This window comes from Helianthus annuus, chromosome 15, assembly GCF_002127325.2.
Source record: "Helianthus annuus cultivar XRQ/B chromosome 15, HanXRQr2.0-SUNRISE, whole genome shotgun sequence".
NCBI classification, from domain to species: domain Eukaryota; kingdom Viridiplantae; phylum Streptophyta; class Magnoliopsida; order Asterales; family Asteraceae; genus Helianthus; species Helianthus annuus.
In genome coordinates, this window is record NC_035447.2 from 57,349,228 (window position 1) to 57,493,406 (window position 144,179).

The following is a 144,179-nucleotide window of genomic DNA, read 5'->3' on the forward strand; positions in this document are numbered from 1 at the left end:
CGGTATGCTAAGGTATGTGCTCACAATTAATCAGTCAAGGCCTAGAGTACGCACGTACACATAATCAGTTTGCATTCACAAAGTACGACTGGCAGTCAAGATCATCACGTACATGCAAGTAACCACTAACACATAGCATGTAACAGTTATACAAGTTCATGCACGTCATGCTTATCAATTTCCAGTCACTTGTACCATCCTTTTCAGTTAGCATAGTCTTCACTAACCTAGTTAATTACTAACAGAGTTAACTGAGTTCACTGTGCAGTTTACCCTCTTGACGAAACACATTTGTTTCGTCATGATTCCCATTCGACGAAACTCCCCTGTTTCGTCGTTGTTACCCTTGGCGAAACACACCTGTTTCGCCGTGATTACCCTTGGCGAAACACACCCGTTTCGCCGTGATTCCGTTTCGTCCAAAAGATCAGTTACGTCACATAACAGTTTCGTAAAACATATAAACCCTAACTGCCATCATCAATCATACAGTAATCATTCAACACAGTAATCATTGATACCCACAAAGTTATAACGTATATTCGTTTAATATTCAATCCAGTGATGATCGTAGTATGCAAATATCAACCAAAACATAAACCGTGGCATAACAATTTCATTCAAGAGCATCGAGTTTAGTCTAAATGGTTCGAGACATAATATCAACCCTATCTACTAGCCACAAATCATCAAGCAATCCACCCTTGACATACGAATCCGTAATCCGATAATCTAGGTCCTATTATAATCAAAACATCATCTAATCTTGAACATGAACCTTACCTAATAATCAATTAAATCCGATTTCGATTACACAGTTAACAATGATTCAATCAACAATGATTAACGCTAACCGAGATAGGAGAAATAACGGGTTGATCGCTAAGAATAGCTTCGAGAACTTCAAACTGCCGTCACACAGAAGAGAGAGCTCTAGGGTTTTTCAACTCTGCCAAAAGGGTGACGGGTGAAGCAGAATTCCCAATATATGTCAATGTAACGTACTGGGCCCTTAATGGGCTTCGGCGAATCAATGGGCCGGCGAAACGGCTGTTTCGTCGAGGTGTGTGTGACGAAACACACTTGTTTCGTCGGAATGGTTTATGGCGAAACACTCCTTGTTTCATCGTGTGGGTTATGGCGAAACACTTGTGTTTCGTCGGACCTTTTCAAGGTTTAAGTAGTTTAAGTTTTTTAAACTGGATACATGATAAACACCTTAATCACATTAAGTAGACAACATATCAAACAAGCATCACAACATATAATCCAGTGTGTACAATTACAAGACAAACAATCAAACAACTAAACAGTTAACGTGCAATTAATGCGAAAATAGAATCTTGGAAACTCGAGTTGTCACAAACAAGAATTAAGTTTATATGCACTACTGATTTGTTTGGTGGTTGAAGGATGTATGACAATTTATATAAAGAGTTTGGAAATACATTGGGCCTGAAATAGAGTCTGATCAAGAGAGTGATATAGAGGATAAAGATGAAGATTTTTTAGAGAAGATGAAGATGATTTTTTTAATTAGGATTTTTTTTATTTATATCTTATTCTTTAATCTTTTTACACATTTAGTCCCTTGATATAAGTTATTTACTCAATAGTCTCTGAAGAGGTAAAATGACAAGAATACCCTCATGTGCAAGGCACGTGATCATATTTAACAAAAAAAATCTGACTGGGTTAGGGCTAAAGGACATAACATGCAGGATTTTGAAACGTTAGGGACAAAGCTCGTCAACTTTTGGGCCAAAGGACACCGCCTGCAATTTGTTACAAAACAAAATTTGTAATTTACTCTATATTAAAAGATATGAGATACGAATTGTAATAAATCTAGGGTTATTGGATTTTATCACTCCCAACTATTGGGTATTGGCCGCTGCCACTCCCAGCTATCATTTTGACCTTCACCACTCCCAACTTAACACTTTGTGTGTTGTGTCACTCCGCAAGTGAACATTTCTTAGTGTTTGACTTATATTATTGGTTATATTAGGCTAACACTTTGTGAATTACTAATGAGTGAAGATGAATCTGCTCCTAAAAGACAAAAGGGGAGCCAAAAATCACTCAACCCAAGTGACACAACAAACAAAGTGTTAAGTTTGGAGTGATGTGAATCAAAGTAATAGTTGAGAGTGACAGTGACCAATACCCAAGAGTTGAGAGTGATAAAATCCAATCAACCATAAATCTATTTTTTATGGATTCTTTACCTTTAACTTATATAAAACAAGCAAAAGAAAAGTGTTCGACTGCAAACAAACATGGAAGACGGAGAAGGAGGTCTGAGCTTCGACTTCGAAGGCGGTCTCGACGCCGCACCTACGCAACCCACCGCATCCGTTCCCGTCATCCACCACTCCACCGACAACGGTCCACCGTCTTCCGCCGCACACCTCCCCTACTCCGCCGCCGCCCCTCCGTCCTCCGCCACCGATCCTGCTTCCGCCGCCACCGCCAACGCCAACTTTCCCGGCCGGAGGAGCTACCGTCAAACCGTATGCCGCCACTGGCTCCGCAGCCTGTGTATGAAAGGAGAAGCCTGTGGATTCCTCCATCAGTATGATAAATCACGAATGCCTATTTGTAGGTTTTTTAGGTTGTACGGAGAGTGCCGTGAACAGGATTGTGTTTATAAGCATACTAATGAAGATATCAAGGAGTGCAACATGTAATTTTCTTTATGTTTTTCATGTTAATTTGTGTTTCTTGTTACTAATTGGTGATAATCTTTTATTTGATTTGGATGAACGGTTTTTAGGGTTTATGTGCAGCATAACTATTACATAATTAGTATTGAAGATGTAGGAATTGTGAAATGATATGTGAGATAAGGTATGATTGAAATTATGTATATGTAAGTACTTTAATTAGCCTTTTTAAGTTGAGAGATAGAATAGGAATGGGTGAAATAAGACAAGTAGAAAAAGGGATCTAGGGTTTATAGAATTGTGATAAGTGGTGCAACGGTATAGATATTAGTACTGCAAGCATAGTTGGTTATAAATGGTTTTACTTGATTAGGGAGAATTTGCTAGGCTTGTAGCTCTCGAAGGACATGATTGGGGATAGGAGGTTTTGGAGATGTTGTGTTAGGGTTATGGACTTTGTGATATGGGATATTGGCTATGTAGTTAATATCCCGATATATCAACCGATATATCGGTGATATATCGGTTATCGGTCCCCTGCGAAGATAACGGTACAAAATAGTGGTCAGAATATCGGTACCGATAATATCAGCGATATTGTCCGATATTCGACCGATATAGGACCGATATTTGATAGATAAATCACCGATTTTCCCGATATCAGTACCATTCTTCTTATTTCTACCATTCATTTTTCTTCTTATTGCCGCTATTAGTGTTTTAAGTCTTAATTGTTAGTTGCTACTGTTAAATGTTAGTGTTTTAAGTCTTAGTCAGTTCTTACCTGTTACAATTGTTAGTGTTAAATTGCTATATATATAAATTTAGCATAATATTAAAATTACCGATATCCCACTGCGATAACCGATATCTCAAATATCGGTCCTTGACCGATATCCGATATTTTACCGCATTAACTACTTAGGATATTGGTCAAGGACTGATATTTGAGATATAGGTCATCTCTGTGAGATATCGGTAATTTTAATATCATGCAGAATTTATATATATAGCAATTTAACACTAATAATTCAGTGATATATCGGTTATATCGGTCAAATATCGGTGATATGTCGGTCAAATTACGGTGATATATCGGTTATATCGGTCATCGGTACCAATATTCTTGACCGATATTTTACTAGGGGACCGACATATCAGCAATATTAACTGCATAGTTTGTAGCCGCTATAGTTTTTGTATTTTTGTTTATGTTTTTGGTGATATTCGAGTCAATTTCTGTTTCTGTATTCAATCCGTTACTAATTTTCAATGTCCTTTGATTTGATCTGGAGGGTTCATGAGTAGCATAATATGCTAGTTGATTTTGTTCTAAGTTGCACTCATATAACTGATATGTGTGTGTAATCTAGTATTAGTATTATTGCAAGCATAATTGGTTATTATTGGTTTGATTTGATCAGGCAAAAATTGCTAGACTTGATAGGGGATAGGAGTTTTTGGGGACGTCGTATTAGGGTCATGGACTTTGTGGGGAGTGTATAGATAGATATGTCTTGTCACTTGTGGCCTTAGCTTTTCCTATACTTTTGTTTGCCTTAGTGCTGTTTGGGTGTATAGACCTTTTTGTTTGCCTTGTCACTTGTGGCCTTAGCTTTTCCTATACTTTTGTTTGCCTTGGTGCTTGTTTTTTTCTGTCTACTTGCTTCATTATATGTAGCTATTATAGTTTACTTATCAGTTATCACTGTATGTTAGCCGTTAGCGATAGTTTACTACTTCCATCATTGAATCATTAATACTCTTGTTTGGTTGCTTGTGCTGATTCTTATAGTGATTCATGGATCTTGAAGTTGGTATAAACACACCCTTCTTTTTCTAGCAACTGTGTCAGCAATCTGTTTATTAGTACACGAATGTTAGGGAATGTTTTTGATGCTAAATCTTAAAATGCAGGTACAAGTTGGGGTTTTGTCCAAACGGTCCTGACTGTCGATATAGGCATGCAAAGCTCCCGGGACCTCCTCCTTCGGTGGAAGAAGTACTCCAAAAGATTCAGCAATTAACTTCCTACAATTACGGCAATTCTAATAGGTTTTTTCAAAACCGAAACGCCAACAACTCGCAACAATCTGACAAATTTCAATTTCCACAAGGTAACAATGATGCAAATCAAGGTGCTAAACCTAGTACCACAGATTCTGCTTCAATGCAGCCTGCAGCACCTTTGTCGCCACATCAGCAGCAACAGGTTAGCCAGTTAGCTCAGTCCCAAGCGCAGTCAAATGGTCAACAAAATCAAGCAAATAAAACTGCTATACCCTTGCCTCAAGGAACATCAAGGTGCGTTAAGGAGATCTACGACTCATATAGGCTTTGTTAATTACTTCATGTATCTATAATGTGGATGCCATTTGAGGGTTCCACTTCCATCATATTACGTTTGTTATAAATAATTACAGTTTATAATTATCGTTGTTGTAGTCGGATAATGTACCTTTTCATCTACTTTGTCTGTTTCTTTTGTTTTTGTTAATTAAGAACAAGTTACTGCTAAACATGTTGTAAGATTATTGTTCGTTGTTTATGGTAGAAGTCATGATTTTCTGTGTTTATTATTCACAATATATTGCAGTTTTCATTTTGGCTTTTTGTTGCTGATTTTTTTTATATATGGAAAACTAGGTATTTTATTGTAAAAAGTTGCAACCGTGAAAATTTTGAGTTGTCGGTTCAACAAGGAGTGTGGGCCACCCAAAGAAGCAACGAGGCTAAACTAAACGAGGCTTTTGACTCTGTTGAAAATGTTATTTTAATATTTTCTGTGAACAGGACACGCCATTTTCAGGTGGGTTAGAACCATAATTGACATCACAAATACGAGATAATCTTTTTCTAATCACGTTTTATCTTGTTTGGAATTTATCAATCAATATGAGTTTATTAATGTTTCTCAGGGCTGTGCGAAAATGACTTCTAAAACTGGTGGTTCTGTTGGTGGCGGCAACTGGAAATCTGAACACGGTACTGCACATTATGGACGGAATTTCTGTGTTAGATGGCTTAAGGTACATCATTTGCAACCTGTGATTATGATTTTATATAATTCTCCAAAGTCAAATAAATATATAAATGAAAAAAGTGTATTGTACAATATCCCTTAACGTACGATGCGTACGCGATTGTGTATAACATGTGATTTTGTACATTTTGGTTGTCCGACTTTGTGAGTCCGAGTTTATGACCATGCGATTTTGAGATATAACATGCGAACGACCATTTTTTTGTGAGTCCGAGTTTGTGAGCCATGCGAGTTTATAACATATCCGGGTTTGTGAGCCATGCGATTTTGATATATAACATGCGATTATGACATGTCCGAGTTTATAACATGTCCGAGTTTGTGAAGCATGCGATTATGACATGTCCGGGTTTGTGTATAACATGCTGTTTCTAATCGCGTACGCATCGTACGTTAAGGCCAATTGTACAATAACCGGCCTCTATATAAATATATATAAATGTAACTTTTATCTGCTTTGCAGCTATGTGAACTGTCCTTTCATAAAACTCGACACCTGAGGAACCCTTACAATGAGAATTTACCTGTGAAGGTATATCTCTTGCTATGCTTTTTAGTTATTATTTTCTTTTTTTAATTATTATTATAACTAGTTTGCATTATGGTTGTAGATAAGCAGAGATTGTCAGGAACTAGAGCCCTCGATCGGTGAACAATTGGCCTCTCTTTTGTATCTTGAACCCGACAGTGAACTCATGGTACATATGCAATTTTTTATTTATCCTTACGGATTACTAAACAGTTAATCTTCCTTTTAAATTTTAGTATTCCAAAAAGGATGTGTACTTCAAATTTAGGATTCAAAACACTTGATTTATAGGGGTGTTAAATGAGCTGTTTTCGTTGGTTGGGGGGTCAAATTTTATTTTATTTTTAAATCAACAGGTTAAACGGGCTGACCTGGCGGGTTCAACTTGTTTAACTCAACGTGTCCGCGGGATTGATCATTTGACGGTGCAAAAAAAAAAAGATATTAACTTATTTGCGGTGCTATTTTTATAGGCAATATCACTTGCAGCAGAATCAAAACGAGAAGAAGAGAAGGCGAAAGGAGTAAATCTAGAGAATGCAACCGAAAATCCCGATATTGTTCCGTTTGAGGACAACGAAGAGGAGGAGGAAGAAGAGAGTGAGGAAGAGGACGATAGTTACGAACAGGGTTTCGGCATGGCGGCACAAGGCGGCAGAGGGAGAGGCAGAGGGTTATGGCCACCTCATATGCCGCTAGGAAGGGGGCCTCGCCCTATGCCCGGAATGAGAGGTTTCCCCCCTCTCATGAACATGATGGGGCCCGATGGATTTTCTTACGGTGGAGTTGGGCCCGACGGGTTTCCCGTCCCCGATCTTATGAACATGGGCCCGCGTGGATTCGGTCCGTTCGGGCCTAGGTTCCCTGGTGATTTTCAACGCCCGCCGTTTTCTAATATGATGTTTCATGGCCGGCCCGGCCCGCATGGGAATTTTCCAGGGGGTGGATTCGGGATGATGATGGGCCCTGGGCCTGGACGGCCCCCATTCATGGGCCCGGGTGGAAGAGGCGGCCGGCCTGGTTTTCCACAGCAACAGCAGCAGCAGCTACAAACTTCTCAGAATACTAGTCGGACTAAGAGGGATCAAGCGGGAGGTAGCGGTAACGATAGATATAGTGGGGGCGGCGACGGTGTTACTATGGGCGGGATTGATGATGAGACTCAACCTGGTGGTGGAAGTACTTTAAAAAACGGTGAAAGCGAGAGTGAAGATGAGGCACCCAGGAGATCTAGACATGGTGAAACGAAGAAGAGGCGTGGGGGCTCGGAGGGTGATGCCGCTACAGCCTCTGATGACAAGGTTTAATCGACGCCTGTAGCTTTTCGGATCCCGCCTGACCTTTGGAACTTGATATATGACTGTATTGTGGTGTTATTGATGATAGTTGGATATTTTTTTTTTTTTTTTGTAGTAATAAGTAGACATCTGTTGGTTTTATGTTTTTTTAAAAGATAATGTACATTAGCTTCATTTACACAAAAGCAACAAAAACAAGTGCCTATGCATTCAGCTGCTTTCCCTTAAAATTTAGGGCAGTTTTCATTTCGTAAGGTTTTATATGTTTCGCAATATTTTATGCTATGTACTTTATAACTTATAACTCAAGAGCTAGTGTTGTAAAAAACCAAAAAAAATCAGAGAATTGTTCGTTTGTTTAAATTTAACTAACTAAAAAATTTAAGTCAATCTTTGCTGTTTCTTTTTTTATAGCAAAAAAGTTCGTTCATTTTTTCGATCATTAATGATCTATATATTAAACTGGGGAAGGTTCTATGCAGAACACTAAATATTGCGAGAACACGTAGAACAAAATGAATCACTCATTTTTTCAATCCTAGAAACCTAAAAAGTAAATAAAATGCTATAAATATAAGATTTATTGTTTCTCACACTAGAATTTAAAACAAAATATGAAAAATCTTCAGTTTTTAAATAACCTACACAGATGTAGGTTATGTTTAGGCTAAATTACCTACATGTATGTAGACTATGTGTAGGGGGAAATATATGATTTTTTTATGTAGATATAATACACATATGAATGTAAGAAACTTAAATTTTTAAGAAATATGAACCTTAAATCCAAAAATTTAGTGATTTAGATTTGTTCTTTTTGTTCTTGTAATAATTAGTGTTCTGTAATGATCCTTATCCTAATTATATATACATACTATTTATATATTAATAATACATGATCAGATGACGAGAGTATGATTATGTACATTTTTGGATTGGTAAGTGCTTGATACGCATATAGGCGTGCAAATGATATGTGGATGTGAGATAGTTATGAACAAGGGAATATTTTAATAGTGATATGAAATAAAATATATTATTTCTACACTATTTTGATGAGTTCTCAATAAGTAAATATATAAATATAAATACTTAGTCGATTTTGAAACCCTTCTCCTCTTAGCTCATGAATGTTTACGCACAAGAAACTTGTTATTTTAACTAAACAAACATAAAATTTTGTTCGTCCATTAATCAGACAAACTTTCTGAACGTTTCACTTCATTGAACGCTTGTTTCTATTAACATTAACAAAACTCTTCAGTCGAGTCGAATTTTAAGTGACAGATCGAAATAAAATGGACTCGTATGCCATTTTTGTTCTGTCTTTAAAAAGAAACTACAAATAAGCTTGTATGACTTTTACTAAAACTAATCTGGATATTAAATAAATTGATACCACTAATATAGGACTAGTAACAAACGCCAAAATCAACAAGACTTATCATATTTTATAATAACTTATTAATGAAACTTTAGACATTAAGAATCTTAAGTGTGTATAAAACATTTTAACATACAAACATTTGGTAAGAGAATCTTCGAATGCGAACTACCGAAAAACCATTTTCAGGTCACCGGAGTGACCATTTGGTATACCGACGGGATGAAGAAAGAATTACTATCGCTATTCCGACCGTATGCCCCGTCAATAATGTACATCATTAGTCTGAATTACACAAAAAAAAAAAGTCTAGCATTTTCCTTGTCCTACAACCAGAACAATGCTTTCGAGGTTTAAAAAACTCAATTACTCTGGTGGGCTTACTGCAACGTCGGTTTTGCCACCACTGTCGGCCACCGCCTCCAGTTTGTCAGTGGCGGAAGATGGCAGACAAACCTCCACTTTGTTAGGAGGATCAGTAGCAGTATCATCCGACGGACTAACTTCGGGAACCCCGTTGGGGAGGCTATCAGTTGCAGCGTGAGATGTTCCAGCAGACTCGGTGGCTATAACCGATGATGATTCTGGTTCAACCGCTTCTCTCCATTCGATCCATTCAGTTGGCTTGTCACTCTCAGTTGATGTTGACTCGTCAGTTGCCTTCCCGATAGCTGCATCATCTAGGTCTTGTTTTGACTGCGGGACCTCAGATGTTGCGGAATCAACCAAGTCTTTGTCGTTTTCATTGGACATAACCACATCATCACCACCACTGTCAGTAGTAGCGTCGGTGTTGGGCGAGGGTGAAGCTACCGTACTGGTTGATTGCTCAGGAATCACCCTCTCCTCCTCAAAAGCAAACCAGTTCGAGTTTGTGAAAAGCGACCCACTGAAACAGACATTCAAAAGGTTAAAAAAATAGTAATTTTCTGTCATTTAGACCGTCTAGATTCTGGATAAATAGCTTACCTTTCTTGATCATCTCCCAGTCGAAGCGAAGATATCACCACTTCTGCAGATTCATCATCAAAGTAGACATCCTGCAAAAGTGAACACATCTTTTATTTGCTTAAACTTTTTTGTGGGATAATTTCATATATCCCTGTAAAAACTTGGTATAATATCATATATATTTATCCAACAAAAAACCACATCAAATACACCCATTTTAAATTTTCTGTAACATCTGTACCCTCCTCTTATGAGTGCAAGAAGAAAGAGAAGTTTATTATGGTCATATATTAATAGGTAGCAACTTATTTTACTCTATTTCCTCACGCTAAAGACGATGTTATGTAATCAACTGTGCTTCACTTCCATGAATAATAATGGTTAACTAGGATTCCGAACATAATATCATTACACAAATAGAAGTTAGAACTTAATAACACGTACCTCATCATCTCGGTCCAGTGAGCCATGAGCCTGGACACAGCAAAAAAGTAAGATATAAATTAAAAAATATATATATATATATCAGTGACCCACAATCAAATAAATATTGTTTAAAACCTGTATGATAAAAAGATTTTAAGGATATGTATGAGGAATATAAAATAGAATCATGGGTTTTCCTCCAAACACAACTAGTTTCTGGTTTAAAAAAGAAAAAATAAATAATGATAAAAAAATAAGTAAAAACGAATGCAAGAACTTGACTAGTTTGTGGTATACCTCATCGTTATCATCATTTTCATAGATACCATATCGAAACGCCTGGCTTAAATTATTGGCTAAAGCTGCAACGTCATAGTCTCTATCTTGGTAATCATCATCATCACTATCTCTACCACGATCATGAAGTGTAGTAGGTCTCCTGTTGATTTCATTGGAACAATTAAAATATTTCCATAAATTGCAAGTTTGTAACATAAACTTGATAGATAGTCAGATACTGAAACAGTCAGAACCATTATACTGCCCTGACAAAGACTTAAAATAATGCTAATTCAATATTTAACTTGATCAAATAAAAAAACAGTAGACCAAAAACCGATAGTAAAATACCCACCCGCACGCCCACTGGTAGACATTTTCAAGTGTGTTACGTTTAGCAAGTACATCTGTATGCCACTCTACCCATTCACTATCACCCTGTCAAAAAGCAATCATTTTAAGTATAAAACAACCATGCGGTGACGAAATGTTAGAAAATATTCAAAATACAAAATGACAGAATATGAAAAAACATGAGAAAACCTGCAAATATGACTGTATGTAGCTATTATTAGCCCCTTGTTCAATAAGTTTGTTTGCTATACGTGTCATGTGTCCAATATTTCCTATCCTAGGTGGCGTTCTTCCTTCTGCAGGCAGTGTTGGCTGAAACATTCAGGAAACTCAGTTAACTATGGAATAAGATATTTCCTTCAAACATCATGAATATCCGTTACAATTTGGGAAAGTAGCACATTACATTCTTTGGATCGGAGTTCAATGCACAATTCTTCTCAGCATCAAGAATTTTCCTGACAAGATGACAAGCTTCAAGAATATGCTGAATGAGTGAAGTGTTCTTGCTCTCGAGGCAAGAATCTATTATATGTTCAATGTGGTGATGAACGAAGTTATTGTATGGATACCTAATTGCATCAAAATAAATTTTGATTAGTACAGATGGATACTGAATATTTCACGAGATAATACAACTCAACAGAGACTGGTAAAATTACTTACTCAAAAAATAATTCTAGAATACGTTTTAGGGCACCAAGGCGGATCAACTCCTTCTCAGCAGCTTCACTACTGACAGTCATCAGGACTGAGATGAATTCAATAATCTGAAAGTTTACATTGTTAAATACCAGTAAGTTATTACAAATGCTTTACTGCATTTACAACGACTAAAGCTAAAGTACAAAGATAAACCTTTAGGCGATTTTTCCCAAGAGGTGGCTTCAACTGTCCATATGTCGTAAATAATACATTTTCTTCTGCTGAAACATCCAAGAGCTTTAACAAACTTCCTGTACATTTTAATACCAGAATTCTCAATATGTAAGTTCAAGCCTCGTAAGAAACTAGCTTATAACTGACCACATGACAAAACGATGCGCACATAATGAAAAAATTTACAAAAGCTGACTCAGCATGACAATACCTAGGCTCTCCAACATGCCTTCCACGGTCTCAGGTTTTGCTGTTACTACAGATCCATGTGTCGATTGACGATTGTAAATGTAGAACGTCCCTGAGGTTTGCCTCTTAGGATCCAACAAAGATATGCATACAGACAATGAATTAACTAAAACTGATTTTGGCCGTGACTCCTCCAAAGCATGGCGAAATAATCTTGATATGAAACTGTAAAAAATAAATATGAAAATATTAAATGTTCATTCGTTCATTAAATTATATAAAGAGAGTAGCTTTTACACAGTAAACTGTTTTTCGAAAGTTAGATGCTAACCTCGGGCTGGATATTTTAGCAGTTAGTCCTGGTGGAGCATATCTGGTTATAGCACAAAGTGCCTCTGCCGCATTGGCATGCACTTCAGGACAATCCTTCAACAGTTGAGTTGTAAATTTTAGTTATTAGCTCATAAATCCAAACTGCCTAGAGAATACAATAAAGCAGATAACGGAGTTGCTGTTAACACCTATTCATTACATAGAAATTAATATTACCGTGGAACTGAACTTATCAACAATCATCTCCAGCACATCTGTATCTTCTAACCACTGCATTGATTCTAAATAGCTTGTGTAAAGGTGTTCATCAGCACCGATCAGGCGAATAAGAACCTGTACAAGAATAAGAATTAGACGGAATGCAGACATATTGGTTAGAATTTAGAAATAGTAATGTTAAATTATACCTCCATGATGGATGTAATTCCGATCAAGTCAACAAGCTTTTGGATAATATCCTTATGAGCCTGCCCACCAAACCATAAACTTACACACTTGAGCAAGCAAACTGAAAATATTATACAGAAAAAAGAAGTATACAATTATGTAGAGTTTGAAATACAAATTAACTTGTAACTTACCTGAATATAGTTCATTAAAGGAACTGTCTTTCGCACCAGCAGGCATACAACAACCTATAGATTAAAAAACAACATCAGCTATCCGAACAAGCAAAATTAAAATAACGTGTATATAATGTACCATAAGAGAAGTCAAAATTGACAACTGGATGAACTTACTTTACTGAAATAGCCAGCAAGTAGTGTACTGTGAGGGTGCTCTGGGTCAAGGAAGGAGAACAGCAGGTTCATCAACTACAACAAGAGATATGAACGGCTTATTTCACACTTTTAATTTTCAACACGTTAACTTCAAAGAAACGAAAGACGGAAAGACCAATTGTCTATACCTCATCATCCTCCACCAAGGCTTTGAGAATGATATCGACTTCACAAGTAAAGATCTCACAAGCGATAAAAGGAAACCTAGAACATAATAGTACGTTTTATCTGACTGTTAATTCTTATAAGCACAGAAATACAAGAACAAAGGGACATCAGAGTCTACTAAAATTAAAGCATGTAAAGAAACTTATTTTACTTGATGGTCCACAAAAACCTACTTAAATGTTCGCCCCTTTTCAGCATCTTCAGGAGGTTCTTCAACTATGTACCGAACAAGTTGTTCAACTTGAGTCCTTTCCCTCAAACTGCAATTGACAGTTAAAGTACATTTCATGTTTAGAAAATTGAACTGGCAAACTGCATATATCTGTCTCGTATTATCTGTTTATATCCAATAATCCATTAGAGAGTTAAAACAAACCTCCTTTTACTACTACGTGCTTAATTATGACCGGCAGCACATATACAATAATTTGGATTCACATATTACATTACATATGCAATCATTTCATTATCAGCACCAAGAACTAATATGCATATATGAAACTCAATCCATATATGATATAACTAAATGATGACTCAAATATCGCTCACAATTTGCGAAAGCAGCAGGCTGCCAGGCTGTCAACCATGTAATAAATATAGTGAATGATAGCTTAAACAAATCATGATTCATGAAGTAAAATTAACGTTACATCTGAGCGTAAGAACCATTATATAAGTGTCATGACACCACAAGTAAGAACTAGACACTAGAAGTCTATAAGATACCATGGAGTCAAGGAGTTGTGAGACTTACAAATTGATAAGTCGGTTATTAAGAGCTTTGCATTCTTGTATTATTTCATCTTCATCTAGAAGCTCTTCTAGGGTATAATTTTCCTTGTCCAAAATTGTCTCCACCTGAGATGATAAAAGTGTGATCTCATAAGACTATTCAAAGACAAAGTCAAAGTCAACAGCATCGAAACACAAGAAAAATAATATGGAAGTGACATCCTAGTTTACCTATTCCTACAGAATAATTAAGAAAGTAAGAAACCCATCTTCAAAGATCAATATCATCAAGAGAAATAAATTTACGAGAGATATGAACCAGCACCATTTATCACTAATCGCAAAGCCAAAAGCCTAACGTTATATGAAAGATATAATCCCCCCCCCCCAAGTGACTAGGCATGTACTTTCTTAGAAGATTAAGTATGAGAATTATATGAAAGATAGTAAAACAAACAAAAAGAGCTAATCTAGTATTAAAGATTTAAAGGACACATAAAGCTTTCTCGTTGTCTATGACTATGAGATGAGCGGGATCGTGTTTCGCAGAAGATAGAAAAGAAACAAATGAACTAATCTGGTGTAGAATTGACGATGAACTTTGCTACCTAGGAAATGTAAAGAGTAAGATGAACAAATAAGCTTATGACGCTACTGATTTATGACATAACACATGCCTATGTTGTCAAAAGCGCAAAAAGCGCTCGGGCGCAGCGAGGCGCACCTATGCGCCTGGTGGTAGCCTAGGCGCAAAAATGGGTTTTTTTTTTGAAAAAACGGTGCTGGGGCGCAAAAAAGGCGCGCGACTAGGCGCAAAAACGGTGCTGAGGCGCAGTGCATAAGCAGAAAACAAAAGGTAACGCACAAAAAACGAAACCGAGTGCGTGCAAAAACTGCCTCACGCGGGCCCGGGTTTTCGGAGCTGCATTCGTGTCCGCAGGACGAGTTCAACCAAATTCCAGCTCAGAAACTCATTTTTGCACCCCCCCCCCCGCGCGCGCGCGCGTGGGTAGGACTTGTGGTAAAACATGTCATAAAGCTACAATGGAGTAGTAAAGGCTTTACCTTATAAACAACCACTCACTTTGTTCCCACACCAATGTGGGACAAAGTATTTACAACCTTTTGAGACTTTTATTCACACACCCAAAACTTACAACATATAAGTTCTAAACTTTTGCTACTAACTATTAGCTACATAATCTTAAATGGCATATATAATAGTTTTTTTTTTTAATTTTATATGTGGAATCTTATTTATTTTCAAAGCATAAGATATTTTTTATATTTTTTTCTCTATGTGCGCTTTTCTTAAAAAAGCCCACGCTTTTTTTGCGCCTTGCGCCTAGCCTCCGGGCGAGGCCGATGCGCCTCGCCTGCGCCTTGCGTCTTTGACAACATAGGTACATGCATGTTATTGTTGACGAAAAATATCTTCTAATCATGCTGAAAGGGGTGTTCAGTTCTAACTACTATAACTGCAAAGTACTGGCAACACTGCTATTTCTGTAGTGGCATATGCATGTTGATAGGTGGTTTACATAAGGGCAATGTGCAACAACTATTTTCAGCTTTTATGAAATATAAATTTAAAAGGATACATAAACCGTAAAAATCATGTTTTTTTTTATTTTCTTTTAATCCTGGTTATGGCTATACAAAGACAATAATGAAATACGGACAACCATGTCATTTGGGTTACTACACGTATATTTTTACAGTTTCACTTATCCATATATGCAGTAGGAAAACAATCTATCAAGTATAGCCACACAAAATGGAGACATTTTAAAGTGCACACACCCAAAAACTTCTATTTCGTCCACAATAATATAGACATGCTTTGATTTCTACAGCCCGACATAAAAACCACAACAAGTCCAGGATCTGTTCATATGACACAGACACTAGGCCTACATATAGACTGGTGTCCTCTGTGAACAGGATTTAGCTGTTATTAAAATAATATAAAAATCATTTAGTGCTGCCCTTTAACAAGATTTAGCTAACCAGGTTAGTTTAACTAACCAAAAACATCAAAAATTAATAAAAATATTTATTTATTTAATTTCAATTATTAATTTATTTATTTAAAATATTATTAAAATAATATAAAAATCATTTTAACCCAAACTTTGATATTTTTACCGATTTAACGTATAACTTCCCAATTTTTGTACAGTTTAGGGTAATCTCTTGGCAACGATGTATTTAAGAGCTGAGATTAAAATGGAATTTCACTGTTTTTACGTGCTTAACATAGTTTCAACATGTTATCAATTGTTTTGACAATACATAGCATTCAAACACAAATATGGATAAAATCATGCATTTTCATTATGATTTCAAGTCTCGAGTACAATTTGGGAATAAAACCAAATACCACAAAGGTACAACTTACAAAAATAGAAAGTACAAGCAGACTTGCCAAAAAATGGAAAGATTGAAAATACGAAATGTTACAGGTTATGCGTAAACGCTTTCGCTATACTATATGCTATTAAACTTGTGTACTCACATTTACACTATGTGTATTGACTTTATTTTAACGTATGTGACAGGTTGATTAGGATGCTTGCTATGCTGATCTTTTGCGGAATCAAGATATGCAGTCTAGAAACTACATCAATAGAAATCAAGGTTGTCGGACTTGTTTTGTTCGAGAGAAACTCGTAATTTGTAATAATTATTTGTTGAATATTTGTTGATTGGTATGGGACAATTGACCTTTAAAATATTGGTAACAATTTGTTGTTATGGATCTCTTGAGCAATCTGGTTCGCCTAGTGCCACGCCCTGATGTTTCCGTCATCGGTTGGGGTGTGACAGAATCGCTCTGTTGGCCTAAATACAGTGAGTTATATTCGTTAATTCTTTTTTGCTTTCCATTTTTATGGAAAATTTATATTCGTTAATTCCTATTGGCCCTAAATCGGCTCCAGGAATCGCCCTCTGCATTCGTTAATTAGGTTCTGTTGCTTCTGTTCATTGATTAAAATTTTAAGTGTTTTAGGCTAAATTGATAATATGATATATACATAGTTTGATTGAACAAGAATTAAGTTTATATGCACTACTGATTTGTTTGGTGGTTGAAAGATGTATGACAGTTTATATAAAGAGTTTGGAAACACATTGGGCCTGAAATAGAGTATGATCAAGAGAGTGATATAGAGGATGAAGATGAAGATCTTTCAGAGAAGATGAAGATGATTTTTTAATTAGGATTTTTTTTATTTATATCTTGTTCTTTAATCTTTTTACACATTTAGTCCCTTGATATAAGTTATTTACTCAATAGTCCCAGAAGAGGTAAAATGACAAGAATACCCTCATGTGCAAGGCACGTGATCATATTTAACAAAAAAAAAATCTGACTGGATTAGGGCTAAAGGACATAACATGCAGGATTTTGAAACGTTAGGGACAAAGCTCGTCAACTTTTGGGCCAAAGGACACCGCCTGCAATTTGTTACAAAACAAAATTTGTAATTTACTCTATATTAAAAGATATGAGATACGAATTGTAAAATAAATCTATTTTTTATCGATTCTTTACCTTTAACTTATATAAAAGGATAAATTACACTTTTCGTCCTTTATGTTTGTATCGAATTGCAATGGATGCCCTTTAACTTCAATAATTACAGTCACAGTCCTTTATTTGCAAAACTCATTACATTATACATACTTTAACACTAACAAGGTTAAATTTTTAAGTTAAGTATGGCATGTCCACCTCATGTGAGGGCATATGTGTCCTTTTACCCATGATTATGACAAAATAGTCCTTTTACCCTATCTATTTATCTATTTAAATTTTATATAGTAATAATCTATAAATCCCCCCTCTCTTCTAATCTATCTTCACTCTTCCGGCTCTCTGGATACACATCATCACCATCACCATTAACTGTTATCCTCATCACCATCAACATTCATCACCATTAACCATCATAACCCCAACCATCATCACCATGTACCACTGTCATCATCAGATCGAAACACCACCAGCAGACCGCAATCCCGCCGCCGTCGACCATCATCATCATCGATCTCCACAGTCCCGCTACCATCCTAACCCAATCCTTCATAGATCGACATCAATTGAAGGGCGGTGGTGTTGTAGGCGCTCCGATTTGAAACCCTAGGCTATGGTGGTCGTGGTTAGGATTGGGGGTTATAAGTTTGTTGTCGATGGTGTTGATTTTTGCGGAATCTCCAGATGATGATAAATCCCTGTTCAAATCTGATGTTATATCAACAAAAGTTTTAGCATATCCACATTCTGTATCCTAGAACTTACAGGCTGAATATCCGCATTATATCTAGATGAATCCACAGAGAAAGCATCGATAGTTTTTGAATTCGTATTCTTAGTTTCTGCATCGTCTCTAGTTGAAGAATCCCTGCTAAAATTATAGGATGAACCAGCAGTAATGGTGGTGATTCACAAAGTAAGTTTCAGCTTCATCTCTAGACGAATATCCCTTCTCGAATAAGAGATTATGTGGTGGTGATGCTTAATTGTCATGGCTGGTCTTTGGGGAACTATGATTGCATCAGTTTTGTTTTGTGGATTTGGTGGTGGTGGTGGGGGTTGGTTGGAGAGAGAGAAAGCGGGAAGAAAGAGCTGGCTTATATTTATTTAAATATATTTACAATATACCAGTAAAATTACTAACCTACCCTCATGTCCAAGGCACATGCCTAAGTTAACTAAAAATTTTAATCAGGTTAGAGCTAAAAGACCTAAGGTGTAATGAGTTTTACAGATAAAGGACTATGGCTGTAATTATCGAAGTTAAAGTGCATCCATTGCAATACAATACATATAATACAAGGACGAAAAATGTAATTTACCCTGTATAAAACAAGCAAAAAAAAAAAAGTGTTCGACTGCAAACAAACATGGAAGACGGAGAAGGAGGTCTGAGCTTCGACTTCGAAGGCGGTCTCGACGCCGCACCTACGCAACCCACCGCATCCGTTCCCGTTATTCACCAATCCACCGACAACGGTCCACCGTCTTCCGCCGCACACCTCCCCTACTCCGCCGCCGCCCCTCCGTCCTCCGCCACCGATCCTGCTTCCGCCGCCACCGCCAACGCCAACTTTCCCGGCCGGAGGAGCTACCGTCAAACCGTATGCCGCCACTGGCTCCGCAGCCTGTGTATGAAAGGAGAAGCCTGTGGATTCCTCCATCAGTATGATAAATCACGAATGCCTATTTGTAGGTTTTTTAGGTTGTACGGAGAGTGCCGTGAACAGGATTGTGTTTATAAGCATACTAATGAAGATATCAAGGAGTGCAACATGTAATTTTCTTTATGTTTTTCATGTTAATTTGTGTTTCTTGTTACTAATTGGTGATAATCTTTTATTTGATTTGGATGAACGGTTTTTAGGGTTTATGTGCAGCATAACTATTACATAATTAGTATTGAAGATGTAGGAATTGTGAAATGATATGTGAGATAAGGTATGATTGAAATTATGTATATGTAAGTACTTTAATTAGCCTTTTTAAGTTGAGAGATAGAATAGGAATGGGTGAAATAAGACAAGTAGAAAAAGGGATCTAGGGTTTATAGAATTGTGATAAGTGGTGCAACGGTATAGATATTAGTACTGCAAGCATAGTTGGTTATAAATGGTTTTACTTGATTAGGGAGAATTTGCTAGGCTTGTAGCTCTCGAAGGACATGATTGGGGATAGGAGGTTTTGGAGATGTTGTGTTAGGGTTATGGACTTTGTGATATGGGATATTGGCTATGTAGTTAATATCCCGATATATCAACCGATATATCGGTGATATATCGGTTATCGGTCCCCTGCGAAGATAACGGTACAAAATAGTGGTCAGAATATCGGTACCGATAATATCAGCGATATTGTCCGATATTCGACCGATATAGGACCGATATTTGATAGATAAATCACCGATTTTCCCGATATCAGTACCATTCTTCTTATTTCTACCATTCATTTTTCTTCTTATTGCCGCTATTAGTGTTTTAAGTCTTAATTGTTAGTTGCTACTGTTAAATGTTAGTGTTTTAAGTCTTAGTCAGTTCTTACCTGTTACAATTGTTAGTGTTAAATTGCTATATATATAAATTTAGCATAATATTAAAATTACCGATATCCCACTGCGATAACCGATATCTCAAATATCGGTCCTTGACCGATATCCGATATTTTACCGCATTAACTACTTAGGATATTGGTCAAGGACTGATATTTGAGATATAGGTCATCTCTGTGAGATATCGGTAATTTTAATATCATGCAGAATTTATATATATAGCAATTTAACACTAATAATTCAGTGATATATCGGTTATATCGGTCAAATATCGGTGATATGTCGGTCAAATTACGGTGATATATCGGTTATATCGGTCATCGGTACCAATATTCTTGACCGATATTTTACTAGGGGACCGACATATCAGCAATATTAACTGCATAGTTTGTAGCCGCTATAGTTTTTGTATTTTTGTTTATGTTTTTGGTGATATTCGAGTCAATTTCTGTTTCTGTATTCAATCCGTTACTAATTTTCAATGTCCTTTGATTTGATCTGGAGGGTTCATGAGTAGCATAATATGCTAGTTGATTTTGTTCTAAGTTGCACTCATATAACTGATATGTGTGTGTAATCTAGTATTAGTATTATTGCAAGCATAATTGGTTATTATTGGTTTGATTTGATCAGGCAAAAATTGCTAGACTTGATAGGGGATAGGAGTTTTTGGGGACGTCGTATTAGGGTCATGGACTTTGTGGGGAGTGTATAGATAGATATGTCTTGTCACTTGTGGCCTTAGCTTTTCCTATACTTTTGTTTGCCTTAGTGCTGTTTGGGTGTATAGACCTTTTTGTTTGCCTTGTCACTTGTGGCCTTAGCTTTTCCTATACTTTTGTTTGCCTTGGTGCTTGTTTTTTTTCTGTCTACTTGCTTCATTATATGTAGCTATTATAGTTTACTTATCAGTTATCACTGTATGTTAGCCGTTAGCGATAGTTTACTACTTCCATCATTGAATCATTAATACTCTTGTTTGGTTGCTTGTGCTGATTCTTATAGTGATTCATGGATCTTGAAGTTGGTATAAACACACCCTTCTTTTTCTAGCAACTGTGTCAGCAATCTGTTTATTAGTACACGAATGTTAGGGAATGTTTTTGATGCTAAATCTTAAAATGCAGGTACAAGTTGGGGTTTTGTCCAAACGGTCCTGACTGTCGATATAGGCATGCAAAGCTCCCGGGACCTCCTCCTTCGGTGGAAGAAGTACTCCAAAAGATTCAGCAATTAACTTCCTACAATTACGGCAATTCTAATAGGTTTTTTCAAAACCGAAACGCCAACAACTCGCAACAATCTGACAAATTTCAATTTCCACAAGGTAACAATGATGCAAATCAAGGTGCTAAACCTAGTACCACAGATTCTGCTTCAATGCAGCCTGCAGCACCTTTGTCGCCACATCAGCAGCAACAGGTTAGCCAGTTAGCTCAGTCCCAAGCGCAGTCAAATGGTCAACAAAATCAAGCAAATAAAACTGCTATACCCTTGCCTCAAGGAACATCAAGGTGCGTTAAGGAGATCTACGACTCATATAGGCTTTGTTAATTACTTCATGTATCTATAATGTGGATGCCATTTGAGGGTTCCACTTCCATCATATTACGTTTGTTATAAATAATTACAGTTTATAATTATCGTTGTTGTAGTCGGATAATGTACCTTTTCATCTACTTTGTCTGTTTCTTTTGTTTTTGTTAATTAAGAACAAGTTACTGCTAAACATGTTGTAAGATTATTGTTCGTTGTTTATGGTAGAAGTCATGATTTTCTGTGTTTATTATTCACAATATATTGCAGTTTTCATTTTGGCTTTTTGTTGCTGATTTTTTTTATATATGGAAAACTAGGTATTTTATTGTAAAAAGTTGCAACCGTGAAAATTTTGAGTTGTCGGTTCAACAAGGAGTGTGGGCCACCCAAAGAAGCAACGAGGCTAAACTAAACGAGGCTTTTGACTCTGTTGAAAATGTTATTTTAATATTTTCTGTGAACAGGACACGCCATTTTCAGGTGGGTTAGAACCATAATTGACATCACAAATACGAGATAATCTTTTTCTAATCACGTTTTATCTTGTTTGGAATTTATCAATCAATATGAGTTTATTAATGTTTCTCAGGGCTGTGCGAAAATGACTTCTAAAACTGGTGGTTCTGTTGGTGGCGGCAACTGGAAATCTGAACACGGTACTGCACATTATGGACGGAATTTCTGTGTTAGATGGCTTAAGGTACATCATTTGCAACCTGTGATTATGATTTTATATAATTCTCCAAAGTCAAATAAATATATAAATGAAAAAAGTGTATTGTACAATATCCCTTAACGTACGATGCGTACGCGATTGTGTATAACATGTGATTTTGTACATTTTGGTTGTCCGACTTTGTGAGTCCGAGTTTATGACCATGCGATTTTGAGATATAACATGCGAACGACCATTTTTTTGTGAGTCCGAGTTTGTGAGCCATGCGAGTTTATAACATATCCGGGTTTGTGAGCCATGCGATTTTGATATATAACATGCGATTATGACATGTCCGAGTTTATAACATGTCCGAGTTTGTGAAGCATGCGATTATGACATGTCCGGGTTTGTGTATAACATGCTGTTTCTAATCGCGTACGCATCGTACGTTAAGGCCAATTGTACAATAACCGGCCTCTATATAAATATATATAAATGTAACTTTTATCTGCTTTGCAGCTATGTGAACTGTCCTTTCATAAAACTCGACACCTGAGGAACCCTTACAATGAGAATTTACCTGTGAAGGTATATCTCTTGCTATGCTTTTTAGTTATTATTTTCTTTTTTTAATTATTATTATAACTAGTTTGCATTATGGTTGTAGATAAGCAGAGATTGTCAGGAACTAGAGCCCTCGATCGGTGAACAATTGGCCTCTCTTTTGTATCTTGAACCCGACAGTGAACTCATGGTACATATGCAATTTTTTATTTATCCTTACGGATTACTAAACAGTTAATCTTCCTTTTAAATTTTAGTATTCCAAAAAGGATGTGTACTTCAAATTTAGGATTCAAAACACTTGATTTATAGGGGTGTTAAATGAGCTGTTTTCGTTGGTTGGGGGGTCAAATTTTATTTTATTTTTAAATCAACAGGTTAAACGGGCTGACCTGGCGGGTTCAACTTGTTTAACTCAACGTGTCCGCGGGATTGATCATTTGACGGTGCAAAAAAAAAAAGATATTAACTTATTTGCGGTGCTATTTTTATAGGCAATATCACTTGCAGCAGAATCAAAACGAGAAGAAGAGAAGGCGAAAGGAGTAAATCTAGAGAATGCAACCGAAAATCCCGATATTGTTCCGTTTGAGGACAACGAAGAGGAGGAGGAAGAAGAGAGTGAGGAAGAGGACGATAGTTACGAACAGGGTTTCGGCATGGCGGCACAAGGCGGCAGAGGGAGAGGCAGAGGGTTATGGCCACCTCATATGCCGCTAGGAAGGGGGCCTCGCCCTATGCCCGGAATGAGAGGTTTCCCCCCTCTCATGAACATGATGGGGCCCGATGGATTTTCTTACGGTGGAGTTGGGCCCGACGGGTTTCCCGTCCCCGATCTTATGAACATGGGCCCGCGTGGATTCGGTCCGTTCGGGCCTAGGTTCCCTGGTGATTTTCAACGCCCGCCGTTTTCTAATATGATGTTTCATGGCCGGCCCGGCCCGCATGGGAATTTTCCAGGGGGTGGATTCGGGATGATGATGGGCCCTGGGCCTGGACGGCCCCCATTCATGGGCCCGGGTGGAAGAGGCGGCCGGCCTGGTTTTCCACAGCAACAGCAGCAGCAGCTACAAACTTCTCAGAATACTAGTCGGACTAAGAGGGATCAAGCGGGAGGTAGCGGTAACGATAGATATAGTGGGGGCGGCGACGGTGTTACTATGGGCGGGATTGATGATGAGACTCAACCTGGTGGTGGAAGTACTTTAAAAAACGGTGAAAGCGAGAGTGAAGATGAGGCACCCAGGAGATCTAGACATGGTGAAACGAAGAAGAGGCGTGGGGGCTCGGAGGGTGATGCCGCTACAGCCTCTGATGACAAGGTTTAATCGACGCCTGTAGCTTTTCGGATCCCGCCTGACCTTTGGAACTTGATATATGACTGTATTGTGGTGTTATTGATGATAGTTGGATATTTTTTTTTTTTTTTTGTAGTAATAAGTAGACATCTGTTGGTTTTATGTTTTTTTAAAAGATAATGTACATTAGCTTCATTTACACAAAAGCAACAAAAACAAGTGCCTATGCATTCAGCTGCTTTCCCTTAAAATTTAGGGCAGTTTTCATTTCGTAAGGTTTTATATGTTTCGCAATATTTTATGCTATGTACTTTATAACTTATAACTCAAGAGCTAGTGTTGTAAAAAACCAAAAAAAATCAGAGAATTGTTCGTTTGTTTAAATTTAACTAACTAAAAAATTTAAGTCAATCTTTGCTGTTTCTTTTTTTATAGCAAAAAAGTTCGTTCATTTTTTCGATCATTAATGATCTATATATTAAACTGGGGAAGGTTCTATGCAGAACACTAAATATTGCGAGAACACGTAGAACAAAATGAATCACTCATTTTTTCAATCCTAGAAACCTAAAAAGTAAATAAAATGCTATAAATATAAGATTTATTGTTTCTCACACTAGAATTTAAAACAAAATATGAAAAATCTTCAGTTTTTAAATAACCTACACAGATGTAGGTTATGTTTAGGCTAAATTACCTACATGTATGTAGACTATGTGTAGGGGGAAATATATGATTTTTTTATGTAGATATAATACACATATGAATGTAAGAAACTTAAATTTTTAAGAAATATGAACCTTAAATCCAAAAATTTAGTGATTTAGATTTGTTCTTTTTGTTCTTGTAATAATTAGTGTTCTGTAATGATCCTTATCCTAATTATATATACATACTATTTATATATTAATAATACATGATCAGATGACGAGAGTATGATTATGTACATTTTTGGATTGGTAAGTGCTTGATACGCATATAGGCGTGCAAATGATATGTGGATGTGAGATAGTTATGAACAAGGGAATATTTTAATAGTGATATGAAATAAAATATATTATTTCTACACTATTTTGATGAGTTCTCAATAAGTAAATATATAAATATAAATACTTAGTCGATTTTGAAACCCTTCTCCTCTTAGCTCATGAATGTTTACGCACAAGAAACTTGTTATTTTAACTAAACAAACATAAAATTTTGTTCGTCCATTAATCAGACAAACTTTCTGAACGTTTCACTTCATTGAACGCTTGTTTCTATTAACATTAACAAAACTCTTCAGTCGAGTCGAATTTTAAGTGACAGATCGAAATAAAATGGACTCGTATGCCATTTTTGTTCTGTCTTTAAAAAGAAACTACAAATAAGCTTGTATGACTTTTACTAAAACTAATCTGGATATTAAATAAATTGATACCACTAATATAGGACTAGTAACAAACGCCAAAATCAACAAGACTTATCATATTTTATAATAACTTATTAATGAAACTTTAGACATTAAGAATCTTAAGTGTGTATAAAACATTTTAACATACAAACATTTGGTAAGAGAATCTTCGAATGCGAACTACCGAAAAACCATTTTCAGGTCACCGGAGTGACCATTTGGTATACCGACGGGATGAAGAAAGAATTACTATCGCTATTCCGACCGTATGCCCCGTCAATAATGTACATCATTAGTCTGAATTACACAAAAAAAAAAAGTCTAGCATTTTCCTTGTCCTACAACCAGAACAATGCTTTCGAGGTTTAAAAAACTCAATTACTCTGGTGGGCTTACTGCAACGTCGGTTTTGCCACCACTGTCGGCCACCGCCTCCAGTTTGTCAGTGGCGGAAGATGGCAGACAAACCTCCACTTTGTTAGGAGGATCAGTAGCAGTATCATCCGACGGACTAACTTCGGGAACCCCGTTGGGGAGGCTATCAGTTGCAGCGTGAGATGTTCCAGCAGACTCGGTGGCTATAACCGATGATGATTCTGGTTCAACCGCTTCTCTCCATTCGATCCATTCAGTTGGCTTGTCACTCTCAGTTGATGTTGACTCGTCAGTTGCCTTCCCGATAGCTGCATCATCTAGGTCTTGTTTTGACTGCGGGACCTCAGATGTTGCGGAATCAACCAAGTCTTTGTCGTTTTCATTGGACATAACCACATCATCACCACCACTGTCAGTAGTAGCGTCGGTGTTGGGCGAGGGTGAAGCTACCGTACTGGTTGATTGCTCAGGAATCACCCTCTCCTCCTCAAAAGCAAACCAGTTCGAGTTTGTGAAAAGCGACCCACTGAAACAGACATTCAAAAGGTTAAAAAAATAGTAATTTTCTGTCATTTAGACCGTCTAGATTCTGGATAAATAGCTTACCTTTCTTGATCATCTCCCAGTCGAAGCGAAGATATCACCACTTCTGCAGATTCATCATCAAAGTAGACATCCTGCAAAAGTGAACACATCTTTTATTTGCTTAAACTTTTTTGTGGGATAATTTCATATATCCCTGTAAAAACTTGGTATAATATCATATATATTTATCCAACAAAAAACCACATCAAATACACCCATTTTAAATTTTCTGTAACATCTGTACCCTCCTCTTATGAGTGCAAGAAGAAAGAGAAGTTTATTATGGTCATATATTAATAGGTAGCAACTTATTTTACTCTATTTCCTCACGCTAAAGACGATGTTATGTAATCAACTGTGCTTCACTTCCATGAATAATAATGGTTAACTAGGATTCCGAACATAATATCATTACACAAATAGAAGTTAGAACTTAATAACACGTACCTCATCATCTCGGTCCAGTGAGCCATGAGCCTGGACACAGCAAAAAAGTAAGATATAAATTAAAAAATATATATATATATATCAGTGACCCACAATCAAATAAATATTGTTTAAAACCTGTATGATAAAAAGATTTTAAGGATATGTATGAGGAATATAAAATAGAATCATGGGTTTTCCTCCAAACACAACTAGTTTCTGGTTTAAAAAAGAAAAAATAAATAATGATAAAAAAATAAGTAAAAACGAATGCAAGAACTTGACTAGTTTGTGGTATACCTCATCGTTATCATCATTTTCATAGATACCATATCGAAACGCCTGGCTTAAATTATTGGCTAAAGCTGCAACGTCATAGTCTCTATCTTGGTAATCATCATCATCACTATCTCTACCACGATCATGAAGTGTAGTAGGTCTCCTGTTGATTTCATTGGAACAATTAAAATATTTCCATAAATTGCAAGTTTGTAACATAAACTTGATAGATAGTCAGATACTGAAACAGTCAGAACCATTATACTGCCCTGACAAAGACTTAAAATAATGCTAATTCAATATTTAACTTGATCAAATAAAAAAACAGTAGACCAAAAACCGATAGTAAAATACCCACCCGCACGCCCACTGGTAGACATTTTCAAGTGTGTTACGTTTAGCAAGTACATCTGTATGCCACTCTACCCATTCACTATCACCCTGTCAAAAAGCAATCATTTTAAGTATAAAACAACCATGCGGTGACGAAATGTTAGAAAATATTCAAAATACAAAATGACAGAATATGAAAAAACATGAGAAAACCTGCAAATATGACTGTATGTAGCTATTATTAGCCCCTTGTTCAATAAGTTTGTTTGCTATACGTGTCATGTGTCCAATATTTCCTATCCTAGGTGGCGTTCTTCCTTCTGCAGGCAGTGTTGGCTGAAACATTCAGGAAACTCAGTTAACTATGGAATAAGATATTTCCTTCAAACATCATGAATATCCGTTACAATTTGGGAAAGTAGCACATTACATTCTTTGGATCGGAGTTCAATGCACAATTCTTCTCAGCATCAAGAATTTTCCTGACAAGATGACAAGCTTCAAGAATATGCTGAATGAGTGAAGTGTTCTTGCTCTCGAGGCAAGAATCTATTATATGTTCAATGTGGTGATGAACGAAGTTATTGTATGGATACCTAATTGCATCAAAATAAATTTTGATTAGTACAGATGGATACTGAATATTTCACGAGATAATACAACTCAACAGAGACTGGTAAAATTACTTACTCAAAAATAATTCTAGAATACGTTTTAGGGCACCAAGGCGGATCAACTCCTTCTCAGCAGCTTCACTACTGACAGTCATCAGGACTGAGATGAATTCAATAATCTGAAAGTTTACATTGTTAAATACCAGTAAGTTATTACAAATGCTTTACTGCATTTACAACGACTAAAGCTAAAGTACAAAGATAAACCTTTAGGCGATTTTTCCCAAGAGGTGGCTTCAACTGTCCATATGTCGTAAATAATACATTTTCTTCTGCTGAAACATCCAAGAGCTTTAACAAACTTCCTGTACATTTTAATACCAGAATTCTCAATATGTAAGTTCAAGCCTCGTAAGAAACTAGCTTATAACTGACCACATGACAAAACGATGCGCACATAATGAAAAAATTTACAAAAGCTGACTCAGCATGACAATACCTAGGCTCTCCAACATGCCTTCCACGGTCTCAGGTTTTGCTGTTACTACAGATCCATGTGTCGATTGACGATTGTAAATGTAGAACGTCCCTGAGGTTTGCCTCTTAGGATCCAACAAAGATATGCATACAGACAATGAATTAACTAAAACTGATTTTGGCCGTGACTCCTCCAAAGCATGGCGAAATAATCTTGATATGAAACTGTAAAAAATAAATATGAAAATATTAAATGTTCATTCGTTCATTAAATTATATAAAGAGAGTAGCTTTTACACAGTAAACTGTTTTTCGAAAGTTAGATGCTAACCTCGGGCTGGATATTTTAGCAGTTAGTCCTGGTGGAGCATATCTGGTTATAGCACAAAGTGCCTCTGCCGCATTGGCATGCACTTCAGGACAATCCTTCAACAGTTGAGTTGTAAATTTTAGTTATTAGCTCATAAATCCAAACTGCCTAGAGAATACAATAAAGCAGATAACGGAGTTGCTGTTAACACCTATTCATTACATAGAAATTAATATTACCGTGGAACTGAACTTATCAACAATCATCTCCAGCACATCTGTATCTTCTAACCACTGCATTGATTCTAAATAGCTTGTGTAAAGGTGTTCATCAGCACCGATCAGGCGAATAAGAACCTGTACAAGAATAAGAATTAGACGGAATGCAGACATATTGGTTAGAATTTAGAAATAGTAATGTTAAATTATACCTCCATGATGGATGTAATTCCGATCAAGTCAACAAGCTTTTGGATAATATCCTTATGAGCCTGCCCACCAAACCATAAACTTACACACTTGAGCAAGCAAACTGAAAATATTATACAGAAAAAAGAAGTATACAATTATGTAGAGTTTGAAATACAAATTAACTTGTAACTTACCTGAATATAGTTCATTAAAGGAACTGTCTTTCGCACCAGCAGGCATACAACAACCTATAGATTAAAAAACAACATCAGCTATCCGAACAAGCAAAATTAAAATAACGTGTATATAATGTACCATAAGAGAAGTCAAAATTGACAACTGGATGAACTTACTTTACTGAAATAGCCAGCAAGTAGTGTACTGTGAGGGTGCTCTGGGTCAAGGAAGGAGAACAGCAGGTTCATCAACTACAACAAGAGATATGAACGGCTTATTTCACACTTTTAATTTTCAACACGTTAACTTCAAAGAAACGAAAGACGGAAAGACCAATTGTCTATACCTCATCATCCTCCACCAAGGCTTTGAGAATGATATCGACTTCACAAGTAAAGATCTCACAAGCGATAAAAGGAAACCTAGAACATAATAGTACGTTTTATCTGACTGTTAATTCTTATAAGCACAGAAATACAAGAACAAAGGGACATCAGAGTCTACTAAAATTAAAGCATGTAAAGAAACTTATTTTACTTGATGGTCCACAAAAACCTACTTAAATGTTCGCCCCTTTTCAGCATCTTCAGGAGGTTCTTCAACTATGTACCGAACAAGTTGTTCAACTTGAGTCCTTTCCCTCAAACTGCAATTGACAGTTAAAGTACATTTCATGTTTAGAAAATTGAACTGGCAAACTGCATATATCTGTCTCGTATTATCTGTTTATATCCAATAATCCATTAGAGAGTTAAAACAAACCTCCTTTTACTACTACGTGCTTAATTATGACCGGCAGCACATATACAATAATTTGGATTCACATATTACATTACATATGCAATCATTTCATTATCAGCACCAAGAACTAATATGCATATATGAAACTCAATCCATATATGATATAACTAAATGATGACTCAAATATCGCTCACAATTTGCGAAAGCAGCAGGCTGCCAGGCTGTCAACCATGTAATAAATATAGTGAATGATAGCTTAAACAAATCATGATTCATGAAGTAAAATTAACGTTACATCTGAGCGTAAGAACCATTATATAAGTGTCATGACACCACAAGTAAGAACTAGACACTAGAAGTCTATAAGATACCATGGAGTCAAGGAGTTGTGAGACTTACAAATTGATAAGTCGGTTATTAAGAGCTTTGCATTCTTGTATTATTTCATCTTCATCTAGAAGCTCTTCTAGGGTATAATTTTCCTTGTCCAAAATTGTCTCCACCTGAGATGATAAAAGTGTGATCTCATAAGACTATTCAAAGACAAAGTCAAAGTCAACAGCATCGAAACACAAGAAAAATAATATGGAAGTGACATCCTAGTTTACCTATTCCTACAGAATAATTAAGAAAGTAAGAAACCCATCTTCAAAGATCAATATCATCAAGAGAAATAAATTTACGAGAGATATGAACCAGCACCATTTATCACTAATCGCAAAGCCAAAAGCCTAACGTTATATGAAAGATATAATCCCCCCCCCCCAAGTGACTAGGCATGTACTTTCTTAGAAGATTAAGTATGAGAATTATATGAAAGATAGTAAAACAAACAAAAAGAGCTAATCTAGTATTAAAGATTTAAAGGACACATAAAGCTTTCTCGTTGTCTATGACTATGAGATGAGCGGGATCGTGTTTCGCAGAAGATAGAAAAGAAACAAATGAACTAATCTGGTGTAGAATTGACGATGAACTTTGCTACCTAGGAAATGTAAAGAGTAAGATGAACAAATAAGCTTATGACGCTACTGATTTATGACATAACACATGCCTATGTTGTCAAAAGCGCAAAAAGCGCTCGGGCGCAGCGAGGCGCACCTATGCGCCTGGTGGTAGCCTAGGCGCAAAAATGGGTTTTTTTTTGAAAAAACGGTGCTGGGGCGCAAAAAAGGCGCGCGACTAGGCGCAAAAACGGTGCTGAGGCGCAGTGCATAAGCAGAAAACAAAAGGTAACGCACAAAAAACGAAACCGAGTGCGTGCAAAAACTGCCTCACGCGGGCCCGGGTTTTCGGAGCTGCATTCGTGTCCGCAGGACGAGTTCAACCAAATTCCAGCTCAGAAACTCATTTTTGCACCCCCCCCCCCCGCGCGCGCGCGCGTGGGTAGGACTTGTGGTAAAACATGTCATAAAGCTACAATGGAGTAGTAAAGGCTTTACCTTATAAACAACCACTCACTTTGTTCCCACACCAATGTGGGACAAAGTATTTACAACCTTTTGAGACTTTTATTCACACACCCAAAACTTACAACATATAAGTTCTAAACTTTTGCTACTAACTATTAGCTACATAATCTTAAATGGCATATATAATAGTTTTTTTTTTTAATTTTATATGTGGAATCTTATTTATTTTCAAAGCATAAGATATTTTTTATATTTTTTTCTCTATGTGCGCTTTTCTTAAAAAAGCCCACGCTTTTTTTGCGCCTTGCGCCTAGCCTCCGGGCGAGGCCGATGCGCCTCGCCTGCGCCTTGCGTCTTTGACAACATAGGTACATGCATGTTATTGTTGACGAAAAATATCTTCTAATCATGCTGAAAGGGGTGTTCAGTTCTAACTACTATAACTGCAAAGTACTGGCAACACTGCTATTTCTGTAGTGGCATATGCATGTTGATAGGTGGTTTACATAAGGGCAATGTGCAACAACTATTTTCAGCTTTTATGAAATATAAATTTAAAAGGATACATAAACCGTAAAAATCATGTTTTTTTTTATTTTCTTTTAATCCTGGTTATGGCTATACAAAGACAATAATGAAATACGGACAACCATGTCATTTGGGTTACTACACGTATATTTTTACAGTTTCACTTATCCATATATGCAGTAGGAAAACAATCTATCAAGTATAGCCACACAAAATGGAGACATTTTAAAGTGCACACACCCAAAAACTTCTATTTCGTCCACAATAATATAGACATGCTTTGATTTCTACAGCCCGACATAAAAACCACAACAAGTCCAGGATCTGTTCATATGACACAGACACTAGGCCTACATATAGACTGGTGTCCTCTGTGAACAGGATTTAGCTGTTATTAAAATAATATAAAAATCATTTAGTGCTGCCCTTTAACAAGATTTAGCTAACCAGGTTAGTTTAACTAACCAAAAACATCAAAAATTAATAAAAATATTTATTTATTTAATTTCAATTATTAATTTATTTATTTAAAATATTATTAAAATAATATAAAAATCATTTTAACCCAAACTTTGATATTTTTACCGATTTAACGTATAACTTCCCAATTTTTGTACAGTTTAGGGTAATCTCTTGGCAACGATGTATTTAAGAGCTGAGATTAAAATGGAATTTCACTGTTTTTACGTGCTTAACATAGTTTCAACATGTTATCAATTGTTTTGACAATACATAGCATTCAAACACAAATATGGATAAAATCATGCATTTTCATTATGATTTCAAGTCTCGAGTACAATTTGGGAATAAAACCAAATACCACAAAGGTACAACTTACAAAAATAGAAAGTACAAGCAGACTTGCCAAAAAATGGAAAGATTGAAAATACGAAATGTTACAGGTTATGCGTAAACGCTTTCGCTATACTATATGCTATTAAACTTGTGTACTCACATTTACACTATGTGTATTGACTTTATTTTAACGTATGTGACAGGTTGATTAGGATGCTTGCTATGCTGATCTTTTGCGGAATCAAGATATGCAGTCTAGAAACTACATCAATAGAAATCAAGGTTGTCGGACTTGTTTTGTTCGAGAGAAACTCGTAATTTGTAATAATTATTTGTTGAATATTTGTTGATTGGTATGGGACAATTGACCTTTAAAATATTGGTAACAATTTGTTGTTATGGATCTCTTGAGCAATCTGGTTCGCCTAGTGCCACGCCCTGATGTTTCCGTCATCGGTTGGGGTGTGACAGAATCGCTCTGTTGGCCTAAATACAGTGAGTTATATTCGTTAATTCTTTTTTGCTTTCCATTTTTATGGAAAATTTATATTCGTTAATTCCTATTGGCCCTAAATCGGCTCCAGGAATCGCCCTCTGCATTCGTTAATTAGGTTCTGTTGCTTCTGTTCATTGATTAAAATTTTAAGTGTTTTAGGCTAAATTGATAATATGATATATACATAGTTTGATTGAACAAGAATTAAGTTTATATGCACTACTGATTTGTTTGGTGGTTGAAAGATGTATGACAGTTTATATAAAGAGTTTGGAAACACATTGGGCCTGAAATAGAGTATGATCAAGAGAGTGATATAGAGGATGAAGATGAAGATCTTTCAGAGAAGATGAAGATGATTTTTTAATTAGGATTTTTTTTATTTATATCTTGTTCTTTAATCTTTTTACACATTTAGTCCCTTGATATAAGTTATTTACTCAATAGTCCCAGAAGAGGTAAAATGACAAGAATACCCTCATGTGCAAGGCACGTGATCATATTTAACAAAAAAAAAATCTGACTGGATTAGGGCTAAAGGACATAACATGCAGGATTTTGAAACGTTAGGGACAAAGCTCGTCAACTTTTGGGCCAAAGGACACCGCCTGCAATTTGTTACAAAACAAAATTTGTAATTTACTCTATATTAAAAGATATGAGATACGAATTGTAAAATAAATCTATTTTTTATCGATTCTTTACCTTTAACTTATATAAAAGGATAAATTACACTTTTCGTCCTTTATGTTTGTATCGAATTGCAATGGATGCCCTTTAACTTCAATAATTACAGTCACAGTCCTTTATTTGCAAAACTCATTACATTATACATACTTTAACACTAACAAGGTTAAATTTTTAAGTTAAGTATGGCATGTCCACCTCATGTGAGGGCATATGTGTCCTTTTACCCATGATTATGACAAAATAGTCCTTTTACCCTATCTATTTATCTATTTAAATTTTATATAGTAATAATCTATAAATCCCCCCTCTCTTCTAATCTATCTTCACTCTTCCGGCTCTCTGGATACACATCATCACCATCACCATTAACTGTTATCCTCATCACCATCAACATTCATCACCATTAACCATCATAACCCCAACCATCATCACCATGTACCACTGTCATCATCAGATCGAAACACCACCAGCAGACCGCAATCCCGCCGCCGTCGACCATCATCATCATCGATCTCCACAGTCCCGCTACCATCCTAACCCAATCCTTCATAGATCGACATCAATTGAAGGGCGGTGGTGTTGTAGGCGCTCCGATTTGAAACCCTAGGCTATGGTGGTCGTGGTTAGGATTGGGGGTTATAAGTTTGTTGTCGATGGTGTTGATTTTTGCGGAATCTCCAGATGATGATAAATCCCTGTTCAAATCTGATGTTATATCAACAAAAGTTTTAGCATATCCACATTCTGTATCCTAGAACTTACAGGCTGAATATCCGCATTATATCTAGATGAATCCACAGAGAAAGCATCGATAGTTTTTGAATTCGTATTCTTAGTTTCTGCATCGTCTCTAGTTGAAGAATCCCTGCTAAAATTATAGGATGAACCAGCAGTAATGGTGGTGATTCACAAAGTAAGTTTCAGCTTCATCTCTAGACGAATATCCCTTCTCGAATAAGAGATTATGTGGTGGTGATGCTTAATTGTCATGGCTGGTCTTTGGGGAACTATGATTGCATCAGTTTTGTTTTGTGGATTTGGTGGTGGTGGTGGGGGTTGGTTGGAGAGAGAGAAAGCGGGAAGAAAGAGCTGGCTTATATTTATTTAAATATATTTACAATATACCAGTAAAATTACTAACCTACCCTCATGTCCAAGGCACATGCCTAAGTTAACTAAAAATTTTAATCAGGTTAGAGCTAAAAGACCTAAGGTGTAATGAGTTTTACAGATAAAGGACTATGGCTGTAATTATCGAAGTTAAAGTGCATCCATTGCAATACAATACATATAATACAAGGACGAAAAATGTAATTTACCCTGTATAAAACAAGCAAAAAAAAAAAAGTGTTCGACTGCAAACAAACATGGAAGACGGAGAAGGAGGTCTGAGCTTCGACTTCGAAGGCGGTCTCGACGCCGCACCTACGCAACCCACCGCATCCGTTCCCGTTATTCACCAATCCACCGACAACGGTCCACCGTCTTCCGCCGCACACCTCCCCTACTCCGCCGCCGCCCCTCCGTCCTCCGCCACCGATCCTGCTTCCGCCGCCACCGCCAACGCCAACTTTCCCGGCCGGAGGAGCTACCGTCAAACCGTATGCCGCCACTGGCTCCGCAGCCTGTGTATGAAAGGAGAAGCCTGTGGATTCCTCCATCAGTATGATAAATCACGAATGCCTATTTGTAGGTTTTTTAGGTTGTACGGAGAGTGCCGTGAACAGGATTGTGTTTATAAGCATACTAATGAAGATATCAAGGAGTGCAACATGTAATTTTCTTTATGTTTTTCATGTTAATTTGTGTTTCTTGTTACTAATTGGTGATAATCTTTTATTTGATTTGGATGAACGGTTTTTAGGGTTTATGTGCAGCATAACTATTACATAATTAGTATTGAAGATGTAGGAATTGTGAAATGATATGTGAGATAAGGTATGATTGAAATTATGTATATGTAAGTACTTTAATTAGCCTTTTTAAGTTGAGAGATAGAATAGGAATGGGTGAAATAAGACAAGTAGAAAAAGGGATCTAGGGTTTATAGAATTGTGATAAGTGGTGCAACGGTATAGATATTAGTACTGCAAGCATAGTTGGTTATAAATGGTTTTACTTGATTAGGGAGAATTTGCTAGGCTTGTAGCTCTCGAAGGACATGATTGGGGATAGGAGGTTTTGGAGATGTTGTGTTAGGGTTATGGACTTTGTGATATGGGATATTGGCTATGTAGTTAATATCCCGATATATCAACCGATATATCGGTGATATATCGGTTATCGGTCCCCTGCGAAGATAACGGTACAAAATAGTGGTCAGAATATCGGTACCGATAATATCAGCGATATTGTCCGATATTCGACCGATATAGGACCGATATTTGATAGATAAATCACCGATTTTCCCGATATCAGTACCATTCTTCTTATTTCTACCATTCATTTTTCTTCTTATTGCCGCTATTAGTGTTTTAAGTCTTAATTGTTAGTTGCTACTGTTAAATGTTAGTGTTTTAAGTCTTAGTCAGTTCTTACCTGTTACAATTGTTAGTGTTAAATTGCTATATATATAAATTTAGCATAATATTAAAATTACCGATATCCCACTGCGATAACCGATATCTCAAATATCGGTCCTTGACCGATATCCGATATTTTACCGCATTAACTACTTAGGATATTGGTCAAGGACTGATATTTGAGATATAGGTCATCTCTGTGAGATATCGGTAATTTTAATATCATGCAGAATTTATATATATAGCAATTTAACACTAATAATTCAGTGATATATCGGTTATATCGGTCAAATATCGGTGATATGTCGGTCAAATTACGGTGATATATCGGTTATATCGGTCATCGGTACCAATATTCTTGACCGATATTTTACTAGGGGACCGACATATCAGCAATATTAACTGCATAGTTTGTAGCCGCTATAGTTTTTGTATTTTTGTTTATGTTTTTGGTGATATTCGAGTCAATTTCTGTTTCTGTATTCAATCCGTTACTAATTTTCAATGTCCTTTGATTTGATCTGGAGGGTTCATGAGTAGCATAATATGCTAGTTGATTTTGTTCTAAGTTGCACTCATATAACTGATATGTGTGTGTAATCTAGTATTAGTATTATTGCAAGCATAATTGGTTATTATTGGTTTGATTTGATCAGGCAAAAATTGCTAGACTTGATAGGGGATAGGAGTTTTTTGGGGACGTCGTATTAGGGTCATGGACTTTGTGGGGAGTGTATAGATAGATATGTCTTGTCACTTGTGGCCTTAGCTTTTCCTATACTTTTGTTTGCCTTAGTGCTGTTTGGGTGTATAGACCTTTTTGTTTGCCTTGTCACTTGTGGCCTTAGCTTTTCCTATACTTTTGTTTGCCTTGGTGCTTGTTTTTTTTCTGTCTACTTGCTTCATTATATGTAGCTATTATAGTTTACTTATCAGTTATCACTGTATGTTAGCCGTTAGCGATAGTTTACTACTTCCATCATTGAATCATTAATACTCTTGTTTGGTTGCTTGTGCTGATTCTTATAGTGATTCATGGATCTTGAAGTTGGTATAAACACACCCTTCTTTTTCTAGCAACTGTGTCAGCAATCTGTTTATTAGTACACGAATGTTAGGGAATGTTTTTGATGCTAAATCTTAAAATGCAGGTACAAGTTGGGGTTTTGTCCAAACGGTCCTGACTGTCGATATAGGCATGCAAAGCTCCCGGGACCTCCTCCTTCGGTGGAAGAAGTACTCCAAAAGATTCAGCAATTAACTTCCTACAATTACGGCAATTCTAATAGGTTTTTTCAAAACCGAAACGCCAACAACTCGCAACAATCTGACAAATTTCAATTTCCACAAGGTAACAATGATGCAAATCAAGGTGCTAAACCTAGTACCACAGATTCTGCTTCAATGCAGCCTGCAGCACCTTTGTCGCCACATCAGCAGCAACAGGTTAGCCAGTTAGCTCAGTCCCAAGCGCAGTCAAATGGTCAACAAAATCAAGCAAATAAAACTGCTATACCCTTGCCTCAAGGAACATCAAGGTGCGTTAAGGAGATCTACGACTCATATAGGCTTTGTTAATTACTTCATGTATCTATAATGTGGATGCCATTTGAGGGTTCCACTTCCATCATATTACGTTTGTTATAAATAATTACAGTTTATAATTATCGTTGTTGTAGTCGGATAATGTACCTTTTCATCTACTTTGTCTGTTTCTTTTGTTTTTGTTAATTAAGAACAAGTTACTGCTAAACATGTTGTAAGATTATTGTTCGTTGTTTATGGTAGAAGTCATGATTTTCTGTGTTTATTATTCACAATATATTGCAGTTTTCATTTTGGCTTTTTGTTGCTGATTTTTTTTATATATGGAAAACTAGGTATTTTATTGTAAAAAGTTGCAACCGTGAAAATTTTGAGTTGTCGGTTCAACAAGGAGTGTGGGCCACCCAAAGAAGCAACGAGGCTAAACTAAACGAGGCTTTTGACTCTGTTGAAAATGTTATTTTAATATTTTCTGTGAACAGGACACGCCATTTTCAGGTGGGTTAGAACCATAATTGACATCACAAATACGAGATAATCTTTTTCTAATCACGTTTTATCTTGTTTGGAATTTATCAATCAATATGAGTTTATTAATGTTTCTCAGGGCTGTGCGAAAATGACTTCTAAAACTGGTGGTTCTGTTGGTGGCGGCAACTGGAAATCTGAACACGGTACTGCACATTATGGACGGAATTTCTGTGTTAGATGGCTTAAGGTACATCATTTGCAACCTGTGATTATGATTTTATATAATTCTCCAAAGTCAAATAAATATATAAATGAAAAAAGTGTATTGTACAATATCCCTTAACGTACGATGCGTACGCGATTGTGTATAACATGTGATTTTGTACATTTTGGTTGTCCGACTTTGTGAGTCCGAGTTTATGACCATGCGATTTTGAGATATAACATGCGAACGACCATTTTTTTGTGAGTCCGAGTTTGTGAGCCATGCGAGTTTATAACATATCCGGGTTTGTGAGCCATGCGATTTTGATATATAACATGCGATTATGACATGTCCGAGTTTATAACATGTCCGAGTTTGTGAAGCATGCGATTATGACATGTCCGGGTTTGTGTATAACATGCTGTTTCTAATCGCGTACGCATCGTACGTTAAGGCCAATTGTACAATAACCGGCCTCTATATAAATATATATAAATGTAACTTTTATCTGCTTTGCAGCTATGTGAACTGTCCTTTCATAAAACTCGACACCTGAGGAACCCTTACAATGAGAATTTACCTGTGAAGGTATATCTCTTGCTATGCTTTTTAGTTATTATTTTCTTTTTTTAATTATTATTATAACTAGTTTGCATTATGGTTGTAGATAAGCAGAGATTGTCAGGAACTAGAGCCCTCGATCGGTGAACAATTGGCCTCTCTTTTGTATCTTGAACCCGACAGTGAACTCATGGTACATATGCAATTTTTTATTTATCCTTACGGATTACTAAACAGTTAATCTTCCTTTTAAATTTTAGTATTCCAAAAAGGATGTGTACTTCAAATTTAGGATTCAAAACACTTGATTTATAGGGGTGTTAAATGAGCTGTTTTCGTTGGTTGGGGGGTCAAATTTTATTTTATTTTTAAATCAACAGGTTAAACGGGCTGACCTGGCGGGTTCAACTTGTTTAACTCAACGTGTCCGCGGGATTGATCATTTGACGGTGCAAAAAAAAAAAGATATTAACTTATTTGCGGTGCTATTTTTATAGGCAATATCACTTGCAGCAGAATCAAAACGAGAAGAAGAGAAGGCGAAAGGAGTAAATCTAGAGAATGCAACCGAAAATCCCGATATTGTTCCGTTTGAGGACAACGAAGAGGAGGAGGAAGAAGAGAGTGAGGAAGAGGACGATAGTTACGAACAGGGTTTCGGCATGGCGGCACAAGGCGGCAGAGGGAGAGGCAGAGGGTTATGGCCACCTCATATGCCGCTAGGAAGGGGGCCTCGCCCTATGCCCGGAATGAGAGGTTTCCCCCCTCTCATGAACATGATGGGGCCCGATGGATTTTCTTACGGTGGAGTTGGGCCCGACGGGTTTCCCGTCCCCGATCTTATGAACATGGGCCCGCGTGGATTCGGTCCGTTCGGGCCTAGGTTCCCTGGTGATTTTCAACGCCCGCCGTTTTCTAATATGATGTTTCATGGCCGGCCCGGCCCGCATGGGAATTTTCCAGGGGGTGGATTCGGGATGATGATGGGCCCTGGGCCTGGACGGCCCCCATTCATGGGCCCGGGTGGAAGAGGCGGCCGGCCTGGTTTTCCACAGCAACAGCAGCAGCAGCTACAAACTTCTCAGAATACTAGTCGGACTAAGAGGGATCAAGCGGGAGGTAGCGGTAACGATAGATATAGTGGGGGCGGCGACGGTGTTACTATGGGCGGGATTGATGATGAGACTCAACCTGGTGGTGGAAGTACTTTAAAAAACGGTGAAAGCGAGAGTGAAGATGAGGCACCCAGGAGATCTAGACATGGTGAAACGAAGAAGAGGCGTGGGGGCTCGGAGGGTGATGCCGCTACAGCCTCTGATGACAAGGTTTAATCGACGCCTGTAGCTTTTCGGATCCCGCCTGACCTTTGGAACTTGATATATGACTGTATTGTGGTGTTATTGATGATAGTTGGATATTTTTTTTTTTTTTTTTGTAGTAATAAGTAGACATCTGTTGGTTTTATGTTTTTTTAAAAGATAATGTACATTAGCTTCATTTACACAAAAGCAACAAAAACAAGTGCCTATGCATTCAGCTGCTTTCCCTTAAAATTTAGGGCAGTTTTCATTTCGTAAGGTTTTATATGTTTCGCAATATTTTATGCTATGTACTTTATAACTTATAACTCAAGAGCTAGTGTTGTAAAAAACCAAAAAAAATCAGAGAATTGTTCGTTTGTTTAAATTTAACTAACTAAAAAATTTAAGTCAATCTTTGCTGTTTCTTTTTTATAGCAAAAAAGTTCGTTCATTTTTTCGATCATTAATGATCTATATATTAAACTGGGGAAGGTTCTATGCAGAACACTAAATATTGCGAGAACACGTAGAACAAAATGAATCACTCATTTTTTCAATCCTAGAAACCTAAAAAGTAAATAAAATGCTATAAATATAAGATTTATTGTTTCTCACACTAGAATTTAAAACAAAATATGAAAAATCTTCAGTTTTTAAATAACCTACACAGATGTAGGTTATGTTTAGGCTAAATTACCTACATGTATGTAGACTATGTGTAGGGGGAAATATATGATTTTTTTATGTAGATATAATACACATATGAATGTAAGAAACTTAAATTTTTAAGAAATATGAACCTTAAATCCAAAAATTTAGTGATTTAGATTTGTTCTTTTTGTTCTTGTAATAATTAGTGTTCTGTAATGATCCTTATCCTAATTATATATACATACTATTTATATATTAATAATACATGATCAGATGACGAGAGTATGATTATGTACATTTTTGGATTGGTAAGTGCTTGATACGCATATAGGCGTGCAAATGATATGTGGATGTGAGATAGTTATGAACAAGGGAATATTTTAATAGTGATATGAAATAAAATATATTATTTCTACACTATTTTGATGAGTTCTCAATAAGTAAATATATAAATATAAATACTTAGTCGATTTTGAAACCCTTCTCCTCTTAGCTCATGAATGTTTACGCACAAGAAACTTGTTATTTTAACTAAACAAACATAAAATTTTGTTCGTCCATTAATCAGACAAACTTTCTGAACGTTTCACTTCATTGAACGCTTGTTTCTATTAACATTAACAAAACTCTTCAGTCGAGTCGAATTTTAAGTGACAGATCGAAATAAAATGGACTCGTATGCCATTTTTGTTCTGTCTTTAAAAAGAAACTACAAATAAGCTTGTATGACTTTTACTAAAACTAATCTGGATATTAAATAAATTGATACCACTAATATAGGACTAGTAACAAACGCCAAAATCAACAAGACTTATCATATTTTATAATAACTTATTAATGAAACTTTAGACATTAAGAATCTTAAGTGTGTATAAAACATTTTAACATACAAACATTTGGTAAGAGAATCTTCGAATGCGAACTACCGAAAAACCATTTTCAGGTCACCGGAGTGACCATTTGGTATACCGACGGGATGAAGAAAGAATTACTATCGCTATTCCGACCGTATGCCCCGTCAATAATGTACATCATTAGTCTGAATTACACAAAAAAAAAAAGTCTAGCATTTTCCTTGTCCTACAACCAGAACAATGCTTTCGAGGTTTAAAAAACTCAATTACTCTGGTGGGCTTACTGCAACGTCGGTTTTGCCACCACTGTCGGCCACCGCCTCCAGTTTGTCAGTGGCGGAAGATGGCAGACAAACCTCCACTTTGTTAGGAGGATCAGTAGCAGTATCATCCGACGGACTAACTTCGGGAACCCCGTTGGGGAGGCTATCAGTTGCAGCGTGAGATGTTCCAGCAGACTCGGTGGCTATAACCGATGATGATTCTGGTTCAACCGCTTCTCTCCATTCGATCCATTCAGTTGGCTTGTCACTCTCAGTTGATGTTGACTCGTCAGTTGCCTTCCCGATAGCTGCATCATCTAGGTCTTGTTTTGACTGCGGGACCTCAGATGTTGCGGAATCAACCAAGTCTTTGTCGTTTTCATTGGACATAACCACATCATCACCACCACTGTCAGTAGTAGCGTCGGTGTTGGGCGAGGGTGAAGCTACCGTACTGGTTGATTGCTCAGGAATCACCCTCTCCTCCTCAAAAGCAAACCAGTTCGAGTTTGTGAAAAGCGACCCACTGAAACAGACATTCAAAAGGTTAAAAAAATAGTAATTTTCTGTCATTTAGACCGTCTAGATTCTGGATAAATAGCTTACCTTTCTTGATCATCTCCCAGTCGAAGCGAAGATATCACCACTTCTGCAGATTCATCATCAAAGTAGACATCCTGCAAAAGTGAACACATCTTTTATTTGCTTAAACTTTTTTGTGGGATAATTTCATATATCCCTGTAAAAACTTGGTATAATATCATATATATTTATCCAACAAAAAACCACATCAAATACACCCATTTTAAATTTTCTGTAACATCTGTACCCTCCTCTTATGAGTGCAAGAAGAAAGAGAAGTTTATTATGGTCATATATTAATAGGTAGCAACTTATTTTACTCTATTTCCTCACGCTAAAGACGATGTTATGTAATCAACTGTGCTTCACTTCCATGAATAATAATGGTTAACTAGGATTCCGAACATAATATCATTACACAAATAGAAGTTAGAACTTAATAACACGTACCTCATCATCTCGGTCCAGTGAGCCATGAGCCTGGACACAGCAAAAAAGTAAGATATAAATTAAAAAATATATATATATATATCAGTGACCCACAATCAAATAAATATTGTTTAAAACCTGTATGATAAAAAGATTTTAAGGATATGTATGAGGAATATAAAATAGAATCATGGGTTTTCCTCCAAACACAACTAGTTTCTGGTTTAAAAAAGAAAAAATAAATAATGATAAAAAAATAAGTAAAAACGAATGCAAGAACTTGACTAGTTTGTGGTATACCTCATCGTTATCATCATTTTCATAGATACCATATCGAAACGCCTGGCTTAAATTATTGGCTAAAGCTGCAACGTCATAGTCTCTATCTTGGTAATCATCATCATCACTATCTCTACCACGATCATGAAGTGTAGTAGGTCTCCTGTTGATTTCATTGGAACAATTAAAATATTTCCATAAATTGCAAGTTTGTAACATAAACTTGATAGATAGTCAGATACTGAAACAGTCAGAACCATTATACTGCCCTGACAAAGACTTAAAATAATGCTAATTCAATATTTAACTTGATCAAATAAAAAAACAGTAGACCAAAAACCGATAGTAAAATACCCACCCGCACGCCCACTGGTAGACATTTTCAAGTGTGTTACGTTTAGCAAGTACATCTGTATGCCACTCTACCCATTCACTATCACCCTGTCAAAAAGCAATCATTTTAAGTATAAAACAACCATGCGGTGACGAAATGTTAGAAAATATTCAAAATACAAAATGACAGAATATGAAAAAACATGAGAAAACCTGCAAATATGACTGTATGTAGCTATTATTAGCCCCTTGTTCAATAAGTTTGTTTGCTATACGTGTCATGTGTCCAATATTTCCTATCCTAGGTGGCGTTCTTCCTTCTGCAGGCAGTGTTGGCTGAAACATTCAGGAAACTCAGTTAACTATGGAATAAGATATTTCCTTCAAACATCATGAATATCCGTTACAATTTGGGAAAGTAGCACATTACATTCTTTGGATCGGAGTTCAATGCACAATTCTTCTCAGCATCAAGAATTTTCCTGACAAGATGACAAGCTTCAAGAATATGCTGAATGAGTGAAGTGTTCTTGCTCTCGAGGCAAGAATCTATTATATGTTCAATGTGGTGATGAACGAAGTTATTGTATGGATACCTAATTGCATCAAAATAAATTTTGATTAGTACAGATGGATACTGAATATTTCACGAGATAATACAACTCAACAGAGACTGGTAAAATTACTTACTCAAAAAATAATTCTAGAATACGTTTTAGGGCACCAAGGCGGATCAACTCCTTCTCAGCAGCTTCACTACTGACAGTCATCAGGACTGAGATGAATTCAATAATCTGAAAGTTTACATTGTTAAATACCAGTAAGTTATTACAAATGCTTTACTGCATTTACAACGACTAAAGCTAAAGTACAAAGATAAACCTTTAGGCGATTTTTCCCAAGAGGTGGCTTCAACTGTCCATATGTCGTAAATAATACATTTTCTTCTGCTGAAACATCCAAGAGCTTTAACAAACTTCCTGTACATTTTAATACCAGAATTCTCAATATGTAAGTTCAAGCCTCGTAAGAAACTAGCTTATAACTGACCACATGACAAAACGATGCGCACATAATGAAAAAATTTACAAAAGCTGACTCAGCATGACAATACCTAGGCTCTCCAACATGCCTTCCACGGTCTCAGGTTTTGCTGTTACTACAGATCCATGTGTCGATTGACGATTGTAAATGTAGAACGTCCCTGAGGTTTGCCTCTTAGGATCCAACAAAGATATGCATACAGACAATGAATTAACTAAAACTGATTTTGGCCGTGACTCCTCCAAAGCATGGCGAAATAATCTTGATATGAAACTGTAAAAAATAAATATGAAAATATTAAATGTTCATTCGTTCATTAAATTATATAAAGAGAGTAGCTTTTACACAGTAAACTGTTTTTCGAAAGTTAGATGCTAACCTCGGGCTGGATATTTTAGCAGTTAGTCCTGGTGGAGCATATCTGGTTATAGCACAAAGTGCCTCTGCCGCATTGGCATGCACTTCAGGACAATCCTTCAACAGTTGAGTTGTAAATTTTAGTTATTAGCTCATAAATCCAAACTGCCTAGAGAATACAATAAAGCAGATAACGGAGTTGCTGTTAACACCTATTCATTACATAGAAATTAATATTACCGTGGAACTGAACTTATCAACAATCATCTCCAGCACATCTGTATCTTCTAACCACTGCATTGATTCTAAATAGCTTGTGTAAAGGTGTTCATCAGCACCGATCAGGCGAATAAGAACCTGTACAAGAATAAGAATTAGACGGAATGCAGACATATTGGTTAGAATTTAGAAATAGTAATGTTAAATTATACCTCCATGATGGATGTAATTCCGATCAAGTCAACAAGCTTTTGGATAATATCCTTATGAGCCTGCCCACCAAACCATAAACTTACACACTTGAGCAAGCAAACTGAAAATATTATACAGAAAAAAGAAGTATACAATTATGTAGAGTTTGAAATACAAATTAACTTGTAACTTACCTGAATATAGTTCATTAAAGGAACTGTCTTTCGCACCAGCAGGCATACAACAACCTATAGATTAAAAAACAACATCAGCTATCCGAACAAGCAAAATTAAAATAACGTGTATATAATGTACCATAAGAGAAGTCAAAATTGACAACTGGATGAACTTACTTTACTGAAATAGCCAGCAAGTAGTGTACTGTGAGGGTGCTCTGGGTCAAGGAAGGAGAACAGCAGGTTCATCAACTACAACAAGAGATATGAACGGCTTATTTCACACTTTTAATTTTCAACACGTTAACTTCAAAGAAACGAAAGACGGAAAGACCAATTGTCTATACCTCATCATCCTCCACCAAGGCTTTGAGAATGATATCGACTTCACAAGTAAAGATCTCACAAGCGATAAAAGGAAACCTAGAACATAATAGTACGTTTTATCTGACTGTTAATTCTTATAAGCACAGAAATACAAGAACAAAGGGACATCAGAGTCTACTAAAATTAAAGCATGTAAAGAAACTTATTTTACTTGATGGTCCACAAAAACCTACTTAAATGTTCGCCCCTTTTCAGCATCTTCAGGAGGTTCTTCAACTATGTACCGAACAAGTTGTTCAACTTGAGTCCTTTCCCTCAAACTGCAATTGACAGTTAAAGTACATTTCATGTTTAGAAAATTGAACTGGCAAACTGCATATATCTGTCTCGTATTATCTGTTTATATCCAATAATCCATTAGAGAGTTAAAACAAACCTCCTTTTACTACTACGTGCTTAATTATGACCGGCAGCACATATACAATAATTTGGATTCACATATTACATTACATATGCAATCATTTCATTATCAGCACCAAGAACTAATATGCATATATGAAACTCAATCCATATATGATATAACTAAATGATGACTCAAATATCGCTCACAATTTGCGAAAGCAGCAGGCTGCCAGGCTGTCAACCATGTAATAAATATAGTGAATGATAGCTTAAACAAATCATGATTCATGAAGTAAAATTAACGTTACATCTGAGCGTAAGAACCATTATATAAGTGTCATGACACCACAAGTAAGAACTAGACACTAGAAGTCTATAAGATACCATGGAGTCAAGGAGTTGTGAGACTTACAAATTGATAAGTCGGTTATTAAGAGCTTTGCATTCTTGTATTATTTCATCTTCATCTAGAAGCTCTTCTAGGGTATAATTTTCCTTGTCCAAAATTGTCTCCACCTGAGATGATAAAAGTGTGATCTCATAAGACTATTCAAAGACAAAGTCAAAGTCAACAGCATCGAAACACAAGAAAAATAATATGGAAGTGACATCCTAGTTTACCTATTCCTACAGAATAATTAAGAAAGTAAGAAACCCATCTTCAAAGATCAATATCATCAAGAGAAATAAATTTACGAGAGATATGAACCAGCACCATTTATCACTAATCGCAAAGCCAAAAGCCTAACGTTATATGAAAGATATAATCCCCCCCCCCCAAGTGACTAGGCATGTACTTTCTTAGAAGATTAAGTATGAGAATTATATGAAAGATAGTAAAACAAACAAAAAGAGCTAATCTAGTATTAAAGATTTAAAGGACACATAAAGCTTTCTCGTTGTCTATGACTATGAGATGAGCGGGATCGTGTTTCGCAGAAGATAGAAAAGAAACAAATGAACTAATCTGGTGTAGAATTGACGATGAACTTTGCTACCTAGGAAATGTAAAGAGTAAGATGAACAAATAAGCTTATGACGCTACTGATTTATGACATAACACATGCCTATGTTGTCAAAAGCGCAAAAAGCGCTCGGGCGCAGCGAGGCGCACCTATGCGCCTGGTGGTAGCCTAGGCGCAAAAATGGGTTTTTTTTTGAAAAAACGGTGCTGGGGCGCAAAAAAGGCGCGCGACTAGGCGCAAAAACGGTGCTGAGGCGCAGTGCATAAGCAGAAAACAAAAGGTAACGCACAAAAAACGAAACCGAGTGCGTGCAAAAACTGCCTCACGCGGGCCCGGGTTTTCGGAGCTGCATTCGTGTCCGCAGGACGAGTTCAACCAAATTCCAGCTCAGAAACTCATTTTTGCACCCCCCCCCCCCCGCGCGCGCGCGCGTGGGTAGGACTTGTGGTAAAACATGTCATAAAGCTACAATGGAGTAGTAAAGGCTTTACCTTATAAACAACCACTCACTTTGTTCCCACACCAATGTGGGACAAAGTATTTACAACCTTTTGAGACTTTTATTCACACACCCAAAACTTACAACATATAAGTTCTAAACTTTTGCTACTAACTATTAGCTACATAATCTTAAATGGCATATATAATAGTTTTTTTTTTTAATTTTATATGTGGAATCTTATTTATTTTCAAAGCATAAGATATTTTTTATATTTTTTTCTCTATGTGCGCTTTTCTTAAAAAAGCCCACGCTTTTTTTGCGCCTTGCGCCTAGCCTCCGGGCGAGGCCGATGCGCCTCGCCTGCGCCTTGCGTCTTTGACAACATAGGTACATGCATGTTATTGTTGACGAAAAATATCTTCTAATCATGCTGAAAGGGGTGTTCAGTTCTAACTACTATAACTGCAAAGTACTGGCAACACTGCTATTTCTGTAGTGGCATATGCATGTTGATAGGTGGTTTACATAAGGGCAATGTGCAACAACTATTTTCAGCTTTTATGAAATATAAATTTAAAAGGATACATAAACCGTAAAAATCATGTTTTTTTTTATTTTCTTTTAATCCTGGTTATGGCTATACAAAGACAATAATGAAATACGGACAACCATGTCATTTGGGTTACTACACGTATATTTTTACAGTTTCACTTATCCATATATGCAGTAGGAAAACAATCTATCAAGTATAGCCACACAAAATGGAGACATTTTAAAGTGCACACACCCAAAAACTTCTATTTCGTCCACAATAATATAGACATGCTTTGATTTCTACAGCCCGACATAAAAACCACAACAAGTCCAGGATCTGTTCATATGACACAGACACTAGGCCTACATATAGACTGGTGTCCTCTGTGAACAGTTACACCATCAGCCACTTAACATCGCCTATATCACACCGCTCACCATCTACACAAACCGACGCAATTCCATTCCACACATGCAATCAGTAAAACCGAAACCCCCAAACCCCCAATCACACTAGATTCAACACACAAACATAAACTCAGCTTCTCAATACAAGCCTCTAGAAACAGACAAAACCTCCAGTCCTCCACAACACTCCTTTCCTTGAACCACCATCAAATTCCACACAATATCCTTTCATTTCCTCATCAACCAACCAACAACCACACCTATCAACTAACATACTAGCAATTAACCTAAAAACTAACTAACCGAACACAAGATCTAACAATATCTCAAATCATCTAACAAAATCTCAAAAACAAACAATTTATAAAGAAATTAAAAGTGTAGGATGTACCGGAGACGTAGTGGACAATCCGGTCATACGCCAAAACATCCTGTAACCGAACACGAACCGTTGAAATTCAGATCTGCAGCGGTTGAATCGTAGGTTATGCAGATCACGGATTGAAGGTCCAAAATCGGCAATTGGAAACCCTAGAAAAGGAAAATTTGGAGAAAATTGAAATGAAATGATGCTATTATATAGGTTGAATTGGTTGTTTGTAGAAGTGGAATTAGTTGATCGATTAGGGATTGTGAGAGATGATGAATGGAAGAAAGAGGAAACCTGGAATCAAGGGAAGGAGGGAGGGTATGGTTATGGTGTATCTATTCTTTGTTGCAACTATCTCCACATATGTTCATCGATCCATTTTTGAATTCCAAAGTTAAATCTAGACTACAAATTATTTTATTATAAGAAAAAAAATATGGTTTTTTTTTAACTAGACTACAAATTATTTTATAACAAAAATACAGTTTATTTAAAATAGGGTAAATTACGTTTGAGTCCCTATATTTTAGTGATTTTAACCACTTGAGTTTAAAATCAAAATATTTAACACTCTGAGTCCCTATAGTCACTTTCTTAACCATTTGAGTCTAATTTTCTAACTCTGTTTAAATTTTCTTTTATTTTTTCATTAAAATACTAAAATACCCCTGTATTATATTATTATTATTATTATTATTATTATTATTATTATTATTATTATTATTATTAAAAGTAAATAAATACACCTACACACACAAACCACTTTCTCTATATATATTTTCTCTCATTACCCTCCTTCATCTTCACCACTGATGCACCACCTCGCCACAACCGCAAATCACTTTCATTAAATTGATTTAAGATCTAACATGTGCATCTGAACCCTAACCCCCAAAATTGATTTCAGATCAAAACACCACCCCCACGATCTCCAACAGATTGTGATTTGTTGCTTGTGTTTTCAACAACAACTCTATGATTAGGGTTTGAATGGTTGAACTTTTTGTGTTATTTGGAGGTGGTGGTGAGACAGTGGTGGTAGCAGTGGGGCGGCAGCGGTGGTGGTGGAGGAGTGGCGGTGGTGGTGGAGGTGAGACGGCGGTGGCGGCACCAAAACCCTACTACAATGGATCAACCTACCACTACAAGTAACAAACCCTCGAAAACATTTCATAATCATCATCATCAATGGCGTCTCAATACGGCTCAATCTGTAAACCAGCTTCAACAATCTTCAAATCCATAAGAACCACATCTCTAAAACCCACTTCAATTCCATCTTTCACTCCTCATTCATCCCCACCGACATCATCTATAACAAGGTAAAACCCTATACAAACCCCCCCCCCCCCCCATCAAATTCACCCAATTTATAACTCCATTTTTAGGGCTTTTCATGTTTTACACATCTTGAAACAGTGGGTCAGTTGAAATTCATAAGTTGAAGAAAAAAAAACTATTTTTTGTTGTTGGGCATTTCATCGAACAGGTGGTTGTTGGGGTTTTAAGAGGATTGTGGTGTTAGTGGTTGTTCAGAGGTGGCGGCAGTTGGATGCTGGTGTTGGAGTTTCAGTTGAAACTTTGGCCTTTTTATAATGGCCCTCCCCGTACAGCATATGTGAATAATATGTATCGAAATTATCTTGGTTTGAATGTGCGTGAACGCTTTTGTTGATATGTGGCACCATTTCATTAATAGTTGTATATCTAAATAAATTATATCATTTTATATTATAAAAATATCCCACTTTTTACATGTTTATATGCACGTCTTATATGAATCATTTTAGGGTTATACTGCTACAAAATTTGTACATGATGCTCGACTTTTGAGTTGTAAACACGCATATAATAATTGTACTTAGCTTTCTCGTATGGATTTTGGCCCACTCTCAACCATTGGCATGAGAATAAGTATTTAAGTTGTAAGAATACACATTTAAGTATAATTAAGGGTATTTAATATGTGGTGAACTGGTATTGTGCATAATTGCTGATGCGCTTATTGATATATGTTTTCAAATAGTGGGTAAGGCTCATAACGCATATTATTCGTTAGTAAGGGCTGACATTATGCCTCCCCGTTCACCATTATCTTTGTTGGGATAATAGTTACATGTAATTTTTAGACGTTCGATGCATACATACAGTTAGCGGACCTATTGATATTGGGGGGTGATGTATTATTTGGACAAAAAATCTCAATCACGCCCCTCAAAAACATGGTAAAACCTTACCATCGTACATAAAAAAAAATAAAACATGGGTCCGCCACTGCATGCATAATATCCAAACCATACATTATATACATGATATTCAGACTCCCACTTTAGTACTATGTTCCATTGTTGACCGTACTCAGCATATCGATTCAGCCCTTCAACACAAATGACTTCATGTAATTATGATTTCTTAGGTGACATTGAAATGACATATGAATCCATCGAGTAAAAAAACTATATGTTAATGCAACGAATATCGTATATAGTAATCTCACAAATAACAAATCTATTAATAAGGTGTGTGTGTGTGGGGGGGGGGGGAATGTTGACAAACCTTACGTCTATCATAATTAAAAGATCATTTATATACGAGTACAAAACCCATATCAAAATAGGGGTGTGCATAGGTCGGTTTTGGTACAAAACCATAATCGATAAGTCGGTTAATAGATAACCATAACCAATCAATCATGGGTAGTTTCGATTAAGCGTTTTAAAAAGGTATAGCGAGTCGGTCATGGATTGGTTAATCGTGAACTTGGGCCTACCAACAAATTGTTCAAAACAATATTATTGTGCGTTATTTGGGCCAGAAAGATTGGGCTTGAATTTTTTTGACCATGAAATATATTGTTATTACAAATTTTATTACTATAAAGAAGCAACAAATATAGGCATCAAGAGTTGTAACTTGTGCTTAGGGCATTTTTCAAAAAAAAAAAAAAAAAACTTGAATTTTTAGTTTCAACCCAAAAGGTTTTTCCCATTTTCATTTTAACCCTACATAATTTGTTTTTTTATCTTTAACCCAAAACTTTTCATTATTTGCAATTTAACTTCATAACTTTTGTTACTTATACTTTTCATCTTTCGCAAATTTTCATTTTGCGTATAGTTCTAAATTTTTCGAGTTAATACGACGCAACGTGCATTGTGGTTCAACGTTTTTACATCTATTTTTCCATGTTTGTCAGGTTCGTCGCAACACGCATATCCTAGGTCGAGTCAGTGTTGGTGGTCGATGACGGTTTTTGACACCGTTTTACGCCCCGCCGCAACGCGGGGTGTGCTTTGGGGGGTTTTCAAATAAAAATGGTTATGTATATGGTTGTCGTAACGTTGGCTTTGGGGGTTTAAAAAAAATTGTTTTTTTTTTTTACTTTTTACCAAAAAGTATTTCATAAATTACTTTTAACCTAAAACTATATGTTTGTTTACTTTTAACCCAAAACTTTTTATCTTTTGCAATCTATTCTCGTAACTTTTTTTACTTTCAACTTTGGTCCTTTATAATTTTCATTTTATGCAAATTTTTTGCTATATGCTTGGTTCTAAATTTTGTGACTTAACACATCGCAACGTGCGTCTTTGGTTTAACGTTTTTACGTTTCGTTCTAAATTTTGCAAGTTAACATGATGCAACGTGTGTGTGTAGGTGAACGTTTTTACATCGTCTTTTTTCCCCATTTGACAGGTTTAACATAACGTGCAGGTCCTAGATCGATTTAGTTATACTTAAAGAGTTCCCGCCGGCGGGTCTCACTCCTAGTTTGTATATATTACATACTTACATAGCATTAAAAAAATACATATATATTCTATAATACTAAAATAATACATACAAACGGTTCGGTTTTGGTGGTATGTAATTGTAAACCTTGTTAACTATAACCGACCACTATTATCGGTTTTCGGAAAATCACAAAACCTACCCATCCGTTTTTGATCCGGTTCGGTTTCATTCGGTTAATTCGTTTAGTCTGGAACTGGATATTTCATTAAGCCCATTAAATGTCCAACTAAAAAGCCCAAATGACTTCCATGTCTCCCTTGCCCTACCTAAGCTATACGCCCCCAAATGCCAAATCGCTGATCTGCAGCTGCCGGAGACACTGCCACCTGTTACCGCCACAGGCTGCTACCGGCAGCGAACTGCGCCACTACAGCCTCTCTTGACTTTGCTATAATCAGGTATGAAACAATAATAGATGATAATCGAACTCTCTGCCTATATTATATGCTATCTTAATAATCTATTTTTTTTAGAAATTAAATGATTCTATATGTGTGTGTGTAATTCGAATGACAAATTTTCCAGCAATGGATAGTTGTGGTGTACACGAGCCGAGCCGAGCCGTTCGTAACCAACCGGCTTAAACGAGCTTTAGCCCTAAAATAAGCTAAATGAGCTTCTTATTTATACAATTTTTATTTCGTATATAATATTATTATTTTTATCATATAAAATTATGAATTTATGCTAAATAATATAATATAAGTGTGTTATATACAAGAGTTATACGTAATATAAATATAAATATAAATAATAAATGTGTATATTAATAAATAATAAATGAGCAGAGTCGAGCCAAGCTCGAGCTCAAAAAACTACTTAAGAGTCGACTAATCGAGATCAAGCTTTCATAAGTAAAATAAGCCGGGCTTGAAAAACTACTTAAGGGTAAGCGGGGCGTAAATCGGTGAAGCCTGCGGGGACATCATTTGCCGATCGGGGTGGCACCGCCAACCATGCGGGAGCCCAAATCGGTGAGGGTGAAGCATGAGTTTTGGGTGTTCAGTCACCGAACAAGAGAGAGAGAGATGGTGGGCCCCAGCCCCCATGCTTGTATCAACCAATCAGTTTTTTGTTTTCTTTTTTTTTTTTTTTTAATAAAAAAACAACTCCCCTAAGAGGGGTGCACCCCGTACGTTTTTGGACAAGAGGGGAGTTATAGAGGGGAAATGACATGGCAACGTATGATTGGGTTAAAAAAAACTTTCACTCACCTAATTAGGGGTGCACCCCCTTCACCCTAAGATTCGTCATTCAGCTTTCGTAAGTTAAACGAGCAAGGCTCGAGCCTAGTCAAGCTTGGCTCGGCTCTGCTCGTTTGCATGGCTATCTGAAAGGCTTTTGCTGTTTAGTTTATACAGTTGTGTTTAAAACGATTAGTTAAGATGGACAACCACATATTCAGGTATTTCTCGAACAGTCTTAGTGATTCTGTATTTCTGCATTCGGATTTCAGAAGTTGACTCTAATATTAAAACAGTTTTCAGATTTCAGTCATCAACACCTGAAAGAAAAACAAAATCATGTTGAAGTTTTTGTCGAAAGTGAAGATCGAATTTAACGCTCTAGACCCACGAACAGCTGCTTGTATGGAATTTTTGGCACAATGCAATGCTCGAACCGCTAAAGAGTCAAACCCATCGTGCCAACTACTGGTCAAACGCCGCACCGATAGCTTTCCACCCCAGATCTCAGTGACATTTGTGAACGGGGTGGAGGAGGTTTTCGATGCCACCTCAACACCTGCACAAACCATCCGGAAGATGATTCTAGAAAAGGGTCAACAACTGGAGACCGAACAAATGTTTCGTGAAGCCGGAGAGAAGTGGCCTGTTATTATTCCAGAGGAAGAACTTCGGCAATCATTCCCCGGTACCAAGGTTAGGAAAAAAACCAATTTATCCATTGTTTTTATTTTTATTTTTATAGCACCATATTAATTAAAAAATCATGTTTGGAGGTAATTTTCTGGTATAGGTCAGGTTTACCCGCAAACATTTTTTGGTCTAGTTTTAACCATAGTTGTCAATAGTGATCGTAGCGATCGCTGTAGCACACTACGTAGCGTATAGGTCTAGTGTCGCTATTAGGGTTTTAGCAATGGATAGCGAGAATAGCGACACTTTATTTATTTATTTTTTTTTAACATAAATAGCAATTAAATATAGCTATAAAATAGCTGGATTTTAGGTTTTTGTTAAATATACATGTAAAATAGCATATATACCAGGGTATTGTGATATAATATACATATAAAATTTAAAAGAAAAATTCTAGTGTATCACTATTTATATATAAAATAGCCGCCCGCTATTTATCGCTATTCGCTATGTAGCATATAGGTACCTTATCGTTATTTGTTGCTATTTGCCATTAACAACTATGTTTTTAACTGATGTGTTACACATGGTTACAATAACTGGTATATCACAACAGTAGTTTAGGTTTTTGAATAAAACGAATGAGACTATACGCATTCAAAATTCACTGTCTGCATCTTTTGCCCTATTAAAGATTAGACATAACGTAAATCGACCCATTTATATGTAAATACAGATTTTCTGGTTTGTTTTATTTAACTTGGCATATATGTTTACCAAAATTTTTATGTTCATTTTCTCAGCCAAGGAAAGCAGAAGAAAAGAAGCAATAAGTTCCCTTATGTTCATCAGATTCTGCAAGCTACTTAAATTCAAAAAAAGGTTTCGCATTGGAATTGACATAAATGCCCTTCGTCTTCAGCTTATATTACAATACTTAAGTTGATGTTAGCCTTTTAAACCTGGCATAGGATGGATGATTCATTATTTCTATTTTGTTACATATTGGTACCATAATAACAGAATGTTTTTATTTGAACGGCGCATCAGTTGATAAAAACGGAGCCATTTGTGTTCTATCAAAGTATGCGCCAGAAGGTCCATTATCCGGCAACAAAGCAGCCATTACGGGGCCTTTAGCACCCTCTTCCTCTGTAATAAATCCGGTTTGCGATGTCATTTCGGTTATAACATACCCAGGGTGCACACAGTTCACCATGATATTTTCGTACTTTCTTGCCATTAGCCTTGTGTAAGCATTAAGCATAGCTTTTGAAACTTTGTAAGCAGAAGTTGTTAGTGGCCATCCATTCTTTTGCAAATTAGCAGCCTTGAAATCCATCAAGAACATTTGGATAATCTCATCAATCCGCCCTTCAGTTAAGTTGTCGATATCATGCAACTCTTGTTTAAGCTTTTCATTGTGAAACCACTGAAGAACAATAAAATGTAGTTATTGGAGGTGTCAGTTGTGTTGGGTTGGGTTGGCGGGTTGAGTTTTTGCAACTGGATGTGACCCATATGCTTATACGTGTTAAAAGGCATAAACCTTGACCCGATCACGCTTAAATCGTGAAAACCGGACAAAACCTGTTGTTTAACCCATTGATCTAAATGAGTCAAACGTGTTTTGACAAGTTGTAACTATGGTAAGCGGGTTGTAGGGTTTCAATACTTTGGTTAAACGGCTGACGTATATGAATAAACGGATTAAAGACAAATCAATCCAACACGACTCACATTTTTTTATTAAGATGGTTAAACAAATGAATTAGATATGACAATTTGTTGGAATTTGTGACCCTTATGTAGTGTTCGTTTCACATAATGAAAAAAGAATCTTTGGATTGGATTGTTGATTTCACTCCTTATTTTGTTGGTTTCAACAAGAAAATGAATTGAAAAAGGGAAGGAAATCTACATTCCAATTTCATCCAATTTTCATTCCATTTTGCAAAACAAACACACCTACATTACAAATCCAATTTCAATTTCTGCTCGAATTCCCATTCCATCAGATTTTAACTCTCCATGCGCACTTAAATAAATTACTTACGTATAGGTCTCCGAAAACAGAGGTGACATTAACGATTCGAGCAGATTTCGAGAGTTGGAGAAGAGGAATAAATGATTCCGTAACTGTTTTAGTCGCGTAGTAATTTGTTTTCAGACATTTTTCTCCCAGTTGGTAAGGCTCTTTGACGATGTTGGTAAGAAGATGTGCATTCTCGTCAACCAGTTGTACCTAGCACAATAGTTATCGAAATCAGTAACTTGTTTTTCTGTTACTATTCTATTTTCATAAAAGTTATTGAAATAAATAAATCACTAGGTGTCTATATATAGTTTTAATAATGTAATTTTTTTAATTATAAATAAAAATTAATATATTATCAAATGTCCCTGGTAGGGTGTAAAATAAATCGGTTTTCAGATTTTATAAATTTAAGTTAATGATAAATGAAATTAATTGAGTGCTCATGTGTTGCAACAATTTTGATTAAAAGGTTTTATCGAAAAGTTAATAAAAATAACCTCATCGTAACATGCGAAAATTTGTAAAATATTATACGAACAGAAACAAAATATGTATAAAAATGAATGTTGATACCGGTTTCGATAATATCGATACAGGTACAGAAGTTCAATTGGTTTTGGTTTTGTTCGTTAGTGGTACGATACACACAACTGGTATAGTTTAGGTTCATTTACGATACCGCTACTGTAGACTATGGGGTATGGGGCTTGGGTTGGGGGAAAACGCCCAAGCCACCACCCCGGGTGGGCTTGGGTTGGGGCGTGGCCCTTGGGGCTTGGGTTTCAAACCGGGCGTGGGACGGTCTTGACATCCTAGCTGGCGGCCTCCTATTCGCTGACCCCGCCATGTCATATCGGGCCATTTGAAAGTTTGAATAAAATTCAAACCGTTTGGCCAAGCCAAGCGGTCACCCCAACCCCAACATCCCCTATAAATGTAACCCCCAACTCCACCGGCTACCCCATTCCAAACCCGTCACTATCCACCGGCTACCCCACTTCCAAACCCGTCACTATCCATCGCTACCCCAACCCGAAGAAGATGGCATCTTGGACCCACGAGGAAGAATTGGCTCTAGTCACAAGCGTCGTTGACGCTATGAAGGCTCGGCAACCCGGCCAAACACGATATTGGCCGGAAGCATTCGCAACCTACAAACATAACGTTCGACACGACCGCCACAACCTCAACGCGTGCCAACATAAATGGCGCGAGCTACGAAGCCGTTCCGAGCGGCGATTTAAGCCACGAGGATCGGGTGGCGGTGGCGAATATTGAATTTCTAGGCAAGGAGCGAAAGGCGTTCGACAATATCGCCCTTTTTGAAATTTACCTAACGCTCTAGGTTTTTTATTTTGTAATTTTTAGGTATTATGTAATTTTTAGGATTATGTAATTTTTAAAAATCTAATGAAATTTTAGGTTTTTTTTATAAATGTTGTGTGCATTTTATAAATTTTTTGTAATTTTTTTTAATAATCTGCCAAACGGTGCACCCAACCCACGCCCCGCCATACCCCACGGACACGTCACTAGGCTGGGGGGGGGGGGGGGGCTCCAATTCCAGGTGTCAACTCATGCCCCAACTCAAGCCCCACCATACCCCACGGTCATAGCTTATGATAAAAAAATATTCATAATTGTTTCGTTACACAGAAGTTGTGTGATCTAATCCAAAAAAGAAAGTCGTGCAACCAGAAAAAATAAAGTCAGAACATCGATCAAAAATTATAAAAACGAACATTGGTTTCGGTAATGTAAGTATCGATTTTCGGTCGGTATTGGTTACGTTACAAAAGGTATCGATACGGTATCGACACTCGACACAGCTTATGATATCATAAAAATATATTTTTCGTAAACAACTTCGTTTTCAACGAAAATTTCATCGGAAAGTCGAGAAAAAGAAAACTTAAACACAATTGTGTATTCAATTTAAAAACATAAACTAACAAACACAAGTTATCAAAGAAAAATCATATTAGTAAAAGTTAAATGTGTTAGAAAAACGTATATATTAGTAACTTTTGTATGCATGAGGGTGACCACATGTTTTGGGTGGTTTTCAAAAAAATAAAATACAATAAAACCTTGAATTTCACTTCTAACCCAAACTTTTCCATTTTTTTTTGTAATTTTAACCTCACAAATTCGATATTTTTTACTTTAAACCAACTTTTTTTTTCTCTTTTGTAATTTACATCACAACTTTTTTATTTTTATTTTAACTTTGTTTCCCTACACTTTTCATCTTTCGTAAATTTTCGTTTTACGTTTCATACAAAATTTTGCGAATTAACACGATGCAACATGCGTATGTAGTTCAACGTTTTACATCTATTTTTTCCATTTAACAAGTTTGTTGCAACGTGTGGGTCATGGATCAACATAGTTCTTTTTTATATGTTATATGTTTCTGTCTTATTTCTTCGCATTAATACGTCGCAACTTTTGCGTTACTTGTCGCTAGCAGCAATGTGACATTGATATTGTTTAGCATAGTTTTAGGTCCCTGCTGCAACGCGGGGTACTTAATTCCAGTTATATTTAATATAAAAGTTGAAAAGGAATATTAACATAAAAATAACAAACCAACTCTTCATCAGTTAGTAAATGAAATATATATAGTTAAAAATCACAAATTTGGATTCAAAGAATTCTATTGTTGTTAGAATGGTAACCCGGTTTCAAAGTTCCAAAACTGTATTTGATATTGTACTTCAAGTTCGAATTGCTTTGAATTTAGTATGATTTAAATAAACAACTAATATCGGAATTTAATATTTTAATTATTTATCTTGGTCGTCAACAGTCTCAACTTAAAAAATAAGTACTGGCAATTCCAACTATTAATATATTGGTCTCCAATGAACACTGACTAACAGAACCCTAATGTCGTTAGTCTCCGATCGCCGGAAAAACGTTTTTGGCCGGAACTCAACATTTTCGTCCCAAACCTCTTTGTAACCTTTTTACGGACCATGAGGAACCTTTTTCTAGTAAAAGCCCCAATTATTGAGGTCATCGGAAAACTCCTTTTTCGCCAGAAAACTTCGTTTTGCCCGCAAAACTCAACTTTTTGGCCAGAAAATTCAACATTTTCGTCCCAACTTTTCTGTAACATTAGATGGACCTTTAGGAACCTTTTTCTGGCCAAAAACGTTTTTTCGGCAACCGGAGACTAACAACGTTAGGGTTTCGTTAGTCAGGGTCCATTAGAAGCCAATATGTTAATAGTTGGGACTGTTGGTTGTTATTTTTGAAGTTGAGACTGTTAGCGGCCAATAACAAATAGTTGAGATTATTAAAATCCAATATTCCGATAGTAGTGAGATACTGATGCCATGAAGTATATAATTGAAATCGTTTGAAATGACATCATTATTAATGCGAAGAAAATATATATTTATGAACCGTCCTCTAGATATAAATTATTTATTATATAAGAGCATTCACAATCTGTCCCCTAAATTATGTGAGAGAGCTTTTTATTATATTATGAAAACTGATTGTAAGTGATTGGAAGTGGTTGTGACTTGTGAGTAGAGAAGAGAGAAAATGTTACTGTTCATCTATAAATTTAGGGGGACACTGTTCACCCTTTATAATTTTTTAATATATTTTGGAAATGGTTATGAGTGAAGAACAGAGAAAATGTAACGATAAAAGCATAAAAAGATGGAAGGGATGTGAATGCTTTAATAAGAATAGATACTTACAAATCCTCCTCTAGCTTTAAATTCTTTATCGTCTATAAAAATAACTCCAAGTTCCCCTGCATTATTAATCTGCAAATAAATTCCACTGTTTGATTAAATTAAAATGCAAATAATACATTAAAACTTATTCTGATTACCAATAAAGGCAGATGTAGTGTTCTCTCAACTCCGTCTACGTAGTGTAAATTTTTTTTTATTTTTTCGGTTTTATACAAATGATACCCTTAATCAAAAAATAAAAAATAAAATTGGGATACCCCTGAATTTTTTGAGCTAGATCCGTCACTGATTACCAAGATATCGAGTCAAGGTGTTTTAATATTTTTATACGGCACATGAAATTTGATTACCAAGATATCAAGTTTCCCAAAGCGCGTTTCAACGAATTTGACCGAAAGTGCAATACTCGATGGATCATTGATATCTAGTTGATGAAAAATCACATTGCGAAGGCCGGAAATGTTGAGTTTCTCCGTAGCTTCTACCCCGCGACTCTCGTTTCTAGATGTTAATATGACATCGACTCCATTTGATGCAAGTTGACGACATATTTTAACTCCGATTCCACGGTTTCCTCCCGTTACAAGAGCACATCTGAAATTTAAAAAACAAACATGAGATCTGTGTGAAGATTTTAAAGATTTTGAGTACAAACATTTATGAAACAATATGAAATTTTGATGGTCATCATGTACCTTTTGTCCTCCATGATCACATACAAAAGAAGAAAAGTTGGAAACCACCTCTTTTATAGCCTATCATAACATATTTTGGTTTTTAGTAAGAGGTTTTTTTTCCTTTTTTTACTAAGAGAAAATTGTTTGAAAAGGCTAATTAAGGGTGCTACTTTCTACACCCCTCCCTATTTACTTTTTTCACCCCCCTCCTCTCATATACTTACAGGTGGGGCCTGCGTGAGACCGACAGTTTTCCTCTCACAAGGGAGGTGTAATCAGGAAGGAGGGGGGTGTGTATAGAATGGGCCCTAATTAAATATCCCAATTTTAATAATTTGGGAAACAAAGAGATTCTCTAGAAAGGAGTAAATAATAAATATCTGACAAAAGCTGAAGCGTAGAGTAGAAAAAATGTTATTAGTGGGAAACTCTATTGGTACACCAGCCAATCTATCTGTATACTTTGTGTTTTTTATACGGATCGTATAGACCTATACTGATCGTATTGCTTTTTCAATTTCCAATAAAGGCTGTGTGTCAGATTTTGTCTATTTGACTAGACTTATACGGGTCGTATAGGCCTATACACGTCATATTGCTTTGTTTTTTTTTTTAAATTTTAGTATACATTTAATCATTGTTTTAATAAAGTTTAATAAAAGAATTTGTTTATTTTAAACAAAAAACACATTTAAAACTTTATCATGTAGACCCCCTGACTTCTCAAAAACAAACAAGGGGTTAATTGATTAATCAAGGGGTCTATACGACCCGTATTAGCCTACAATACGAGCCAATTTTGACATATACAATATGTATAGAGGTAAAATCAAAATTTCATAATTTTAGGTTTTGCCTATTCGGTGTGTGTCTCGGCCGTATTTTGACGTATTTTGTCATTATGTGTCGTTTTATGAAGTATATGCTCTATGCGTGCCGTATCGGTGACGTTAGGTTCCGTGTGGTATCGTATTCTATGATTACATGTAATTTTGTTAGGAATCCACTTGTACTCTAACGTGTCGTGTTGTATGTATACGCGTCATACGGTATCATTACTTGACGTATTTTGTCGTTAAATGTCGTATGATGATGTATATTGTCAATATGTTCGGTATTATCGCATATATTGTTCGTACAGGCCGTGTCGGTGATGCTCGGTATTGCGTATTTTGTCTATACGGTGTCGTATTTTGGCGTATATTGCCGGTTACTTTACATGTTGTATCCATTAAACAAACAAAAAACACTTTAAATATATTATACAAACAAAATACCTTTAAATTACAAATTAACCTATACGGTACATATACGAGACATTTACTACATCTATATATACTCATACGTGACATACCTCACCTATACTATACTACATTGTACATGGTATTCTTAAAAAAAATTAAGGAAATTTTTATTTAAAAAAATAAATACTTTTTTAGAAAATTTTGTTTAAACCATAAACAAATGTATAAAAAAATTAAAAAAAAAAAAACTCAACCAATACGACCCGTATAGACCTACATTGTACATGATTTTTTTTACAAATTTTTATATACATTTAATCATAGTTTTAACAAAGTTAATAAAATAATTCTTTTATTTTTTAAATAATAAACAATTTTAAAACTTTATCATGTAGACCCCTGAATTCTTAAAAAAAAAAAACAAGGGGTTAATTATTAAATCAGGGGGTCTATACGATCCGTATAGTTTCAGTCAAATAGACAAAATCTGACACAACAGTCTTTATTGGAAATTGAAAAAGCAATATGACCCGTATTGAAAGTGTCGATTTAAGGGTTCAGGTGTGCCAATAATACGACCCTTTATCAATTAACCACTTGTTTTTTTTAGAATTCAGGGGGTTTATACGACCCGTATAAGCCTATACGATCCGTATAGGTCCAGTCAAATAGACAAAATATGACATATCAGTCTTTATTGGAAACTGAAAAAGCAATACGACCCGTAGAGGCCTATACGACCCGTATTGAAGGTGTCGATTTAAAGGTCAACCCCTATGAGTTAGTTGAGATTGATTTTTGTTAAATGTTTGAATTGCACCCAGTTTAAATGAGTTTATATTTTAAAGAAAAAATTACATCGTTGGTCCAATTGGTTTCTGCCAAATTTCAATGTAGGATACTAATAGTTTTTGTGTTGCAAAATCAGGTATTAACTTTCTAATATGTCACAATGTTGAGTATTAAGGCCAAACATTGTTAACTTCCTTAGTTACGTCTTACTAAAATGACTAAAATGCCCTTTAATAACTAGAGAGCCTATTTTTTAGTTATTTATATTTGACTAAAATAATTTAAAGTTTTATTTATATTTTTTGTTTTATTTATATTTTTTATAAAATTATATGGATTTGAAGTTTATTGTTTATTAACTTTGTGTTTATATATAATATTATTTAGATTAAGTTAAAAAGTTTATTTTACTAGCATATTATTATTCAACGTATACAAACTAAATGTGTGGGAATAGTGGTTTTCAACAATTGGGTGGAAATGGGCGGTGGTAGCCATCTATTGGCTCACATGGGCGGCAAAGAGAATAGTGTCAGGCAGCTGCCTGGCACTCTTCTATTGGCCCGATAAATTTACGATTTTATCCCGCTTTAAATTTACGCTTTTGCCATAGTTCAAAATTATGATTTTACCCCCCACTTAAAAATAAATTTACGCTTTTGCTCCCAGCTAAAAATATCAATTTTGCCCACGGTTCAAATTTACCATTTTGCCCCGTTTAAATTTACAGTTTTGCCATTAGTTTTTTCCCCTTAAAATTACGATTTTGCCATCAGTTCAAAATTATGTTTTTACACCAACATAAAAATAAATTTACGCTTTTGCTCCCAGCTAAAAATTCCAAATTTGCCATCGGTTCAAAATTACGATTTTGCCTCGTTTAAATTTACAGTTTTGCCATTAGGTTTTTTTCTCACAGCCAAGTTACGATTTTGCCCTGAACTTAAATTTACATTTTCTCCATCGTTTTTGTTTGTTTTCCTGGTTAAATTACAATTTTGCCCCAGTGAAAATTACAGTCATGCCAGCAACTGCCTACGCCTCCCTCATTGGTCAATTTAATTTACGATTTTATCCCTGAATGAAAAATATGATTTCGCCCTCAGTTCAAAATTACGTTTTTCCGATCGTTTTACTATTTTTTAGCAAAACTACAAAAGTTTTTTTTAATTGGTTGACTCCGTTTAATTTTTTCCGGTGTCAATGAGCTGCCTAACACTCGCTCATTAGTCCTAAAAAATTACAGTTTTGCCCTGAGCAAAAAATTACGATCTTATCATCGTTTTAGTTGTTTTCCTAGCAAAATTATCGTAGTGTTTTTTTAATTGATTGAGAATTATTCGGCCGTCGCCTCGCAACGCGGGCTGGACAACTACTAGTTATATATAAACTCAAAGTTAATAAATATAAATAAACTTTAAATTATTTTAGTTAAACATAATTAATTAAAAAATAGACTCTCTAGATATTAAAGAGCATTTTAGTCATTTTAGTAAGACTTAACAAAAAAAGTTAACAATGTTTGCCCTTAATACTCAACACTGTGACAAGATTTGGCCTTAGTACTTAACATTGTAACAATTAAAACATTAATACCTGATTTTATAACAAAAAATTATTAATACCCGACATTGAAATTTGATAGAAACCACAAGAACCAATGGTGTAATTTTTTCTAGTTTAAATGAGCTTGTCATAACCTAAATTAAAGCTTGCTTAATAATACGTATATAAATAAAACAAGAAATAATTAAAAAACGAATTGAGTTTGAAATTAAAAAATTATTCACGATCCAAACTCGGACTCTACTTGTTTCATCGACTCGATTCACGATCAAACTCAGACTCTACTTGTTTACTCGACTCGATAGTTCAACACTTCAACTTTTATTAATCAAATAATAAATTTCATATTTAAACTAACCATTAAACTAGCAAAGTTTGATGACTTATGGGGAGTATAAATTATTAAATTATAAAGTTGTTTAATAGAATCATGTTAAATATATATAGGATTACCTTTTATTACGAGAACTGTGAGAACCAATATAAACACAACAAAAAATAACTTAAAAAAATAAAAAAACACACAATTTTTTTTTATTAAAAGTCGCTAATTTTCGTCCTTACGAAAAGTGACGAAATTAGCGATTTTTAATAAAAAAGATTATTTTAGCATTTAGTTGTGGGATTTAGCTTTATGGTTTAATTTTTAGCATTTAGCTTGGGTGAGGTAGTTAATGGATCCCCAACGGCGGAGTTTGAATGCTCTCGAGGCATTCGCCAAAGGGATCCACTCTCTCCATTCTTATTTGTAATTGTTATGGAAGCTCTAACTGGCATTATGAAGAAGGCGGTGCATGCACACTTATTCAATGGTATTCGGTGCACGAACGAGGGTCCTTATCTATCTCACTTCATTTATGCCGATGATGTAGTGTTCGTTGGTGATTGGTCTCTCGCAAATGTGGTAAACCTCCGCAGAATTCTTCGATGTTTTTATCTAGTATCGGGCTTGAAGGTAAATCTCTCTAAGTGTAGTATCTTTGGGTTGGGTGTAAGCGATCAGGAAATCGACAACATGGCGGAGGCCATCAAATGCAAAAAAGGTGCATTTCCGTTTAAGCACTTAGGACTACTCGTCAGAGCTAATATGAATCTCGTACATAATTGGAAACCGGTATTAGATACGTTTAGAAATCGACTCTCCATTTGGAAAGCTAAGCAACTGTCATATGGCCGAAGAATTACCCTCCTAAAGTCGGTATTAAACTCCCTTCCCACTTATTACTTTTCACTTTTTAAGGCCCCGGTGCAAGTATTGGACTCACTTGAAAAGATTAGAAGGGTATTTTTCTGGGGCGGATCGGAAGAAAAGGCGAAAATGAATTGGGTAGCATGGGATCATACTATTACCCCAGTCGAGTATGGCGGCCTTGGATTTGGCTCGCTTAAAGATTCGAACCTATCAATGCTAGCGAAATGGTGGTAGAGATTTAAAACGGAAAAGGACGGGTTATGGAGGAAAGTAATTTGGGCCATACACCACAATGCAAGATCATGGATGACCATTCCTAGGAAGCTTTCGATAATCGGACCATGGAAACAAATTATTGGAGTTCAGGAATCCTTGCTAAGTGTAGGTCTGGACTTGTATAATGCAGTCTCCACTGTCATTAAGGATGGTTCCACAACTTCCTTTTGGCTTGATTGCTGGCTAGGTTCCGGCCCCCTTTTTGTTGTGATGCCAAACTTATTCAGATTGGAAAAACATAAAATGTGCATGGTAAGAGACCGAGTTGTAGCTGGGAATACAGGACCGGTTCTAACATGGGACTGGGCCAGGGCGATCATTGGGGGAGTAGAATTTTTGGAACTGCAAAGTCTGCTAACTATATTAAGTCCAGTTACGGTCGAATCGGGTCGTGACAAATTCGTTTGGAACTTCGACGAGTCGGGCATCTTTACTGTTGCAAGTCTTAAAAGGATTCTTGGGTCCTTTAATAGGGAACGTCCGAACTGGCTGTATGTTTGGAATAACTGGATTCTAAAAAAAGTCGGGATCGTATCATGGAGAGCGGAAAAGGAACGGCTACCGACGAGATGTGCGTTGGCAAGGAGGAGAATAAACGTCCCAGATTTGGTATGTATGTTATGCAGGGAACACAATGAAACAGGAGAACATCTTTTCGTATCATGTCACTTCGCGCAAACTATTTGGCAAAACATCGCAATTTGGTGCAAAATCCCACCCATTATTGCTTTCGACCTTAAAGATATTCTGGGGATGCACGATTTCTGTCCGGGATCAAGGAAGAAGAAAAAGGCCTTAAACGCCATTTTTCTTGTTACGGTTTGGAGCATTTGGAAAAGGCGAAACGAAATGTTATTCAGAAGTAGTCAGCCATCAGTTACAAAAGTCTTGGAGGAAGTTAAAGCTTTAGCTTTCTTGTGGATTAAAAATAGGTCGAAGGAAGCATCGATAACATGGGAGAATTGGAGCAGTTTTAATATCTTTGGTTAACTTTCCGTAATATGGTGCAATAGTTTTGCATGTAAATTTGAAGATGTAACTTTGTAAGTTTGGTGGCTAGCGCCTTGCTAGTATTTTATAATAAAAATTATGTCGGCCGTTCGAAAAAAAAAGCTTGGGTGAGGTAGGTGGAAGGTTTAGGTTTTTGGAGGGTGGGGGTTAGTTTTTTGTGGGTAGGGGGTGGGGGTTAAGGTGTTTTGGGGAGGGTTTTTTTTTTTTTTAATAAGGAGGGGGCTGTTTAGGTTATGGGTGGTGGTGGGGTGAGTTTATTTTGTTGTGTTCACATGGGTTCTCGCACTAAGAGTGGTTATATATAGGGTTAGTATCGTGTGAGAAGCACTAGGTTAATAAAGAAACTTGAGAAACATTTTGGATCACACATTTTCCTAACCTTTTGGTATTATACATATATGTATAGTTTAAAATCTATATATATAATAAACAAAACCATTGGGGACACATGTCACCCATTGGTTTAAGCCAACTCAGCTGCACATGTGGCAGTACATGTGGCATAGCTCTAAATCAAGGATTGGACAAGCTTCTTTGGTACGTTTCATATACACACACACACTCTCTCTCATTCTATCATTAATCATCGTTCCTTCTCATTCAAAACCCTAATCTCTCTCTCTCTCTCTGGCGAACACGGCAATTCGATCAACCTTCATCGGAGCTTAGGGTTTTCAAATTTTCCTCTCAAAGATGACTCACACATCATCGTGAAGCAATTCTAAGCCGATCCATCTTCCTGAATGTCCTTAGGGTTTACAACTCTTTCTCTACAAGGTGATTTTATCTTACATCGATCTGTTTCACCGATTTGATTTGATGTTTATCTTAGAATTATCTTCCTCTCCATCTTTTTTTTTTATTGAGAATATGGATTCTTAAGTCAGATTTTCGATTACAATACAATGGATTTTGGGGATCAGTGATACCAGTAGGTCAATCAAGATTGGTTCCGCTTCGAACCCCACGACAGAGATGATCATGGGTTTTCCGGTAATGGATTTGGTAATGATTTTCTAATTTTTATCTTTTTATTCATGTAATTTAAACATTGACATTTTAAGGTTGTTTGGTTTTGTCGATTGTGTATATCAATTTTTTCTTTATTTAACAGTTTTCATCTATTTTTCTCATCCGATTTGGTTTAATTGCAGTTTGGTAGTCGTTTTCGAATAGGTTAGTGATCGGAGTGTCGCGCTCCGGTCAAAGATAATATTTATATACCCTAATTACCCTTAACAAATAGCTAGTGGTAGCAAGGGGTCGAACCACGAAGAGTATGTGGTTTGTGTGCGGATTTGATTGAATTATGAATAGTTGTCACTTTTATGAAGCTTGCTATATTGTTTTTTGTATATTTTTGCTTGATTGAAAGATGTGAATTGAAATTACTAAAGCGATTAACTAAATTAACTACTAAATGCAAGAAGTGAAAATGATTGTTTAAACAATAATAAGAAAACAAGGCTCACACCCGGTTTCAACAATTGCAAGACTTAGGGTTACTATGTATTTTAATTAGCTTTACTTGAAATAGTTCGTTAACGGGTCGCAATCACAAAGCTTAGGTGTCAATCGCTATCAACGTCGTAAACAACGGACCATGATACACTTCGTTACTTTGGACTAACAAATCCTACCAAAAGACAAAGCATAAATACGTGCATTCATTTCACAAAGTCAAATTTAATCATTCACTCGACAGTTTGCAAATTCAATACCAACGTAGGACAATTGTCTAAGATTCAAACGCAATTCAAGTTGTCACAAAACAATCAACAAAACATAATAAACCCTAAATCTTACAAAAGTCTACACCGGGGTGACACCTCCAAGAAATTAGCCAAGCATGATCGAAGAAACTTGATCACCGGATGTTGGAAGCGTGAATTGGATCATCGTGAAGCTTGAAGGTGAATTGATGGATGAGGACTAGGGTTTTAGGTGAGTGATTATGGTGGATGGACGAATGGTTGAATGATTGTAATGGTGATGAGCTAGGGTTTGGAATTAGATGATGATTCGGGTTGTTGAGAAGATGGAATCTTGATTGAAGATGAAAAATTAGTCAAGGATCGATGATAATTGGCTCCAAGAATGTCTTTCTAAACTCCAAATGAAGTGTAACTCCCGAATTGAATGAGTACCAACCAATGGAAATCGGAATAAAACCCCACAAATCACAAAATTCGCGTTTCAAGATTTGAGAGGCCGTCGCCGACGGCTCTCAACCCGTCGGCGACGGGTCCTGGTTTGTTCATTTCGTTCCGACGGCTTATACACCTGGATACGGCCATTTCAGCTTACGGGGTTATTCAGGGGGCGTCGCCGACGGCCTATACCCCGTCGCCGACGGCTCCCCAAAAACCCATTTTCCATTTTTTTGCTCCTAGCACTTCCGGTTGATCCGTAACGCGTCCCGGTGTTCCGGTTTTCGATCCGATGACCCGTAAAGCTCCCGAAAAGCTCCTTAAACTTCATCAAACCTGCAAAACACATTCTTGATCAAAAGTAGGCTATTCGAAACTAAAACTCACGTAAAAACGTTAAGTTAAACAATTACAAGCACCGGTTTTCAACCACGTATCACATCCCCACACTTGTCTTTTGCTTGCCCTCAAGCAAATCTGTTTTTCACTTTCACGTGGGTCAAACAATGAACATACATCCCATTCCCGAGACAAAGGTTAAGGTCTAATGTCATACAAAAGTTCAAACTCTTTACAATATTCAATGTATTCAGCGGTGACGTGCTTTAGATACATAAATGGTTACCCAAAATTAACCCGCCCGTAAAACTAACAAATCATGCATATCCCTCACAATGTGCTCTCCACTCGGCTTAATGTTTGCTAACATATGTAATGTGTTAGCTTTTCAACAATGAATCGCTCAAAAACCAAGTAGAACACGTATCCGCATAGGCTTGCAACTCAATCATTCTCCACTATCGAACACAAATACTAAGCACAAGTCAAAAGGTCTTTGAAGGGTTGTAATGGGGCTAGGCGAAGGGTAGGAATAGGATATTTTTAAGTGGCTGAGGTGATGAAAAATTCGAATTTTATTACAAAAGACTATTCTAAACAAAAGTAAACTCTAAACATCCACAATGGGCAAAAACTTTCGCCTTTTATTCAATAAACTATTAGCACATCTTTTTGTGTTTTTCTCACTGCTTTTTCATTCTTTTTCGCAACATTTTCTGATTTTTTTTTTTTAAGACACAACTATACAAACTTAATTTCCTATAATCGAATTTTCATCACACGGGTTTAAAAAGAAAAGGCTTATGGTTATGGGCTAAGTGGGTGATCAAACAAAAGGTTTAGGCTCAAATTGGGCAACTAGGGGAGTTGTTTGGGTAAGGATGGGTAAATGGTTTAAAAGGAAAAGGTTTACCTAATGCCTTAATCATTCTCGTGCTTATATTCGGTCTATAGTCTCAAATGTATCGAAAGTTGCAAGTTCTACAATACGCGACTAATGGCCCACTCAACAAAGAAACATGTAAATGTGAATCTATGGTGTATAAAGGGCTCAAACCTCACGTATAAAGGGTATGATATGTGATATGCATACATTGCTAGTTCCTTAGGCGAATTATTCTCAAATAACCACCCACTAAATACCCGATATGCTTATTAATTTGAACTTGACCATGACAAAAGACCAAATGGTTTGTGACATCCCTCGTCGACTTGGTTATTTGTGCTTTTGAGATTGCTTTGAAAACAAGACATTTTTGAAAAATTTTTGAAATTTTCCCCCATCCCCACACTTGAGGTAAACATTGTCCTCAATGTGTAGTATTTAAATGAACGGGTCAAAATCGAAAATTTTTACTACTCCCCCATCCCCACACTTTAGGTACATATTGTCCTCAATGTGTAAGAACTAGAGTTTGTAAAACGCGCAAGGGATGTGACACGGCTAACCTCCCCAAATTTACACCCCGGAAAATAAAATACAATATACACTCCACTTATTTGCTAACTAAAGATCAAAGGTAAAAAGAAACGTATGCACCTGGTTTTTCGCTAGTTCCTCGTGCTCTTCATCTTTTCACCAAGCAGTTGTCTCACGAACATAGTGTACCTACAAATCTTAACCCCTGTGTAGAAGCATGCTTCTCACAACCATCAAAATTTGTTAGTCACCTGGTTCTACCACTTTTATGAAATTATTACCAAGCCATACATTATTTCACCTTTGACTTTATGTGGAAAATAGTTTACACTACATTAAACCTAACTCACTTTCGTAGGAATCACGACGGCATTTAGCATATGCACGCAAGCCCTTTAAACCTCCCGATAGCTCGGGAGGACGAGTCGGTCTCGTGAGGGTTATATAGGGAACACACCCATAAAGTTCATTTAACTAGGCAATAATTAAATAAAAACAAAAAGAAATAACGGAAAATAATATACAACAACAACAACATAAAACATACCATACCTCTACCGCTGATATCTCTCGTTGGGATCCATGGGCGGGTTGGGTTGGTATGGATAACCAGTGAGGGCCTCGAACATCTCCCTATAGTTATCTAAGGGGCTTTGCTCCCCTTGGGGTGGCGGTTGGTACGGGATTGGAACGAAGCTAGACCCTACCGCTTCAGGCCAATGCGGAGTCGGGTCGGATGGGCCTTGAGGATAGGGAAGCTCGGAGTAATTTGTCCACCCCGAGTGCTCGGCGTAGGGGAGGCCGGCTTGGTAGTCTCTATGATGTCGCTCCTGATCATGCAACACTTTGGCGTTATTAAGCGCCATCTCTTGAGAGACATACATGGCACTCCAACGGCGGCGGTTCAATTCTTCTTCTTGTTGTCGACGCGCCGTTTCCGCTTCTTCCCATGCCCGCCTTCGGGCTGCTTCATCCTCCTGTTGCTTTGCTAACTGTTCCATATGTGATCTTTGCATGGCTTGAAACAGTTCTTGTTCTTCCATGAACTTATTCATTCTTTCACGTTGGGCTCCTTGAGCGTCCCAATATTCTTGCATTGAAGCTCCGTAAGACCCTTGCCAAGCTTCCCTCCTTTGATTGTATTCCCGACCCTCTCCTATACACGCGGAGACATTATCATATATCTCCTGTTGCCCCCTGTCAAAGTTTTTGTAGGAGGGTACCCGTCGTCGGGTCACAAAACCTGCCACCTCAGCGTTTATCTCCCTATGTGGCCGCATATAACGTTGCCTTGGCCTTCGTGCCTCGGAGGGTTCAGCTTCCTCCTCTTCTTCCTCCATCTCCACATCTTCTTCCTGCACGGGTGGTGCCCCGGAAGTACGAACCTCAAACTTGTTCCCCAAATCATCGGTCACCACATACCTATTTCCCGAAAACTTGACCTCTATCCTCCAATTTTTCTTCATGTAACCCCAAGTAAATTCCTCCACTGGCTTAGAGACCCATAGTGCCTCCGAAGGTAAGCAATTCTGCTGCACAAGCATAGCACTGATGAGGCGAGCATACGGAATAAATCGCCTCTGAGACGACTCCCGGGTGGCCCATGTGTTCATCATGACTATGTGCCTCCATGACAGTGTCGGGGCCCCATACAATAGGGCATGCACCACCCTGCAATCACTAACTCGCACACCCCCACGATCACCAAACCTTGCTAAAATGTTCTCAACCGAGATCCCTTGAAGGATCTTTCCCTCGAGTGACATATGCTTTGGTTTCATATCACCCCCTGGGTGGGTTGGCAAGATAACATCTACCAATTGATCTATGTCGTTGGTGTTCAAATGATTATCCAAAAAATTTTCAATGGATGGATAATCATAGGCTTGTACCCCCAAAGAATCAAACCTAGCAATACGATTCATAGTTTCAAAAGACATCGTCATGTTTCCTCGAGATGTCTTCCCCACTAACTTCCATTGCGAAGGGGGTTCATTCTTGTTGACAAGCTTCAATGTGGACAACCACTCACATACTTCTGACAAGTAAATCCGGTGAGTGTTGTCTTCACACCAATCCAATACACTCTCCCAGCCCAACCTCTCGAACATTTGCACAATTTCGATTTTCCGGAATTCTTCTACATTCACGGTCCGTTCACATATCACTCTTGTTGGAACCGATGTGTTCACCCCATTTGTCATCTTCCATTTCCACAACTTCGCTTCCAACTTTCTATCTTGGTAGCTCGACAACTGCTTGTTCTTCTCATCATCCCAAATTCGGGCATTTTGACTATCCCTGAACTTTGCCCATTCCCAATCTTGTCGGTATAATCTCGGATCATTTTCTGCAACAATGCTCGGTTGTTCCCATTTCTTCGGTATTAAACCGGAAGAAGACCCAATCCCGGATGATGACGCTTGACCCGTAGTCTTTTGTCTCTTGCTTCCTGCCATGACTACAATCACAAACAAGCAAATCATCAATATAGATTCAACCTTCATTAACTCTCAAACCTTGAACATGAAGTATGATGTCGACAATTTATTAACAAGAATACACAAAGTCGCCTCTTTAAACTTCCAAAGTCGCTCACCTTGTCATAAACTTATTAATCCTTTGTTAATCGTACAATCTCATATAATTTCAACAAAAATTCAACATCATTTTCATGTTCAATCATGTTCATAACAGTGTAATCACTTCACTATGGTTATAACATGCTCAAATTCCATTCAAAACCACTAATCTTGCTCAAAATCATACTATCATAACATACATTGTCTAAACAACCTACTCTTAAACCAAAAAGTTTAAAATTTCAGAAGAAAAACACTAATATGTAATAATCAAGCATAAATTTAAGAGGAATCCATACCTTTGATGTTGTTAGACAAGAAAAACTAAGAAAAGATGACAAGCAAGCACTTTGATGAACACCCTTTCAAAAACCCTCAAGAACACGCCCAGAAATCTTGCACAATAGCAAGAATTGATGAAAACCGTGTTAGGGGTTTTGTTTGTCTTGAAAAATTATCCAAGATGGACCTAAAAATCAGAGGATTTGGTGGAGAATTGAGGAAGTTATGGAAGGTTGAAGGTCTAGGGTTTGGGGAATAAGATGGAGAAGATGAAGGAGTTGGGTGAGTTTGGAGAGAGAGAAAGCAGGGAATTTGTGGTGAAAAAGTGAGGTAAGATGATTGGGGTTCGAGTTTGTGGTGCAAACTGGGTTTGGAAGAGGTTTGGTAAGGTGAAAATGGGTTTTAAATCGTTTTTTACGACCTTAGAACGAACCTGCCTCGGAGTAATTTTGGAAAGCCGTCGCCGACGGGTCCCACCCCGTCGCCGACGGGTCTTGGATTTGAGAGGTGGGGCGACGGGTTATGTGTCTGCCGACGGCTAAACTTATGTCTACGGGCATTTAGGGACCCCGTCGCCGACGGCCATCACCCCGTCGCCGACGGGTAGTGAAAATTTTTTTTTTTTTTTTTTTTTTTTTTTTTTAAAGAGCTATGTTCACTAGAAATTCCTAAAAATTGATAAAAATCTTTTTGTGATTTTTTTATAAGTTTAAAATTTATAAACCAATAACCGTTAACGGCCCTACCACCCCCCAAAAATTCGTGTATTGTCCTCAATGCACCAAATCAAGTCTAAAACATACCTTGTATCTTCACGACCCGTTTGGAATGCCCGAACTTCACACAATCAAGAAAGGTTAGTATGAAACGGAAACGATTTACATCCAATTACGCAAACAATTGAATAAGTGTACAAAACTTTACAAAACGTGTTACCGGACCTTTTAATTTACCTCATATGTTGGTACGCTTCCCAAGAAGCATACCAACTCCACATTTGCATCCTTTTTCTCTTCATTACCATCAAGAAATGGTTTAAGGCGGTGACCGTTAACCGTTTGCTTCGACCCGTCCTTCGGGTCCTTGATCGTAACATCTCCAAGTTTCCCGACTCGTGTTATCACATACGGGCCCATCCACTTGCTCTTGAGCTTTCCCGGGAAGTATTTAATCCTCGAATTGTAGAGCCAAACCTTTTGACCCACTTCAAACTCCTTTGGTTTCAACTTAGCATCGTGTGCTCTCTTCATGTCATCCTTGTACTTTGAAGCACACTCGTACGCTTCTTCCCTAAGCTCCTCCAACTCACAAAGCTTCAACTTTCGCTCCTTTCCTGCATCGTCATATTTCATGTTAACCTCTTTTATAGCCCACCAAGCACGATGCACAAGTTCCACCGGCAAGTGACAATTTCGCCCATAAACTAAGCGATAAGGAGTAGTTCCAATAGGTGTTTTATGAGCCGTTCTATAGGCCCATAAAGCATCATTCAACTTTGTTGACCAATCCTTTCGGTCGGGTCGAACGGTCTTTTGCAAAATTTCTTTTATTTGCCTATTGGAAACCTCAACTTGACCGCTTGTTTGTGGGTGGTAGGGAGTAGCAATTCGATGGTCAACACCATACCGTTTCAAGAGTTTGCCAAAATTAAAGTTCTTGAAATGAGATCCCCCATCACTAATGATTACTCGGGGAACCCCAAATTGAGAAATTATATTCGTTTGAACAAAATTGCAAACAAGGGTATGGTCATTCATTTTGGTGGCAATCGCTTCGACCCATTTGGATACATAATCGACCGCCACCAAAATGTATAAATTGCCATGCGAATTAGGGAATGGGCCCATGAAATCGATCCCCCATGCATCAAAAATATCTACAATAAGGATCGGTTGCATGGGCATTTCATCCCTTTTTGAGATACTCCCCAACTTTTGACACTCAACACAGTTTTTAGCGAAATGAAAAGCATCCTTAAAAATAGTCGGCCAATAAAGACCGCTATTTAGCACTTTGTGCCCTGTTTTGTGACCACTAAAATGGCCCCCACAAGCAAATGAATGCAAGTGCATCAAGACGCTAGGAATCTCCTCGTCGGGTATGCATCTTCGAACGACTTGATCCGGACAAATCTTGAATAAGTCCGGTTCTTCCAACGTGTAGTACTTGATTTGAGACAGGAAATGCAACCTCTTCCTTCTATCCCAATGAGCCGGTAAGTCACCTGTAACCAAATAGTTAACAATATTAGCATACCATGGTAATATTCCAACTTTTAAAATGTGCTCATCTGGAAAAGTCTCATTAATTTCTTCACGGGAAGAATCCTCTACACTCAACCGAGACAAATGGTCCGCGACCACATTCTCACTCCCTTTCTTATCTCGAATCTCCAAATCAAACTCTTGTAATAGGAGTACCCATCGTATCAACCGCGGCTTAGCATCCTTTTTCTCCATGAGGTACCTGACAGCACTGTGGTCAGAATAAATAATAACTTTGCTACCCCATATGTAACCCGGAATTTATCTAATGCATAAATTACCGCAAGTAGCTCTTTCTCAGTTGTTGTATAGTTAAGTTGTGCATCCGAGAGAGTCTTACTTGCGTAGTAAATAGCAACCGGCTTTTTGTCTACCCGTTGACCCAACACGGCCCCAACCGCATAGTCGCTTGCATCACACATAATTTCAAATGGTAATGACCAATTTGGTGATTGCAAGATTGGGGCCTCAACCAATTTCTGTTTCAATACATTAAAGGCATTTTCACACTGTTTGTCAAAATTAAAGTCTCGGTCTTTTAACAAAAGATTACATAGGGGTTTTGTAATATCACTAAACCCTTTTATAAACCTCCTATAAAACCCCGCATGACCTAAAAATGACCTAATACCTTTAACGGTCGTGGGATAAGGTAGAGTAGATATGACTTGTACCTTAGCACGATCAACCTCTATCCCACGACTTGACACCACGTGCCCCAACACAATTCCCTCTTGAACCATAAAATGGCTCTTTTCCCAACTTAGGACCAAACTAGTTTCAACACATCTTTTTAACACTTTATCTAGTTGGTCCAAACAAGTCTCAAACGACGATCCAAAAATTGAGAAATCATCCATGAAGATTTCTAAAGACTCTCCCACCATATCGGAGAAGATACTCATCATGCACCTTTGAAAGGTGGCGGGAGCATTACATAATCCAAACGGCATCCGCCTAAATGCGAAAGTACCGTAAGGACATGTAAAGGTAGTCTTTGCCTGATCTTCCGGATGGATGGCAATTTGGTTATAACCGGAATAACCATCTAGGAAGCAATAAAATTTTTGCCCCGATAATTTCTCAACAATTTGATCAATAAACGGTAAAGGAAAATGATCTTTAGAAGTTGCGTTATTCAACTTCCTATAATCAATACAAATTCGCCACCCGGTTACCGGCCGGGTAGCTACCTCTTCACCTGCGTCATTTTTGACGACTTGTATGCCGGCTTTCTTGGGAACCGTTTGTGTTGGGCTCACCCATTGGCTATCCGAGATCGGGTAAATGATACCCGCATCAAGCCACTTCAACACCTCTTTCTTCACGACCTCCCGCATGTTTGGATTTAACCGTCTTTGCGCATCTCTAACGGGAGTCACATTCTCTTCCGTGATGATTTTGTGCATCACTACCGAGGGACTAATACCCTTCAAATCCGCAATGGTCCATCCAATCGCTGCCCGATTGGTGACCAACACCTCCATCAACTTTTTCTCTTGCTCTCCGGTTAAATTTGATGCAATGATAACCGGGAGAGTATTGCCCTCTCCAACATAAGCATACTTGAGATGCTTTGGCAATGCTTTCAATTCGACTTCCGGAGGCTCCACTAAAGACGGCTTCAATTTAGTATCAATGCTCTCCGGTAAGCTCTCAACTTGGTGCGTCCATGTCGGTTTTCCTTCTCTAACCGCAAGCACCTCTAGACTCCTCACTTCCTCGTCCATGCTTCGTTCCACCTCCACCTGTGACCTGTTAAACACATAGCAATCCTCCATTGTGTTTTCCCCATAAACGACTGTGTCGCAAAGAGGTATACACGTGTCAACAATGTCTGCCATAAAGCATTCATCATCAACTGGAGAGTTCATAAGTCCGGAAAAAACATGCAACCTCAACCTCCGGTTTCCAAATGTCATGTCAACCGTTCCCGTTCTGCAATCAATTTGAGCATTTGCAGTTGCTAAGAACGGTTGACCCAAAATCACCGTAGGTTGTTTGGTTGGGTCCTTGGCCACATAATCAAGTACAAGAAAGTCCACCGGATAGTAAAAATCCTCGATTTTCACTATCACATCCGAAACAATCCCACGGGGTAGTTTAGGTGTCAAATCGGCTAACACCACGGTGGTGTTTGCCGATTGAAGTGGACCAAACTCATATTGGTCATACAAACTACCCGGTAGAATGCTTACACTAGCACCAAGATCTAGAAGCGCCCGATTGATTTTAAAATCGCCCACTTGAATTGAAATGATAGGCGCACCCGGATCTTGGAGCTTAGGTGGAAGTGCACCCGAAAGAATCGAACTCACATTTTCGGTTAAATCTAATTTTTTCGGAAATTTGTGAGTGCGTTTTTGGGTACACAAATCTTTCAAGTACTTAGCATAAGACGGTACTTGTTTAATTGCATCCAAAAGAGGTAAATTGATTTTTACTTGTTTGAAAATTTCCAACAACTCTTCTTGTTGTGGACCTCTTTTGTTTACAACCTTTTTCGTTGGTCCCTTCAATGCTTCGGGATAAGGGGCGGTATTAACCTCCACACCCTTTTCCTTAGCCTTGGGGACGGGGATGGCCACAACGGGAGTAACATTATTCTTTTTCAAATCATTTTTATTTTGACCCGTTTGGCCATCCTCAAGCTCATCATCACTAGCATCTTCCACCACCCCTTCAACAAATTGGGGTGGTGGTGTTTTGACACCATTATCAATAACTCGACCACTACGTAAAGTAACTTTATTAATTGGTACCTCACGTGTGTTCCTTGAACTCGACCCTTGATGCTTAGGGTTTACGGTGGTGTCACTCGGAAGCTTTCCCGTGCCTCCCTTGATTTGGGCTACTTCTTCCGCTAGTTGGCCCACTTGCTTTGCTAATGCCTCATGTGCTTTGTCTCGAATCTCATTCTCCTTCTTGGATTCTTGCATCATCGAGAGCATCACATCCATCTTTGTATTCAAGTCATTACCACCGGTTTGGTTGTTTGACCCACCTCCGTTACCGCCTTGATTGTTGTAATTCTTTTGGTACCCACCTTGGTACCCTTGGTTGTAATTCCGTTGGTAGCCTCCTTGGTTACCACCTTGGCGGTGTTGGTATGATGACCCGCTTCCTCCTTGGTTACCCGATTGGAAATTCGGGTTCATTTGGTTTGAAGCATTACCATACCGAAAGTTGGGGTGATTTCTCAAACCCGGATGGTAAGTGTTGGAGTTCATGTCATATTGCTTCCTATCTCCATACACTTGATTGACTTCTTCAGTGTAACCACTCGAACCCATTGAACATTGCTCGGTGCTATGTCCAATATCACCACAATCCTCACACACTTCGAATTGAACCGCGTTCACCTCTTTCTTCTTTTTCAATTGAGCTATCTCCCGCTCTAAGGAGGAGATCCGATCCTTGGAATCGAGATCGGGAAGTGACCGGGAAACCGGATGCCTTTTTGCTCTATCGGCCGATTCTTTTTGCTTGGACCGTTTGCTCATCCTTTCTAAAAATTCCCAATCGTCATCCTCATGGTTGCTCAAAAGGGTACCATTGCTTGTCGTCTCAAGCCGATTCCACGTCGCATCATCCAAGCCCCGTACGAAACATTTCACCAACTCCCATTTTTCTATTTGGTGATGTGGGCATCTCCTCATTAGCTCTTTGAATCGGGTGAACGCTTCATGTAACGGCTCACTTGAAAGTTGACGAAATGACCGAATTTCATCCCTAGCATCATCGGTCTTGGCCATGGAATAGTATTCATCCAAAAATGCTTGTTGCATTTGTTCCCAAGTTCGAATACTATTGGGCGGAAGTGTAAAGAACCACTGCTTTGCTTTATCCTTCAATGAGAATTGAAATAGGCGAAGCTTCACTTCCTCCAATGCGAAATTGTGTCCTCCAATAGTATCACAAATAGATGAGAACTCCGTTAAATGGTTGTACGGCTCATCGTTAGACCTTCCATTGAAATGAGGAAGAATGTTGATGTAATGGGGTTTACAATCAAACATCCTCCTTTCACATACTATTGGAGAATTGTTTTCGGTCACTATCGGTCGGAAACGGTCATTGACTCCCCGTGGATGTTGTTGACGACGTTGTGGCCCATTAACTTCTTGATCGACCGGTCTTCGATTATCCCGTCTTTCATCCCGTCTCTCCTCTCTTCGATTATCTCTCGGGTTACCACCTCCCACAAAACGAGGAATCCGGTTAGGGTTTACATTGTTGTTATTATTGTTGTTGTTGTAAAACCCTTCATTCCGGTTCCGTTGGTTGTTGTTTTGTGGTTGACGGTTGTTCCCATACCCATTGTTTCTTCCACCCCCGTAGCCATATTCTTCTTCCCCAACATAGTTGGCGTTTTGAGACCCAAACTCCTCATCATCATACCTTCGAGCATTATATACGTTTCCCCTATTCAAGTAACCCCAATCTTCGTCCTCGTTGGCTCGATCATCATAATAACCCCCATCGTCCGAATTTTCCGTATGAATGCTCACATGTTCCGGCGATTGATAACCAGGAACACTATACGGTTCATCATCGGGGATTGCATTCCTTAAATCGTCAATGTTGAAGAATGGGTCTTCGTTCACGGGATTGCCGTGATCACGGTTACCTCTTCGATCGGAGTTGACATTCCGATCATCAAGGTTAATAGGCAACGATGCTTGTCGGTGAAGAGGTTGTTGCTGAGGTGTTCGTTGGGTGTTGTTGGTGTTTTGGTTTCGGAAAGGTGGAGTGGGTGGTCTTGCATTGGTGTTACCACCCGGTAGCTCTTGAGCGGGGAAAAAAGTTCCTCGGGGTTGGAATTGATTTGGGTGGAGGTTTTGGTTTGGGTTAAATTCTTGGTTGGAATTGTGGTTCGCCATTGAATCGGTTTCAATGGTCGGTGTGAGTGGTGGTGTTCGGTTGGTTTGATTAGAAGCAAGAGTTGCTTCTAACCGGCTTGCTAAGTTTCTTCTTGCGAGTCTTTCAATTTCCGGTTCGTAGACTAGAGGTGAAGTCCTCCCGGAATTTCGTGTACGCATGCACTACCTGTAACCTGCACAAGTAACACACCCCGCGTAACAAGGAAAAAGACAATACAAAAAGAAAGCAAAACAAATTAAACAGTTAATCACACAACTTCAAACAATATCCAAACACAAAGCGCACGCACTCCCCGGCAGCGGCGCCAAAATTTGATCGGAGTGTCGCGCTCCGGTCAAAGATAATATTTATATACCCTAATTACCCTTAACAAATAGCTAGTGGTAGCAAGGGGTCGAACCACGAAGAGTATGTGGTTTGTGTGCGGATTTGATTGAATTATGAATAGTTGTCACTTTTATGAAGCTTGCTATATTGTTTTTTGTATATTTTTGCTTGATTGAAAGATGTGAATTGAAATTACTAAAGCGATTAACTAAATTAACTACTAAATGCAAGAAGTGAAAATGATTGTTTAAACAATAATAAGAAAACAAGGCTCACACCCGGTTTCAACAATTGCAAGACTTAGGGTTACTATGTATTTTAATTAGCTTTACTTGAAATAGTTCGTTAACGGGTCGCAATCACAAAGCTTAGGTGTCAATCGCTATCAACGTCGTAAACAACGGACCATGATACACTTCGTTACTTTGGACTAACAAATCCTACCAAAAGACAAAGCATAAATACGTGCATTCATTTCACAAAGTCAAATTTAATCATTCACTCGACAGTTTGCAAATTCAATACCAACGTAGGACAATTGTCTAAGATTCAAACACAATTCAAGTTGTCACAAAACAATCAACAAAACATAATAAACCCTAAATCTTACAAAAGTCTACACCGGGGTGACACCTCCAAGAAATTAGCCAAGCATGATCGAAGAAACTTGATCACCGGATGTTGGAAGCGTGAATTGGATCATCGTGAAGCTTGAAGGTGAATTGATGGATGAGGACTAGGGTTTTAGGTGAGTGATTATGGTGGATGGACGAATGGTTGAATGATTGTAATGGTGATGAACTAGGGTTTGGAATTAGATGATGATTCGGGTTGTTGAGAAGATGGAATCTTGATTGAAGATGAAAAATTAGTCAAGGATCGATGATAATTGGCTCCAAGAATGTCTTTCAAACTCCAAATGAAGTGTAACTCCCGAATTGAATGAGTACCAACCAATGGAAATCGGAATAAAACCCCACAAATCACAAAATTCGCGTTTCAAGATTTGAGAGGCCGTCGCCGACGGCCCTCAACCCGTCGGCGACGGGTCCTGGTTTGTTCATTTCGTTCCGACGGCTTATACACCTGGATACGGCCATTTCAGCTTACGGGGTTATTCAGGGGGCGTCGCCGACGGCCTATACCCCGTCGCCGACGGCTCCCCAAAAACCCATTTTCCATTTTTTTGCTCCTAGCACTTCCGGTTGATCCGTAACGCGTCCCGGTGTTCCGGTTTTCGATCCGATGACCCGTAAAGCTCCCGAAAAGCTCCTTAAACTTCATCAAACCTGCAAAACACATTCTTGATCAAAAGTAGGCTATTCGAAACTAAAACTCACGTAAAAACGTTAAGTTAAACAATTACAAGCACCGGTTTTCAACCACGTATCAGTTAGTAACAGTCTCCAATCGTTAATAATAAATGGATTCCAAATTGCAAGAATGGATCCTATGAAATAATGCACGATAAACCTTCGTTTATATTTTCCATCATAATGCAAACCAATAATACAATGAGATAGGCTAGACACAACTGATCAAGCATGGGTTAAAGGCCTCCTACTGAAAATTCCTGGCCCAAAAACATGTTATATAAGTTACATGTTCAAAGCTTGAAAGGTTAATTTTTTTTGCCTTCTGGTAAAGGCTTACGGACCGTAAAGGTCCTGCCTTACGGTCCGTAAGGGGTGCCCAGCGACAGAAAGTTGGCTGTTGGCTGTTATAAACGTTTTTAACCGACTTAGTTAGTTATTTCACTTCATGGGCGACCTCTAAACAACCCCTAGGCCCTTAGGGACATCTGTGGATGATCCATGGCATTGTTAGGCTTGTGTGTCAATGATCTAGTGAGTTTTGAACACTATATAAAGGCCTCTTGTGCAACCATTTTGATCACACCTCACTTCTGCGTTTCTGGAGCTTCCTGGAGCTTAAGAGCAGACCCTAAGCCTTCCTAATCGTGCATAGGACTTCAGTAAGTATGCTTAACCTTTCTTAGTTGAGTTTTTACTTAGTTTTAGCTTAAAAGTCAAACCGTCGTAATTAACGTTTGACTTAGCGATTAATCATTAATGGTCCAGTCCCGGATATCCTTGGCATCATCTTACGAGATGGCCACGACCTGAGCACGGGGTGTAGGCGTACACCCGTCAGTGCATAAATGAATAAATAATGTGGTGTGTCTATTGATCTTTAACCCGGACTACGGATCGGGCTACTGAACGCATAAGAAACATGTAAATCGTTTACAAGTATTATATTCAAATAATTATCCCAAGTTATAAAAGTTTGTGCCACGTGCATTTAAATCAATTTTATTAAACTTTTCAAAATGAGTCAGTTGAATGTATTTACCAGTGTAAACTGACGTATTTTCCCAAAAAGGTTAAGTGTAGGTACTACGCGAACTAGGCTGGCTTTCTCCTAGCGTCCACAATAAGTCTCGCAAGCTTGGATGTCAAAACTGTTGAACAATGTTTCCTATTTATTTTTGATCCCCCTGTGGATTATTTTCAACTGTTTGTGATACTTGATATTACAATTATATTCGGTTGAAATATATCTATCTTTTGCTTCCGCTGTGCATTTAAATATTGTGTTGCTTGACTGTAATGTTACCAACTACATCACGATAATCCCCCACCGGGCCCACCGGTGAAACGTGTAAATATCGGGGTGTGACAGGTTGGTATCAGAGCCAACGTTGAGTGAATTAAACACTATTCTTATGTGTTTAATCTCGATGACACAATTGCACATACTCGAGTCTGGACAAGAACTTAGGACAAATTCAAATTTGTTGTTCTAGTTTGTCCTTTATTGCTTGTTATTTATTTCAATTGTTTAATCAGGAAATATGCCACCGAGAATCAGAAGAGGAGGAAGAGGCAAAGGGCCGATCACTACCCACAACGATCACGAGGCCGGGCCTTCTCACCTGCGAACTCCTTCCACTACAATGAGTGCCGAACCTCAGAGAAACAGGAGGAACCTTTTTGAGCCCGCTAGACGGTTAGGGATGGCAATGGGTCGGGTTCGGGTCGGGTATTGGTAATCCCATACCCATACCCGGTTATAAAATGGTGTCCCATACCCGACCCAATACCCGTCGGGTATTTGTCGGGTAATTACCCGTCGGGTATCAGGTATACCCGCGGGTACCGGGTATACCCATTAGTTTGTTAAAAGATATACATTGGGATTTCTAAATACATTTTTTTACTATTATAATTATTATATAATTTTATTTATACATCAACTATTATAAATAAAAAATATACATTACATACATATAAGTTTAATCATAAATTAATAATAATTTTATTATACTTATACACTTACATGTATATACTTCACAACATACAAAATATAATACTATTATCAAATTCATATAATAAAAGAAAATTTATTTTTTATGATCATACTAAAATAAATCAATAATAGACAAGTGTTATTGGAAAATAAAAATATAAATTAAAAAAAATCAGGTATATGATCGGGTATATAGTTCGGGTAAACGGGTATGAGGTTTCGGGTAATCGGGTCGGGTATCACCTAATCCCATACCCGACCCATACCCGCGAAAATTTTTAAAACTAAACCCATACCCGGCCCAATACCCGTCGGGTATCGGGTATACCCGTCCCATTTGTGTCGGGTTTCGGGTATACCCATCGGGCTCGGGTATTTTTGCTATCCCTATAGACGGTCTGTCTCTCACAGTTCAACACCTTCTTACCGTCACTCTCTTGGGTCGCACTCGGAAAACGAGCTCGATAACCCTCAACCTTCGTACATACCTCTCCAGCGTTCCGTTTCGCACCGTTCCTTTGGCGACCCTACTCCTGTCTTTCAGGGCCGGTTCAACCCGGCAAACTTTGTCCAAGAACCAGTGGGTTTTAACCCGTTGGGACCAGAGGACCATTTCTCAGAAGATAATGCAATGGACATGGACGAGGACACGGATCCCGTCGAGCCTGCAAGAGGTACCCCCAACCATCCCATCGAGATCTATGATGGATCATCCTTCCATGGAACACCCTATCAGGGTCCAGACAGTTACCAAGCAAGGTTCAACCAATATGAGTGGTACTTTACACCCTCTCGCCACCTATCGCCTCATCAGCAGCACCAACAACCGCAGCAACAGGATCCCTCAGAGGATTCGCGTTTCGTGGCAGTCACGCCACCGCCTCCACCGCCACCAGTTCATCAAGAACCTCCAGATCCACCAAGGCGTAGGAGAACAGGCACGCGGATGTTCGCTCGCGGAGGGGATTTTCATTTTAGCACCCCTCGACACTCCAGTGGCAGTCATTATCCGCCATTGCATGAAGACCCACAAATGGGTGGACCTTCTAACCCAGCTGCAGAGGTGAATTCTGCACCAGTTGCACCACCACCGCCACCATTTGGTACGATAACCCAATACCTACATACGCCAGTTCCACAGCATACAACCCGTTTGAGCTGCCAGCTCACACTCACTACAACTATACTGATGCCGACCCATACTTAGAAGCGGCGACAAACTACAACGCCCTTCATCCCGAAGGACCTTATGGAACTCCTTGGGGAATGAGATACTCAACTCATGGGTATCCAGTACCTGCTAGATCTCCGGCTCAGCACCTATCGCAGCCGCCACGTTTTTCCCCACCGGAGCAGGAAGAAATCCTCCACCGTTTAAACAGGGTGGAACGGGATTTTGAAGAAGAACGTAAGAACAACCGTGGATTCCTCAAGGGCCTGGCAAACCTGTTAAAAGGAAAGAAGAAGCGAGATCATTAATCTCTATATGTATTATTGTATTTCCTATTTCAATCAAGTCCCTGCGTGGACATTTATTTGTGTATTTAGTCCCTGCGTGGACTTGTTTTTCAGTCCCTGCGTGGACTTGCCTTTTCAGTCCCTGCGAGGACACCTATCTTAGTATTTGGTCCCTGTGTGGACTTGTATTTCAGTTTAACCTCTGCGTAGGTAACTAGTCTATTTAAAAAAGTCCTGTTTAGGGCAATGTGTAATCCTTTTTAATATATATTGGAATGCTAAGTTTATAAATTTCATTTCATCATTTTATGCATAACTATATGAAATAAATAAATAAAAAATCATTCCTTTTAAAATAGATCTACCTATTCAAATGTTAATTAAGAATCTTAACGGTATAACCTAGCCTTCGTGTCATTATAAGACCCGGCCAAGATGGTAAGACCTGATTAAAAGATTCAAATCTCTGTTAACATCTGCAAACATGTTAACACTCTTGGCAGACGTGGTTCGTTAAAATCACACGCGTCATTCTTATTTAAGGATCCTTCAAGGATTCCTAAACCTAACTAAAATGATCTATAAATCATGGGTTAAATCATCAATTAAGATGATCGCATATCAAGCATCCATTAGTGATGTAGTGCCTACGGGCCATACTCATTGTCATATAAGACAAGGGACAGTAGTAGTCTATGACTCCCTGTCAAGAAAAGGTAAATAACTGTGTTCAAACCTTCATGCCTTGATTCTCTGAAATCATGGCTTATAATTTAGAACGTCCCTGTGACTAGGCTTCTGTGCCACTAATAATATTGTTTATAATTAGGATAAGTTATATTAAATTTCTAAATAAATGTGAGTAATAAATTAACCAAATATGGCTTCTGTTTACCATGGTTAATGAATTGCCCAAAAAGACCAATGTTTTAAAAACCGGTAAATACCGGCCGGTTATACCGGTATTATCGTTTCCAGATGTAAATCCGGTACGAAACACCCCGGTAAATAAGTGAAACGGCATAAGGTTTGTACCGGCGGTAAAATTCGGTATACCGGTTTGAAAAGTAATACCGGTACCGGTCCAGGGTTATTTTAGTTTGGGTTGTTACTTATTTTATTATATATGTTACTTATCTTACGTAATTTTTATATATTATGATTATTCGTAACTAAAAGTTCTTATTTAATATTGTATGAAACGAAAATAATTGATGTATTCAACACTCAGATGGCTTAAACATATCGTACACTTTCATTTCAAAGAGCTTGTTGGAAAACTAAATGATTTTCGATTATCTTTTGGATTATTTTTTATTATGGATTTACTTTTAGATCATCTTTTAACATGTAATCATGCCTTTTTTGGATTAACTTTTGAGTTGATGCTGTAATTTATGAAATTCTTGAGTTAGCTAGTCAACCCGGTTGAACCGCTCGGTACAACCAGGTTCAACCGGTTAAGCCATTTTTAGCCTAATCTGGTTTGATTTAAAAACCGGTTTTTAAAACATTGAAAAAGACAAATTCCATAATAAAATCCTAAATAAAACTTTGCCGATATCTTATGTAACAGTTCAAGATACAATGGCTGATTCAGATGAAATAAATAGTCACCCAATGGAGAACCAGAATGATGCTCGGATTAATATAGTGGGTGCTGAACTGCAAGCGTTAATTGACAATGCTGTTGCAAAAGCCTTGGACAGGCAGTATAGCGAATCGAGTGGTACTCGGAGTAGGACCCTATCCGCATCGCATTCTAAGCCCAAGACTTATTCTGAGGCTCATAGCAAGCCTCCCTCCAAGAAAGATGAACCAAAGAAAGACGATGACGATCGACACTCTTCAAACCGACAAAGTGTCCTATCTCAAAAGATCGTGCTGAATCAAGGACCCCGTGATAAGGGTTGCTCCTACAAATACTTTGTGTCATGCAAACCCAGGGATTTCACTAGGGAAAAAGGGGCTATAGACTGCATGACTTGGTTGGATGAGATGGATACAATGGTTGATATCAGCGGGTGTGCTGAGAAGGATGTAGTAAAGTTTGTGTCTCAATCGTTCAAAGGTGAGGCCTTAGCCTGGTGGAGATCGTTGATTCAAGCTACTGGGAAGATTCCACTGTACAATATGTCATGGGAACAATTTGTTGCCCTCATCCGAGAGAACTACTGCCCTCAGCATGAGGTAGAGAAGATTGAGTCGGATTTTCTGTCATTAGTTATGAAGAATCTGGATTGCCAAGCTTACCTTACGAGCTTTAATACAATGTCAAGGTTGGTTCCTTATCTGGTGACCCCGGAACCCAAAAGAGTAGCTCGTTTCATCGGGGGTTTAGCCCCAGAGATAAAGGCAAGTGTAAAAGCCTCTCGGCCAGCTACTTTCAGGTCTGTAGCTGATATATCCTGTTTTGGTCAAAAATTACCGAAGTAATTAAGTGATCAAATTAGTTAAGTGAGGTAGTGTGCTAGAAATATGTGTGAAAAATATTCAAGTTAAGTTATTTGCTAAAACAGTTTCAGGATACGGCTCAGGATATTGAGCTGTATCTACGATCAAACAATGAGCAAAAAAGTAAAGTAAATGACACGAGATGTACGAGGAAAGCCCTTGATCAATCTAGATCGCCGGCATAAAACCTCGGGAGCTGACAATCGCAGCTGCCTTGTTCTTCTTATTGCTTGAATAACCAGGATACAGTGCAGGATAAAGCTCAGATCTCTACTAAGTGTTACAATGATTGCAAGTGATGAGTGTTAGCGTGCGATTACAAGTGAATTGTGTATGAATTCGAGAGTTAGAACTGGAGTGAGTTGAAGTCAAGTGTCCTACGAGATCTGGCCATCCATATTTATAGTAAAAGAAACCAACAAACTATCCTATTATTCCGGGATACTTTGGAATATTCCATTCTGAACGTTGGGGGCTGCTTCTACTCGTTTTCCACGTGCTTATTGACTACAAAACCGGGTCTTTAGCTCATATAACCGTTACAATGTCAATAACATTGACCAACATCCGATATTCTCGCGGAATATGCCTTTCTGACCGTTACAAGACCCATTCTTCCACCATCAACGTCCATTTTTCAACCACCTTGAGCGAATCTTCAGGTAGATCAAGTCTTTTAACGTTGGTACCTTGCAACCAACGTTTTACAAGCCAATCGTTAGTAATAGTCAGGATACTGCCTCAGGATATTACCAATATCCTGGCCCGGTATCCTGATACGGTATCCTGATCCGGTATCCTGATCCGATATCCTGATCATATACAACTAACAAAAAATCAAGATACAAAGTCAGGATATGGGCTCAGAATTTCACCCATAACAATTGTCCCCAAAAATATAACTGTTGGATATCCTGATTCCAACGGGTATATTTTTTAGTCATTCCAACATGTCTGGTAAGGATATCTGTTTTAAATATTCCTGCATAGGTTTGGTTACTTCAGAATACTATCATGTAATGAAATTAGAATTACTCCCTTTTACGCAGATTCCATCAAGGACCCTGCTACTTTTGATCCAGAGGAGCTTGGCAGCTTTTCTAAGCCTGCCTTGGTGAAAAAGGAGCCATATGTTGCCATCAGCTCTAAGCCCTCTGCTGCTGCTGCCGAAGGTTTCTCTAATGGCGACCTTGGCTTCATGGAATCCATCGAGCCCATGATCTCCTTCCCTAATAAGGTAAGTATCCAGATCCTGTATCCCGTACACATATACTGAACATGTATCCTGGTTAGTTTGTCTTTAGTGATACTTATATTTTGTAGGGTCTAAATTATCTGGTCGTCCTGCACTTAGAACAATTTTAATTTCCTGCAAGTAGAATAGTTTGACAGTTGAAGGTGGAGGGATCCTGTGTTTTCAGGACGAAGCCTTCAACTGTTTATGTAAATATGTTTTAGAAACTTAATTGTGTTCTTGGTGAATGGGTCGCTTTTTGAGACGAAACCAAGAATACAATTTTTTGGACCAATAATAATAAACTAACCTTTTCGACCTTATCTCCGTGTTATATGTTATTTTGAAAAATTTGTTCTGAATATCCTGATCAGGATACTGGTATGACACTTAATTGCTTTGTCACCTTTGTTCAAAATGTTTGACAAAAACTTAGTTAAATACAAATTTTCATAAAAAACTTAACTTACTCAGATAAGGCCTTCAAACTTAGGAACAGTAAGAATTCATACCAGAAACACCTAGGCAATAATCTTCATTCTTAAACCTTTGAATCATTCGCAATGTCCCCAATGGGATATAATGTTGGCATAGGTTTCCTTCTCGCTCCAGCATAAATGTCCCCAGTAGGATATAGTATCAGCGTACGTCATGTTCCATCACGGATGTCCCCTGTCTGTGCAAGACTAGTATGTTGTACCGGGATATGATCCTTTAGCAATTCTTCAACCAGTTGTTTAAACTTAGGAATTTTTTTTTCAAAAATTTATGTAGACTCGTAAATGATTATGTTTTTTTTTTTGAAAATATACTTTGGGATTATCCAAAAACTTTGTATTTTATTGGGACTAAACCCATTTTCCACGCATTTAAGCCGGAGTATAAGAACCTCAAGACTTGAAAAGGTGAAAACCTTTAAGTCTTTGAGTTTTACTGGGGATTTTACCCACGTTTCGTGCGCTACAGGCGAGGGTGTGGAAACCCCTAAACTTAGAAAGGTGAAAACCTTTAAACCTTGGAAGAGTGTGAAAACACTCTTGTTTTCGTGCGCTACAGGCGGGAGTGTATAAACTCCAAGACTTAGAAAGGTGAAAACCTTTAAACCTTAGAGAGTATGAAAATACCCTTTCGTGAGAGAGGGTGATCAATCCTCATATACCTTGAGGATCCAGGGTATAGCCAACAGTAACGAAATTGTCAGCCACTTTTACATGAACTGGTCCCGCCACCTTGAACTATCCCTGGATAACTTGCGCTCCAGACGGGGTGTTTAAACCCAATTCGTGAGAAAGGTGAATACCTTTAAACCTTTGAAGGGATCAGGATCCCTTAAACGTGAGAGAGGGGGCCAATCCTCTAATCTTCCGAAGTATCCTGAGTGTGTATCCTGGAGCTATATCCCGAGGCATATACTGCAAAACAACTTTAAACTAAAGTGGGTATTAGCCTGGCTAGCACCTCTCCGATGCTTAAGTCAGTATTGGGTTCAAATACAATAGAATTATATCTAAAAGAGATAGAATTCATACCATCCCGAGTTAGAAATTAAATTCTAAACTCACTTGAAACAGGCTTTGAGATGTATAACATTCCAGGATCTTTATAGTATATCCCCCTCCATATTCTTAAGCTGGTATGCTCCTTTTCCGGATTCTGATTCAATCTCATAGGGTCCTTCCCACTTTGAAGCCAACTTTCCATCAGCAGGATTCGTAGTATTCTGAAAAGCTTTCCTTAACACCCAATCTCCGACTTGGAACCTTCTAGTCCTTAGATTCTTGTTATATGCCCTGGATATCCACTGTTGATATGCTGCCATCCTTAGCTTTGCTGCATCCCTTGTTTCATCCACAGTATCTAATTCTTCACACATTGCTTCAGGATTCTGCCCAGGATCCTGAAGATTGGATCTTGCTGTAGGTATCTGTTAGGGCTGGATTTTTATAATACATGATCCTTACACGTGATCCTAACCTGTGATCCTTGTTTCTTTGGCAGATAGTGATCCTCAGCAGAGTTCCAGGATCAGGATCACGGACCGTCATAGGATCCTCATGCTAACAGTTGCTTTCATTGAATTTAATGTTATTTTGCAGGGACATCTAGCAGGATCCGCTCTTAGCATCACAATCAAAGGACACGTCTTTACAACTATAGCATGTGCTTAATCGGAGATGGACGTTGTGAAGTATATGGAAACTTGGCATGATTTAAGGGCGATAATTTAGGCTAGATTTGCTTTTATTTCTAAAGGGGTAATGAGCTGATTATTAGTCTTTTTACCTAAAATAGGCCACCTACACTTGTATATATAACACTCTTCCCCATTCGGGAGACACACAACACAATTCTCACACGCTTAGACACACATTACGATAGTGATCCTTGTACTCAGCTCATTATCATCCGAAGTTGTAACCATATTTCGATATATTGAAGTTGGTGATCGGTAGTTGCCATCACCCGAGGTTTTTTATGCCGGAGATCATACATTGATCAAGGGCTTTTTCCTCGTATAAATCATTGTGTCTTTGCATATTTCATACTGAAGTGATCCTTTACTTTTTCAATAAACCAAGCATCATTCCCCATTTACTTAGAGTTTGGTTGCATTATCCTTGTGTGATTTTTGACCAAAACAGTTTGGCGCCCACCGTGGGGAAATTGGTGCTTCATTCATAAGAAAACTTTCTGTTCGAAATCATTTCAAAGAGTTACATGGCTTCATCATTGAAGAATACATCCACAGCGATGTCGGCAGTCAATTCATCTACTGGCATTCCACCTTTGCCTCCACCACCAGCTGGATCTCAGAAAAATGCTGAGAAGAGACCAACTTCTATCTCCTCTAAACCATCATCTTCTGCTCTAACTTCTTCTGTTCCCAGTACTAGTGATAATTTACTTTGATTTTGCAGATGAGGGATCGTATGCAGCAGCAGGATGAAACTAATGATAGGATTCTCAGAGAAATCGGAGATCTCAAAAGGCAAAAGAAAACGGCAGAGGATCATTCCCCACTAATGCCCAAATCTTTGAATTTTGATACTCCAATGATTACTTCTCAGCCAACAGAGGTCCCAGACATACAATATATGGGTGGATCAAGAGGAGTGCATTTCAGCCCAGCAACAATGACTCAGGCATCAGGATCATATTTCCAACCGGCGGGATCCTACGCCCAGCATTTGGGATCCTTCATGAGCTTAGGATCCTCCTTTGTCCCATGATCATCCAAGGTTCAAGGATCCTCCTTCGTTCCAGGATCGTCTCAGATACCAGGATCCTTCCAGATGCCAGGATCCCTAAAGAGTTTGCAAACAGGAAGCCTAGATGTCCATCAAGGAGATTTTTATTCCAATGCAGACCATTGCTTCCACTGGTCCATCCATTATCCCAGAATCCCAGCAATATGGATTCACACCCAATGTTCCTAACTTGAACCCGATGGGAGGTAACACCTTAAATAATTATCTTACCACTAACCATGGATTCGTGCAGGATACAGGTATCAATCATGCTATGGCCAGGGAGTTACAGAAGCTGAAGGATATGATCTCAAGTGTTCCAGGGGTAGTCAAGCCTATCCCGGAGATTGCAGATGGAAGCCATAAGGTATCTCGTTTTGCACCACCAATTTGTGATGCAGAGGTACCCAAAAGGTTCCATATCCCTACTATGAAGCTGTATGATGGTACAACGGATCCTGAGGAGCACATAGCACAATACAGGGAGAGGATGGAGATCAATCCAATCCCAGAGAAGTTAAAGGAAGCATGCCTATGTAAAGGATTTGGATCCACCCTTACTGGATCAGCTCTTAAATGGCTGCTAAGTCTCCCCCCTTACTCTATCACTTCATTTGCTAATTTAGTTAACTTATTCAATAACCAATTCTCTTGTAGTAGAAAATTTGAAAGATTAACTAGTGATTTATATAGGATAACTCAAAGTCATAATGAATCATTAAGGGATTATATAACTAAATTCAGTAAAGAATCCTTGGACATTCCCAACTTGGATATGGCCACGGCTGTTGAGGCCTTCAAAATGGGACTGCTTAAGGATTCATTGTTCTATGATGATCTTGTTATGACACCATGCAGGAACCTAGATGAAGTAAGAACTCGGGCACTCAGGTTCATCCGGCTAGAGGATGGCAAGAGAATCCAGGAGAGGCAAGTAGGATCCTCAAAACAGGAAAAACAAGGATCCTCTTTCAAGAACAATAAGTTCAAATCCTACCATAGAAATGACAACCAGAACGTGCATGCTGTTAACCAGGAAGAGGATGATGAGGATTATCCTCCGATTTCTGAATATTGTTTTTCTGTTGACAATCACGAACTAATCCTTGCAATGCAGAATCTAGGAGAAAAAGCCAGATGGCCCAGAAAGAATGACAAACCATCCGGGACTAAAGACAAGTCAAAGTGGTGTGCATACCACGAGGATTTCGGGCATCTAACTGAAGAATGCATAGCATTAAGAAAAGAAATTGGATATCTGCTAAGCAAGGGACATTTGAAAGAATTGTTGGGAAGAAAAAAGCAAAGGACTCAGGATCCTGAAAGGATCCCTGAAAAGGCTCCAGCCCCTCCGGCGAATGCACAAGTGATCAACTTTATTTCCGGAGGATCAGATATTTGTGGTACATCCTTCTCGGCAGCCAAAAGGCATGCAAAGGAAGCAAAAATGGATAATGGAGAAAGACCTATTCGAACATCAAGTGTCTCGAAAGGAAAGACGATAACGTTTGATGAGGATGATCACATTAACATCCAGGATCCTCATCATGATAGTTTAGTTATTACTCTCTTTATTTCTAACCATTTTGTCCGCAGGATCCTTATCGACGGAGGAAGCTCAGTAAACATTATCCAGCTTGATGTTCTAAAGAAAATGGGTATCCCAGAATCAGACATCACACCAAGATCCTCCGTGCTTGTGGGATTCAGTGGAGAAACGAAGAAAACTCTGGGGGACATTAAACTCCCAATCTACGTGGAAGGATTACATAATTATCAAAAATTTTGTGTCATTGACTGTTTATCTTGTTGTAATGTTATCCTTGGCAGGCCCTGGATACATGATATGAAAGCAGTCCCATCTACCTACCATCAATGTGTGAAACTCCCTAGCCCATGGGGGATAATCAAGATCGACAGTGACCAGCAAGAGGCTAAGGATTGCTATACCTCATCCATGAAACCAACCTCGAAGCCAAGGGAGCAATAGCAATTACAGTATCCTCCAAGGAGTGTCTTGGAGGCAAGGGAACAGGATGTGGACGAAATCCTTTTGGATCCTAGTGATCCTGAATCAAAAATCTATATCGGATCAGGGATCCTTGGCGAGTTGAAAGAAGACATAATATCCTTCCTCAAAAGAAGAAAATCTACCTTTGCATGGAAACATGAAGATATGACAGGTATATCTAAGGATATTATCACTCATAAACTTGGCATTGACAGGTCTATCAAACCAATCCATCAAAAAAGGAGGAAGTTTGCACCAGAAAGGAATGCCATTATCCAAGAAGAAGTAGAGAGACTACTTCGAGCAGGTATGATCAGAGAAGTAAAATATCCAAAATGGTTAGCCAATGTGGTTGTTGTCCAAAAGAAAAACGGAAAGTGGAGGGTATGTGTCGATTTCACTGATCTGAATAAGGCATGTCCCAAGGATCCTTTCCCACTACCCCACATTGACTCCATGGTGGATGCAACGGCGGGGCATGAACTGTTGACCTTTATGGATGCATCATCTGGATTCCAACAAATTCAGATGGAACCATCTGACCAAGAGGATGCAGCCTTTATGACCCCAACCGGTTTATATTGTTATATTGCCATGCCTTTTGGACTAAGAAATGCAGGTGCAACATATCAAAGGCTGGTGAATATGATGTTCAAAGATCAAATAGGACAAACTATGGAAGTATACATAGATGATATGGTAGTCAAGTCAAAGAAAGCTGAGGATCACCTAAGGGACTTGGAGGAAGCATTTGATATCCTTGATAATTATAACATGAAGCTTAATCCTTCGAAATGTCACTTTGGTGTTAAAGCAGGTAAATTTCTAGGATATATGGTAACTCAGAGGGGCATTGAAGCAAGCCCAGAACAAATTAAAGCATTGGTGAATATCAAATCCCCTGCCAATGCTAAGGATGTGCAAAGGCTAACAGGCAGGATAGCAGCTTTAAACAGGTTCATATCAAAATCCTCTGAAAGATGTAAAGAATTTTATGATATCCTAAGGAAAAACAAGAAATTTGAATGGACTGAAAAGCATGAGAATGCTTTACAAGCCCTTAAAGAATATATGTCCTCAGCACCAGCATTAATGAAACCCGGAAAAGGAGATGTGTTATCCTTATACCTGGCGGTATCCTCAACCGCTGTAAGTGCTGTCCTTGTTAAGGATCACGAAGGTACACAACATCCTATTTACTATGTAAGTAAGAGTTTACTTGATGCAGAATCCAGGTACTCACACCTTGAAAAACTTATTCTTGCATTAATTATGGCATCTACTAAGTTAAGACATTATTTTGAAACCCATACTATTGTTGTTAGAACTAATTTTCCAATCAAGAATGTCCTCAGGAAACCAGAGATGTCCGGAAGAATGGCTAAGTGGGCAGTAAAGCTTAGTGCCCATGATATAAGATATGAGCCTAGAACAGCCATTAAATCCCAAGCACTAGCTGACTTTGTGGCTGATTTCAGTAGTGATCTACAAAAGGAAGCAGAATTGGAAGTCCAGCAGCTGGATGAGACCAAGGATCCTTGGATACTACACACCGATGGATCCTCAAATATCAAGGGCACAGGGCTCGGGATACTACTAAAATCGCCACAGGGGGACATAATACCCCACTCCATAACCTGTGAGTTCCAAGCAACCAACAATGAGGCTGAATATGAAGCCTTAATTGCTGGTTTACAAATTGCTAAGGATATGGGGGTCAGATACCTTAAAGTATACGTAGACTCGTTACTAATCACTAATCACTTTAATGGATCCTATGCTGTTAAATGAGAAAAACTAACCAAATATTTGGAGATAGTCAAAGAATTGGCACTCTCTTTTGTTTCCTTCAGTTTAACACAGGTATCAAGGGAGGAAAATACAGAAGCTGATGCATTGGCCAACCTAGGATCATCCTTGAAGATCCCAGAGGATATAAGTATCCCCATCATCCATATCCTAGCTCCTGCTATTGAAAATCAGGTGGCCATGGAAATAGAAGAGGATACTGCAATGATCCCTAGTGAAGAAGCTCAATCTTATTCAGGATCATGGATCTCTCCAATCATGAGATACTTGCAACACGGGAAGATTCCTATGGGAGAAAATCCTAAAGCTTTCAGGATTAAGGTATCTCAATTCACAATCTTAAATAATATGCTATATAAACGATCTCTTGCAGGACCATATTTAAGATGTATCGAGGATCCTGAAATTCAAGAAGTATTGAAAGACTTCCATGAAGGAGATTGTGGAAACCACACTGGGGGCAGGGCATTGTTCTCAAGGATCCTTAGAACAGGATACTACTGGCCAACTATGAAACGGGATGCTGTAGAATATGCTAAGAAGTGTGATCCTTGTCAAAGACACAACAATATCCTTCATCAACCAGCTGAATTTCTACATCCTATACCATCCTCTTGGCCATTCATGAGATGGGGGATGGATATAGTTGGCAAGCTCCCTAAAGCACCTGGTGGAAAAGTATTTATGCTCGCCATGACCGACTACTTCTCTAAGTGGATAGAAGCTGAAGCTTTTGCCCAAGTCAGAGAAAAAGAAGTTATATCCTTTATTAAAAGAAACATTATAACTAGATTTGGCATTCCCTCTGAAATTGTATGTGATAATGGTTCCCAAATTCATTGGGAGCAGAACCACTAACTTTTGTGAGAGTTGGGGAATTAAGATGATAACATCAACACCAGTCCATCCACAAGCCAATGGTCAAGCAGAATCATCCAACAAGATCATCATCAACAATCTGAAGAAGAAGCTAGGATCCAAGAAGGGGAAATGGGCAGAGGAATTGCCTTATGTGCTATGGGCTGATAGAACAACTCCCAAGAATGCCACTGGTCAAACACCCTTCTCTTTAGTGTTTGGGGCAGAAGCAGTGATCCCAACAGAAATGGTGGTTCCAACTGCTAGAACAAGTACTCGTGATCCTGAAGAGAATTCTGCAATCTTAGCTCAAGACTTGGATACTATTGAGGAAATCAGGGATTTGGCTAGGATAAGGATGGCAAGCTACCAACAAAGAATGGCTGGTGCTTACAATAAAAATGTCAGGATAAGGAAGTTCCAAGTCGGGGATATGGTGTTGAGAAAAGCATTCCAAAACACCATCAATCCTTCCGACGGAAAATTGGCACCAAAATGGGAAGGCCCTTACTTGATTGAAGCCGAAGCAGGAAATGGGGCATACAGATTGCTAACCATGGAAGGAAATTTGTTACCAAGAGCCTGGAATGCTATTCACTTAAAGAAGTATTTCATGTGAACAGGATCCTTCAAGCATATGATCCTTACATCGGAAGCATCCTCGAAGGATCCCGGCGACATCAGTGATCCTTTACTCTGGTAAAATCCTTATCTCAGAACTTTTCCATTTTCTTATTTTTACCTAAGGATAAGGATCACGTATCCTTCATCCTTCTCTCACGAGAATTTGAGTTATGATAGTCCAGGTATCTTCAGCATATCATTAAAGATCTTCAAAAGCACCACAGATCCTTGGGTTCAACCCCAGTTATCCTTGGGCTTGTCCCCAGTTTTCGCCAGTAGCGCACGATGATCCTGGTATAGTTCACGTCTTTGGGACCAGTACCCACTTTCGGGGCTGACAACCTCATCGTACTGGCTATACCTAGGATCCTACGTATAATGGTAGACGTACCATACATCCGTTCCTAAGGTTTCTAACGTTTTCACGTTAGCTAAGGTTTTGACATTTTCATGTCACCAAGCTTGGATAGTCGCCAGTAAGGGCCATACTCCAGTTTACATACGATCCTTGGGCTTGTCCCCAGTTATCCTTTGGGCTCGTCCCCAGTGATCCTTTGGGCTGGTCCCCAGTTATCCTTTGGGCATGTCCCCAGCTACTAATTTATCTTTTACATTGGCTTAGTCCCAAGTTATATTCCATTTTTTCAGGTTTTCGAAGTTAAACAAATAAGGATCCTTAATCCTTATTATCCATTAAAATCCCATCTACGGTTATCTTGATTAAAGGTTAGGATCCTAACTTGGATCCTCAGGTATGATCCTTGACTATTTTGATTATACTCATTATTCTAAACAACCCTTACACTTTGACAACTAAACCTATGATCCTTGAAATAAATTGCTTTGAAAAAATTTCAATGATAGGATATTTGATCTAGGATCATATCCTAAATTTATTAAACATGATTTGCTCAACTTCTGTTATTCTAACAAATATATTTCTAAAATAATTGGACAACAAGAGGATAAATAAAGGATAACAACACGAGATAAGCCAAAAAGATTAAAGTTATTTTATTAACAAAGGATCTTAAACCCTTTCAAAAAAGTTGTCAAAATTGCCAACCCACGTTTCTACCAGCAAAACGTGGCCCGTCCACATGGTTGGCAAAGGGTGTCCATTGTCTATGCGGTCATAGCAGGTACAGGTAATTAAAAGCGGCAGGATCACAAAGGCTTCATCCCCCGAACAGAGGATCCCTCCACCATTTGCGATCCTACCTATTGTTCAAAGGATCCATGATCCTTAACCCTAAAAACTATTGTTTAAATTACAGACCATAAATTGTTTCAAAACATCACAACCACAAAAACCACTACCAAACTTAAAAAATTGGGCTCCGGCCTAGTCTCGAAATATCCATCATCGCCCAATCCTGCAGCTCAAACCTTTGTTGCTCCATCTCCACCCAGATCCTTGCCAGCCTCACCACCTTCCAGCATTGGGATCTCCTCAGCTTCGTCCTCATCCTCCAGCTCTGCCAATCTTGCCTTCCAACCCTCAACGTCCCATGAGCTTTTATTAAATGCAGGATCCTGAGCCTCCGCATCCATCTGCAGTTGTATCTTATACATAGCTATTGCGGCAGAGACCTTGGCATCCTGGGTGATCTCCTGCTTCTCATCATCCATATTGACCAGCATTTGAGCAGCTTCATCCTTTGTAGCTCGGAGCTCCTTCTCAAGATCAGCAATCTTGAGATCCTTCAGCACACCCATCTGTTGGAGGTCGGCAATTTGGCGGTCCTGATCCTCAACATGGCCAAGATAGGTTTCTATTTCAGCAAGTTTCTGCAGAAAGGGAAAAAGGTAAGTTCAGGACCAGGTGATCCTCAAAGAAGCAGGATATACAGGCAGGATATTCAAGCAGGATATACAGGCAGGATATTCAAGCAGGATATTCAAGTAGGATAACCAACAGGGGCAATGATCCTTACTTCATTAACATAATCAAGAAACTGCTGGCGGAGCAGGGGAAATCCTTGAAGATCCTCAGAAGCCTTTCTCTTCTTTCCTTTACCCCTAATAGGTGCTTTAGGGGCTGAAGCAGATGGACTGGCAGCAGGGGTCTTCTTCCTTGTAGACTTAACATTGGCAAGCTCGTCAATACCAAATTTGGAGGCAGACTTGACAGATTTCCCAGCGCCTACACAACCAAAACAAGATAAGAACCCTAACTAATTTAAAATCTTACATAAAACTGCTTTTTAAGTAAAAATACTTACTTGACATAGTGGCAGATGCGGAGGATACTTCCTGTGAATCCTGGGGAGCAACTTGAAAACTTCTGATTTCAGGATCAAGCTTTCTGAAGGCTAGAACTCTCTCTCTTGCAGTAGGGGTCAACTTGAGATGAGCAATGGATATAGCTGTACAAAAGACAAATAAGACATTAGTGATCCTCATCATAAGGAACAAGTCTGATGGTGATCCTTCCAGGATCCTCTATCCTACCATGAGTAGCCCACTCCTTGGGCAGATCCTCCCCATAAGGGATGGTATCCCTCCTAACAAAGAAGAATCGCCGCTTCCAATTCATGTCATTTTTGGTGACCTTAAGAACAGGGTGATCCTCCCCAGCTTTCCGTTTCAACAAATATCGACATGATCCAAACGTTGTGAGATCATACATCTCAGCCAGCTCCGCCATTCCCAAATCAATCCTTTCTTGCTCAATGATCCTTTCCAGGGTATACAAGACCCTCCAGATCATCGGCATGGCTTGAATATAAGACATGCCAGTCAGGGAAAAGAAAGATTGGGTGAAAGTTGGAAAAGGATACGAATATCCTATGGTGAATGGAGTTACAGGAAAAGCCACCCATGTGTCGGAAACAAAATCACTTAAAGCAGTAGGAGTAAAAGACTTGAAGATAGCAGCCGCCGGAAAACAGTGACGGATCCTATCGATATGAGCATCGGTGAAGCAGCACCTCTCGGTGGGAGAATCTTTAACGATCCCTTGACCTTTCAAAGGGCTATTCTTCTTATCCTTGTGAGGAGAATTCCGAAGCAACATATTCGCAGGAGAATTGAAAGAAAAAGAAAAACAGAGAAAGAGAAGGAAAGAAGAGAGGAAGAATACCTGATTGATCTTTTGGACGAGATTATAAAGGGAGTAACTCTTGAATTTAAATGCAAATTGATCCTAACTCTATCTCCTATTTTGTAAGGACCGCTTTTCAAAAAGAATAGATTAACTACATAAACAAGATTTTTCGGAGAATTAAAATACCACTTTGACGCTTAAAGAAATTTTTACAAAAATTGGGCATGACCCGTTTGTAAAACGGACATACTCCCTGTTTTGACATAACATACAACGTTTACCTACGACCCAATTTACATAAAAACCATTCCAACAAAAGTAACGAGTTTTTAAATCTAAAACATTTCAACAAAGTCTAACAAAGTGGCAAAACATGGACCCAAAAGTATGCATATGAGTTGCGGAAGCGCTTGGTATTATAAGGCTTGAACATGTGCTCGTCCCATAACTCCAAATCGCCTATAGAGGTGCTTTACCTACATTAACATTCACAAATTTAATAAGTTAGTTATCTCATAGAAAATCATAACCTTTCGATTTAGCTTTAACCACATAAAACATTCTTACTCTTAAGCATACAACAACCCAATAATTGGGTTAAGCATAAGCACTCTCGTAGAGAGTTTGACATACGCATTCGACCCGTGTAATTGGGTTTAGCATAAACACTCTCGTAGAGAGCTAAGCATACGCATTCGACCCATGAAATTGGGTTTAGCATAAACACTCTCGTAGAGAGCTAAGCATACACATTCGACCCATGAAATTGGGTTTAGCATAAACACTCTCGTAGAGAGCTAAGCATACACATTCGACCCATGAAATTGGGTTAGCATAACTCAACACTACTTTCATTAACATACCCAAATCCACAAGGGATTTGTCGCTTGCTTACTACTTCGTCGATCTCGTTATATATGAATAGCTTTTACAACAAAATTTCATATAAATAGGAAATATAATAAAGACTCGTATGACACGAAGCATACCTCGATCTTGTGCTCCTTCCGCTTGCTTAGTGCTCGTACCTTCTTCTTTCACGCCTACATTAGAACATTCGTTCACTTTATTTAGTTTGTGGCATCATTATACTATTTCCACATAAATTCTTCTTTTAGGCATTTCATCGAACACTTGGTAAGCATCATACATAAGGCACAAGGTACAAGTTTACTAAGCATGTCCCTACTAGCTCATCACAACACAAGAATCATCTTCCTCTAAATTCATATAATTTCCATTCTAAAATCAGTTTATCTAGCATTCGAGCATCACAACAATTTCACATATCAATTAACTCATGATCCTAATTCTCATGAATTTCCTATTAGTAACATAATCTTTACAAAGTGGGTTTTTCCACTATACTTTTTCTAGAGCATAATTTCAAGCATGATTCCTGTTCTACAAAGCAATCTTAACTCAGATTTGATACAATTGATATAAAGAATCGAGATTGGGTTTTACCCCTTATTCAACAATTCACAAATTTCAGGAAATTAAACTTACCACTCAAGAGATTAGGGTTAGCTAATCACAATTTAGGGATCATGCACTGAATTAACTTATGATCTTGAGTTGGATTGCTTGATTTCTTGAGCTAGGGTTTCCCCCTCCCTCCTGTTTGTTCGATCGCTCCCAGACACACCAACTGTGTGTTTGGGATGTTTATTGTTTTTATTTATTTAGTTAAATGAAATTTTACATTTTCACCCCCTTCACTTATTTGCTAGTTACAAGTCTAACCTTTAACCACATTTAGCTATGATCTCACCATAATTCCTTAACTACAATAAGTTTAATATTATTTTCCTTTTATACTTATCATTTATCGTTTTTGGGGCGTTACAAGTCCACCCCCCTTAAAAGAGGTTTCGTCCCCGAAACCCGAACATAATTTAAATATTGACATACCGAAAAGAAAAGGATAGTGTCTCTTCATCTCGTCTTCTGCTTCCCACGTAAGATCCGAACCCTTCCGGTGTCGCCATTGCACCAGCACTTGTTTAACAGCCTTGTTGCGGAGTTTCTTTACCTTGAAGTCTTTAATGGCTATGGGTCTTTCAATATAGTTTAACCCCTCGTCCAACTCAATGTCATCGAGAGGTACTAGTGCTGTGTCATCCGCAAGACATTTCCTCAATTGCGACACGTGGAAGGTATTGTGAATCCCTTCTAGAGCAGGCGGTAATTCTAGTCGATACGCAACCCTTCCAACCCGAGCTAAGATTTTAAACGGCCCGATGTAACGAGGACCTAACTTTCCCCGTTTGCGAAAACGGATTATACCCTTCCATGGGGACACCTTTAGCAAGACAAAATCTCCAACTTGGAACTCGATAGGACGCCTTCTCTTGTCTGCATAAGCTTTTTGCCGATCTTGAGCTGCTTTCAACCTTGTTCTAACCATTTCGATCTTTTCATTCGTAACTGCTATTAAATCACTTGGTGCAAGCTCCCTTTGTCCTACTTCACCCCAACATACGGGAGTCCTACATTTTCTCCCGTATAATAGTTCGTAAGGTGCCATTTGAATACCACTATGGTAACTGTTATTATAAGAAAATTCGACCAATGGCAATTGGTCGTCCCAACTTCCTCCAAAATCTAAGGCACACGCCCTCAACATATCAACGAGCGTTTGTATGGTTCTTTCTGACTGGCCGTCAGTTTGAGGGTGGTAAGCGGTACTTATGTGCAACTTCGTACCCACACTCTCGTGAAACTTCCGCCAGTAACGAGAAGTAAACCTAGTATCCCGATCCGAGACAATCGACACGGGCACTCCATGACGGGATATGATTTCGTTCATATAAATTTCTGCCATTTTCTCGAAAGAGTAAGCTTCTTTGATGGGTAAAAAGTGAGCGCTTTTTGTAAGCCGGTCTACGATTACCCATATTGTATCATGCCCTTTCTTTGTTTTAGGAAGTTTGGTTATCAAATCCATCGTTAATTCCTCCCACTTCCATACTGGTATCTCCAAAGGTTGTAATTTTCCATACGGCTTTTGATGTTCTACTTTCACCTGGGAGCATGTTAAGCATTTCGAGACGTATTTAGCTATGTCACGTTTCATACCCGGCCACCAATAATTGAGTTTCAAGTCCCGATACATCTTTGTAGCCCCAGGATGGACTGAATATCGAGACTTATGTGCTTCGTCAAGCAAGGCAGCTTTGACTTCACAGAATCGCGGAATCCAAATTCGGCCGAACCGCGTCTTAAGCCCGGTCGAATTTTCTTCTAGTTTATCAATCACACCTTTTAGTCGTTCCCTCTTCAGGTCTTCCGCTCCGAGCGACTTTATCTGGGATTCGCGTATTGCCTCGAGTAATCGTGGCGTAACTATCATCTTCATGGATTTCACTCTTATGGGTAGTGAATACTCTTTACGGCTTAATGCATCGGCTACTACATTTGCCTTCCCCGGATGGTAGAGGATATCACAATCATAATCTTTGATCAGTTCCAACCACCTCCGCTGCCTCATGTTTAGGTCTCTCTGTTCAAAGAAATATTTAAGGCTTTTGTGGTCCGAGTAAATGGTGCATTTTGCCCCATATAAATAATGCCTCCAAATCTTTAATGCAAACACTACCGCCGCTAATTCCAAGTCGTGTGTGGGGTAGTTCACCTCATGAGGCTTCAATTGTCGCGAAGCATAAGCGATAACTCTCCCTTTTTGCATTAGAACACAACCCAATCCCTGGTGTGAAGCGTCTGAATAGACCACCAGGTCTTCGGTTCCATCTGGTAACGTTAGTATTGGGGGACTTGATAGTTTTTCTTTCAACATTCGAAAAGCCTCCTCCTGTTCTTTCTCCCATACAAACTTCTCTTTCTTTCGGGTCAGTTTTGTTAAGGGTAAGGCTATCTTGGAAAAATCTTGTATGAACCTTCGGTAGTATCCAGCAAGACCCAGAAAACTTCTTATCTCTGTTGGATTTTTCGGAGGAACCCACTTCATTACAGCATCGATCTTTGAAGGATCAACCATAACACCCTCCACATTTATCACGTGCCCCAGAAACTGTACCTCCCTAAGCCAAAAGGCACACTTTGAAAATTTTGCGTAGAGCTTCTCCTTACGGAGAGTTTCAAGTACTTCACGCAAATGTTCCGCATGTTCGTCTTTGCTTCGTGAATAAACCAAAATGTCATCTATGAATACAATTACCGATCTATCCAACATGGGTCGGCATACACGGTTCATAAGGTCCATAAATGCCGCCGGTGCATTAGTTAACCCGAAAGACATTACTAAAAACTCATAATGTCCGTAACGGGTTCTAAATGCGGTCTTTGGAATGTCTTCTTCTCGTACTCTAACCTGATGGTACCCCGATCGCAGATCTATCTTGGAGAACCAACTCGCCCCTTGTAACTGATCGAAAAGGTCGTCAATTCTAGGTAAAGGGTAGCGGTTCTTTATGGTTAGCTTATTTAACTCCCTATAGTCGATGCACATGCGCATCGACCCGTCTTTCTTCTTAACAAATAAGACGGGCGCTCCCCAAGGAGACACACTCGGGCGTATAAAGCCTTTGTCTAAGAGGTCTTGTATTTGTGTCATTAATTCCCGCATTTCCGTGGGAGCTAATCTATAGGGAGCCTTCGCGACTGGTTTCGCATCCGGATTCAATTCGATTTTGAACTCCACTTCTCGCTCGGGAGGGAGTCCCGGCAATTCTTCCGGGAATACATCCGGAAATTCGTTCACAACTTCAACATTTTCAAGCTTTGGAAAGCTTTGTTGAGCGTTTACTACGTAAGCTAAGTATGCTCTACTACCATTGAGCACGTACTTAGTGGCTTGGACGAGAGTACATAGCTTCGCTTCCATCTTCCTTTCGCCTTGTACATTTAATCGTTTTCCACTTGGGGTTTGAAGAAGTATAGATTTGGATTCACATTTTATCTCTGCATGGTTTTGAGACATCCAATCCATACCCACTATTACTTTGAATTCCCCCAAGATCATGGGAATAAGATCAATAGCAAACTCCTCATCCTCAATGGTCAATTTGCAATTTTTACATATTTCGTGCAACAAATAACTTTTACTATCTGCTATCTCTACTTCTAAGGGCAACGGCATTCGTTCAATCTTAAAGGATGGGTGTTGAACAATTTCACTAGAGATAAACGACATAGTAGCTCCGGTGTCAAACAAAACGTAAACCGGTATAGAATTTATTAGGAAAATACCTGAGACCACATTTGGTTGGGACTTGGCTTCTTCAGACGTGATCTGAAACATTCTCCCCTTTGCCCTAGAACCCTCTTGCCTCTTATCTTCTTTCTTTGATCCTTGTTGAAGCTTTGGACATTCTGACTTGATATGCCCTTTTTCGAAACAATTGAAACAGGTCTTCGGGTTATCCGGGCATTGATAGGACGAATGCCCCTCCTTACCGCATTTAAAGCACCCCTTCTTACCTAGCAAACACTCTCCGGTATGGAGCTTTCCACATGTCTTGCATGGTGTAATCCCACCTTTCGACTTACCCTTTCTTCCTTGATCCTGAAACTTCCCCTTCTTGGATGGACTAAAACTTGCACCTTTTTCACTCGGCCTCTTTTCACCTCGCTCCTCTTGCCTTTTAATTTCGATCTCTCTATCCCGCGCTAAATCAATGAGCTCTTCAAGAGTTTCACATTTTGAGGGAGTGATGAACTCTCTAACTTCTGCCTTTAACACACCATAAAAACGACTTATCTTCATTCTCTCGGTTGTTACCAATTCCCCACAGAACTTCATCTTATCCATAAAATTGTTTGCTATTTCATTTACTGATTCATTTTTCTGCCGGAGGCGTAAGAAATCTTCCTGAATCTTGTCGATAGCCGACTGAGGACAATGATATCTCATGAAGGGCCCCTTAAACTCCTGCCAAGTCATAACTTGCAGTCTGTCTTCGCCTACCTCCTTGCTGTGAGCATCCCACCAATCCTTCGCTTGATGGGTTAGTAAACCGGTAGCGAACATCACTTGATCCTCCTTATCACACCGGCTTCGTATAAAGACCGCCTCTATGTTCGAGATCCATCTTTGACATTCAATAGGATCTATTTTACCGTCATACGTCGTCGGATGACAAGCCATAAAATCCTTGTAAGTGCACCTTCGTTCCTTACCTCTACTCTTGGATCCTTCGATTAATTCCTTCAACTCTTCGAACCTACTCGTCATCATAGCATCCACAACCCCCAGAACTCGGCTTTCTACTTCTTGAGCTAACCGAGGTAGATTGGCTTGCATAACCCCTTCCGCTACTTCCGTGACTCTGTTTTCGAATGCTTCTTGTCTAACCGCATCATTGTTATCATCATTATCATCATTGATATTTCTTGCATCAGCCATCTACACAATATCATGCTTCTCATTTAATACAAATTACAAACTTTCCGCATATCATTACTCATTAATCATCATTCACTTAGTTCATTTCATGTCATTTGCTTCACTTCTTTTGATTCTTATGAATCCATTCTCATTGTAATCGCTAATTGTGATTACATACACTTGTTAAACCTTATATGGACATTATGTAGCCATAAAGTAAGCTTTCGGGCAAACCGGTAACACAAAGCATGAGAAACAAAACAAGTTCAGCGTTTTGGCACTACGTAAGCCGTCGGCGACGGCTATGTTCCCGTCGGCGACGGGCTCATATAAAGGCCGTCGGATAACTGTTCCCCGTCGGCAGTTAGTTTAGGCGTCGGGCAAGAGGTTGCCGTCGGCGACGGGGGTTAACCCGTCGGCAACGGGCTTCCGTTTTGCAAAAACGCTGCAGCTTCATTTTTTTGTGTTTTAACCCACTTCCAGGCCCGTACCAGCTGCCCGGGTTCCGGAATTACTTGTTTTGATGCCCATATTTGTTACTTCACATTTTTAACTTAACCTTACATCTTAAACTCATAACATATACTAGCATTTATCAAAATCATACATTATTACCTCATTGGCGATCCGGGAGCGAGCACACTTTCGAACGAGCCACTGGTTTGAGTTCAAGCATCGCGTTACAAGCTCGAATCCCTCAAACCATGGCTCTGATACCAACTTGTAAGGACCGCTTTTCAAAAAGAATAGATTAACTACATAAACAAGATTTTTCGGAGAATTAAAATACCACTTTGACGCTTAAAGAAATTTTTACAAAAATTGGGCATGACCCGTTTGTAAAACGGACATACTCCCTGTTTTGACATAACATACAACGTTTACCTACGACCCAATTTACATAAAAACCATTCCAACAAAAGTAACGAGTTTTTAAATCTAAAACATTTCAACAAAGTCTAACAAAGTGGCAAAACATGGACCCAAAAGTATGCATATGAGTTGCGGAAGCGCTTGGTATTATAAGGCTTGAACATGTGCTCGTCCCATAACTCCAAATCGCCTATAGAGGTGCTTTACCTACATTAACATTCACAAATTTAATAAGTTAGTTATCTCATAGAAAATCATAACCTTTCGATTTAGCTTTAACCACATAAAACATTCTTACTCTTAAGCATACAACAACCCAATAATTGGGTTAAGCATAAGCACTCTCGTAGAGAGTTTGACATACGCATTCGACCCGTGTAATTGGGTTTAGCATAAACACTCTCGTAGAGAGCTAAGCATACGCATTCGACCCATGAAATTGGGTTTAGCATAAACACTCTCGTAGAGAGCTAAGCATACACATTCGACCCATGAAATTGGGTTTAGCATAAACACTCTCGTAGAGAGCTAAGCATACACATTCGACCCATGAAATTGGGTTAGCATAACTCAACACTACTTTCATTAACATACCCAAATCCACAAGGGATTTGTCGCTTGCTTACTACTTCGTCGATCTCGTTATATATGAATAGCTTTTACAACAAAATTTCATATAAATAGGAAATATAATAAAGACTCGTATGACACGAAGCATACCTCGATCTTGTGCTCCTTCCGCTTGCTTAGTGCTCGTACCTTCTTCTTTCACGCCTACATTAGAACATTCGTTCACTTTATTTAGTTTGTGGCATCATTATACTATTTCCACATAAATTCTTCTTTTAGGCATTTCATCGAACACTTGGTAAGCATCATACATAAGGCACAAGGTACAAGTTTACTAAGCATGTCCCTACTAGCTCATCACAACACAAGAATCATCTTCCTCTAAATTCATATAATTTCCATTCTAAAATCAGTTTATCTAGCATTCGAGCATCACAACAATTTCACATATCAATTAACTCATGATCCTAATTCTCATGAATTTCCTATTAGTAACATAATCTTTACAAAGTGGGTTTTTCCACTATACTTTTTCTAGAGCATAATTTCAAGCATGATTCCTGTTCTACAAAGCAATCTTAACTCAGATTTGATACAATTGATATAAAGAATCGAGATTGGGTTTTACCCCTTATTCAACAATTCACAAATTTCAGGAAATTAAACTTACCACTCAAGAGATTAGGGTTAGCTAATCACAATTTAGGGATCATGCACTGAATTAACTTATGATCTTGAGTTGGATTGCTTGATTTCTTGAGCTAGGGTTTCCCCCTCCCTCCTGTTTGTTCGATCGCTCCCAGACACACCAACTGTGTGTTTGGGATGTTTATTGTTTTTATTTATTTAGTTAAATGAAATTTTACATTTTCACCCCCTTCACTTATTTGCTAGTTACAAGTCTAACCTTTAACCACATTTAGCTATGATCTCACCATAATTCCTTAACTACAATAAGTTTAATATTATTTTCCTTTTATACTTATCATTTATCGTTTTTGGGGCGTTACATATTTATAATGATGATCTGCAGGATTGTCATGTCTATGACGTAAGGGTTGCAACGGCTAGTCCGAGTTTAACGGCTAGTTATCCGAGTCGTTCGTTGCAGATAAGATCAAAGCAAAATATAACTCATTTATTTACAAAATCACTCCTTATATTTTGGGGGCAATTGTTAGGGCTGGATTTTTATAATACATGATCCTTACACGTGATCCTAACCAGTGATCCTTGTTTTTTTGGCAGATAGTGATCCTCAGCAGAGTTCCAGGATCAGGATCACGGACCGTCATAGGATCCTCATGCTAACAGTTGCTTTCATTGAATTTAATGTTATTTTGCAGGGACATCTAGCAGGATCCGCTCTTAGCATCACAATCAAAGGACGCGTCTTTGCAACTATAGCATGTGCTTAATCGGAGATGGACGTTGTGAAGGATATGGAAACTTGGCATGATTTAAGGGCGATAATTTAGGCTAGATTTGCTTTTATTTCTAAAGGGGTAATGAGCTGATTATTAGTCTTTTTACCTAAAATAGGCCACCTACACTTGTATATATAACACTCTTCCCCATTCGGGAGACACACAACACAATTCTCACACGCTTAGACACACATTACGATAGTGATCCTTGTACTCAGCTCATTATCATCCGCAGTTGTAACCATATTTTGATATATTGAAGTTGGTGATCAGTAGTTGCCATCACCCGAGGTTTTTTATGCCGGAGATCATACATTGATCAAGGGCTTTTTCCTCGTATAAATCATTGTGTCTTTGCATATTTCATACTGAAGTGATCCTTTACTTTTTCAATAAACCAAGCATCATTCCCCATTTACTTAGAGTTTGGTTGCATTATCCTTGTGTGATTTTTGACCAAAACAGTATCACCATTTCTGTTGGGATCACCGCTTCTGCTCCAAATACTAAGGAGAAAGGGGTTTGGCCAGTTGCACTCTTTATTGTTGTCCTATCAGCCCATAAAACAAAGGGTAATTCTTCTGCCCATCCTCCTTTTTTGGCTCCAAGTCTCTTCTTTAAGTTATTGACAATTATCTTGTTTGAGGATTCTGCTTGTCCATTTGCTTGAGGATGTACCGGAGTAGACTTGATCATTTTGATTCACCAACTCTTGCAAAAGTCAGTAGTCCTCTTGCTTATAAACTGAGATCCATTGTCACAAATAATTTCAGCTGGTACTCCAAACCTGGTCAGGATATTCCTCTTTATGAAGGATACTACTTCTTGGTCTCTAACTTGAACAAATGCTTCAGCTTCAACCCACTTAGAGAAATAATCCGTCATTGCTAGCATAAAGACTTTTCCTCCCGGAGCTTTTGGTAACTTCCCTACTATATCCATCCCCCATTTCATGAACGGCCAAGGGGACGCTACAGGATATAGTGGTTCAGCTGGTTGATGTAGTATGTTACTATGCCTTTGACATGCATCACACCTTCGAGCATATTTTGCAGCATCTTTCCTCATCGTTGGCCAATAATATCCTGTCGTTAATACTTTGGAGAACAATGACCTGCCCCCAGTGTGGTTACCACAATCCCCTTCATGTATATCCTGAAGTACTTCTTTGGCTTCAGGACCCTCCAAGCACCTCAAATACGGTCCTGCAAGAGATTTCTTGTATAAAATATTGTTTATAATAGTGAATCGTGATACCTTCATCCTAAATGCCTTAGGATTTTCATCTCCGGGGATATGTCCTTCCTTGAGATATCTCATGATTGGAGTCATCCAGGATTTAGGATCCTTTTCAGGATACTCTGCTCCAGGATCCTGAATACCTGCTACTTCTTTATCCTGAGGATTCGTTGCAGGATACAAGATATGTAATATTGGTATTTGGGTCCCGTCTGGTATCCTGATCGATGATCCCAGGTTTGCTAAGGCATCTGCTTCAGCATTATCCTCCCTTGGTACCTGTTCAAGTGTAAAAACATCGAAATATCCTGCTAATTTTTTGAGAATATCGAGGTATTCGATTAATTTCTCACCCTTGACTGCATAGGATCCATTAAAATGATTAGTAATTAACAAGGAGTCAACATATACATGCAAATTCTTGATACTCATATTCTTAGCCAATTCTAATCCTGCAATTAAAGCCTCATACTCTACTTCATTATTAGTAGCAGGGAACTCACACCTAATAGCCTGGGGTAATATGTCCCCCTGTGGCGATTTTAGTAGTATTCCCAATCCTACTCCTCTTACATTAGATGCACCATCAGTATATAACGTCCAGGATCCTGAAGATTCTCCTAACTGTTGAACTTCTAGGTCTACCTCATCCTGAATGTCACTACTGAAATCAGCCACAAAGTCAGCTAAAGCCTGAGACTTTATGGCATTTCTAGGTTCATATATTAGATCATAGGCACTTAATTTTACTGACCACTTAGCCATCCTGCCTGACATCTCTGGTTTCCTAAGCACATTTTTGACAGGATAATTTGTTTTAACATGAATCCTATGTGTCTCAAAGTAATGTCTAAGCTTCGTTAATGCCATAACTAATGCTAGTATCAATTTTTCTAAATGAGAATACCTAGTTTCAGCATTTAACAAACTTTTACTAACATAATAAACAGGATATTGCTGACCTTCATGGTCTTTTATAAGAACGGCACTTACAGCATTCCCTGATACAGCAAGGTATAGGGATAGTGGTTCACCATTTTCAGGCTTCATCAATAGAGGTGCGGTTGAGAGATATCGTTTCAAATCCTGCAGGGCTGCTTCATGCTTCTCCCCCCATTCGAATCTTTTGTTCTTCTTCAGGATATCATAAAAGTCTTTGCACTTCTCTGAGGATCTTGAGATAAACCTGTTTAAAGCTGCTACTCGGCCTGTCAATCTTTGTACGTCCTTCATATTTGAGGGTGATTTTATATCCAGGATAGCTTTGATCTGCTCTGGGCTTGCTTCTATCCCCCTTTTTGTCACCATATATCCAAGAAACTTTCCTGCCCCCACTCTGAAATGGCATTTAGCAGGATTTAGCTTCATGTTGTATTGATCCAGGATATCAAATGCTCCCTTGATATCCTGGAGGTGATCCTCAGCCTTTTTAGATTTCACCACCATATCGTCGATATATACCTCCATGGTATCCCCCAGTTTGTCTTTGAACATCATGTTTACCAATCTTTGGTATGTTGCACCTGCATTTTTCAAACCAAAAGGCATAGCTGTATAACAATAAATACCTGTTGGTGTCATGAAGGCAGTATCCTCCTGGTCAGAAGGTTCCATTTGGATCTGTTGAAATCCTGAAGATGCGTCCATGGAAGTCAGCATTTCATGCCCGGCAGTGGCATCTACCATTGCATCAATGTGGGGAAGAGGAAACGGGTCTTTAGGACAGGCTTTGTTCAAGTCTGTGTAGTCTACACAAACTCTCCATTTCCCATTTTTCTTTTGTACTACAACCACGTTTGCTAGCCATCTTGGGAACTTAACTTCTCTAATCATCCGGGACTTCAATAATCTTTCAACTTCCTCTTGGATAATTGCATTCCGCTCAGGGGCGAATTTCCTTCTCTTTTGTTGTATAAGCTTGAATGACCTGTCAATTCCAAGCTTGTGAGTAATAATGTCTTTTGATATACCTGTCATATCCTCATGCTTCCATGCGAATGTAGACATCCTGCATTTCAGAAAGTTAGTTAATTGTTCTTCAATATCCTGAGGGATATTGGTTCCTACGAGCACCGAGATATCATGATTATCCTGGTCCAGGATTACTCTTTTCACATCCTGCTCCGAAGTCTCCACGATATCCTGGGCCCGCATCTTTAATTGCTATGCTGCACTAGGTTTGGTTGAGGATTTCATCGAGGATGAGTAGCATTCTTTCGCCTCCTGCTGATCACTATCAACTTTGACAACTCCCCAAGGGGTAGGTATCTTGATGCATTGGTGATATGTTGATGGCACGGCTTTCATATCGTGAATCCACGGTCTTCCCAGTATGATGTTATAGCAGGATAGAGAATCCATCACACAGAAACATTGTATCGAGTTGACTCCTTCAACGTATACTGGCAACTTTATCTCTCCCACTGTGTTTCTAGCCTCTCCACTGAACCCAACAAGCACGGTAGACTTTGAAGTGATATCCATTGGAGATACATTCATTCTCTTCAGAGTTTCTAGTTGGATTATGTTGACGGAGCTGCCATTATCAACCAGTATCCTGCGTACAAAATGGTTAGCCACATATAACGTTATTACCAGAGCATCATGGTGAGGATCCAGGACAGTATCCCTGTCATCTGCATCAAAAGTGATCACTTTGTCAGTTGTGCGGGTAGTCATCCTGACAGGTTTGTCTCCCCTTTCGGCCTTAGCTTCCTTTGCATGTCTCTTTGCTGCCGAATACGAAGTCCCACAAATGTCGGATCCTCCCGAAATGAAGTTGATTATCTTGGCATCCGCAGGAGGTGACGCTGCTCGTTCAGGATCCTTCTCAGTATCCTGACCCTTATTCTTCTTTCTTCCCGGGAGATCCTTCAGATATCCCTTGCTCAAGAGATAACTTATTTCTTTCCTTAAAGCAATGCGATCCTCAGTAACATGTCCGAAATCCTCGTGGAAGGCACACCACTTGGACTTATCCTTCCAATCAGCCTTTTGTTGATTCTTCCGAGGCCACCTGGCTTTGTCTCCTAAACCCTGCATAGCAGACATTAGTTCAGAAAAACAATATTCAGATAACTCAGGATACTCCTCAGGATCCTCGTCTTCAACAGCATTCACTTTCTTGTTATCATTTCTACCATACGGCTTAGAGCGGTATGGTTTGTACGAGGATTCTGACTTCCTGTTAGTTGATTCATATGTTGAGGATGCATTCATCCTCTCTTGCATTTTCTTATCATCTTTCAGCCTGATATATCTCAAGGCCCTGTTTCGAGCTTCGTCCAAGTTCCTGCAAGGATTCATTACAAGATCCTGATAAAATTGACGATCCTTCTGTAACCCCATTTTGAACGCTTGTACTGCCGTAGCAATATCAAGATTCGGGATATCCAAGGATTCTCTACTAAATTTTTTAACATAATCCCTTAGGGATTTTTGTGATCCTTGTGTTATCCTGTAAAGATCACTTGTTAGTTTCTCAAAGCTCATGCTATAAGAAAATTAACCGATAAACAAATTAACTAAATGAAAAAATGATGTAATTGAATAAGGTGGAACGTTTAAAAGCCATTTTAAGGCCGGTCCTGTTAAAATTGAACCGAAGCCTTTGCATAAGCATGCTTCCTTAGGTTCTGGTAGGATTGGATTTGTTTCCATCCTTTCCCTATACTGGGCAATATGCTCCTCAGGATATGTCGTCCCATCATACAACTTTATGCTGGGAGTCTGGAATCTTTTTGGAATTTCAGCATCACAAATTGGATGAGCAAATCGGGATATCCCGTGACTATCCTGGGATACTTTCGGTATAGGCTGCACTGCTCCAGGAACACTTGATATCATATCCTTCAATTTTTGAAGTTCCCTGGTCAATACTTGTGCTACACCTATATCTCCATAGGTTTCCTGGAATTTGACTTCAAGAGTTGTATATCCTTCATGATTGTCTGGTTAGTTTCTTGCTGCCTCTTCATTTGTTCCTGTATACTACCAAACAAAGACAGAATTTCGTTATTAGAAGCAAGGATATGGGTCCTCCCTGAATTTCTGGATCTAGAAACATTCTGAGCAGCAGAAATTTCTCTCGGTGTGTGGCTTTCATTTCTCCTTTGAAAAGTCTGAACTTGTGAAGGTGAGGGAGGCACCAAACCAACTGTTGCAGAAGTTGTAGCAGACACAGTAGAAGAGCTCATGTTTGATCTTGAGGCCATTGTAAACAATGTGGCAAAAAGTTTTGAAAACAGAAAACCGATTAACGATTTCACAAAGATTTTTAGTAAAGAGAGCACCACTTGCCCCACGGTGGGCGCCAAATTGTTTTGGTCAAAAATTACCGAAGTAATTAAGTGATCAAATTAGTTAAGTGAGGTAGTGTGCTAGAAATATGTGTGAAAAATATTCAAGTTAAGTTATTTGCTAAAACAGTTTCAGGATACGGCTCAGGATATTGAGCTGTATCTACGATCAAACAATGAGCAAAAAAGTAAAGTAAATGACACGAGATGTACGAGGAAAGCCCTTGATCAATCTAGATCGCTGGCATAAAACCTCGGGAGCTGACAATCGCAGCTGCCTTGTTCTTCTTATTGCTTGAATAACCAGGATACAGTGCAGGATAAAGCTCAGATCTCTACTAAGTGTTACAATGATTGCAAGTGATGAGTGTTAGCGTGCGATTACAAGTGAATTGTGTATGAATTCGAGAGTTAGAACTGGAGTGAGTTGAAGTCAAGTGTCCTACGAGATCTGGCCATCCATATTTATAGTAAAAGAAACCAACAAACTATCCTATTATTCCGGGATACTTTGGAATATTCCATTCTGAACGTTGGGGGCTGCTTCTACTCGTTTTCCACGTGCTTATTGACTACAAAACCGGGTCTTTAGCTCATATAACCGTTACAATGTCAATAACATTGACCAACATCCAATATTCTCGCGGAATATGCCTTTCTGACCGTTACAAGACCCATTCTTCCACCATCAACGTCCATTTTTCAACCACCTTGAGCGAATCTTCAGGTAGATCAAGTCTTTCAACGTTGGTACCTTGCAACCAACGTTTTACAAGCCAATCGTTAGTAATAGTCAGGATACTGCCTCAGGATATTACCAATATCCTGGCCCGGTATCCTGATACGGTATCCTGATCCGGTATCCTGATCCGGTATCCTGATCATATACAACTAACAAAAAATCAAGATACAAAGTCAGGATATGGGCTCAGAATTTCACCCATAACATATCCTTATCCCTCACACTGGACGCGGTCAGGCAAAGGTCACTGAGAAACACGGATGCCGAGAAAAGAAAGCATGATGATGAAAATTCACGTCGATCAAATAAGAAGCACAGAGGGAACAATGACCACATGAAGGGATTTGGTTCTAGGAAGGATGGGCATCAATCTGGAGATAAGCCCAAGTGTAAGACTTGTCAGAAATACCACTTTGGGAAGTGCAGACTTGACGCAAAATCCCAATCTCAGTCAAGGACTTGTGGGATTTGCAAATCCACGGAACATAAAACCCTAGAGTGTAAGAAGCTGAAGGACGCAACGTGCTACAGTTGCAACGAAAAAGGGCACATTAAGACAAATTGCCCAAAACATGCAAAGAAAGCTGATGAAGGAAAGAAGACCAATGCTAGGGTCTTCAGGATGGATGCAAAGGAAGCTGTGCAGGACGACAATGTGATCACAGGTACCTTCCTTATAAATGATGTTTATGCGAGAGTGCTGTTTGATTCAGGAGCTGATAAATCTTTCATAGATAATAAGTTTTGTAAATTGTTGAATTTACCTGTTAAAACTTTAAGTGTGAAGTATGAGGTGGAATTAGCAGATGGCACCTTAGAAACCGCCTCAACCATATTAGATGGATGTTTTATATCCATTAAGAACCACTCTTTTTCGTTGACCCTACTTCCTCTAAAGTTAGCCGGTTTCGACATAGTTTTAGGCATGGACTGGTTATCTCATAACCAGGCCCAGATTGTCTGCGATAAGAAGCAAGTAGTGCTCAAGACTCCGTCTGGTGAGTCACTTACCATTCAGGGAGATACCCGGTATGGACTGCCGGAGCAAGTATCTATGCTCAATGCCTCTAGGTGTTTGAAGAAGGGTTGTGTCATCTACATGGCACAAGTAACTATTGATGTCACACCCCGATTTCCACGTGTCACCGGTGGGCCCGGTGTGGGGTACAGTGACGAAGTTGGCATCGTCATAGACAATCAACACAATATAACAATGCACAGCGGAAGCAGAATAGATACATTTCAACTTTTAAATAAATTGCAATAATAAATATCACAGTAGTTGAAACGGATCCACAGGCGGATCAAATAAAATAAGAATAAATAGTTCAACAGATATTTGTCGTCCGAGCTTGCGAGACTATGGTGGACGCTCTTAGGAAACAGGCAGCCTATTTTCGTATAGTACCTGCACTTAACCTTTTGGGGAAAATACGTCAGTTTACACTGGTAAATACAAATCGACTGACTCATTTTGAAAATGATTGAAAATTGATTTAAATGCACAAGGCATAAATATTTTTATTAACTTGGGATAATTATACAATATAAACTTGTGAACGATTTACATGCACTCGTATCTTTGGTGGCCCGGGATCTACTGTCCGGGCTAAAGATTAAATGACACACCACATTAAAGAGTTATACACGCCGAGTGTACGCCTACACCCCGTGCTCTGGTCGTGGCCATCTCGTAAGATAATGCTGTTTTGGTCAAAAATCACACAAGGATAATGTAACCAAACTTTATGTAAACGGGGTATGATGCTTGGTTAGCTATAAAAGTAAAGGATCACTTCTGTGATGAATATGCAAAGACACAATGATTTATACGAGGAAAAAGCCCTTGATCAATGTATGATCTCCGGCATAAAAAACCTCGGGTGATGGCAACTACCGATCACCAACTTCAATATAATAAAAATGTAGTTACAACTTCGGATGATAATGAGCTGAGTACAAGGATCACTGAGTGTCTAAGTGTTGAGAGTTGTGTCGTATGTTGTGTGTGTTCTTCCGAATGAGGAAGATGGGTATTTATACATGTGTAGGTAACTTATTTTAGGTAGATAGACCACTAATCAGCTCATTACCCCTTTAGAAATAAAGATAATCTAGCCTAAATTGCTGCCCTTAGATCAAGCCATGTTTCCATATCCGGCACAACGTTCATCTTCAATTCAGCTCTTGCCATATTTGTAAAAGCGCGTCCCTGGATCATGATATGTAGGGCATATCCTGCTAGATATTCCTGCAAAATAATATTGTAGTAATCGAAAATGACCGTTAGTACTAGGATCACCTCAATGTCCCGTGATCCTGATCCTGAGGTCCGGCTGAGGATCACTGCCTGCCAAAGAAATAAGGATCACTGGTTAGGATCACGTATAAGGATCATTCATAGTAAAAATCCAGCCCTAACAATTGCCCCCAAAATATAAGGAGTTAATTGTAAATAGATGAGTTATATTTTGTTTTGAGCTTATCTCTAACGGACGATTCCGGTTTACTAGCCGTTGTACATGGACTAGCCGTTAGGATATTTACGTCACTGATGTGACAATCCCTGCGGATCATCATTATAAATAGGAGATAGGGTTAGGATCATTTTGTATTTAAATTCGAGGTATCTCCCTTTATAACCATCATTGAAGACTCTTGATCAGGTATCATCTTCCTCTTTCTCTTCTTTGCTCTGTTCTTTCGTGCTGTTACTCTGTTTTTCGTTCAAAATATGCTGCTCCGTAATTCTCCGCACAAGAGTCCCAAGGAGAGTCCCTTAAAGAGCCAGGGAATTATCAAGGATTCTCTCGTGGAGAGATGCTGCTTTACTGATATCCACATAGACAAGATTCGCCATTGTTTCCCAGCGAATGTTGTTTTCAAACCCTTTGATCCTACTGCTTTGAGCGATCTTGTCTCAGATGTCTGGGTGGCTTTTCCTGCTACTCCCTTCCTCATTGGGTATTCATATCCTTTTCCGATGTTCACCCAATCTTTCTTCTCTCTTACCGGCATCTCATATATCCAAGCTATGCCGATGATCTGGAGGGTTCTATATACCTTCGAGAGGATCATCGAGCAAGAAGGGATTGATTTGGGGATGTCAGAGTTAGCTGAACTTTATGATCTCACCACCTTTGGTTCTCACCGGTACTTGTTGAAACGGAAAGCTGGGGAGGATCATCCCATTTTCAAAGTGACCAAGAATGATGCCAACTGGAAACGTAGATTTTTCTTTGTTAAGAGGGATTCCATCCCGGATGGGAAGGATCTGCCCAAGGAATGGGCCACTCATGGTAGGATAGAGGATCCTCGAAGGATCACTATCAGTTCTGTCTCATATGATGAGGATCACTGATGTCTTTTCTTTTTTTGTCTTTTTATGCAGCTATCTCCGTTGCTCACTTAAGGTTGACCCCTGCTGCCAAAGAAAGAGTGTTAGCTTTCAAGAAGCTTGATCCTGAAGTTCGAAGCTTTCAGATTATTATCCAAGATTCTCAAGAGATATCCTCTGCATCTGCCACAATGTCAAGTAAGTATCCTCATAAAAAATAAGTCTTATGTGAAAGTATTCAATTTAATAAGGGAACTTATCTTGTTTTTGAATTGTGTAGGTGCCGGAAAGTCTGCCAGGTCTGTTAAATCTGCCTCCATGTTTGGGATAAGTGACCTTGCCAATGTCACGTCTTCTAAGAAAAAGAAGGCTCCTGCTGCCAGCCCTTCAGTCTCAGCTCCTAAAGCGTCCATTCGGGGTAAGGGAAAAAAGAGGAAAACCTCTGATGAACTCCAGGGATTCCCTCTCCTTCGTCAGCAATTTCTTGACTATGTGAACGAGGTGAGGATCACTGCCCCTGTTGGTTATCTAGTATCTTTCGAGGATCACCTGATTCCGAGCTTGTTTTTATTTCTTTTGTTTGCAGAAACTTGCTGAGATTGAAACTTATATTGGCAATGTTGAGGACCAGGAGAGCCAGATTGCCGATCTTCAGCAAATGGGTGTGTTGAAGGATCTCAAGATAGCGGATTTTGAGAAGGAACTCCAGGCCACCAAGGATGAAGCTGCTCAGAGGCTGATTGACATGGATAATGAGAAGCAGGAGATCATCCAGGATGCCAAGGTCTCTGCCGCAACTGCTATGTACAAGATACAACTACAAATGGCTGCGGAGGCTCAGGATCCTGCCTTTGACAAGAGCTCATGGGATGTTGAAGGTTGGAAGGCAAGGCTGGTAGACTTGGATGATGAGGAGGATGCTGAGGATATCCCAAGGCTGGAGGGAGGTGATGCTGGCAAGGATCATGGTGAAGATGCTGGTGGAGATGGAGCAGCGGAGAAGTAGGCTGCATGATTGGGCGATGATGGATATTGTTGACTAGGCCGGAGCCCAATTTTTTAGGTTTTTGGTAGTGGTTTGTGGTTGATGGTTTGTGAACAATTATGGTTTGTAATTTCTGGACAATAGTTTTTTAGGGTTAAGGATCCTGGATCCTTTGAACAATAGGTAGGATTACACATGGTGGAGGGATCCTCTGTTTGGGGGATGAAGCCGTTGTGATCCTGCCGCCTTCTAATTTCCCTGCAATACTTTTGAACCTATTATCATGGACACCCTTTACCTACCCCAGCGGACGGGCCACGTATTGCTGGTAGAAGCTTTGGGTAGGTAATTTTGACAACTTTTTTGAAAGGGTTAATGATCCTTTGGTTTAATAATATAACTTCAATCTTTCTGGATTATCTTGTGTTGTTATCCTTTTTGATTTTCAATTGTTTTGACACATGTTTGTTTGAAAAGTTTGAGCAAATTATGTTTAAGAAATTTAGGATATGATCCTGGATCAAATATCCTATAATCGAAAGTTTCCAAGATAGTTTATTTTAAGGATCATAGGTTCAGTTGTCAAGGTCTAAAGGTTATTCAAATGAATAATGAAATTAAAAGTAGTTAAGGATCATACCTGAGGATCCAAGTTTGGATCCTAACCTTTAATTGGAACAACCGTAGGTAAAACTTTAGTGGATAATAAGGATTAAGGATCCTTAATCGTTTAACTTCGAAAACCTGAAAAAATGGAGTATAACTTGGGACTAAGCCAATATAAAAGATAAGTTAGTAACTGGGGACAAGCCCAAAGGATAACTGAGAATGATCCGGAGGATCACTGGGGACAAGCCCAAAGGATAACTGGGGATGATCCCGGAGGATCACTGGGGACAAGCCCAAAGGATAACTGGGGACAAGCCCAAAGGATCGTATGTAAACTGGAGTATGGCCCTTTCTGGCAACTATCCAAACTTAGTGACATGAAAATGTCAAAACCTTAGCTAACGTGAAAACGTTAGAAACCTTAGGAACGGATGTATGGTGCGTCCACCATTATACGTAGGATCCCAAGTATAGCCAGTACGATGAGGTCGCCAGCCCCGAAAATGGGTACTGATCCCAAAGACATGAACTATATCAGGATCATCGTGCGCTGCTGGCGGAAACTGGGGATAATCCCAAGGATAACTGGGGTTGGACCCGAGGATCTGTGATGCTTTTGAAGATCTTTGATGATATGCTGAAGATACCTGAACTATCATAACTCAAATGGTTTGTGAGTAGAGGATGAAGGATACATGATCCTTATCCTTAGGCAAAAAGTAAGAAAATGCAATAGTTTTAGGATAAGCATATTACCTGTGTAAGGATCAACGATATCTCCAGGATCCTTCAAGGATACTTCAATGTAAGGATCACATGCAGGAAGGATCATGTTCACATGAAATATTTTTTTAAGTGAACAGCATTCCAGGCTCTTGGTAACAAGTTTCCTTCCATGGTTAGCAACCTGTATGCCCCCTTTCCTGCTTCAGCTTCAATCAAGTAGGGACCTTCCCATTTTGGTGCTAGCTTCCCGTCAGCAGGATTGATGGTGTTTTGAAATGCTTTTCTCAACACCATATCTCCGACTTGGAACTTCCTTATCCTGACATTCTTGTTGTAGGCACCAGCCATCCTTTGTTGGTAGCTTGCCATCCTTATCCTAGCTAGATCCCTGTTTTCCTCAATAGTATCCAAATCCTGAGCTAGGATTGTAGCATTTTCTTCAGGATCACGAGCACTTGTTCTAGCAGTTGGGATCACCATCTCTGTTGGGATCACTGCTTCTGCCCCAAATACTAAAGAGAAAGGTGTTTGGCCAGTGGCATTCTTGGGAGTTGTCCTATCAGCCCATAGCACATAAGGTAACTCCTCTGCCCATTTTCCTTTCTTGGATCCTAGCTTCTTCTTCAGATTGTTGATGATGATCTTGTTGGATGATTCTGCTTGACCATTGGCTTGTGGATGAACTGGTGTTGATGTTATCATCTTGATTCCCCAACTGTCACAAAAGTTAGTGGTTCTCCTTCCAATGAATTGAGAACCATTATCACATATAATTTCAGAGGGGATGCCAAATCTGGTTATAATGTTTCTTTTAATGAAGGATATGACTTCCTTTTCTCTGACTTGAGCGAAGGCTTCAGCTTCTATCCACTTGGAAAAATAGTCAGTCATGGCAAGCATAAATACTTTTCCACCAGGTGCTTTAGGGAGCTTGCCAACTATATCCATTCCCCATCTCATGAATGGCCAAGAGGATGGTATGGGGTGTAGTAATTCAGCTGGTTGGTGAAGGATATTGCTATGTCTTTGGCAAGGATCACATTTCTTAGCATACTCTACAGCATCCCTTTTCATGGTTGGCCAGTAGTATCCTGTTCTAAGGATCCTTGAGAATAATGCCCTGCCCCCAGTGTGGTTTCCACAATCTCCTTCATGGAAATCCTTCAACACCTCTTCAATTTCAGGATCCTCGATACATCTCAAATATGGTCCTGCAAGAGATCGCTTATGTAATACATTATTCAGAATTGTGAATTGAGATACCTTAATCCTGAAAGCTCTAGGATTTTCTCCCATCGGGATCTCCCCGTGTTGCAAATATCCCATGATCGGTGAGATCCATGATCCTGAATTAGGTTGGGCTTCTTCACTAGGGATCATTGCAGTAGCCTCTTCTATTTCCATGGCCACCTGTTTTTCAATAGCAGGAGCCAGGATATGGATGATAGGGATACTTATATCTTCTGGAATCTTCAAAGATGATCCTAGGTTGGCCAATGCGTCAGCTTCCGTGTTATCCTCCCTTGGTACCTGTGTTAAGCTAAAAGAAACAAAAGAGAGTGCCAATTCTTTGACTATCTCTAAATATTTGGTTAGTTTTTCACCTTTAACAGCATAGGATCCATTAAAGTGATTGGTGATCAATAATGAATCTACATATACTTCGAGATACTTTACCCCCATATCCTTAGCAATTTGTAAGCCAGCAATTAAGGCTTCATACTCAGCCTCATTGTTAGTTGCCTGGAACTCACAAGCTATAGAGTGGGGTATTATGTCCCCCTGTGGCGATTTTAGTAGGATCCCTAGCCCTGTGCCTTTGATGTTTGAGGATCCGTCAGTGTGTAGGATCCAAGGATCCTTGGTCTCATCCAGCTGCTGGACCTCCAATTCTGCTCCCTTTTGTAGATCACTACTGAAATCAGCCACAAAGTCAGCTAGTGCTTGAGATTTAATGGCTGTTCTTGGTTCGTATCTTATATCATGGGCACTAAGCTTCACTGCCCACTTAGCCATTCTCCCTGACATATCCGGTTTCCTGAGGACATTCTTAATTGGAAAATTAGTTTTAACAATAATAGTATGAGTTTCAAAATAATGCCTTAACTTCGTGGATGCCATGATTAATGCAAGGATGAGTTTTTCGAGGTGTGAGTACCTGGATTCGGCATCAAGTAGACTTTTACTTACATAGTAGATAGGATATTGTGTACCTTCGTGATCCTTAACGAGGACAGCACTTACAGCGGTTGAGGATACCGCCAGATATAAGGATAACACATCTCCTTTTTCCGGTTTTGCTAATGCTGGTGCTGAGGACATATACTCTTTTAGGGCTTGTAAAGCATTTTCATGCTTCTCAGTCCATTCGAACTTCTTATTCTTCCTTAGGATATCGTAGAATTCTTTGCACTTTTCTGAGGATTTCGATATGAACCTGTTCAAAGCTGCTATCCTGCCTGTTAGTCTTTGAACATCCTTGGTATTGGCAGGAGACTTGATATTTATTAATGCTTTGATTTGTTCTGGGCTTGCTTCAATGCCCCTCTGGGTTACCATGTATCCTAAGAACTTTCCTGCCTTAACACCAAAATGGCATTTCGAAGGATTAAGTTTCATGTTGTAACTATCAAGGATATCGAATGCTTCTTCCAAGTCCCTTAGGTGATCCTCAGCTTTCTTTGACTTGACCACCATATCATCTATGTACACCTCCATAGTTTTTCCAATTTGATCTTTGAACATCATATTTACCAGCCTTTGATATGTTGCCCCTGCATTTCTTAGTCCAAAAGGCATGGCAATATAACAATATAAACCGGTTGGGGTCATAAAGGCTGTATCCTCTTGGTCAGATGGTTCCATCTGGATTTGTTGGAATCCGGATGGTGCATCCATAAAAGTTAACAGTTCATGCCCCGCTGTTGCATCCACCATGGAGTCAATGTGGGGTAATGGGAAAGGATCCTTGGGACATGCCTTATTCAAATCAGTGAAATCGACACATACCCTCCACTTTCCGTTTTTCTTTTGGACAACAACCACATTGGCTAACCATTTAGGATACTTTACCTCTCTGATCATACCTGCTCGAAGTAGTCTCTCTACTTCTTCTTGGATAATGGCATTCCTTTCTGGTGCAAACTTCCTCCTTTTTTGATGGATTGGCTTGATAGACCTGTCAATGCCAAGTTTGTGAGTAATAATATCCTTAGATATACCTGTCATATCTTCATGTTTCCAAGCAAAGGTAGATTTTCTTCTTCTGAGGAAGGATATCATGTCTTCTTTCATCTTGCCAAGGATCCCTGATCCGATATAGATTTTTGATTCAGGATCACTAGGGTCCAAGAGGATTTCATCTACATCTTGTTCCCTTGCCTCCAAGACGTTCCTCGGAGGATACTGTAATTGCTATTGCTCCCTTGGCTTCGAGGTTGGCTTCATGGATGAGGTATAGCAATCCTTAGCTTCTTGCTGGTCACTGTCGATCTTGATTATCCCCCATGGGCTAGGGAGCTTCACACATTGATGATAGGTAGATGGAACTGCTTTCATGTCATGTATCCAAGGCCTGCCAAGGATAACGTTGCAACAAGATAAACAGTCAATAACACAAAATTTTTGGTAATTATGTAATCCTTCCACGTAGATTGGGAGTTTGATGTCCCCCAGAGTTTTCTTCGTTTCTCCACTGAATCTTACAAGCACGGAGGATCTTGGTGTGATGTCTGATTCTGGGATTCCCATCTTCTTCAAGACATCAAGCTGGATTATGTTCACTGAGCTCCCTCCATCGATAAGGATCCTGCGGACAAAATGGTTAGAGATAAAGAGAGTGATAACTAAACTATCATGATGAGGATCCTGGATGTTGATGCGATCATCCTCATCAAATGTTATCATCTTTCCTTCTGAGATGCTTGAGGTTCTAATAGGCCTTTCTCCATTATCCATTTTTGATTCTTTTGCATGTCTTTTGGCCGCTGAGAAGGATGTTCCACAAATGTCTGATCCTCCGGATATGAAGTTAATCACTTGTGCATTTGCCGGAGGTGCTGGAGCCTTTTCAGGGATCCTTTCAGGATCCTGGGTCCTTTGCTTTTTTCTTCCCAACAATTCCTTTAGATGCCCCTTGCTTAGCAGGTATCCAATTTCTTTTCTTAAGGCTATGCAATCTTCAGTTAGATGGCCGAAATCCTCATGGTATGCACACCATTTGGACTTGTCTTTAGTCCCGGATGGTTTATCATTTTTCCTGGGCCACCTAGCCTTTTCACCTAGATTCTGCATTGCAAGGATTAGTTCGTGATTGTCAACGGAAAAACAATATTCTGAGATTGGAGGATATTCTTCATCATCCTCTTCTTGGTCGACAGCATGCACATTCTTGTTCTCGTTTCTATGGTAGGATTTGAACTTGTTGTTTTTGAAGGAGGATCCTTGCTTATCTTGTTTTGAGGATCCTACTTGTCTCTCCTGGATCCTCTTGTCATCCTCTAGCCGGATAAACCTGAGTGCTCGAGTTCTTACTTCATCTAAATTCCTGCAAGGTGTCATAACAAGATCATCATAGAATAATGAATCCTTAAGAAGTCCCATTTTGAAGGCTTCAACAGCCGTAGCCATATCCAAGTTGGGAATATCCAAGGATTCTTTACTAAATTTAGTTATATAATCCCTTAATGATTCATTATTATTTTGAGTTATCCTGTACAAATCACTGGTTAATTTTTCAAATTTTCTACTACAAGAGAATTGGTTATTGAATAAATTAACTAAATTAGCAAATGAAGTAATAGAGTAAGGGGGAAGACTTAGCAGCCATTTAAGGGCTGATCCAGTAAGAGTAGATCCAAATCCTTTGCATAGGCATGCTTCCTTCAATTTTTCTGGGATAGGATTGATCTCCATCCTTTCCCTGTATTGTGCTATATGTTCCTCTGGATCCGTTGTGCCGTCATACAACTTCATGGTAGGGATATGGAACCTTTTGGGTACCTCTGCATCACAGATTGGTGGTGCAAAGCGAGATACCTTGTGGCTCCCATCTGCAATCTCTGGGATAGGCTTGACTACCCCTGGAACACTTGAGATCATGTCCTTTAGTTTCTGTAGTTCCCTGGCCATAACATGATTGGTACCTGTATCCTGCATGAATCCATGGTTAGTGGTAGGATAATTATTTAAAGTGTTACCTCCCATTGGGTTCAAGTTAGGGAATCCGTATTGCTGGGATTCTGGAATAACGGAGGGACCAGTGGAAGCAATGGTCTGCATTGGAATGAAGTCCCCTTGATGGACATCTAGATTCCCTGCTTGCAAACTTTTTAGGGATCCTGGCATCTGTAAGGATCCTGGTATCTGGGATGATCCTGGAACGAAGGAGGATCCTTGAACCTGGGATGATCCTGGAACAAAGGAGGATCCTTGGCCCTGGAACGATCCTGGAATAAAGTAGGATCCTTGAAACTGCTGTGCCCCCGGATAGGCTCCCGGATTCATGAAGGATCCCATATACTGAGGATAGGATCCTGCTGGCTGAAAATACGAGCCCGATGTCTGAGTCATTGCTGCTGACTTGAGATGTAATCCTCTCGTCTCCCCTGTGATCTGTACGTCTGGGATCCCTGATGGCTGAGAGGTGACCATTGGAGTCTCAAAACTCAAGGATTTTGGCATCAGTGGGGAATGATCCTCTGCCGCTTTCTTTTGTCTTTTGAGATCTCCAATCTCCCTGAGGATCCTGTCATTAGTTTCATCCTGCCGCTGCATACGATCCTTCATCTGCAAAATTAAAGCAAACACATCACTAGTACTGGGAATAGAAGAATTCATAGCAGAAGAAGATGGAGGTTTAGAGAAAGAAGGGGTTGGTCTCTTCTCAGCATTTCTCTGGGATCCTGCCGGTGGAGGAGGTAGAGTGGTTTGTGCTGAGGTGACTGCAGACATCGCCGTGGAAGTGTTCTTCAATGATGAAGCCATGTAACTCTTTGAATTGATTTTGAACAAAGGATTTTCTTTATGAATGAAGCACCAATTGCCCCACGGTGGGCGCCAAACTGTTTTGGTCAAAAATCACACAAGGATAATGTAACCAAACTTTATGTAAACGGGGTATGATGCTTGGTTAGCTATAAAAGTAAAGGATCACTTCTGTGATGAATATGCAAAGACACAATGATTTATACGAGGAAAAAGCCCTTGATCAATGTATGATCTCCGGCATAAAAAACCTCGGGTGATGGCAACTACCGATCACCAACTTCAATATAATAAAAATGTAGTTACAACTTCGGATGATAATGAGCTGAGTACAAGGATCACTGAGTGTCTAAGTGTTGAGAGTTGTGTCGTATGTTGTGTGTGTTCTTCCGAATGAGGAAGATGGGTATTTATACATGTGTAGGTAACTTATTTTAGGTAGATAGACCACTAATCAGCTCATTACCCCTTTAGAAATAAAGATAATCTAGCCTAAATTGCTGCCCTTAGATCAAGCCATGTTTCCATATCCGGCACAACGTTCATCTTCAATTCAGCTCTTGCCATATTTGTAAAAGCGCGTCCCTGGATCATGATATGTAGGGCATATCCTGCTAGATATTCCTGCAAAATAATATTGTAGTAATCGAAAATGACCGTTAGTACTAGGATCACCTCAATGTCCCGTGATCCTGATCCTGAGGTCCGGCTGAGGATCACTGCCTGCCAAAGAAATAAGGATCACTGGTTAGGATCACGTATAAGGATCATTCATAGTAAAAATCCAGCCCTAACAAATGCCAAGGATATCCGGGACACGGTCAATAACCCCCCAAAGCCTAAAGTAAGACAAGACTGTTTAAACGAGTCGCACAAGCTATTCAAGACTGTACACCCATAAGGTGCAGGACTTGTGCGCCCGATCAAGCGGTATTTTAAATACCGTACCCCAAGCCCGTATAGGGAAAATAAGTCAAAATGTATTTACCTGAGCAAGTATGTAACACAAACGGTAAGTGTGGTAGCTTTTACTGGGCCTCCTAATCTGGAACAAAGGTTTATAAGTAACCTATTAGATTCCTAACGGGTCTTTTATTTAAGCCTAAGCTTTGACCGGTTAGTTTTAAGAATGATACGGTTTACGCACGATTAAGCGAAAGACCGGATAGAATGTGATTTAGGCCCGACAAGTTTAAATACTTGTATAATATGGGTATACTAAATACATTCTGGATTTTGAGATAAAAATGATAACGTTTGACCCGTTTCGGACGCAAAAAGGGCGTTACGGGTAGCCAAAAGAATCAAATGCAAGTTTCCTGAGATAATATGCTTTAAATATGATACAACATCAGTAAGTTATGTTCCATATTGCCCGGAATAAGTTTAAACTCAATTTATGCCTTGGAAGGGCATTTTGGTCATTTAAAAGATCATAAAAGAGTAAAATTAAAAGTCTGAGTTTAGGGTCTGGTTTATACAGTAAATATACTTAGTTTAACATGTTATAACAGTAGGGTATGACCCATATATCAAATCTATCATTTAAAACCAAACTATGCACCGTAGGGGTATTTTAGTAATTTCACAAGGGCTAAAACTGCCAAAACTGGAAATCTGAGTTCATATACTTATATTTACTGTTATTACATGAAAATATGCTAAACACATCAGTAGGTATAAGTCTTATATGTTTAAAACGGGTATAACGCTTACTATGCGTTTAAAATGCTAAAAATGCGATTTAGAGCCGTTTCCGGGTTTATATATGAAAGGTGAGATTTTTATATTTCCAGAAGGCTCAAAATAATTTATTTAACATATAAAATCAGTAGAAAAAGGTTTCGGGTCAAAAGAATGTGTAAAACTCATTTTATGGCTTAAACGATCAAAACCGACATAAACCGAATTAACTAGGCGATCTAAGATCCGATCAGCCAAAAATTAATTAAAAATCATCTAAAATCCCAAAATAATATATATCATCAGTTGGTAAAAAGTTTCGTATCAAAACGTGGCCTGAAATGGGTTATATGCGAAAAGGGCCGTTTATGTAACTTTAGAATATAGTTTTACGCTAATGGCCATAACTCAAAATCTGGACCACCAACTGATCCGAAATTTTCGGTGCAAGTTTATATATGAGAAATAAAGATTTCTGCTCTTTCACTTTTCCAAAAATCACGTTTTATATCAAAAAGGGCAAAATCGTCAACTTTTAAGCATAATCGGAAACATGCAAATGAATCGGCTATGTATAGACTTAAGCAACAAAAATTCCAGAAAGTTTTACCAAAATAAAAATGGTCAAAAATACTTTCCAATACAGATTTCAAACATGCATGTACGAACCCGAATCGATAGTCTACGAAATAGTCGTTTTATAGGACTTTCGGTTCCGATTCGTATTTATACTAAAGATTGTCGAGTTGATCGTGGTAAAACACGTTCTTATTTTCATTATAAAGCTATCTATGATGATCAAACAGATTGCATGTCATTTATATTACCATTTAAGCTATTTTTCTCAAAAATCACTTCTGTTGACTTTTTAGAATCACGTTTGACTCGACAATTAGCATGCATATAGTGGGATTCAGATAATACCCTTTAGAGGGTTTGTTCCCCACATAAATACCAACATGAATCTGGTTTCAATTCGAGAAATGACTGAGAGAAATTCGTTTAATCAGAAAGTCAAAGTATATGAACAAACAGTTTGAGTTTTACTAATATTTGATGTAAGAACGAACTAGAGATCGAATTAGAAGCTTACAAAGGTCCTATGGAAGCTTAGATGACACTAGTAATCGGCCTTGATGTCCAGGAATGCTCCAGAAATGCTTGAGAGAGAGTTCTTGCAAATGAGCTTCTTGGTTACTATGAAAATGTCCAAGAAATGGATGAACAATCTGATTTAAAGCTGAATTTTGATGTTTGTAAGGAGGTTACTGTGGCCTAGGCATGCATGGCATCTCATTGGAGCTTAAGGAGGTGAAAAACAGCTGGTTACCATTCAAAATCGGACCCAAATCGTTGCTGTTTGTGAAATACGGAGCTGGGCGCTGGGTCGCGGCCCGCGTAGGACCTCAGGCAGGCGCCTGGGGTCAGCAGCTCCAAAGTTTGCTCATTTGTTGCATGTTTGGTCCCTGTACTTTAGTTGCGATGGTTTGGCCACGAAACTTGACTCGTAAACCCTCGAATCTGGTTTTTAGGAACCTTAGGATTTTTACTAACATGGTAATGTCCTCGGATAACTTTGCGCTCAACCGAAAAGCCACGAAATTCGACGTTGACGCTTTTAGTCCTTCAAGTACGGTTTTGGCCATAACTTTCTCATACGTTGACGAAACTTCACGAAATTTTAACCACATATTCTAGTGAGTATATTTTAGCTTCTCAAAGCTTCGGGTCTGCCAAAAGTTCACTCAGAGGTATAAATTCAACATGTTGACACTTTTGGCCCCTATAGTTTGTAATTCCTCACTTTTGTGCAATTTCCGCGTCGTATGATACATGAACCATCCGTTTAAGGTTATAAACATTATGTAGGGTTATCATAGAGTCTATTTATCCATTGTTGACACTTTGGACCCTTACGTTCCATAGTTTTCACTGTTTGTCACTTTTAGTCCCTCTAAAGTTCATCTTCACATACCGGAACCTTATGACACGTGTCAAGACATTATTGGACGAAATTTTTCGAGGTGTTACATCCTCACCCCCTTAAAAGAAATCTCGACCTCGAGATTTACTGAAACAAATGAGGGTATTTATCTTGCATCGTGGATTCCACTTCCCACGTGTATTCGGGACCTCTACGGGCATCCCATTTGACCTTAACAATAGGCACGTGCTTCCTTCGAAGCTTCTTTACCTGTCGATCCTCAATCGACAAAGGTTTTTCTACGAACTTCAAACTTTCGTCTATGTGTATATCTGTATGCGGTATAACCAGTGATTCGTCAGCGAAACACTTCTTCAAATTACAGATGTGAAACACATTATGAATGGCGCTAAGCTCTTCAGGCAAGTTTAACTTATAAGCGACTGACCCGACACGTTCGATAATCTCGAAAGGTCCTATGTATCTCGGGCTCAGCTTGCCTTTCTTTCCAAATCGCATCACACCCTTCCAGGGTGATACTTTAAGCAATACTTTTTCACCTACATCAAAGTGAAAATCTTTGCGCTTAGGATCCGCATAACTTTTCTGCCTATCCCTGGCAGCTTTCAGACGATCGCGAATCTGAACAGTCTTGTCTGTCGTCTCAAAGACGATATCTGGTCCTGACAGTTGGACTTCTCCAACTTCGGCCCAACAAATGGGCGATCTACATTTTCTACCGTATAGGGCCTCAAAAGGCGCAGCTTTTATGCTGGAATGGTAGCTATTGTTGTAGGAGAATTCAATCAGTGGTAAGTTCTTGTCCCAACTACCACCCAAGTCGATCGCACATGCACGAAGCATGTCTTCCAAAGTTTGAATAGTACGCTCACTCTGACCATCAGTCTGAGGATGGTAAGCCGTACTAAAATTCAAACGAGTGCCCAACGATTGTTGGAAACTTTTCCAAAAATGTGACGTATATCTAGTATCTCTATCAGAGATAATAGATATAGGTATACCATGTAGCGCTACAATCTTATCGACGTATAATTGAGCTAACATATCGGAGCTATACGTCTCCTTGATGGGTAGAAAATGAGCTGACTTAGTCAGTCTATCTACTATGACCCATATGGTATCATTTCCCTTTGTCGTCTTCGGCAACTTGGTGATGAAATCCATTGTCACCATTTCCCATTTCCACTTGGGAATTTCAGGTTGTTGCAGCAAACCTGACGGCTTCTGATGCTCAGCCTTGACTTGCGCACAAGTCAAGCATTTAGCTACATGCTCAGCTACTGACTTTTTCAAACCAATCCACCAGTAGTTTGCTTTCAAATCCTGGTACATCTTATCAGCTCCAGGATGAACGGAATATTTAGAGCTGTGGGCTTCCTGGAGGATAACTTCCCGAAGTCCTCCATAAACTGGAACCCATATTCGTCCGTTTAGTCGTAGCATTCCATCTTTGTCGTAGGATAACTGCTCCTCAGTTACTCCCAACTTTTCTGCAGGATAGTTAGCTTCCAGCACAGCTTCCTTCTGTGCAGCTAACACCCTTTCATTCAAATTATTTCTTATTTCAATGCGCTTGGCATTGATCCTGATTGGTTTCACCCTTTCCTTTCTGCTTAAGGCGTCGGCAACCACATTTGCCTTACCTGGATGGTATCTTATCTCGCAGTCATAATCGTTTAGAGTTTCCATCCAACGCCTTTGACGCATGTTCAATTCCTTCTGATTGAACAAGTGTTGAAGACTCTTGTGATCCGAATAAATTATGCACTTGGTTCCATACAAGTAATGTCTCCATAGTTTCAAAGCAAACACAACCGCACCCAATTCCAAATCGTGGGTGGTGTAGTTCTTCTCGTGCACCTTTAGCTGGCGAGAAGCGTAGGCAATGACTTTGCCTTTCTGCATGAGTACACAGCCCATGCCAGTATGTGATGCATCACAGTACACCACAAATTCCTCTATTCCATCGGGCAATGTCAATACTAGAGCATTGCTCAGCTTCTTCTTCAGGATGTCGAAGGATTCCTGTTGCTTAGGGCCCCAATCAAACTTAATCTTCTTGCGAGTCAACGAAGTTAGGGGCGCAACAATTCTTGAAAAGTTCTCGATAAATCGCCTATAATATCCTGCCAATCCGAGGAAACTGCGAATCTCGGTGGGAGTCTTCGGCTCCTGCCAGTTCATGACTGCTTCTACTTTAGCGGGATCTACTTGGATACCATGCTCGCTTACTACATGTCCAAGGAATTGGACTTCTCGAAGCCAAAATTCACACTTCGAAAATTTGGCATAAAGCTTTTCTTGATACAGAAGTTTGAGAATACAACGAAGGTGTTTCTCATGGTCAGCTTGGCTCTTCGAGTAGATAAGAATGTCATCAATAAAGACGATGACGAACTTATCTAAATAAGGCTTGCAGACGCGATTCATGAGATCCATGAACGCGGCTGGTGCGTTAGTGAGCCCAAACGGCATCACTAGGAACTCGTAATGTCCATAACGAGTCCTAAACGCGGTCTTGTGTACGTCTTCATCCTTGACCTTCAACTGATGATAACCTGACCTCAGGTCGATCTTGGAGAAATAGCTTGCTCCCTGCAACTGATCGAACAGATCGTCGATCCTGGGTAACGGGTATCTATTCTTGATAGTGACCTTGTTAAGCTCACGATAATCGATGCACAGACGCATCGACCCATCCTTCTTTTTAACGAACAAGATTGGTGCTCCCCAAGGAGATGAGCTAGGTCTAATAAAACCTTTATCTAACAAGTCATCCAACTGTGTCCTTAATTCCTTCATCTCCGTTGGTGCCAATCTGTATGGTGCTCTTGCTACAGGTGCTGCGCCTGGAATGATATCTATCCGAAACTCTACTTGCCTATCCGGTGGCAAACCGGGTAGTTCTTCAGGAAACACTTCAGGATATTCCGAGATAACAGGGATATCCTCAATCTTCGGCTTCGGCTCATCAATGGTAACTTGTGCCATATAAATGACACATCCTTTCTGCATGCACCTGGATGCCTTGAGCATGGATACTTGCTCAGGCAATCCATGCTGGGTATCTCCTTGAATAGTAAGTGACTCACCAGACGGAGTCTTAACTACTACTTGCTTCTTGTTGCACAGAATCTGGGCCTGGTTACTCGACAACCAATCCATGCCTATCACTATGTCGAATCCTGCTAACTTAAAGGGAAGCAAGGATAACGGGAAAGAATGATTCCTAATGGATATAACACATCCATCTAGAACAGTCGAGGCGGTTTCTATAGTTCCATCGGCTAATTCCACCTCATATTTCACACTTAAGGTTTTAACAGGAAGGTTCAACAATTTACAAAACTTATCATCTACAAACGACTTATCGGCTCCTGAATCAAACAAGACTCTAGCAAAAACATCATTTACAAGAAACGTACCTGTAATGACGTTGTCGTCAAGAACTGCCTCCTTAGCGTCCATTCTGAAGACTCTCGCATTAGTCTTCTTCCCCTCATCAGCTTTCTTCGCATTCTTTGGGCAGTTTGGCCGAATGTGCCCTTTCTCGTTGCAACCGAAACAAGTTGCATCCTTCATTTTCTTGCAATCCATAGCTTTATGATCTGGGGACTTGCAGATCCCACAACGTTTCTCGAAAGACTGGGACTTAGACTCCTGCCTGCATCTCCCAAAGTGATGCCTCCTACAAACCTTGCATTTGGGTTTCTCACCCGACTGACGATCTCCTTTCATAGATCCCGACCCTTTCCTATGGTCGTTGTTTCCCTTGTGTCGTTTCTCAGATCTTCGTGAGGTGTCATCCTCACGTTTCCTTTTGTTTTCCTCCGAGCTCTTCATAGCTCTAAGTCTGACGACATCTTGAGTGAGGGAGAGGGATAGATCAGCTACTGATCTAAATGTAGTGGGCCTTGAAGCCTTGACGCTTGCCTTTATCTCTGGTGCCAGACCCCCAATAAATCGAGCAATCCTACGCGGCTCCGGGGTCACCAGATAAGGCACTAACCGGGATAAGTGACGGGTGGTCCGTAGGACAACCCTTAAAAGGCTTAATATAACGCACATTCTACATTTTATCCGGTTATTTGCTTGAATTAGGTAATCACAAGATGTTGATGATGCAGGTGTTAAAGTGTGCAAGATGCGGGTTTTAGGAGGTACGGATGGATATTAGAAGTTGGCATAATCAAGATGAGAGGGAATCAAGTGAAATGAAGTAAAAAAGAGCAAAAGATCACTCAGCACCGTAACCTACGGCCACTGCCGTAGGCTACGACACCTTGACCTTTGCCAAAATTGTTCACCGTAAGACAGGAAGCATGTGCCGTAAAAGAACATTGACTGTCGTAAGCTACGGTACCTGGCGTAGCTTACGGCAATATGCTGAAGGCTTGGGACTTGCTGACTGCCGTAAGCTACGGCTGGAGCCGTAGCTTACGGCTCCGACTGATCCAAACTTGTAACATCCGCATTTATTGGCCATTTTATGGAGATTTATGATGCCCAATCATGCAATTTCGGTTACTACTTGGAGGGAACGAGTTGGAGGGTATATGAGGAGCATTTGGGAGTGAAGAAACATATCTTGGAACTATCTTTTCACTAAATTCTTGTCTAGTTTTTGTTGGTGAAGAATATTTTCCATTTCTTGCATGATGTTAGTTAAAGCCATGAGTGGCTAGATATTTGGGTGATTATCTTGTGTTGAAGGTTTGAGTAAGACTATGTGTTTTCATTTCATATTTCTAGAATAACAATTGCTTTTTATTTGAATTGATTGTTATGGTGTATGATTGATTGTTAGTAACTTGTTGATTCTTATGTTGAACTAATTAGAAACCATACGTTCTTGGTGCCGTTGGCAATCGGGATATCATGGGTATAGTTAGGTTTGGGTAAGGGTTGATTGATCATCGGGTGATAACCTCACGTTCTCGGAATCTGAGTACTTAGTCCCCTTTCATCACTGCAATTGATTATACATGAACTATGTCTATGTAGTTCTTTCTAGTGAAATGTTAACACAGACGTCGAACCAAACCGGAAACTCAAGATAGTCATTTGTCTCTCAACTGTTTACAATCTAAATTTTCATTTTGCAAATTAGTTAATTAATCTTAGTTTTGAAAACCAATCAAATCAAACCAACTCTTGAATTTTATTTTTCTTGCAATTAGTTTAAATTTAGTGTAATTAGACAAGCTTCAAATAACACATATTCCACAAACTCCCTGTGTTCGATACCCACTTGCCACTATCTACATAGTTGTTATTGGGATTAAATTTGCGTGACCACGACATCACGTCAAATTTTGGCGCCGTTGCCGGGGAGTAGTGCGCAACGTGTGTTATTTTTGTTTTTGTTTTGAGTTTGTTATTTTTCTGGTTTACGCTGGGTGTGTTAGTGTGCAGGTATTGACAGGTGCATGCGTACTAGGAGCTCTCACAAGCTATCACCATTGGCGTTTGATCCAGAAATCGAGCGAACTTTGCGAGCAAACAGAATTTTGCTAAGAGAAAATACAATCAGTAGTTCACCAACAACACCAATTACACCAATTACACCACTTCGATACATGGATCCACCACCACCACCACCCACTACGGGTGAATCCACCTCATCATTTATACCAACATCCACTCAACCCTCACCAAATACTACTATTCCACCAAATACTACCGAACCCACCATACTTCAAAATGTTACACCAACCAACACCACACAGCTCATTACTACCCAAGAAGAACCAACCGTCACATTTAACCCTTCCACTACTATACCACCATTATCCCATTTTTTCCCGGGTGCGGGTCCGTCATATTCGAGCCATACTATGGCACCAATTTCGTCTATTGTCCATGCTACACCGTATCGACCACCAAATCAATCGGGTTTCCAATACTCGACTATTCCATTTGGGCAATCATCGGGAATTCAAGGAGATGGGTATGATGAAGGTTATGAGGAGTTTGAAGGTTTTGATGAAGATGGGTACGGTATTGGGGGTGATGGAGAGCAAGGGGAATATGGTTATGTGCAAGGCCAGGTGCAAGTAATTCCAAATGTTAGTGGGGTACAACAACAACAACTCATACCTCAACATATTAGGCCAAGGCCACAAGGGCCACAATTGCAACGTCCGGTTCCTTTGCAACAAGTTCAACCACAACATGTGCAACCGCCATTCCAAAGGCCAATTCAACACCCACCGGTGCCACAACAACAAATTCAACAACCAAATGCACCACAAGGGCCTAGGCAAAGACCAATGGGTCAAGTTCGTCCACGAGGTCGATTCGGTGTGCCAAGGAGGCATCTTAGGGAAAATGCAAGGGGAATTGAAGCACATTTTAGACCGGTGATAATGCACAATCCTTCACCGGTGGTTATTCCTCATAACAACCAAGGGAGAACTTTTGAAGTAAGAACCAATTCTTTACAAAGTTTGCCGAAATACAAGGGGCTAGCAACGGAGGAGCCTTATTTCCATTTGGAGGCATATGACTCAATTTGCAATACTCTTGGGAGTCAAGGTTTTTCGGCCGATGATATCAAGTTGGTATTATTTCAATTTTCTTTGGAGGACAAGGCAAAGAAGTGGTTCTACACTTTGCCTTCGGCATCTATTTATACTTGGGCGGAAATGCAACAAATTTTCCTAGACGAGTTTTATACCGCCCAAAAGACCAATGATGCTAGGAAGGGGTTGAGGAGTTTCCAACAACAACAAGGCGAAATGTTCCATGAAGCCTTCGAGCGCTTTAATATGATGATCAAAAATTGTCCTCATCATGGGATTGAACTTTGGGAGTTGATGAATGCCTTCCACAAGGGGTTGTGTGCCGAGGATGCACGTGATTTAATGTCCATCACAAATGGGACTTTTGGCACAAATTATGAAGATGAGGATTGGGAGTTCTTGGAACAAATGGCCATTACCTCAAAGAGGAAAGCCCAAGCATCAAGGAGAGCACGACCGGCCGTCACGAGATCGCAAGTTCATGCAGTTGACGATGGTAATGTTCAAACTACTAATCAAATTTATGATGTTTGTGTTATTTGCAATGAAATAGGTCATGCGGCTGAAAATTGCCAAGGAGGTGATGGGCAATATGAAGAGGTTCATGCTGTGCAAGGTCAAGGAGGGGGTGGTAGAAACTATAATATGAATTCTAACACTTACCACCCCGGGTTGAGAAACCACCCAAACTTTCGGTATGGGAACCCGTCAAATCAAGCTAACCCGAATTTCCAAGGAAACCAAGGATTTCAAAGGCAATATCAAACGGGTCAAAGCTCTTCGGGTGGAAACGAAGTGATGGAGATGTTGAAAGCGATGCAAGTTGAAATGCAACGAATGAATCAACGTGATGAGGTTCGGATGCAAAAGGACGAGGCCCGTGATAAAGCTATTCAAACTTTGACTACTCAAATGGGTCAACTTGCAAGTGAAGTGGCAATTTTGAAGAAAGCAAAAGGCCAGCTACCAAGTGATACGGTGACAAATCCCAAGAACATAAAAAGCGTTAATATCAATGTGGTAAGCACCGTTCCTAATACCGAATTTAATGAGAAATGTCTAACCTCATCGTGTCAAATAAATGCAGGTTTGAAAAAGGATGCCGAAGTTGAAATGGACAAAGAATATGGAGTGCCAATCGTGCCTATCCGCGTGGGAAAATTAAAAATCCCTCACGCATTGTTGGACTACGGGGCAAGCATGAGTGTGCTACCAAGCGATCTATATGACATGTATGATTTCGGTCCGCTTGAAGATGTAGACACCATGGTGAGCTTGGCGGATGAGAGTTGGAGGCGTCCACGAGGAATAATTAAGAATGTTATGATTCAGTTGGGAGAGTTTGAATACCCGGTGGATTTCCTAGTTTTGGACTATGCTTCTACCAACATGGCATCACAACAAAGGGTAATTTTAGGTCGACCGTTTCTATACACGGCAAATGCTCAAATTAATTGTAGAGACGAGATTATTACCATGACCGAAAAGAACCGTAAGTTGTCTTTTGATGTTCAAACTAGAGTGATTAGTTATGAGTCCATTGAGGGGAAAGGTGGTGAGTCTAGTGATTGTACGAAAAACATGTTTCAAAGAATGAGAAAAAAGCACCCACCGGACCGTGAAGAAAAGCATATGGGTTCAAGCAAGAGCATATTTGATTACCCACTGAGTCAAAACAAGATGGATGCATTTTGCTCGGTGGCACAAGGAAGTGATGGAAGTGATAGGAACCGGTTCTTTGAGCCACCATAAATGGGGGTGGCACGGTCTGGCTGAAGACCTCGAAACTTAGCGCTGCTCGGGAGGCAACCCGGGGTTTTATATTGATCTTGTTATTTTTATTTTTCTATGTTTCAGGGCCATGGTAACACTCAAGTGTGGGGAAGATGTGCGGAGATTGGTGTGAAGGTAGTGAGAGGAAGTCAGGTTTTCTACAACATTTGTTGTATCAAACTTCACCAGGTCGATGTACTCTTTCCTTAGTCTTGTTGTGTTCTTTAGCTTGGAAATATTGGTAGTTAGTTGTTTGCTTTTGTTTATGGTTGGGAGGTAGGGTGGTGTTTTGATGTTGATGTGTTTGTTGGGTTGTGAAAGTTGGTGGTGTTTTTAGAAATTAAAAAAAAAAAAAAAAAAAGCAAATGTGGGTGTTCTTGTTGAAAGCGATCTTTTCCTCAAAACCATACATTGGGACAATGTATCCCAAGTGTGGGGATGGGGGAAATTTTTGAGAAATTCAAAAATTTTTGCAAATCCAAGCGAAACGTGTAAAAATTTGAAAACTTGATATTGTACCATTTAACACACCGACACCCATTCTTAGTCTTTTCTTGGTGAGGATTTGAGCCACACATGATTGTTATTGATATTTCATTGTTTGAGTGGCGTTGTGTGTTGTGTGTTAATAGAACTTGTGTGTGAATACTTGTTAAATCCTAGAATTAGCATGCTTTTGAAAATGATAGGGGGACTTTTAGGTAGCCTCGTCTAGATGTGTGAGAGTGCGGGATTGGTGGGTTGGACCTCATACATTACATATATGAGCTTGGTATTGTGAGGGGTGGGGGTTTGGTCCATAGAAAGCTATATTTGAGCTTTAAGCCATTCGATTGAAACCCAAAGCCTACTTCCTATATAAACTATACCCTATTGAGATGACCCGGTTTAGGAATTTAGCTTGTGATTGTGATATCTTTGTATATATGAGTCTTATGTGAAAAAAAAAGAAAAAAAAAGAGAAAAAATATGAGAAAAATACAAAAAGAAGTCATTAGTGCAATAGTAGTTAGAAGTTTATGATGTTTTGGTACATAGTTGTTTGCTTTGGAAATAAAACCGGGTCAAATCAAAAAATTAGCTCTTATATATATGTTCCACCATTTTCCTACCTTTGCACCTAGCCCCATAACAACCCGTAAGTTCCTTTGATTCAAAAGCATGTTAGATATTGGTTAGGAGGAAACTTGATTTTCATACAAGCTTATTGTCGCGCACACACACATATACGCATTGAGTGGTTTAGCATAACTTGCTAATTCTTTCTTGTCACCGAGAGTTTGTGTGAGGGGTGTGTTTTGTGGTATGATAAAAAGTTAGTAAAAGGACGGCACTTTAGTTTGGTTCGCACGATTGGTCGCTTATGGTTAAAAATAGTTTTTGAAGTGGTTGCTTGGGACAAGCAACGGGTAAGTGTGGGGATGTGACGGGTGGTCCGTAGGACAACCCTTAAAAGGCTTAATATAACGCACATTCTACATTTTATCCGGTTATTTGCTTGAATTAGGTAATCACAAGATGTTGATGATGCAGGTGTTAAAGTGTGCAAGATGCGGGTTTTAGGAGGTACGGATGGATATTAGAAGTTGGCATAATCAAGATGAGAGGGAATCAAGTGAAATGAAGTAAAAAAGAGCAAAAGATCACTCAGCACCGTAACCTGCGGCCACTGCCGTAGGCTACGGCACCTTGACCTTTGCCAAAATTGTTCACCGTAAGACAGGAAGCATGTGCCGTAAAAGAACATTGACTGCCGTAAGCTACGGTACCTGGCGTAGCTTACGGCAATATGCTGAAGGCTTGGGACTTGCTGACTGCCGTAAGCTACGGCTGGAGCCGTAGCTTACGGCTCCGACTGATCCAAACTTGTAACATCCGCATTTATTGGCCATTTTATGGAGATTTATGATGCCCAATCATGCAATTTCGGTTACTACTTGGAGGGAACGAGTTGGAGGGTATATGAGGAGCATTTGGGAGTGAAGAAACATATCTTGGAACTATCTTTTCACTAAATTCTTGTCTAGTTTTTGTTGGTGAAGAATATTTTCCATTTCTTGCATGATGTTAGTTAAAGCCATGAGTGGCTAGATATTTGGGTGATTATCTTGTGTTGAAGGTTTGAGTAAGACTATGTGTTTTCATTTCATATTTCTAGAATAACAATTGCTTTTTATTTGAATTGATTGTTATGGTGTATGATTGATTGTTAGTAACTTGTTGATTCTTATGTTGAACTAATTAGAAACCATACGTTCTTGGTGCCGTTGGCAATCGGGATATCATGGGTATAGTTAGGTTTGGGTAAGGGTTGATTGATCATCGGGTGATAACCTCACGTTCTCGGAATCTGAGTACTTAGTCCCCTTTCATCACTGCAATTGATTATACATGAACTATGTCTATGTAGTTCTTTCTAGTGAAATGTTAACACAGACGTCGAACCAAACCGGAAACTCAAGATAGTCATTTGTCTCTCAACTGTTTACAATCTAAATTTTCATTTTGCAAATTAGTTAATTAATCTTAGTTTTGAAAACCAATCAAATCAAACCAACTCTTGAATTTTATTTTTCTTGCAATTAGTTTAAATTTAGTGTAATTAGACAAGCTTCAAATAACACATATTCCACAAACTCCCTGTGTTCGATACCCACTTGCCACTATCTACATAGTTGTTATTGGGATTAAATTTGCGTGACCACGACATCACGTCAATAAGGTGTTGAACGTAGTAAGATACGCTTGACAATCGAGATTCTTCATAACCAGAGATACAAAATCCGATTCAATTCTTTCAACCTCATGCTGCGGACAGAAATTCTCCTTGATCAGTGCTACAAACTGATCCCATGTCATGCTATACAGAGCGGTCTTTCCAGTAGCTTGTAGAAGCGACTTCCACCATGCTAACGCGTCACCCTTGAACGACTGGGACGCGTACTTCACAACATCCCTATCAGCACACCCGCTGATATCAACCACAGTATCCATCTCATCAATCCACGTCATACAATCGACGGCTCCCTTTTCCCCAGTGAA

At 38.8% G+C, this 144,179-nt stretch overlaps 9 protein-coding genes, 1 long non-coding RNA gene and 1 other non-coding gene across 15 annotated transcripts; 4 read left to right on the forward strand and 7 right to left on the reverse strand.

The window, feature by feature from the left end:
• Nucleotides 1-2,245: 2,245 nt before the first annotated feature.
• Nucleotides 2,246-7,769, forward strand: LOC110911740 (30-kDa cleavage and polyadenylation specificity factor 30). Its single transcript, XM_022156370.2, has 7 exons — nt 2,246-2,689; nt 4,587-4,973; nt 5,316-5,478; nt 5,588-5,698; nt 6,176-6,244; nt 6,324-6,410; nt 6,715-7,769. The coding sequence occupies exons 1-7, from the start codon at nt 2,283-2,285 to the stop codon at nt 7,546-7,548; spliced, it is 2,058 nt and encodes a 685-aa protein (XP_022012062.1). The 5' UTR covers nt 2,246-2,282; the 3' UTR covers nt 7,549-7,769.
• Nucleotides 7,770-8,968: 1,199 nt separating this feature from the next.
• On the reverse strand, nt 8,969-18,550 carry LOC118487460 (serine/threonine-protein phosphatase 6 regulatory subunit 3-like). The gene is made up of 20 exons (XM_035984332.1): nt 18,471-18,550; nt 18,323-18,425; nt 14,039-14,172; nt 13,458-13,544; nt 13,245-13,320; nt 13,075-13,149; nt 12,916-12,969; nt 12,742-12,801; nt 12,551-12,667; nt 12,333-12,427; nt 12,024-12,226; nt 11,792-11,889; nt 11,600-11,703; nt 11,340-11,505; nt 11,123-11,245; nt 10,935-11,017; nt 10,598-10,739; nt 10,319-10,348; nt 9,893-9,963; nt 8,969-9,812 (listed from the first exon to the last, which is right to left on the reverse strand). The coding sequence occupies exons 1-20, from the start codon at nt 18,548-18,550 to the stop codon at nt 9,290-9,292; spliced, it is 2,424 nt and encodes an 807-aa protein (XP_035840225.1). The 3' UTR covers nt 8,969-9,289.
• A 356-nt stretch (nt 18,551-18,906) lies between these two features.
• On the forward strand, nt 18,907-24,431 carry LOC118487610 (30-kDa cleavage and polyadenylation specificity factor 30-like). The gene is made up of 7 exons (XM_035984601.1): nt 18,907-19,334; nt 21,233-21,619; nt 21,962-22,124; nt 22,234-22,344; nt 22,822-22,890; nt 22,970-23,056; nt 23,361-24,431. Exons 1-7 carry the CDS (start codon nt 18,928-18,930, stop codon nt 24,192-24,194), a joined length of 2,058 nt encoding a protein of 685 aa, XP_035840494.1. The 5' UTR covers nt 18,907-18,927; the 3' UTR covers nt 24,195-24,431.
• A 1,183-nt stretch (nt 24,432-25,614) lies between these two features.
• Nucleotides 25,615-30,989, reverse strand: LOC110913776 (serine/threonine-protein phosphatase 6 regulatory subunit 3). Its single transcript, XM_035984333.1, is given in 19 exon segments — nt 25,615-26,458; nt 26,539-26,609; nt 26,965-26,994; nt 27,244-27,385; nt 27,581-27,663; nt 27,769-27,891; nt 27,986-28,151; nt 28,230-28,348; nt 28,437-28,534; nt 28,669-28,871; nt 28,978-29,072; nt 29,196-29,312; nt 29,387-29,446; nt 29,561-29,614; nt 29,720-29,794; nt 29,890-29,965; nt 30,103-30,189; nt 30,684-30,817; nt 30,981-30,989. Coding segments are annotated over 19 exon segments (2,265 nt in total). The 3' UTR covers nt 25,615-25,935.
• A 4,562-nt stretch (nt 30,990-35,551) lies between these two features.
• On the forward strand, nt 35,552-41,081 carry LOC110911741 (30-kDa cleavage and polyadenylation specificity factor 30-like). Its single transcript, XM_022156371.2, has 7 exons — nt 35,552-35,979; nt 37,879-38,265; nt 38,608-38,770; nt 38,880-38,990; nt 39,468-39,536; nt 39,616-39,702; nt 40,007-41,081. Exons 1-7 carry the CDS (start codon nt 35,573-35,575, stop codon nt 40,838-40,840), a joined length of 2,058 nt encoding a protein of 685 aa, XP_022012063.1. The 5' UTR covers nt 35,552-35,572; the 3' UTR covers nt 40,841-41,081.
• Nucleotides 41,082-42,260: 1,179 nt separating this feature from the next.
• Nucleotides 42,261-50,031, reverse strand: LOC110911742 (serine/threonine-protein phosphatase 6 regulatory subunit 3). 2 transcript variants are annotated; one of them, XM_035984602.1, is made up of 20 exons: nt 49,932-50,031; nt 49,659-49,798; nt 47,331-47,434; nt 46,750-46,836; nt 46,537-46,612; nt 46,367-46,441; nt 46,208-46,261; nt 46,034-46,093; nt 45,843-45,959; nt 45,625-45,719; nt 45,316-45,518; nt 45,084-45,181; nt 44,892-44,995; nt 44,632-44,797; nt 44,415-44,537; nt 44,227-44,309; nt 43,890-44,031; nt 43,611-43,640; nt 43,185-43,255; nt 42,261-43,104 (listed from the first exon to the last, which is right to left on the reverse strand). In XM_035984602.1, the coding sequence occupies exons 2-20, from the start codon at nt 49,695-49,697 to the stop codon at nt 42,582-42,584; spliced, it is 2,250 nt and encodes a 749-aa protein (XP_035840495.1). In that variant the 5' UTR covers nt 49,698-49,798; nt 49,932-50,031; the 3' UTR covers nt 42,261-42,581. The 2 variants fall into 2 exon arrangements, with proteins under 2 accessions (XP_035840495.1, XP_022012064.1); XM_022156372.2 differs by having other exon boundaries at nt 49,659-50,023.
• A 3,641-nt stretch (nt 50,032-53,672) lies between these two features.
• Nucleotides 53,673-56,445, forward strand: LOC110911744. Of its 3 annotated transcripts, none has more exons than XM_022156375.2 (3): nt 53,673-53,830; nt 54,920-55,312; nt 56,056-56,445. In XM_022156375.2, exons 2-3 carry the CDS (start codon nt 54,956-54,958, stop codon nt 56,083-56,085), a joined length of 387 nt encoding a protein of 128 aa, XP_022012067.1. In that variant the 5' UTR covers nt 53,673-53,830; nt 54,920-54,955; the 3' UTR covers nt 56,086-56,445. The 3 variants fall into 3 exon arrangements, with proteins under 3 accessions (XP_022012067.1, XP_022012066.1, XP_035840496.1); XM_022156374.2 differs by having other exon boundaries at nt 53,691-53,830; nt 54,913-55,312; XM_035984603.1 differs by having other exon boundaries at nt 53,697-53,830; nt 54,909-55,312.
• Nucleotides 56,124-61,796, reverse strand: LOC110911743 ((+)-neomenthol dehydrogenase). Its single transcript, XM_022156373.2, has 5 exons — nt 61,705-61,796; nt 61,360-61,603; nt 61,010-61,078; nt 57,309-57,497; nt 56,124-56,684 (listed from the first exon to the last, which is right to left on the reverse strand). The coding sequence occupies exons 1-5, from the start codon at nt 61,716-61,718 to the stop codon at nt 56,283-56,285; spliced, it is 918 nt and encodes a 305-aa protein (XP_022012065.1). The 5' UTR covers nt 61,719-61,796; the 3' UTR covers nt 56,124-56,282.
• Nucleotides 61,797-102,261: 40,465 nt separating this feature from the next.
• LOC110911745 lies at nt 102,262-107,874 on the reverse strand. Of its 2 annotated transcripts, none has more exons than XR_002577290.2 (3): nt 103,582-103,695; nt 103,062-103,115; nt 102,262-102,548 (listed from the first exon to the last, which is right to left on the reverse strand). XR_002577290.2 is itself a non-coding variant. In XM_035984604.1 (3 exons), exons 1-3 carry the CDS (start codon nt 107,843-107,845, stop codon nt 102,532-102,534), a joined length of 633 nt encoding a protein of 210 aa, XP_035840497.1. In that variant the 5' UTR covers nt 107,846-107,874; the 3' UTR covers nt 102,262-102,531. The 2 variants fall into 2 exon arrangements, 1 of the variants encoding a protein (XP_035840497.1); XM_035984604.1 differs by lacking the exon at nt 103,582-103,695 and adding an exon at nt 107,284-107,874.
• Nucleotides 107,875-109,214: 1,340 nt separating this feature from the next.
• On the reverse strand, nt 109,215-110,648 carry LOC110911746. Its single transcript, XR_002577291.2, has 3 exons — nt 110,535-110,648; nt 110,015-110,068; nt 109,215-109,501 (listed from the first exon to the last, which is right to left on the reverse strand). It is a non-coding gene; the product is annotated as an uncharacterized LOC110911746 (long non-coding RNA).
• Nucleotides 110,649-139,536: 28,888 nt separating this feature from the next.
• Nucleotides 139,537-139,642, reverse strand: LOC118487788. The gene has a single exon (XR_004882731.1). It is a non-coding gene; the product is annotated as a small nucleolar RNA R71 (small nucleolar RNA).
• Nucleotides 139,643-144,179: the final 4,537 nt, after the last annotated feature.

What these genes read in the sequence shown, in the direction of transcription:
- LOC110911740 (XM_022156370.2), top strand. Translation starts at nt 2,283, where the DNA reads ATGGAAGACGGAGAAGGAGGTCTGAGCTTCGACTTCGAAGGCGGTCTC. An exon ending in TCTGTGTTAGATGGCTTAAG is followed by an intron (nt 5,699 to 6,175) that starts GTACATCATTTG and finishes TCTGCTTTGCAG; the next exon opens with CTATGTGAACTGTCCTTTCA. An exon ending in AACCCGACAGTGAACTCATG is followed by an intron (nt 6,411 to 6,714) that starts GTACATATGCAA and finishes CTATTTTTATAG; the next exon opens with GCAATATCACTTGCAGCAGA.
- LOC110911742 (XM_035984602.1), bottom strand. Translation starts at nt 49,697, where the DNA reads ATGTTTTGGCGTATGACCGGATTGTCCACTACGTCTCCG. An exon ending in TTGATAAGTTCAGTTCCACG is followed by an intron (nt 45,720 to 45,842) that starts GTAATATTAATT and finishes CAACTGTTGAAG; the next exon opens with GATTGTCCTGAAGTGCATGC. An exon ending in CTGGGAGATGATCAAGAAAG is followed by an intron (nt 43,105 to 43,184) that starts GTAAGCTATTTA and finishes TGTCTGTTTCAG; the next exon opens with TGGGTCGCTTTTCACAAACT.
- LOC110911741 (XM_022156371.2), top strand. Translation starts at nt 35,573, where the DNA reads ATGGAAGACGGAGAAGGAGGTCTGAGCTTCGACTTCGAAGGCGGTCTC. An exon ending in ACAGGACACGCCATTTTCAG is followed by an intron (nt 38,771 to 38,879) that starts GTGGGTTAGAAC and finishes AATGTTTCTCAG; the next exon opens with GGCTGTGCGAAAATGACTTC. An exon ending in ATGAGAATTTACCTGTGAAG is followed by an intron (nt 39,537 to 39,615) that starts GTATATCTCTTG and finishes TTATGGTTGTAG; the next exon opens with ATAAGCAGAGATTGTCAGGA.
- LOC118487610 (XM_035984601.1), top strand. Translation starts at nt 18,928, where the DNA reads ATGGAAGACGGAGAAGGAGGTCTGAGCTTCGACTTCGAAGGCGGTCTC. An exon ending in TTGCCTCAAGGAACATCAAG is followed by an intron (nt 21,620 to 21,961) that starts GTGCGTTAAGGA and finishes ATGGAAAACTAG; the next exon opens with GTATTTTATTGTAAAAAGTT. An exon ending in TCTGTGTTAGATGGCTTAAG is followed by an intron (nt 22,345 to 22,821) that starts GTACATCATTTG and finishes TCTGCTTTGCAG; the next exon opens with CTATGTGAACTGTCCTTTCA.
- LOC110911744 (XM_022156375.2), top strand. Translation starts at nt 54,956, where the DNA reads ATGTTGAAGTTTTTGTCGAAAGTGAAGATCGAATTTAACGCTCTAGAC. An exon ending in AATCATTCCCCGGTACCAAG is followed by an intron (nt 55,313 to 56,055) that starts GTTAGGAAAAAA and finishes TCATTTTCTCAG; the next exon opens with CCAAGGAAAGCAGAAGAAAA.
- LOC110911745 (XM_035984604.1), bottom strand. Translation starts at nt 107,845, where the DNA reads ATGGATAAGATGAAGTTCTGTGGGGAATTGGTAACAACCGAGAGAATG. An exon ending in CCAACCAAATGTGGTCTCAG is followed by an intron (nt 103,116 to 107,283) that starts GTATTTTCCTAA and finishes GTTCTAATGTAG; the next exon opens with GCGTGAAAGAAGAAGGTACG.
- LOC118487460 (XM_035984332.1), bottom strand. Translation starts at nt 18,550, where the DNA reads ATGACAATTAAGCATCACCACCACATAATCTCTTATTCGAGAAGGGAT. An exon ending in ATAATGCGGATATTCAGCCT is followed by an intron (nt 14,173 to 18,322) that starts GTAAGTTCTAGG and finishes GTCTTTGAATAG; the next exon opens with TCTTATGAGATCACACTTTT. An exon ending in TTGATAAGTTCAGTTCCACG is followed by an intron (nt 12,428 to 12,550) that starts GTAATATTAATT and finishes CAACTGTTGAAG; the next exon opens with GATTGTCCTGAAGTGCATGC.
- LOC110911743 (XM_022156373.2), bottom strand. An exon ending in TTAAAGCTAGAGGAGGATTT is followed by an intron (nt 57,498 to 61,009) that starts GTAAGTATCTAT and finishes CTATTGTGCTAG; the next exon opens with GTACAACTGGTTGACGAGAA. An exon ending in CTGTTTTCGGAGACCTATAC is followed by an intron (nt 56,685 to 57,308) that starts GTAAGTAATTTA and finishes ATTGTTCTTCAG; the next exon opens with TGGTTTCACAATGAAAAGCT.